At 36.1% G+C, this 144,179-nt stretch overlaps 1 pseudogene; it reads right to left on the minus strand.

Annotated features, from left to right (window-relative positions):
- Positions 1-888: 888 nt before the first annotated feature.
- LOC132434733 (metal regulatory transcription factor 1 pseudogene) lies at positions 889-97,990 on the minus strand (annotated as a pseudogene).
- Positions 97,991-144,179: the final 46,189 nt, after the last annotated feature.

A 144,179-nucleotide genomic window follows, 5' to 3' on the forward strand; every position in this document is an offset into this window, starting at 1 on the left:
GTTCTCCATAGTGGCTGTATCAATTTACATTCCCACCAAAAATGCATGAGGGCTCCCTTTTCTCCACACCCTCTCCAGCATTTATTGTTTGTAGTTTTTTTTTGATGATGTCCATTCTGACTGGTGTGAGGTGAGACCTCATTGTAGTTTTGATTTGCATTTCTCTAATAATTACTGATATTGAGCATCTTTTCATGTGTTTGTTGGCCATCTGTGTATCTTCTTTGGAGAAATGTCTATTTAGGGCTTCCACCTTTTTTTGGATTGGGTTGTTTGTTTTTTTGATGTTGAGCAGCATGAGCTATTTGTATATTTTGGAGATTAATCCTTTGTCAGTTGCTTCCTTTGCAAATACTTTCTCCCATTCTGAGGGTTGTATTTTAATCTCATTTATGGTTTCCTTTGCTGTGTAAAAGCTTTTAAGTTTCATTAGGTCCCATTGTTTATTTTTGTTTTTCTTCTCATTACTCTACAAAATGGGTCAAAAAAGATCTTGCTGTAATTTATGTCAAAGCAAGTCTTGCCCATGTTTTCCTCTAAGAGTTTTATAGAGTCTGGCCTTACATTTAGGTCTTTAATCCATTTTGAGTTTATTTTTGTGTATGGTGTTAGGAAGTGTTCTAATTACTTTCTTTTACATGTAGCTGTCCAGTTTTTCCAGCACCACTTATTGAAGAGGCTATATTTACTCCATTTTATATTCTGGCCTCCTTTTTCATAGATTATGTGACCATAGGTGTCTTGTGACCAAGAAAATGAGTCTGAAAGGTGAGGATTTCAAACAGTAGATTTCTTCCTCCTTCAAACTACTGACCCTACGATGGTAGGCATCGCACCTTCTGCCTCCTGCTCAGCCTCTGTTCCTGGAGGTGAGCACCTCCGGGTCTTTCACTTGGAGAAGCTGCTGGTCAGGCCCATCTCCTCCTCCACCTGCAGTAGTGCTTCAGTGGGAATCAGATTGGATGGCGTGTCCAGGTTCTGGAGGGACAGAAGCTCTGACGTATCCATGGCATGTAATGTTTCTGTCTGAGGGTCTGAAGGAGTCACTGCTTGTCTGCTTTGCTCACAGGAAAAGGATGTGGTGGAGGAGGACGACAGGGGGATTCGGGGCGGGGAAAAAGTCTGCGGTGGTAGCTTCAGGCTGCGCTCATCAGGAGGCTGGGTGCTCAGCGCTGGAGCAGGAGGGGAAGGACAGCCCTTCCTCCTGCTGGCTGCCTGCGCCTTGGCGGAGTCCCGGCACGCACACTGACACTGACAGGCCTCCTCTTGTTTGATGATGATCACAGGGACGCTGAGGCCAATCTGCTGTACAGCGCTCCCTGTGCTACTGGCTACTGGTACTGCAGTGGTAAAAAACACCTTCTCAACTTTAGATGTTTGCTGAATTTGTTCTTGGGTGTGTGGTGAGCTGGTGGCACCATTCAGTATCCACTGTAAGTTCTGTTCTCCCGTGACGAGGCTGGGCTGCAGGAGAGTCGTGCTCGGAGTCGGGGTGATGGTTATAGTGGGATTACTAGTTAGGATGGAGTTGGCATCCACGGGCAGAGTCTGGACCATGGCCAGCAGGGGTTCAGTAGTACTCTGTGGTTGAGGTGGTGCTGCCATGGCTGACGCCACTGCCGCTGCTGACGCCAAAGCCCCAGCGACAACAGAAAGTCCCGGCACAATGGGCTGCGGTGCCTGAGGGTGCGGAAGAAACTCTTGATGATTAGCAGCAAACTGTGTGCTGTGGGGAACAGGCACTTCTGGAGGTTGTAAGAGAGCAGGTGGGTTGCCAAATGCAGCTTGCTGGGAGCCAGTTCCTAGGGAGGGAGCAGGCAGAGGAGTAGACGGTGCTGAGGCTGGTAGTAGAGACCAGGGTGGCTCAGATGCCAGGCTGTCTGTTGAGGATCTTCCTGGATTGCTGGGTCAGCTGACTTCCGGAACATTGGTTCAAAAATGATGGCTGGTGAAAGTGTGCTGAAAGTGAGCATTCTGGCCTGTATTGGAATGTTCTTGAAACTCGGAATCTATGGACAGAAGGCTTAAATTCCTCAGAGTGAGTGATTTGTATCCTCGGATCCATTGTGATTTAGAAGTGCACTGTATGAATTTCCTTTGTTATCGTGACCTTTCATGTGACTTTTGAGACTGCATTGAGTGCTGTAAGTTTTCTCACAGCCATTACTGGGGCAGACAAAGGGTCTTTCACCAGTATGTGTACGGACGTGAGTTTTGAGGTGGTGGCTTGCTGCAAATGCTTTTCCACAGCCATCATGATCACACCGAAATGGCTTTTCTCCTGTCTGGGTTCGAATGTGCTTCCTCAGATCACTGAGCGTGGTGAAGTACTTGCTGCAGCCTTCAGATTCACAGTTAAACGTCTTCCCTGTGTGAAGCCTCTGATGTGTTTTCAGTCTGTACAGCGTGTTGAACGCCTTCTCACAGCCCTGCACTTCGCACTCAAACGGCTTCTCCTTTGTGTGCACCGCACGTGGATCCTGAGGCTGTAGGAGGTGAGGAAGGCCTTGCTGCAGCCCTGCTGATTACTGACAAAGGTGTACTCTCCCCGGTGGGTCTTCTGGTGGGTGCTCAGGTTGCCTGCTGTGCTGTAGGTGCGGGGACAGCCCTCAAAGGTGCACTGGTACCGCTTTACTTCGTTATGTTTCGTTTCTGGACATTCCGACTGCAGTTGTGAGGGTTGCACCTTCAATATTTCTTGGCATGAGCGTGGAACCAGGGTTTATTGTTAAATGAATCTGATCTGGTGAGATAATGTGTTGCACATAACCCTGGGACATTGCTTCATGATCTATTAGATGAAAGCCCTCTTCACCCCCTACTAGAAAAGGCAAGTGTTCTCCGTACTGTCCGTCGTCATCTTCGTCTTTCAAAGTGCCAAGATCCTGCTCGATAAGAACAGTTGTCCTATCATAAACAGTTCCAGATGAGGAAGGCACCAGTCCGTTCTTATACACAAACCTGAGCATCTTGTCATCAGGGGTCAGCTCATCTTCCTCTACCTCAAAGTAGCTGATGCTGTCGTCTGTACTGTGTTCTCCTATGGTTCAGTCGTGCTCAGCCCAATTGTGAGAAATGGAAAGGTAGTGACCTGTCTCCGCGGCTCCCAGCAATGGTGGCGGTGGCAGCAGCTTCTCCCCTTCCCAGCGGCACCAAAACTTTCTTTTTTTAAGTGAATTTTATTTCAAATGGCTTACATTACTTACCATACAGTAGATAGGCAATTAGTCCAAAGGAATCTCTTTTCTAATTTCATTTCCTTCAAGAGGACTTTTCTCCACCATTTCACCTTCTTGACTTTCCTGTCCTTGTATTGATGGGGTAGTATATTTCCATTACCTTTGCAATCTTTTTTTCATTCCCCTTACAACTGAATTTAATTTAGTCTGCCATTCTAGACATGAAGTGTTGATCTAACTGAGTTATTTAAACTCAAAAAGGTACAGGATTTTTATTACTCCAATTCAAGTTTTATATGTGACAAGTTTGTCAAAGATGGAAGCCCAAGATTATTTTTAAAAGAGGAAATGATTCTCTTGTGTTTGTGACTTTGGATAATGCATATAGCAGAACTGATAACCATCCTTACCCCTAATGCCTGTGATCTCCCAGACCATCTAGCACCTGTTAATCTATTGAAATTTACCATACATTTTTCCTTTCATCTTAACCTTACATTAAATATTTCCTGCAATGTAGATATCTGAACCACTTAAAAACAAATAGTTTATTAAAAATTACATGGTATATAGGTTATTTTAGCACAGAGAGCACATTTTTTACCACCACATCTGTTACTAACATGATTCACTGTCTAAGCAATGTGTGTATCTCTATGGTAAGGATGTGAGAATATGATTACAACCAAGCAATATAGGAGGTTATTTTCCTTATGTCATATGAGAAATTATAGGAGTCTAGACTAAATAAGGGGCAGAGGAAATGTATAAAACACACATGATTAAAGAGACCAAAGCTGTAGAGATCAACAAGATTTGATGACCTATTAGAAGGGGAAAGTAGAGGATAGTGCTGTTAAGGAAATAAATACAAATTTGCCTTCGGTGACTAATCTAGTCATGATGTCACTTTAAAAACTAAACACGTTGAAGGGGCTAGATTTGTTATTGTATTCTGTTGGATTGATTGATTTAATTATTTCCATTTTGCATATATGAAACATGAAAGGAGGTATCTGGTAGGCTGTTGGAGATATAGATCTGGATTACAAAAGAGATAGGACTACTATTCATTAGCAAACACGTAGTAGTCGAAGAGTGGATAGGGTTGTTTGGGAAGCTGTGGATGCAAAAGAGCAGAGGGCTTAGGACACAAGTTCAAAAAAATAACCCAGAAACTAAACAATAACTAGAAAAGTTAAGAAAGTAAGGAAAATGGTGCCACAAAATCTGATGGAAGGGGAAAATAAAATAAGGTCTAGAAAAGAGAAACTGAATGGATTGAAGATTTAGTTAATAAGACCTCTATGTGTAAACTGACAGAAGTATGATGACTTAACCTGCCTGAGGAAGTGGGCATGAATTGGGGTTCCTTATAAGGGTCACACGTTACTTGTAAACAGGTATAATATACCTGGACAGTGTTTTCAATCTTTGGAGATGATAACCAGAAGTGAATGTATTATATATTATAAGAAAAATGTTTAAGATTATATATATGTATATGTTATACATAATAACATACTATATATAACTATATATATACACATATATACATATATATATATACACACACATATATATATATATATACATGTACATATAATCTCCAGAAACTTCAGAATTTCTATATAGAGGAAGCTTATAGGTAGCATTGTAGTTGAAACAGAAGGCTAAGGAACATTTTTTGAGGTTGTATTTCCACGAGCACTTGGTATTTGCTTGGAGATTGTGTTTCATTAGGGGTGACTGTGTGGAAGGCTGGCTGATGAAAATTGCGGTGATGAACTTAAGCTACTTAACTGCCATGAGCCAGATCTTGATACCACGTTAGATCTGTGGAATCACATGTAGGTCACCCCTTGGGTTCTCTGTTGGTAACTTTGGGCGGGCTTTAATGAGGATGGTATGATGATCAGTTCTGGGTATTATATCTGTCCATTCCAAGTATAACAACCCATTTAAAAGTCTTCCCGGGCTTCCCTGGTGGCACAGTGGTTGAGAGTCCGCCTGCCGATATAGGGGACACGGGTTCGTGCCCCGGTCCAGGAAGATCCCACGTGCCGCGGAGCAGCTAGGCCGGTGAGCCATGGCCGCTGAGCCTGCGCGTCCGCAGCCTGTGCTCCGCAACGGGAGAGGCCACAACAGTGAGAGGCCCACGTAGCGCAAAAAAAAAAAAAAAAAAAAAAGTCTTCCCTAGAAGGTGAATATTAGATCTGATAGTCTTTTGAAATATCTTGCAATGCTGTTAATCAATACTTTCGTAATCAACACTCCAATGTAATTACGATTTTTTTTTAAAAAGTGAAACAGTGGGCAAAGAAATGGGTAAATGTTTTAAAATAGTGCAGGTTGGATCTCTGGGGATTTTAAAGAACCATGTGTTTGTTGAAAAAAAAAGTGTTGCTCAAGCTTAAAAATAGTTGAAACTGAAACCAAGCATATTCATTTAAAAAGTTTATTCTAATCCTACTCCAGACTCTTTCAGAACAATGTTATTTATTCTATTCAATCCCCATATCTTAACATAGTTGACAATGTTGGAGGTATTTCAAAGTTGACATTGCTGGTATAATTTCTGTGAAGGTTTTAATGTCTATTGAAACATGAGAAACTCTAGAAACAGAAAAGTCATTCTTTCTTATCTTTCAAAAAAGTGTTTATATCTGCAAATGACCTCTCAAAAGAAACTTCTACAAATGTTATCTTTTTTATTGGTAAAAAGAGGAAAATTACTTCATCCAAGTGTAAGTAATATGAATAAGAAAATTCTCATTACAGAAATTTGCCAGGGCCCTTTTATTTAGCTCAATAGCATTCAATTGGCTATAGTGATAAAATTCAAAGTTAGCAGTAGTGGAATAGTCTTCCATTTAACATCAAGCCAGTACTGAAGAAAATTGCTGTCATAGTTTCTAAGTTATTAACCTTTACAATGAGATATATTTCTATGCATAGAGAAGAATTTTCTCCTCTATTTTAATGTGAACTTAAGTTAGAGATACTAATCAAATAAATAAATTGAAATCGAGCCATACACAGCTGTTTTCTTTTGTCCTTTCTACATTTGCCTTTACGTTACATATTGGAAAAATGTAGGAAATGTTTGAAACTCTTATTGATTACAATAATGCCTTTTTTTTTTTTTGCGGTACTTGGGCCTCTCACTGTTGTGGCCTCTCCCGTTGCGGAGCACAGGCTCCGGACGCGCAGGCTCAGCGGCCATGGCTCGCGGGCCCAGCCGCTCCACGGCATGTGGGATCTTCCCGGACCGGGGCACGAACCCGTGTCCCCTGCATCGGCAGGCGGACTCTCAACCACTGCGCCACCAGGGAAGCCCAATATTGCCATTTTGTTATGCCAATAAAAGTGACTGTATGAGTTAAAGCATATGCCTTTTTCTTAAAAGTGTGCGATAGACTCCTATTGCCATTAAAACCCCTCAAAAATCATTATCTATGTCTGAATTACTTCATTCAAACTCCTTATTCCTTCACTGTGGTTCTAGCCAACTTCCTGACAGAAAGTAATCAAAAATGCCTTTATCCATTCATTTCCCTTCTGCTTTAGTGGATTTTCCATAGTACTGCATGCCCAGGTTACCCAACTTTCCTCTTTTTGTATTCCCACGAGTTGATCTTCCATAAATGGTTCCACAATTTAACCTCACCCCAAAACCTCGTTCAGATTTATCAAGGTATACTTGAGTACTTCTTTCTTCTAACCCTGTTTAGTACATCACTCTTGCAGCTAAACTCTATGAGCTCTCTCAGTTTATGCACTTATCCAGCTAAAACCTCCCTTTGTAAATAACTTATTCCAGTCTTTATTTTGATAGTCCTTTATCCTATTCACATTTATCAGCCCCCTGCCCCACATAGTAAAACACATGAGTTTAGAGTAGGACAGCTAGAGTATAAAATTTAGTTCTGAGTGTGTGACTTGATTCTCTGAAATTCAGTTTTTGCATCAGCATTATAGGAACAACAGTATTTATTACAGAGTATTGTGTGAGTATTAAATAACATAAATAATGTAAGACACTTTGCTAAATGCCTAACACTTTGAAAGAATTGAATAGGTGTGAACCATTCTCATTCTCAATAATTTTATTATTCTGCTGTTTTTGAACATCTCTAGGAGATGTAAAATAAACTGAGATACAGTGGAATAGTCATTGGATTTGAAATTAAACAGATCTCTGTTAGTAATCTAACAGACTTAAAACTTACTAGCTGTGTGACTTTAAGTGTCTTACCCTCTTTAAGCTTTATAGTGATGATTCAATAACATGATTTGTATATAACAGCTGACATAAAATTTGTCCTGATTAAATGTCTATTGAATGTGTAAATGAGTGAAATACACTGTAGTGTTGACATTTACAGTTTCAAAAATATTTTCACTGAACCATCCAGCAAAGGTTTATTTATCACATTTGGACAGTAAACTCTACTAGGCATGGGGAATAATTTTAAATAGGCCTGGTAAGGACCATTATCTATTTGTGTGGTACATAATATAGCACTGCCTGCCCTTAGATTGGTTAATAATTCTTTGGAAACAGTAGCAGGTATCTCTTTCTACTCAAGCCTAAACTATAATTCACATACATCTGGTATGTCTGGAAAACTGATGAGTCAGGCCTTCCCCTAATCAATTTCTATAACTTTTCCCCTATAATTCTTTCAAGCCACCTGAGACAATTATAGGGGTGGCCATAAGAGAAAAAGGTCTAGAGAAAGGTATTAGGAGAATGTACTCAGGGTCAGCAGCAAAAATGCATGCAAGGTAGACTCTGAAATAAGTTCCAGGGGAACAGTGCCATTGGAGGTAAGTGGGCTGGTTGGAAAGCATCCACGGTTCTAGGCTGAGTAGCAGAGAACAGCACTGGATGAAGCTTTCCAGCCTCAGCATGGGGGTAGCAACTCTGGATTACATAAGAGATGTGATTATGACAAACTCAATCATATAATCTAGAATTTTTCCCCCATTGCAAGGTTGAATGTTAGTAAAAAGAAAACGTTATTTAGGATTTACATATTAGTCACTCAACCACAATAGTCAAAACAATAATAGTTCATTTTAATATTTACCAGATTAAAAGTGCATTTCTAAAACCAAGTTCTCATTACTTACTGACTTCTCAACAGCTAGTATTTAAATGAATTTTATAAAGTCAATAGAATATGCATTATAACCATATAAACATTAATTGCATTAATAAATTTCCTATGTGACTTTAAGTATATGATCCCTCCAAAAGTTTTCACTATTTTTCCAAAATCATGTAGTGATATAATTACCCATAAATAAAAAGTGATGCAACATATCTGAATGTACAAGGTGCTACCGTGAAATTAGCTTATAAAAGTTAATGGTCAATAAAACTTGTTTTCAGTTCATAAAATGTGTTTATTTAACGTTCTCTTGAAATATCTGACAATTAGAAGCATGCTATTATTTTATTGGAAAAAAATCCAATTAAATCACAAAGCTACATCCCTTCTTCCAGAAATTTTCAGAGAAATAAGAAATAGCTCTTGAATAGGGGTCATATCTAGATATTTACTGTAGAATTATGGTGAGAATATAATGGTGGAGAAGAATTAATTGGAAAAACAAGTTGGAACACTGTAATGTTATTTCTAAAAACAAATATGATGACTGACACATGCCCATGAACTTTTTGAATGAAAGTAGATGGAAATCTCTTGCCACTTGACATTAAAATTCCAACAGCAAATGTCTATCTATGGCTGTATCCCAAACTGAGTAATTATATTTGGTCCATAGCATAAACATTTGATGATTTTATGTTTCTCAGTATGTCCTGCTTTTACAATTTCACCAAGGACTGCATTAAAAAAAAAAAACACTAATATTAAAACGGCAAAATCAGGGAAAGTCAGAAAAAAGGCAACCAAATAAAACTGAAACAAGGCTAGATATATCTAGAGAGAGAGATGTTGCCATACATAAATAAATAAGCCTCCACCTTGAATGACTTTGAATTCTATGTAAAAATGGTCTACACATATTTAAGAGAAAAATTCCTCTAGCATGAGCTTCAGGCTCAGTGACTGTTATGCATTGTATGTTAAAATGTAGTGAAAAGAAGAGGAAAAATATCTGCAGCTATGAGTGATGGCAGGCCTACGGCCAGTAGTTATCTTCTCTCTTTTCATAAAATCTTCCAGTTGAACTTGGTGGAACAAACCTGTGTCCAGGTTATCCTGGGCCCTCTTTGGTTCCCTAAGTTTGGTATTGCCTAGTAGGTATGAAGCTTAATAACTCCCAAAGTCCTTTTAGATAGCTTGCTCATTCAGCATTAAAAGAAAGTGTGGCCAAATTGTTTTTAATTGCTCAATCAAGTGTGGCATGCTTGCTTGTTTTAATGTACAATGCTAAAAAAACAGTAGAATGAAGAGTTAAGATTAAGAAACACGATTCAGAAAAGTAAACCTCAAAAGGAGAATACCAGCTAAACTGAAGCAGTAATCCATGATCTTCAAGTCTTGGATACACACTCAAAAGAAAGTGGCCAACAGTTGCTATTTGGCATAAGCTCCTAAAGCTGGTACAACATAGTCTATCAATCCTGTGATCCTAGCTATACCGAGCTAGGTTGTGGGCAGATGTATAAGCTGGGAATTACAATCTGCAAGTTGGACACAAATTGCTAAAGAGTAAATTCTTGCCTGATAGAGGAGCTCTGTACAGAGCAACAGCCTGTTAATACTCTCTTTTGGAATGCTCAGTGAGCAAGGAAAAGATAGACCACTGGGCCTCATTGTATTATTCTAAGTGCATTACACAGTCTGGAATAACTAGGATGAGAGAAGTATGTAATTTGTGAGATGACTCCCCTTTGCCCTTATTCTTGTGGGTCCTTGCAGTAAACCTCCCTTGGAGAAGATAATCTGTGTAACCCTAGAAACATCAAAGTATTTGATCTCTTATGAGAGATAAGCACAGAAATATGAGCACCCAGATTTAGAAACTGTTGTAGTGTGACAGGCCATTGCCAAATCAGGCTGAATTTATAGCAAAGTTTTGAAGTGAGAGAGTAGAAATGACATATACACTACCAAATGTAAAATAGATAGCTAGTGGGAAGCAGCCGCATAGCACAGGGAGATCAGCTCGGTGCTTTGTGACCGCCTGGAGGGGTGGGATCGGGAGGGTGGGAGGGAGACGCAAGAGGGAGGGGATATGGGGATATATGTATACATATAGCTGATTTACTTTGTTATACAGCAGAAACTAATACAACATTGTAAAGCAGTTATACTCCAATAAAGATGTAAAAACAAGAATAAAGCAAAGTTTTAAAAAATTAAAAGTTAAGTTTCAATAATAATGTATTTTAGTTTTGAAGAGAAGTTTGAATTTTGTAGAGCACTATATACAGCTTTTATCTCATTTGATCCTCAAAATAGACCCAAATAAAGGAATAGGTATTATGTTTATTTTACAGATGAAGAAATTTAACCCCATAGAAATTAAAAGATTTTTTCCTACTTTATTAGCAAGGATCAGCAGTTAGGACTGGAACATGGGCATTCTGAATCTAATTCCAGTTGGGTGTACATGTGTCTGCACACATCTGGGCATACTGTGCAGTCTGCCTTGAAATGGGTCTCATCGAGTGTTACCATCCAACTGAATGTCTACTCATAAATGATTCACCATGAAAATGGACGTTGCTGTGTAACTGATAGGAGTTAGAAGCCCTGGTAAAGTCATGCATAGCATGAAGAGATTTTTCATATTGATTTTTAAATCAAATTGGCAAGGATATTATGGGACAAATGAAATTCCATTTGACTTGCCTACTTAACAGCACATTCAAATTGTCTAAATGGATTAAAGATCTAAATGTGAAGGCTAAACTATCAGATAGTTGAAGAAGACAAAACTGAGTATTTTTATTATCTCTAGGTGGAAAAATACTTTAACAATAAAACTTCAAAGTCAAAAATCATAAGACAAAAAAATTGATGAATGTGATTACATCAAAATAAGGATTACTCTTCAGTGAAAGACACAAGAGACAAAATAAATAGATGGATGACAGAATGGGAGAAGGTGTGTAAAAGAAAGAAAGGTTTAATATATATTTTAAAAGACATGTATGTTAATATAAAGATAAGCAAAGAGAAGCTCCCTAAACCCACAGCAAACATAATGTTTACCGTGAAATGTTAGAAGCATTCCCTTTTTTTTCTCTCCACTTAATGTTAGATAGGCAACAAGGATATATTGTAAAGCATTCTCTTTTTAAAATGAGTGTTGAGCAATGATGCCAAGGTTCTGTTTGGGATCATAGGCACACAACATCGAATCCAACAAACTAAAATCCCAGTCCTCACGGGGCTTTTGTCACAGTGGATCTTTTGATAATTAACCTTATCTCTAGAACCTGTACCTAATGAGGAGATGTTGGTCAAAAGGTCAAACTGAAAATATAACAAATTTTCAGTTATAAGATGAATAAGTTCTGGAGATCTAGAGTACAGCATGGTGATTATAGACAATAATACTGTATTGTATACTGGAATTTTGCTAATGGAGTAGATCTTAAGTGTTCTCACCACACACACACACACACACACACGTAATTATATGAGGCAATGAATGTGTTAATTAACTTGATTGTGGCAATCACATCATAATATGTGCATATACTAAGTCATCATATCATACATCTTTAAAAAAAAATCACATTGGACAACCTAAATATACACCTACAATATACAATATGTACAACCTAAATATATACAGACAGTCCCAACTTACAATGATTTGACTTAAGATTTTTCGACTTTATGATGGTGCAAAAGTGATACACATTCAGTAGAAACCATACTTTGGATTTTACTTTGACCTGTTCCCAGGCTAGCGATATGCCCTACAATGCTCTCATAATGCTGGGCAGCGGCAGCAAGCAGCAGCTCCCAGTCAGCCATGTGATCAAAAGGGTAAACAATCGACAACCATTCTGTTTTTCACTTTTAGTACAGTATTCAATCAATTACATGAGATATTCAACACTTTGTTATAAAATAAACTTGGTGTTGGATGCTTTTGCCCAACTGTAGGCTAATTTAAGTGTCTGAGCACGTTTAAGATAGTTTAGGCTTAAATGTAATGTTTGATAGGTTAGGCGTATTAAATGCATTTCAACTTATAAATTTTCAACTTATGATGAGTTTCTCAGGATGTAACCCCATTGTAAATTGAGGAAGATCTTTAGAATTTTTATTTGTCAAACAAAGCTAAATAAAGCAGTGGAAAAACAATGAAAAAAATATATTTTTTAAAACGTTTGTTTAAATTAAATACTTCTGGAAACTCTGAATTTTAGTATTTATATCTACAAGCTTTAGGGAGATTTTTTTTAATTAACTATTATTCTAATAAACTGACATACAATGAAATAATTAAACACACGTGATAGAACAATAGGTAAAGAATCCACTTGACTAACTTAGATTGATTATTGAGTACCTACTAACTTAAAAATAAAGCAATATTCAGTTACAGAATCTATTATAACTCAGTTTTTTTTTTTTGAACATTCACTCTGTATTTTCTGACCATAGCTTGATTTAGTATCACTGTATGATTCTGAGGAAGAAGCTGATTTTCTGAAAAGTTGCAAATGAAGGAATCAATTTTTCTATAGATTTGCTAATTTAAATTTCATGTGGTTCAGTGAGCCAGAAAACATTAATGCATCTTTTTGTTAATATAGCTTTGCTGTACATTGGTTCAACTGGTAACAAAACCTGTATTAAAGTATTTTTTATGAGTGATAAACTTCCAGATTATTCAGGTCTGAGACTGTATCTTATCACCTAGTTAGAGGGGTAATACTTTGTTCTTTTAAATAAGCTTTATATAACATTCCCTGATGAGTAAGAACAGAGGACATGAAATATATTTTTATCTTTTTATCATTGAATTAAACTTTTCTTGCTAAGTTTCAGTTTGAGGCTTGGAAACATGGGGAATGAGACCAAAATTTTAAAAAGAGAAAAAAGAAATGAGTCATCAAACACTGTGATTTCAAACTAACTAATGTGGTTTATAACCGCTGGTATTTTTATAACAAGCGAAGGAAAAAATATGCTGCTACTGATGAAAAAGTTTTGTTTTGGGTATTGTTTGGTTTCTATGTAGTTTTGAACCTCAAAAAGCAAGACTGACTCTACTGGTTGAAATTAACTGAATAACTGCTAGCATGTGACATTTATGTTACCTATATATGGAACAAAAAGAATGTACTAAACTTGAAAAAAATAATCTAATCAATTTCTGTTTTAATTGTCCAGATACTTTAAGCAAGTTCCATTGGATATATTATTTAAAATCTATACTGAATTGTGTAGATATCTTAAATCTAATTAGAAATAAATTCCAGTAACTTAAAATAAGTGAACAGCTTAAATTTAGAGTTTTAATGTACATGCTGGTTTTCTACGGCAATCTTGGTACAAAGCTCATCTGCCTATATTTTAATAAAAGGTTTCTGGTATATTTTGTCTTTAACCTTTCCCACATATATATTTCTTTATAGTTTGCTGGTAGGCAATGATTTCTCTTACCATGGTTACAAAAGAAGGGGAAAAGTTAGATAAATGAAGATTATATGAAGACTTATAAACAAAGAGCTACAATATATCACTTTTTCAATTAAAGATCAATTGTAAAATGAGATCCAGAGAAACAAAGTACAGAGAATTAATACCAGAAAGTCATTACATCAGTATCTGAAAACTTGTTGGAATGCCTTTTAGGATTTGCAGTTTAATATACAGCATAGAAATCTGAATGATTAAGGACTCAGATATCACTTCCTTGACACAACTCGGGACTTTAACAAATAGGGTCACATTAAGGTGTGATAGGAAGGGACAGTACTTTTCTGGAAGTCCAAAGTATACTAGTTTACATTTTATGTGGATATGGAAAATTCTAGTTTGGAGTGGGTATTCAAGTGAGACAATATATGAGACATGACAAACTGCAAAAAGACATTTGCTCTCCTTCTCTTCCATTTTTCCAGCATCTTCCTCCTCCCTTTCCGTTTCTATGGGAGGTGTCATGTTGCTATATAATCAGGTTTCTTTACCCAAAACTGATGGACCCAATGGAGGGTATCTGACCCAATCTTTCTCTTAGAATAATAATTCTTTTCTCAAAGATTTGTAGACTCAGAATTTTTAAAGATTCAAGGCAGTCTCTTAGGTATCTGAAGCTGGAAAGATACAAGATCTATAACTCCACAGCTTTCAGAGTCCATGTGAAGAAAGTAGGTCTGTCTTGAGAGCAAAATAAATAATGCAAATATGCATGGTGGAAAAGGCGTTACTCCCTGCGAGCAGTTCTCTTGCCCAAGGGAGAATACAGACTTCTGCTCCCAGAGAATAGAAGCCACACCCATTCTTCTACTGGTATCCAAAATTACCAATGAAAGTAAATCTTAATGAATCTTCCCCCCACCCTTCCATTAGCCAGCAAGGGGACATCTGAATGTACTTCTAGTTTAATAAAAATAAAAACTCTATCTCTTGCTTTTTCTCCATCAAGAAAAACATGTAAACAAATTCAGGATGATTTAATATATAAGAATAAATGTAGAAGGTCTCAGGTTATCCTTCATCTTTCTTTAAAGGAATATTGCTATAATTGAAATTAGAGTCAGCAGGGAGCTAGTGCTGATTTGGGGTTAAAAGCATCTCCCCATACTGGGTAATCAGTGGGTATTAGGTCAAGTTATGGTCCTGCACTGTTTCACTGGCTGAAAAAGTGCTATAGGGAAAGAAACACAGGACAACTTAGCTACAAATTGCACTTTATATAATATGTAGATAAAGAAAATCCTTACAAGGAAGCTTTAAAGTTGCCTGGCTTTTCCTAATTTAATACTTAAAGGCACTTAGAGTTTATATGGACAATTGAAGGAAAAGGAATAGGAGGAATCCAATGCTTGATAGCAGTTTCATAATAAATTCTATTAAATCTAGTTTATATTTCAGTTAAATTAGTATGACAGTATTATAAAGAATGAAAAATTGGGATGACTTTTCATGGATGGAAATCTGGGCAAAAATTATTGATAGGAAGAAAATCAACATCTTTTCAGGCAGTTCCACTACCACATATGGGACTGTGTTTAGCATGTCTTTCTAAAATCCCATTTGAGAAAGGAAACGTCAGAAAAAAGGTATTTTCTGACAGTAAATTTCTTTCTTTCTTAATTTAGGCTTTCATAATTAATATAGATAAAAACTGTTCCAAATCTGACTATTTAACTTTAAAAATGTTCACCTAAATCTCTGTCTAGTTATCTAGTTAATGAAAAAGTTTATTTTCAATGGATATATATCAAAATAATTGATTCAAATTTGCATGTGAAGAAAATAATAATAAAAGATATGAATTCTTGGTAGGCTTAACAGTTAAAGTAATAATAATTCCCAATGTACCAAAAAGAAAAAAATCTTGTTATGAAGTTGAATATTTTTTAATACAAATACCAGAACTGCCACTGATTGAGGAAAGTTTACTATGTGTCAGGTGCTTTCTCTATTTCATTTTATGTACATAGTTTAATCCCCACAAGCTTAGAAAGTAGTTATACCCATTTTACAAAATAAGAAGGAAAATATGAAGTTAAAAAAAATACTTGCTTTACAAAGCACATTTTCAATAAACACTTTTTGAGTACTTGTTTTACATACACTATATAGTGGATGCTAGGGGTTAAATGACAACTAAGAAATGGTCCTTTCCATTAAGGAGTATGGCCCCCAAGTTGCACAGCATGTATAGCTAGGAGGAATTGAACCAGGCTGTCTATGTATGACTCAACATCCTTGCTCTTTGTGTAATTTTACACCATCCTCCTCCCACTTCCTACACCCCCTATAAAAAAAATTAAAACACAAAGTGCCACATGGAATAATTGAAATCAAACCTAATTCTAAAGGGAGTTTTCCATTTTCCATTTTGTATGTGGGATTCTTTGGTTTTGAGAGAACAAAAGGTCAGCAGTAAGGCCAATGAATTGAAAATCTTCTGTCTGATTAGACAAGTAGTGTGCAATGGGACCTCTGATAGATGGGAACAAATAGAAGGCATTAGATCATTTGCTCTCTAAGCACACTTTTCAAAATATCTCTCATAAGTTCTTAACCTGGTGTTTGCAGTTCAAAAGGCATCATGATCTTGTAGACTTCATCCAATTACAGATCTCATTTTTAGTCCCTGAATTATAAAAACCTCCCTTTTTATTTCCTGAACGATTCTCCTCCATCTCCAAATTCTCTGTAAGGCACTATGTCATTTAAAAGGCTATATTCTTTTTGAAGTGAATTTTCTTTGAGATGTCTTGTTAATTTTTTTCCGTTAGCCTGAATACCATTTATTAAAAGTGTCCAATCGTGGAAAAGCTTTTCTGAAAGATCCTGAAGAAGATAATTTTCATATAGATAAAATGGCTAAAGGAAAGAAAAATAGAAGCCTAGTTCAGTTGCCTTTTGACTAGATTGGCATGGTCTACTTAGTTGTAGTCTATTTAACTGCTTGCAAAGCTGATATAAACCCAAACACCACAAAATGAAACTAGAATATGAACAATTCTGTGATTTAAACTGAGGTCTACATCTAGAAACGTCTTCAGTGTGGGTTATACCATGAATGTCAAAATAGAGGAAAAATTTTTAAATGCACTAACTTTCATTTCTTGAAAGCTCAGTGTGTGTCAATGTCCTGTTTTCTACATTAATTAATTTAACCTTTGAAAAATCCTAGGTGATAGATTCTTTTATTGTCCCTATTTCATAAGTGCGGAAAATGGGATGAAAGAGAAATTGACAAATTCTCATAGTTAGAAAGTAATACAATTAACATTTAGGCTATAGACATATTCATCATGTGATAATAATGCTTAAAAAAAAAAGTTAATGTGGTAAGTTCTATGACCTAGTATAAGACTATAAAACCTAAAGTCTATTGAGGCCATGTCTAGATGCCCATCTGCTCAGAATATTTTATCTGAAATAATTGCCAACCTTTGATATATTAGCCCACCAAGCTATCTGGCTTGCTAGTTTAAAAAAATGCACTAATTTTAATTAACCTACTATTTCAGCCACTTATTTATTTATTCAGACTATAAATATGAATTATTCTACAAGTTTGATATTTTAGAAAGCATTGCCTTGCATTATTAAATTAAATTTAATACTATTTAATCTGTCTCTTAACTTTTTATGACTCTTAATTGACTGTCTATTCTTTTTTTTATTTCAGCAAAAATAAAATCTTTCCTTTTGAACATATAAAATCAACCCAGTACCTGTTACCTCTGCATGCAAGTGCTTTTGATTTATGACCTTAGTTACCTAAATGGATCTGGATCACTTAATAAATTCTATTTTTAAAATTTAATCATGCTTTTAGACAATATTCTGAAATATAGACATTTCAAGCAAATATTACTCTTCAAATTTAGAAAATGTTGTGACAACTCTCTTCAAAATGCTACTCCTATAAAGGGAGATAAAATTCTTATCCCCGGCTTTTCTCTTCTACAGACTGTAGCTTTTAAAATAATGTGAAAGTTTACACCAGTAATTGCCTTAGTCAAAAGGTGTATTATTGGCATGATATATTTTTCAGGGGAGCTATTCAATTAATTTTTAGTTTAAAAAATATTAAAGGAAATTATTAATGACCATTCCAATCCATTATATTTTCAAATAGCTGCATTGTGATTTGGGACAGTTCTGTGTGCTGATAGTAAAAAGTTTCCATTCCTTTCTCTCTGTCTATTCCCACATGCCAAACACACACACACATACATGACACACATGAGAACAAACATATAAGAATACTTATATATATATATATATATTCAGTGATAGCTCATTCCCACTCTATGTATGCATGTGTGTATATGTGTGTATAAGCAATATGCACATATGTAAACAATTAAAATTAAATTTAATAGAACTATAAATATACATTAAATGATATTCAATAGGTTAAAAATCTTGCATTTTAACTATCATAAACCACACTCAATCATATATTTGGTTAAGCAGACATTGTTCTATGGCTTCATCTCTTCCCTTTTCTCCTGTTCTACAGAATCTTTGGTGCTAGTCTGACACTGGCACTTCCTCTGAAGCCACTGGTTGTAAATTCACATCTCAACTCTGCAAGCACATGAAATGAGAGAAAAAGTAGAGCCTGCAAAACTGCAATGATTGTAATTTTATAATTTTGGACTCCCTGAACCTGCCTCTGGGAACCATAATTAATGCAATACATCCGTTAGCTTCTCTCAGGGGTAAAAGACAGATCTAATTGAAACCTTGTAAAGCAGTTTCACAAGTGAAATGGAAAGGATATTGGCTTTTATCTCCCAGCCCCACCTTTACACTGTCAAAGATTATTAATGTTTCATAAAAATATTGTAAACCTTCATGCTAATATCCTTATAACTGATGAATTTAGATCAATAATGACAACTGAATCTTTAATTAGTAGTGTTTGTTTAATAGAATTCCTTTTCTGGGATGAGAAGCTGAAAAATCACAATCTGAAAATGATTATACAATTAGTAATAGTCATTTTATAATTCTCAAGAACTTCTGGACCAGCAATATAAATTTAAGACAAAGGAACTATTCTGTATTCTAATAAGTAACAAGTTGATTCATAAAAAGATGGTACTGACAGCTTAGATAAAATAAGCTAACCCATTCTTTATCCATAATCATTGTGTTTCACATCATTCCGTGAACAATGCAGGTAGGAGTCTCAGTTTTAATTATGAAAGATAATACCTGTTTTTTCAACTTTCACCCAGTCTCCTCCTCCTCTCCTTTTTCCTCCTTTTCCTTCTGCTGCTGCTGCTGCAAAACAGGATAACCTGAATTCTGAGCTCAGCTTATACTGTCTTTTTGAAGAATCTTTCCTTGTTATTGATTGATTTGTCTGCACTGATTTAAATCTCCCATACCCAGTAAGTGCCATCATCAAAGGAACTGCATGCAGTTACTCTAGGATTAATTTACTTAACAAGTATTTACTGAGCACCTGCTATATGCCAAACACTACATACTAGATAACCAGGCTTCAGTGTATGAGACAGACCTAGCCTTTCTCTTTATGGAACTTATTTCATAATCATTCAGTTTATTGACTAATATCCATACAACTTCTTCTTTGACCTATGGGTTATTTCAGAGTGTATTTCCTAATTTCTAAATATATGTGAATTTTCTAGTCATTTTTTGTTATTGATTTCTAGCTTAATTTCATTGTAGTCAGAAGATCTACCCCCTTTGATTTTAATGTCTTGAAGATTGATGAGATTTAGCCAGAACACGGTCAACTTTGGTAAATATTCCATGTGTACTTGAAAAGAATGTTTATTATGCAATTGTATTGAGGGGTGCTTTATATATTTCTATTAGGTCAAGTTTGTTAATGTTTTTGCATATTTTCTATATCTTTTATTGTTTTTTTTTCTACTTGTTTGATCAGTTACTGAGAGAGGCAAATTAACTCCCCTATTCCAATTATTGTGAATTTTTTGTGTGATTCTTATTAAAAATGTATTTAATTTGCTATTAGGTCTATACAAATTTAGAATTATAATCTCCTAGTGAATTTAATATTTATTATTATAAAACATCCTTCTTAATTAATACTAATGTCTTTTAAATAAGGTCTACTTAACCTAATATAAAAATATTAATATAACTAAACTAGTTTTCTTTTGGCTAGTGGTGCATATTAAATCTTTTTGTGTTGTGTAACTTTTCTGTATCCTTCTATTTTAACTATGTCTCTTATATGTATTACATAGTTGGATTTTATTTAAATTTAAACCTCTTCTTACCTTTAATTGACAGCCTATTTGTATTTAGTGCAACTATCATTGTATTGGGTTTAAATCTACTATTTTATAATTTTCTGTCTTGCCTGAGCAAAGTTTCTTTTTATCTCTTTTCTTGCCTTCTTTTTTTTTTTTTTTTTTTTTTTGCGGTACTTGGGCCTCTCACTGTTGTGGCCTCTCCCGTTGCGGAGCACAGGCTCCGGACGCGCAGGCTCAGCGGCCATGGCTCACGGGCCCAGCCGCTCTGCGGCATGTGGGATCTTCCCGGACTGGGGCACGAACCCGCGTCCCCTGCATCGGCAGGCGGACTCTCAACCACTGCGCCACCAGGGAAGCCCTTCTTGCCTTCTTTTATACTAATTAAATTTCATTACTCCATTTTTCCTTTCTTTGCTTGATAGTTATTCATTTGCTTTTATTGTTATTCTATGGTTATCCTAGAAATTATATTATAAATTTTGACTTATTGAATTCTGATAACTTTACCATACTTTAATTGTTTGTTGAGTATTATGTGATTTATTAAAGCATTTAACATCTTAACAATAGTTTATTACTTATATTAGGCATTTTACTATGTTTCAGTTATATTTTAGGAAGTTGATTGGGGGTTTCAGGCTGATGTGTAATACAGCTATCATTTTAACATAAAATCTTTGAATGTTGGAAATGAATAGTTAGAGCATAAGATATCTGTATTTAAGAGTAAATTTACGAAACATAAATCGTCATGAAAGCCAGGATTAGATCTACTTTTTTTTTTGTCTCTCAGCAGAGCACTGTGAGCTCTGTTAAATAACTGTAAAATATCAAACATGACTTTAATTTTCATATTTTATATGAAAGTTCAGTAACCTGTCAATAATTCCAAGATAAATAAGAAGACACAATCCCAATGAGATTTAACATTCCATTAAATGATTATAAGTATAATTTTGAAGATTATTAAAGAAAATACTCTTATGTGGTCATAAGGAATGATTTTTAGAAGTGTTCTTAGTTTAAAAAAAAAAGTTTTAGGGCTTCCCTGGTGGCGCAGTGGTTGAGAGTCCACCTGCCGATGCAGGGGACATGGGTTTGTACCCCAGTCTGGGAAGATCCCACATGCCGCAGGGCGGCTGGGCCTGTGAGCCATGGCCGCTGAGCCTGCGTGTCCAGAGCCTGTGCTCCGCAACAGGAGAGGCCACAACAGTGAGAGGCCAAAGTACCGCAAAAAAAAAAAAAAAAAAGCTGTGGTAACATTTTAGTTATTAACTCATAGTTTTCAAGGAGGCTAATAGGAAACTCCCAGTAATATCACCATGTAATCTGGTGTACAGTTCACGGTATATTTTTAATTTTCCTGAGAAGATTATCTTGGTAAAATATGATTTGTGGGACGAGGCAACAGTACAGTGCAGCAGATGTTGCTGTGGTCCAGCCTGTGTCCTCTCTACCTCAGGATGTTGGTGCATTTCTGTAGAATTCCAACGGCTAACATCTCAATCGCTTTACCTGAAGGTAAGTCTCTGACCGTTGAAGCTTAAATTGCTTTGTGCACTGCAGATTTGGTGTCACAGAGAAGTAATGGCTCACCAAAACAGATGTCTACCAAATTGATTTGACTTGGTATATAAATACCCCGGCTTCCTCATCCATCAGGGGCAGTGACTTTGAGATTTCCCAGGTAGTTTAAGCTCCCCTTGCCCAAAAAGATAATTTTTTTGATAATGTATCCTTTATTGTCTCATCCCCCTCCCTGTCTCAATGACTACTTCATTATTTGTATTTTATGAAATAACTCACAAATAAACTACTGACACTTGATTTTCTAGGAGTCACTTTCTGGGGAAACCCAAATTAAGACAATTGTCACTAGAAGTGGTTTTAGAAAGCAGATCCTCAGGATAAAATTCTGAAATTGGATCACTCACTGGCCAGAGGCCTCTAGGACCCCATTACTAGTAGTGAGTAGGGTAATGATAACACCCCAAACACTACAGCATTACAATAACCAAGACTCTTACCTGTGGTGAATTAGGATAAAAGTGGAATGAAATGCACTGGCTTGTGCAATATCTCTAGAGGTATGGGGCCATAATTGTTATAAGAACCTTGGAGCTTATTAGTCATTAAGTAATTAAAAAGCAAACAAACAAACAAACAAAACATGACAAGTTAACTCATGACATTATCAACACAAGATATGACTAGTCAAGCCACTAGGCTATAGCAGCATTAAAGAGATTCTCATCTCTTGCAAGTTATAAAGGAGGCTAAATTCACATCTTGTCAGGTCTTCTATACTCAAGTCAGAGCCCTGATAAGGAAAGAGTGGGACTTTAAGCCCTTAGGTAAGATATCTAGGTAAAATGTTTAAGAACTTTGAGACATGAGATTTCCCAGAATGTTCTAGGCTAGCAGAAGTGGCACACTCTTCTTATCAGACAAAAACTGTATTCCTTTTTCTGGACACCATGAAAAGACTTCACCTGAGGCGGATGTCTTGCACAATCATGTTTGTTTGTTTGGTTGTTTTCTCCTCCAGAGTTGCTCCTAATTTCCTTCATTGCTTTTATACCAGTAATTATGATTATGACTCAGCATGGCCCAACTGGGGAAGTACTATCCCTATCATATCAGTTATCTATGGCTGCATAACAAATTACTACAACCTTAGCAGCTTTAAACAACAGACATATAGCATAGCTTCTTTGAGTCAGTCTAGACATAGATTAGCTGTATCATCTTTAGTTTCTCACACAGCTGCTATCAAAGTGTCAGCTAGGGCTTCAGTCTCAACTGAGGCCTAACTGGTGCAGAAATTTCTTCCAAGCTCATGTAGTTTGGGGAAGCATTCAGATCCTGTAGGCTGTTGAACCATAGTTTCCTAAGGATAGTGTCTGACTTATAAAATAACAACACACACACACAAAATTACAGAAACTTTAGAAACAGATAACCAAGATGCTGATGTCAGCTACCCAAGGCAAAATCATAACCATGCACCAATTTCCAGGGAGACTGTTCCAGAAGACACTGCCTCCTCTGGAGGAATACTCCATAAAACAAAGCGAGTATAAACAATACGATGATCTTTCCTCAAAATGTCTAGAGAAATTTACCAGGACCTAATTCTAACATTGAAAACTGTTAGACTCAGAGTCTGGACTAACAATATCCTGGGGAAACCAAAATGCCATCATAGACCCTCAGTCAGAATGCAAGCACATGGAGGCCAGGTGATATATGGAATACTGGCCTTCAGTCATCTTACTGTAGATACAGTGATTCCACAGAGCCCTCACCTCTGGCCCTAGGGGCATTTGTCAGTCTATGAATGCATAATCAGGATGAATATACATTTTGAATTGGCAGAGCTCTTGTTCTTGCAACCTGACCTGTGGAGGGGTGCAATAATGGTAGGAAAGTTCAAGTAAAAGCACCTGAAACGTCCTCCTTCCAGGCAAGTTAGTAAATTAAAAGCAATATTGCATCCCAGATGGAAGAGCAAACTGGCAGAAACCTAAAGGATATAGGGGTGGTGTTATTTATTTTAACCCTATTTTAACCCTATTTTAATTGACCAGTCTGTACTCCTACCCACTCAAAGAATGAAGAAAAATCGAGCATGGCAAATAACAGCAAGTAGCATCCACTTAACCAGGTGTTATTTCCAATTGCAGCTGCTTTTCCAGATGTGTAACTTTAACAGATCCATACAGCCTTGAGCATTTGATATACAGTTATTGATCTAGCAAATGTGCCTTTCCCCCCAGTACTAATCAGGAAAGAGGATTCGAAGCAATGTACACTTACCTGGAATTGATGGTACTATACGCTCACACTCTTTCCCTAAAACATTAACCCTAATGATTTTAGCCAAATATAGTGAGAAAAAAAAAAGTATCATTTGACTATTATATAAAATGCATAGCTGGTTCTTTATAATAATGTCATCCTATTAATTGGGCCTAATAAGTAGGAAGTACCAAGTACTTTGCATGTCACATGCTCGAGAGAGTGGGAGAAAAACCCATATTGTATAACCTAGACTTATGGACCTTAAAAATGAGGGAAATTTTTAGAATTCTAGTAACTGATGCATATCAGGACATTCCCACCAAATTAAAGGACAGGTTATTGTACCTTGAACCTCTTATGATTATTAAATAGTCCCTTTACTTGGTAGCCCCATGTAGATTTTGAGGACAGCACATAAAGACTTAGTAACACTGGTCACATTCATTTGTTGGGTGACTCAGAAATCTGTCATTTTTGATTGGGCCCAGAGGATTCTGCATTACTTTCAGTCTGCCATACAAGCATCCCTGCAACTCTGTCTATATGGCCAGGTGTATTCCATGATGCTGGAGGTATCCATCTTAGAAAAGGGTATCATATGGAATCTCTAGCATAGAAGATGTTTGAAGCAGAGAACTATTAGCCATTAGAAAAGCAGCTTCTGGCATTTATGGACCCTAATAGAGACTGAGATGCTAGTGTCTATTAAGGGCCAGGACTACAACTGGTGCTACTCATCATGAGCTGGGAATTATCAACCTATCAAGTAATAAAGTTGTACAAACACAACAGAATTCCATCATATAATGAAAAGGATACATTTAAGATTAGGCTTGAAGCACATCAAAGACAACAAATAATTTACAAAAGAGCTGGACCAGATTCCAAGTTACCTAATTCTTTTATTTCAACAAATCTACCTCAGCTCACATTTATAACATGGTAGGGAATTCCTTATTCCCAGGTGTGGATATAACATGGTCCAAATTCATGGAAAGCTAAGTTGCTGTAAGCCAATACATTTATGTTAGTCAAAAACAGACTATCACAGGAATGACCTCCAAAGACAATATGAAAGGAAATCTTTCTAACGGGCAGAAGAGATGCCCTAGGTCATCAGTTTGATGTAAAAGAAGATGCCTGAAATAAGCAGATTAATAAATTCCCAGGCAGAGGCAAATGACCTTGCTTGTTGGTCAAGAACCTAGAAAGAGCAAGACAGAGATTTGAGGAAAAGCATGTAAATTGTTCGATGAGAAAGTAAACAAAATACAGGGATCTTTGTGTCTCATGGCACTGCCCACTAAGAATATTTATCACAGAGAAAGTAAACAGACAACTAGCCAGATAGAAAGACATACAATGGTGGTTAGCTACCCTCAGACTCAGTCACCACAGTGTTTGCATAATAATCCCATGAATGGAGTTCCCAGAATGAGAGAGAGGGAGGCTATGTATCTGACTTTCACCCTGGGCTCCTTCCCCACTAAGACAAACCTAGCTACTGCTGCTACAGAATGTTTGACCTATGAGCAGCTTAGACTGATGCTGACCCCTGGATATCATATTAGTTACCAATTTATTAACTCGAAGCTCCTAATTCACCCTTCTTTAACCTGCTCTGTCAAACTGGAACTTAATCCTATTGTTTCTCCTTTGCCAGCTAATGCAATGTTTAGCTTTGTCAGTAGGCGATGCTGGAGTCACTGCAATACCATAACAAGAGGGACTTCTCTCCTTGGTACTGGTGTACTTCTATTTTCTTATGATGCAGCTGCCAAGAAGTCAGTGTGCCAGAAGCCTGGTGGTAAACACCCTCCAGTGGTTTCTTGGCAACCTCACAGGCCTTTCCTACCGAACAGTTCAAGACCATACCCTCTGGCAAATTTCTTCTTCACTGTACCTCATATGTATATGGTAGCCACACTTTCTCTAATGAAGTTTGAGTCTTAGCCTGGGGGATACTATCTCTCCTAAGTTCCTAGTTCCCTCTTTGTTCACTCTCCCAGCCCTACATATAGTAGCAAGTCCTCTTTTACTCTTTTTAGTAGTTAATAATGCTTTACATTAAATTTACCTTATTTAAATTACTAGTATGGTTTCTGTGTCCTGACTGGATCCTGATTAATACACATGCCATCCCTCAGAGACACTAACGGAATACTTTTTGGCTAGTTGACCATGTTATTTCCCTTTCATGATGGAAGAACACTGATTCATCCTTACTGGGACTCTTACATTTTCCAGGTTAAGTTTTGTGTTTCCTCTTTTCCTTGTCTTGGACCATAACACTAATGAAAATTTTCACAGAACAAGTTAAACAAGGAAGACTTAACTGAAGACTATTGCAATAGGTGAAAGAGTATGAACTCAACTCCACTGAAACAAAAAGCAGGAGAGTTTTTAAGTGCTGGGATGAGCTAGTGGAAAAACACAAGAGGGTCTTATAGGGGAGGCTGCTCAATGTTTAGCTTATGGAAGTTAGGCTCCTACTGTCCCACAGAGACTGGAAGAGAGAGGCACTATCTTCCTTGATTATTACATTTCAAAAGGATGGCTCCCAGGACCTTGAGAAAGACAGTCTTGGGTTGTAAAACAGTCAAGAGGCTAGAGAAAATTTATATCTCAAAGAAGCAAAGTACTTAAAATGACAAGTTTTCTAAAGTAAGTGTTCTAAGAAAAGGGAGGTTGGGGGTTATAGTTAGAAAGAAACTTGTCCGAAGGTTATTCAATCTGAGATCAATGTTAAGGCTCTCTTGGTAGAGCTCAGAGTGCCTGATTTGTTGTCAGTAGATCCCATATAATATGACCCTGGATCAAAAAACAAAAAATGAGGTGAACAATGAACATATGAGTATGGGATCCTCCAGTCCTAAATACACCTCATCGCTAGAAGACACCAGCCTAATATAATGTTAATATGACCTCTTAAATACATAGCTGAGATACTAGCTTGGGGATGATGCTATTCATGGTTGAGTACTATCCTTTGAGGCATGAAATACAGTTGAACAAATTTATATGATGTTATAGTCCTAATAGAATAAATAAATCTAAGAAACAGGTGATAAAACAGTGGTCCTTCTCACTACACTTCCAGGTGCTCACATAGGGAATTTGTACTTCCTGTGCTTGTAACTTTAAGCTCTGCTGGACCAGAGGTCCTGGTTCCCAGAGAGCACTCTTATAACAAGTAACACAGTAAATGTTCCAGAAAACCTAAATACAGGATTGCTGCCTGATCATTTTGGACTTCCAAACATAATGGAAAAAACAAACAAGAAAGCAAAACAAACAAGCAAAATGTTACTATGCTAGCAGGAATAACAGAATCTAATTATCATGAAGAGATAAAGATTGCTGCCACGTGATGGAGGTAGGGAGCGTTATATCCAGAATTCAAGGTATTCACCTGGGAGTCTCCTGGGACTTTGCTTCCATGCTGAGAGATATTCATTAACAGTTAATTACAGCAAGGATGGCCTTACAAAGCCATGTTATTCAGAGGCACAGAACCCTGAGGGATGAAGGCCTATATTCACCTGTTTAGCAAGAAACAGATCAGTGAAAAGCCTGGCTGAGAGCAAAGACAATGTAGAATAAGTGTTGAGGAGGGGGAGGGCAGGAGTTTGTCCCACTTCTTCTATTATATTTTTAAAATAAAACTGTGACTGGCCATCACATGAAAAAGCAGTGATAATATTGAAATATTGAATGAATTTAACATGGGACAGGGCGGATCTGGCCAGGGCAAAGAGTAGACTGTTGAATATGCTCTGGGTGGCCCACCCAAATCCCTTCAAGCCTTATCATTTAAGTGCCTACTAATTGATTTCCAACTGCCATCATTAGTATCTCATTGCCCAAGGGCTTATCTGGGACCTTTTCTGCCCTTGCACACAGCAGGCAGGATGTGACAGAAAAATAATACTTTCAGGATTAGAATTTAACCATTGGCTCTGAGAGTTAATTTTAAAATACCCCAGCTCCCATGATCCTAAAAGAAACATCTCTGAGCCCTATAATCTACAATGTTTCCCAGACTTCTAGTGGCCTATGATAGCAACTTGCTTGGTTGAATCCTTGTCTCAAAGTCTGCCTGTGGGAAAATCTAAATTAAAACAGACAGACTTTGAGATTAAACTGACTGGGTTTCTAAATTTTGTTTGGAAACATCTCTTTGTAATACCTTTTCCCCTCTTCTCTTCCTTCTTCTTGTTTTCTCCCTCCTTCATTTTACAAACCAAACTTATGTTAGAACATAATTCAGTTTTGCAATGTCATAGTGATAAATTCTTCATAACATTAGCTAGAGAATTTTTAATTTGTCACTTAGCCTCTAATAACTTCAGTTTCCTCATCTGTAAAATGGTATAGTAATATTTATTTTACAGAACATTTATCAGTAATAAAGTATCTGGTTCAGTTATATATCTGGCATATACTGGACTCTCTTTAAATAATCTGCATTTCTTTAACGTTACATATAATTTTTAATGAATAGCAGCCTTAAAAAAGGTATTTTATACTTATACCTGAATAATAGATAGAATTAACATTAATTGTATAGTTTTATATGATAATTTACACAGCACATGCAAAAAAGCAGTTGGCATTAGGATATATTCAATTAAATATATTAAATGTTCCTCCTGGCGGTGCTATTTATAATAACACCAAACTTAAAACACCCAAAGTTCCATGACTAATAGAATGGATATATAAATTGTAGAATAGTTATCTGATGGAATACTATGCAGCAATAAAAATTAACAATGTACAACTATTAGCAATAATATGGATTATTTCCACAAATATAACCTTGAGTGAAAGAAGCCAGTCACACACACAAAAATTACATACTCTACTTTTTGTTCTATTAACATAAAATACAAAAATAGGCAAAATAATCTATGCTACAGTCAGGATAGTAATTAGTTTGGGAGACAAGTAGAGATAGATAGGAAGAGGATATGAGGAGGGCTTTTGGTGTGCTGACAATATTCTGTCTTTTTGATCTGGGTATTGGTTACACAGAGGTGTTCAGTTTGTGAAAATTTAATAAGTTTCACAGTTATAATATGTGTACTTGCGTGTGTGTATGTGTGTGTTAATAAGAAGTAAAACTAGATGAGGTTAAAAATCAGAATACTGTTCTAGAAGTTATCTGACACAACAAGGTTTTACAAATAGTAGAGTTCATTATTTAAATACATCAAAATATTTCCTTTGACATTCATCATGATTTCAGCTGAAATACTTTATTACTGCCAGGTAATTGATTCCTACTGTATCATCATTTCTTGTGTAGTTCTGTGGTATTTGAAACGCCAACATATAATATGCATCTTTTTAAACTCAGTTAAAAAACTCAGTTAAAATTCATGACAGGCTTGACAGATTCAGATTCAAAACATTAAATGTATCCTTCAAACTAATTTTCTTGATATTACTTTGAAATGCTTTAAAATTGGCTTTCAACTTTTTTTTTTTTTTGGTTTTCAACTTTTTAACTTCATTATATAAATCATAACAGACAGACAATATTTCTTGGATACTTACATTCTCGTTATTATCCTCTTACCTCCTTCTTTGTTCTCTTGACTGTTCCTCTTACAGTTCAGGACAAAAATTTCTTATCTTCATACCTTAACATCAGATGATAAACTTTATTTTATTTAATATTCTGACTTGTTAGAGATTTGAATGACTGACTATAATGACGGGGAGAGGTGCCAACTGTAGACAATGAAAAATGACTCTTTCCATGTTAATATCAAGGTCATGTAGATATTATGAAATTTGGTTTACCAAATCTTTACCAAAAATGTAAAATACATTTATGTTTATAAAATCTAGTTTGATTAACTGATCGCTCACTCAACATTTATAGAGAAACTACTTTATTACAAGCAATAATTGGACCCTGAACTCAAACAGTTTCTTGTCTCATGGGACTGATATAGAGCAAAAATTATACTATGTTTCAGTTGTCTTACTACAGGTGCTAACTAGAGGCTTGAAGAGTTTCTAGACTAGCACTAGTGAAGCTTTCTGGGTTAGTAAGTGATAGTTATTTAATCATACAGTACTTTATTTTGATAGTTTAGCCAAATTAGCAGTTAAAAGTTATTTTCTACTCTGCCATTCATTCACTCATCTACTCATTCATTCATTTCTTTAGCTCCAGGTTTTCTTCTCCATCCAAGGTCAGCTCCTAAAGCATTCCATTTGCATAAGACCACAGGTAAATTTATGCCACTTTCTTTACCTAATAAATCTGCCAACGCAAGATCCATAATTTATTTCCTCCATCAGTTTAACAAAGATGACCTCTCTGTGGTCTTAAATGACATGCCAGGCACTGGACAAAGATCAAGGCAAAACAAACAAGAAAACACTTTCCAAACGAAGTGATAAAAGCTAAAAATGAGCTCTTGAAGGGACGAATAAATGCTGGGTGGCAGAGTAGAGGGGATGGTAGAGTTAGGGAAAGAGATCTGGGAAATTTTCACTGAAGTGATAAACTTGTTGGGACAGGACTTCCTCTCCAGGTAGTAATGCCCTCTCTGGCTATAGTCAGTGTAATATAAAGATGTGTAGTGTGAGCTTTATACGCCACTTGGCCCTTTATGTCCAAAGGGATGGACTATACTTTGCATCAGAGGCTGCCTGAAATCCTTTAAATCCCATCAAATCAATTTGTCACCCTGGGAACCCAGTCACCATGTTATTAGGAAGCACCGACCACATGGAGAGACCAGTGATTGACAGATATTCTGGTCAATAGTTTCAACTAAGATCTCAGCTAACAGCCAGTATCACCACCAGATACGTGAGCAATCAAGTCTTCAAGATGATTTCAGAACCCAGACTTCTAGTTGTCCCAGAAGCTAGTCACCTAGTAGAACAAGGATGAGCTCTCTCCACTGAGCCCTGGAGCCCTGCCCAAACTGCAGATGGATGAGTATAAAAAATATTTTTGTTGTGTTAAGCCACTAATTTAGGGGTTGATTTTTTTAATCTGGACATAATGACTAGAAAGAGCAATACAACTGTGTGAGGCAAAGTAACTCTGAAATGAAACTATGAAATATCTCTTGAAAGAGCTCCCAGATTAGTAAAGCAGCATGAGATGAGCACATAAGTCTCTACAGTATACAGAAGAATATGTTTTTAAAATGTGTTATCATAACATCATAATGGTCATGAAGGTTGTTAGGTTGAGACAGGACATGTACCAATTTTGGAGTCACGAACTAGTTCATGGAAGAGGTAGCTTTTCAGATGTGCTTTGTATCACTTATTTCCAGGAAAATTATGTGTTTTTATTCTTATACAAAATTCGTACTTTGAAGATGATTTAATTTATTTAGGACGACGGTATAGGTCTGACAAAAGTAGTTTTAAAAAAATGTTCCCATTTTCAGTCAATACTCTGTCTAAAGATAAGTGTGGGATGAGAGTCCCTCCATATGGGTTCTATAGTAAAATCTGCAGAGCATGCAAAGGGATAAGTAAGATACATTTGCTTCATATCTTTCACCAGGGCCTAGGAGATACTTGGGGTACCTGAAAGATGTAAGGTATACTTGAGGATTTAACCCACATGTACAAAATATCCTCTATCAGAGCGATTTGTGATCTGAGTAGTTAAGGAAAGGTAGATCTCAAAACTGCTGAGAATTAGAAATAGAAAGATTTTATTCTTCTCTTTTCAATGCTCCAGTTAAGTGCTTCTCACCTGCTACTGAATATCCCAATGTGAATATCCCAGAATTACCTTCTCACTATCCAAATAGAGTCATTATCTTGAATAGCCTCACATTACTAAGATGTTTCAATTCACATCTAGAATTTTCCAAGCAATGAAGTGGCCTTAAGGCTAAGTCAGCACACAAACTGTAAGAGCTTCAGAATTTAGGTACTTCTCAAAATAAACCCAATCCCAAACCCGAGATCTATACAGACTGTATAATGTCTTTTAGGCCAAAATTATCCTAAAGCACTTTTTGCAAGATTGAAATTCATCAGATAATTGTTCATTTTTCAACACTGAATAAAAACAGAATTGAACTAGCTAGTGAATAATCTTAAATACTCTAATATTCAGATATAACTAAGCTATATGACTGCGAGGTTTCTCGTTCAGTGACTTCGTCCTCTGCCTCGCATTCTAAAGGCAAAACACTAAGAAATCCATTAACTCAATTTGTTCTATCATGATGATTTATTGACACTTTAGCACTTTGGCTCAATCACACTAAAAACATATTAGCTTCTCCTTAATTATGAAAGCTAAAACCGATGAATTAGTCCAGAGTCTCATTCAGTATAGACTTGCCTAAAGCCCCACATTGATTAACAGCTGTACTAAAATACTGTGAACAATTCTGCCCTCTGAGTGGTGAGTTACTGCAAGGAAGAATGTTATAGTTCATCAAAAATTAAGAGCATACATGTGAATATTTGCCATATTTGTGATTAAAATAATAAAAAAATAATTATAATGCTCAATGGTTCTCAACTGAAGCATTGTGCTTCTCCCAAGGGTACATTTGGCAAAATCTGGAGACATTTATGTTGTGCCAGCTGGATGGCATTTGGTAGGTAGTCAGGAATCCTGCTAATATCCTACAATATAAGGATAGTCCAACAGTAAATAATTATCTGGTCCAAAATGTCAATAATGCCAAGGTCAGAAGACTCTGATAACAACCTACTGAATGGCAAAAGATAGTTGCAAATTATATATCCGATAAGGGGTTATTATCAAAAATATACAAAGAACTCATACAACTCAATATCAAAAAATAAGCAATTTGATTAAAAACTGGGCAGAGGAAGTAAACAGATATTTTTCCAAAGAACACAGACACATGGAAAGTTGTTAACACTAATTATCAGGGAAATGCAAATCAAAATTATAATGAGATACCACCTCATACCTGTCAGAATGTCTATAATTAAAAGAACAACAAATAACATGTGTTGGTGAGGTAATGGATAAAAAAGAATCCTGTGCACTGTTGGCTGGAATGTAAATTGGTGCAGCCACAATGGAAAACAGTATGAAAGTTCCTCAAAAAATTTAAAATAGAACTACCATAAGATCCAGTGAAGTAGGCATAGAGGGAACTTTCCTCAACATAATAAAGGCCATATATGACAAGCCCACAGCCAACATCATCCTCAATGGTGAAAAACTGAAAGCATTTCCACTAAGATCAGGAACAAGACAGGGTTGCCCACTCTCACCACTCTTATTCAACGTAGTTTTGGAAGTTTTAGCCACAGCAATCAAAGAAGAAAAGGAAATAAAAGGAATCCAAATTGGAAAAGAAGAAGTAAAGCTGTCACTGTTTGCAGATGACATGATATTATATATAGAGAATCCTAAAGATGCTACCAGAAAACTACTAGAGCTAATCAATGAATTTGGTAAAGTAGCAGGATACAAAATTAATGCACAAAAATCTCTGGCATTCCTACATACTAATGATGAAAAATCTGAAAGTGAAATCAAGAAAACACTCCCATTTACCATTGCAACAAAAAGAATAAAATATCTAGGAATAAACCTACCTAAGGAGACAAAAGACCTGTATGCAGAAAATTATAAGACACTGATGAAAGAAATTAAAGATGATACAAATAGATGGAGAGATATACCATGTTCTTGGATTGGAAGAATCAACATTGTGAAAATGACTCTACTACCCAAAGCAATCTACAGATTCAATGCAATCCCTATCAAACTACCACTGGCATTTTTCACAGAACTAGAACAAAAACTTTCACAATTTGTATGGAAACACAAAAGACCCCGAATAGCCAAAGCAATCTTGAGAACGAAAAACGGAGCTGGAGGAATCAGGCTCCCTGACTTCAGACTATACTACAAAGCTACAGTAATCAAGACAGTATGGTACTGGCACAAAAACAGAAAGATCAATGGAACAGGATAGAAAGCCCAGAGATAAACCCACACACATATGGACACCTTATCTTTGATAAAGGTGGCAGAAATGTACAGTGGAGAAAGGACAGCCTCTTCAATAAGTGGTGCTGGGAAAACTGGACAGATACATATAAAAGTATGAGATTAGATCACTCCCTAACACCATACACAAAAATAAGCTCAAAATGGATTAAAGACCTAAATGTAAGGCCAGAAATTATCAAACTCTTAGAGGAAAATATAGGCAGAACACTCTGTGACATAAATCACAGCAAGATCCTTTCTGACCCACCTCCTAAAGAAATGGAAATAAAAACAAAAATAAACAAATGGGACCTAATGAAACTTCAAAGCTTTTGCACAGCAAAGGAAACCATAAACAAGACCAAAAGACAACCCTCAGAATGGGAGAAAATATTTGCAAATGAAGCAACTGACAAAGGATTAATCTCCAAAATTTACAAGCAGCTCATGCAGCTCAATAACAAAAAAACAAACAACCCAATCCAAAAATGGGCAGAAGACCTAAACAGACATTTCTCCAAAGATATACAGACTGCCAACAAACACATGAAAGAATGCTCAACATCATTAATCATTAGAGAAATGGAAATCAAAACTACAATGAGATATCATCTCACACCAGTCAGAATGGCCATCATCAATAAATCTACAGACAATAAATGCTGGAGAGGGTGTGGAGAAAAGGGAACACTCTTGCACTGCTGGTGGGAATGTGAATTGGTTTAGCCATTGTGGAGAACAGTATGGAGGTTCCTTAAAAAACTACAAATAGAACTACCATATGACCCAGCAATCCCACTACTGGGCATATACCCTGAGAAAACCAAAATTCAAGAAGAGTCATGTACCAAAATGTTCATTGCAGCTCTATTTACAATAGCCTGGAGATGGAAATAACCTAAGTGCCCATCATTGGATGAATGGATAAAGAAGATGTGGCACATATATACAATGGAATATTACTCAGCCATAAAAAGAAACGAAATTGAGCTATTTATAATGAGGTGGATAGACCTAGAGTCTGTCATACAGAGTGAAGTAAGTCAGAAAGAAAAAGACAAATACCGTATGCTAACACATATATATGGAATTTAAGGGGAAAAAATGTCATGAAGAACCGAGGGGTAAGACAGGAATAAAGACACAGACCTACTGGAGAACGGACTTGAGGATATGGGGAGGGGGAAGGGTGAGCTGTGACAAAGCGAGAGAGAGGCATGGACATATATACACTAACAAACGTAAGGTAGATAGCTAGTGGGAAGCAGCCGCATGGCACAGGGATATCAGCTCGGTGCTTTGTGACCGCCTGGAGGGGTGGGATAGGGAGGGTGGGAGGGAGGGAGACGCAAGAGGGAAGAGATATGGGAACATATGTATATGTATAACTGATTCACTTTGTTGTGGAGTGGAAACTAGCACACCATTGTGGAGCAGTTATACCCCAATAAAGATGTTAAAAAAAATAAATAAATAAAAAAGACCCAAATGTAGAGAATGGACTTGAGGACACAGGGAGGGGGAAGGGTAAGCTGGGACAAAGTAAGAGAGTAGCATTGACACTACCAAATGTAAAGCAGACAGCTAGTGGGAAGCAGCCACATAGCACAGGGAGATCAGCTCGGTGCTTTATGACCACGTATAGGGGTGGGATAGGGAGGGTGGGAGGGAGAAGTAAGAGGGAGGAGATATGGGGATATATGTATATGTATAGCTGATTCACTTTGTTATAAAGCAGAAACTAACACACCATTGTAAAGCAATTATACTCCAATAAAGATGTTAAAAAAAAAAAAGATCCAGCAAATTCCATTCCTGGGTATTTATCTGAAGAAAACAAAAACACTAATTTGAAGAGATATTCACATCTTTGTTCATCACAGTATTATTTACAAGAGCCAAGATATGAAAGCAACCTAAGTGCCCATTGATAGATGAATGGATAAAGAAAATGTGGTATATATATATATATATATATATATATATATATATGCAATGGAATATTACTCAGTCATAAAAAAGAATGAAATCTTGCCATTTGCAACAACATGGATGAATCTAGGTAGTATTATGCTAAGGGAAATGGACAAATACTGTATGATTTCACTTATGTGTGGAATCTAAAAAAACAAAACAAACAAATGAAACAAAACAGAAACTGATTCAAAAATACAGAGGACAAACTGGTGGTCACCAGAGAGGAAAGGGATACAAAAACAAATGAAATAGGTGAAGGGGATTAAGAGGTACAAACTTCTATTCATACAATAAATAGGTCATGGGGGTATAATGTATGGCATAGAGAATATAGTCAACAATATGATAATAACAACTATGTATGGTGACAGATAGTTATTAAACTTATCATGGAGGTAATTTCATAATGTATATAAATGTGAAACCACTATGTTGTACACCTGAAACCAATATTGTACTATACTTCAATTATAAAAAGAAAAATAAAAACTCTGCTATATACTCTATACCTTTTGTTGTTGAAAATACCTTTTTTCATTCAGTTTGTAAACGTCCAAGTAAGAGTTAATATATTTACTCTTCATACTTTTCATTTTTAGATATATTTTAATTTTTATTTAAAAATGTTTAAATTAATGATTGTGAATAAAGATGTTTCTTAAAACAAAAATAAAATTATTGACCCATTGAAGTTCAAGAAAAGAATTTGAAAAAATCAGTAATTTAGGTGAATAGAGATGAGTGCTATTTATGTCTGAAGCTTTCTTAAATGAGTATCCAGGCATAAAACTAACTGATGGGATATTGAAAAGATTAATTTGATATGCTTTGTAAAGTGGTTTGAGCTTAACTCCTCTTGAGTGTATAGGGGAACCTACCCAAATAAGGAGGAATGAAGGTGATGATCTTAGCTGCATAATCTAGTTATCACTATTCCTTAGAGGTGGAGATTCTTGCTTAGGTGAAATCATGTACCTGGCTTCCCCTTCCATCATTTCAGCTAGTAAATTAAGAATCTTCCTGAAGAAGCAATCTAAAAACTTGATAAAAATGAAAAAACAAAAAAAGAGAAAGAAGAAAGAAAGGAAGGAAGGAAGGAGGGAAGGAGGGAAGGAAAGGGAGTGAAATAAGAAGCTTACAAATGTTAATATTTAAAATAGTCTCTGTCTGGAGATATCTCTTTCTAAGTGATGGTATTTCAGAACTCTGCATTATGGCAGTGATTTTCTTTTTATTCTGCACTTGCTTCTCTCTCTATGACTTAAATGAACTAACTTTGAAGACAGATGTGTCTTTTTATAAAAGCCTAGAAAATGGATTGGAAGAGAAAATTATAAATAAATTCCTACTTTTAAAAAGACAGTTACCTTTTCACAATAATACAAAATGCCTCTTTTTTAGTTCTAAACATTCTGAATTCTGAGAAAGCCCGTTTTATAATTTCAGGTGCACAATATGGCTCTATGTTTTAAATGCAGTTTAAACAGAATTGATAAATCCCACATAATTATTCCATTAACCTCTGTAAACATTTTCACTTTCTCCTGCAACTTAGTAGCTGAATGAAAACAGACCCGGGGACCTCATCTACTTGTTATACCTGTCTCATTTACAAGCCAATTAATTTACATTTTCAGCATTTCAATTACAGGACTCCATTAATGCCACAAATAATCTGCAGTGAATAGCTTTCTAAATTCAAACTATTCTGAAACTCTAGAATTGTAAGTTTTCTGTCATTTGATAGAAACCAAAAAAAGTACATGTTAATAAGACATGTGACATAAACCTAAATATATACTATTATGTATTTTTAGTCCAAATGAAACAACTTATTTCATCAGAAATTGTACAATTAGTATTCTAATTTAGGGTCCGCAAAAAACCAATATTCAAATGTGCCAGTGTCTAGAACAATGCCATTACTCATAATAGCAGCCCAACATAGTGTGCTATTCTGATGGGGCAGATTGCTATCTGTTCTCAAAGCCATATTCCTCTTCTTCCTGGGCACGTGGCTGGACAGGTGAGTGTGGCCATGTAATGGAGGTCTAGCTAATGGAATGTGAGCGAAAGAGAAATGTATATTTCCCAGCCTGGCCAATGAAAACCTCCCCAGGAATGATCTGTCTGGTTTGTTTCCCTTCTAGTTGCCTGGAATGGAGATGATTCCAGGGTGACACGGATCCTCTAATTTCTGCCTGAGGAAGAACTACCTGGCTAAGAGCACCTACTTTGTCTATTACATGATAGAGAAATGAAACTTCAGAATGCAAGTCCTGAAACATGAGGGTTTAGCTGCTTTTATTTGTAAATACATCCAATGTTATATTAGCACCTTTAGAAGTAAAAACCCTAAGTAAATCTTCTCTGATATATGGAATCACAGAAATAAGCTGCTTGGGACATGTGTGCACACATATATATTGAAGCATATATATATATAAATATATATGTTTTGCTAACTTTCTTCAACAAATATTCTTTTTAACGGCATTCATTATTGTCCACTGTAAGATGATCAAGAAATTTAAATTCAAGGTAAGAATTAAAAGACCTTTTCATCTTGTTGCTCTCCTTTTACTCTGAATTCTTAAATACTCTTATTCACATAAATATTGGACCGACATAGGAAGCAAAGCTTCCTGTTTAATCATTACACTGTTTTGTCCTCTCTACTCTGCTTTTCCTTTATTCCTAATGAACCAACTTGTAGCAATTCCACTTAGCTTCACTTTTTATTCCAACTTTATCTTTTCTGCCCTTGAGTTTTCTGCCACTAGTATTCAGGTATCATAAAATTTTTACCTCAAAAGTACTAAGCATTTGACTTATCCTAAATTTTACATAAACCTGGACTATGTTCATTTTGAATGCTCTCTTTTGATTAGATCAATAGGCAATTTTTTTTCAGCGATTACTCAGCTGATATTCACTTTTATAAAAAGCGCTTTTTTTTTATGTCAAGCACTTGAACTGAACAAAATGATTGTGCCTTTCTTTTATTGTCTCAGAACTGTTAACTCAAGTAGTGTATATAAAAATATAGGTTATAAAGCAAAAACTAACACACCATTGTAAAGCAATTATACCCCAATAAAGATGTTAAAAATATATATATAGGTAAGAATTTCAAGATTATATGCATCTGGTGACATTTCTCTTCATCATGTGAACATTTCTGCGTGTTCTTTTCTACTATGATAGCTTTTACAAGGTACACAGTAATATTGGCCTTTTACTTCACTGAGAGGCTTACCATGTTCACAAAAGGCTGACAGCTCTACTCCAACTGGTGAGATTTTAGAGGAGAGGGTGACAGTGTGCCTAAGACAGGCTTCACAATGGGTTGTCTTTGCTGTGTTAACATGAAAAGTCAGAGAGCGAAAGGAAGATTGAAGAGAGTCCCAGGTAAAAAGGAAATAAAGACCTAAGGACCTGTCACATAAGACCTATTTTCCTGAGTAAAAGTAACTAAGATATAATAAAGAACAATGGCTTTGAAGTCAGAAAGACCTACATTCACATATTTTAACTTCTCTCAGTTTCAGTGTCTTCATCTAAGGAAAAAAAAAGGAGACAAAAGTATATATATAGTAGGATCATTATGAAGACTAAATGAAAAATATATATAAACAGTCCAACACTGCATTTGTCACTCAGAAGTACTAATATTTATTGAATACTCTTATGTGCCAAGCACTGTTCTAGGCACACAGACAAAAATCCTTGCCCCGTGGGACATACTCTCTAGTGAGAGAAACTGAGGATAAAAAAGATAAATACGTGAGATGTGTAGTACATAGAGAGTGAAAAGGACAGGAGATTATGAAAAGGAAAGAGAAAATTATAGAAGAGGGATAGAAAGGGTTACATTTGGAATAACAGGATGGACCGAAGAACAGGACAATCTCATGAAAAGGTGACACTGCACTAAAGGGAGGTATCTAGCTGTGCGGATGTTGAAGACAAGCATTCTAAAGAGAAGAAAGAGAAAATACAAAAACATTAAGGCAACATCATGCCTGACCTATTCCTAGAACAGCAAGGAAACCTTGACTTAAGCAGAGGGAGCGAGGGTGGAAGTGGGAAATGGAGGTCAGAAATATCATGTACAGCCTTGTAGGTCTCTGTCAGGACTTTACTTTTACTCTGATGGAGATGACATGCCTGAAGGATATTGAGCAGAGAAGTGACATGATCTGACGTACTTTTTAATAGGATCACTCAGGCTGCTGTTTTGAGAATAGACAGAGACAAGTAGAGAAGTAGGTAGACAACTTTAAAAGCTTTTTATTAATTCTGGTCAAAGATGGCCTAGAGTGGTAGTAATTGAGGATAAGTAGTAGCTAAATTTTGTATCTAACTTGAAGGCTGCATAGCCAGGACTCTCTGAGGGATTGGATATGGAGTGTGAGAGTCAAAAAGGGGTCAAAGATGACTCCAAGGTTTTTACATGAGCAACTGGAAGAATGCTCTTTTTTCTTCTCCTTTTTTCCCTCTTTGTCTCATATTTGGGAGCTCAATTGGTTGACAATAAATGATCCTTTATCTTCTAAAAACTGTACTTCCAACAAGTTTATAAATGAAGAGTCTGCTAATCAGTGACATAACCAGAGGACTCTATGTCAGAATTGAAGGGAAGATTTCAATCATGTTTTAAGACCAATATTTTAGTAATATTCATACACATATTTTTAAGTCTTATAGAAATCAAATAATACAAAATTGATAAAAGGGACTCTTCCTTTGTCTCCTCAAAAATCCATTTTATAATACTCTGCCTGTATTAGTTAAGGCTGTATTTTGGGTAGATTAAAATGTTAACATCATTTGTTGACCTATTTCTTCTGAGATTAGGTTAAAATAGGTTGTGGTATTTTAGTGCAACAAAGGTTTATTTCTTGCTTATGAAAAGTCTAGTGAGAGTCAGTCCATTTCCCTACCAGCCTGTGGTTCAGAGCTTCAAGTTCCAAACATCTAAAAACTATCTTTCAGGGACACCAAGGAAAAGACGTGAGAGCTACGAAAGGTATATAAGTTTTTTAAAAGTTTGGTCCTAAAATGGCACACTCACTTTCATTCACATTTCTTTGATGGCAACAATGAAGCCATCTTACTAAAAGAAGTCTAAGAAGTAAAGAGAAATATATGGAACATTTAAAAGACACCATTTTCTCTGCTTCTGGAAACTTATCTAGAATGTGTATCTTCTCAGTCATCTCCCTGCCAAAAATCAAAGTACTTGATCTTACATAGTTAGCATGCAACTTTTTAACATTGCGGCTATGTAGATTGTGATGATATAAAAATGGAGTTATTGAAATTTGCTAGGAGAGCAAAACTTAAATGTTCTCACTGCCCCCCTCCCCAAAAAAAAGGTAAATAAGTGAAGTGATGGATGTGTTAATTAATTCAATGAGGAAGAATCCTTTCACAATGCACATGTACATCAAATCATCATGTTGTGTATTTTATTGGGTTGGCCAAAAAGTGTCTTTGGTTTTTAAGTAAAAGTAAAAGACACAGTTTTCATTTTCACCAAAAACTTTACTGAACAACATATTCACCCTTTTGTTCCACTACATTCTGCCATTTATCAGGCAACTTCATAATTCCATCTTCCCAAAACTTTTTATCTTTTTGAGTAAAGAACTTTTCCAGGTGCCTTTAACAGTCTTCCAGTGAATTGAAATATTTTCCATTAAGAGAATTTTGTAAAGACCGAAATAAATGGAAAGCCAAAGGTGCAATGTCTGGTGAATACGGCGGATGAATCAGAACTTCCCAGCCAAGCTGTAACACCTTTTGCTTGGTCATCAAAAAACATGTAGTCTTGCATTATCCTGATGGTAGATTATGAGTTTTCTGTTGACTAATTCTGGACGCTTTTCATCGAGTGCTGCTTTCATTTGGTCTAACTGGGAGCAGTAGTTGTTGGAATTAATTGTTTGGTTTTCCAGAAGGAACTCATGATAGAGGACTCCCTTCCCATCCCACCATATACATAACATCACCTTCTTTGGATGAAGACTGGACTTTGGTGTGGTTGGTGGTGGTTCATTTCACTTGCCCCACGATCTCTTCCATTCCACATTGTTGTACAGTATTCACTTTTCATCGCCCGTCACAATTTGTTTTAAAAACGGAACGTTTTCATTATATTTAAGTAGAGAATCGCATGCAGAAGTACTGTCAAGGAGGTTTTTTTCACTTAACTTATGTGGAACTCAAACATCAATGCGATTAACATAACCAAGCTGGTGCAAATGGTTTTCAATGCTTGATTAGATATTTTGAGTATGTCAGCTATCTCCCGCGTGTTATAATGTTGGTTATTCTCAATTAATGTCTTGGTTTGATTGCTATCAACTTCAACTGGTCTACCCAACCATGGAGAATCGTCCAGTGAGAAATCTCCAGCATGAAACTTTGCAAACCACTTTTGACATGTTCCATCAGTCACAGCACCTTCTCCATACACTGCACAAATCTTTTTTTGCATTTCGGTTGCATTTTTACCTTTCTTGAAATAATAAAGCATAATATGACAAAAATGTTGCTTTTTTTCGTCCATCTTCAATATTAAAATGGCTACACAAAAATACATCAATTTTCATAAGTCTTTTTTAAATGCATGCTGATCGCTGATATGACAGCTGTCACATACAATCTAACAAAACTGTTTTGAATGAAGTTAAAGACAAGTACGTGCTACTAGAGCCATCTTACAGAAAAAACTGAAGGAACCTTTTGGCCAACCCAATAAATATGTTCCAATTTTATTTACCTTGCTCCTCCAAGGGCTCCCCTTCCTGTAGAAACTGGAAAGGAAGGATTTTAAACTTTTGACTTGACTGATTTTCTTCATTTTTAAAAAAAATTCTTCATTTCATTTATTTCTATTCTAGTTTTTAGTATTTCCTCCCTTATGCCTGCTTTAGGTTTAGTATGTTCTTCTTCTTTTTTTTATTTTCATAAAATTTAAAGTTTTATTATTGATTTGAGATCTTTCTTCTTTTTAAAAATAGGAGTTTACAGCTATAAACCTCTCTCTGAACACTGCTTTAGCTGCATTTGATAAGTTTTGGTATGTTTTGTCACTGTTTTCATTTACCTCAAAGTATTTTCCAACTTCCCTTTTGATTTTTTTTTCTTTCCCCACTGGATATTTAGAAGAGTGTTTTTAACTTCCATAATTAAAAAAAATAAGATTTCATTTTTATTGATTTTTAATTTTATTCCATTATGGTAGGAAAATGTACTACATATGATTTCTATTATTTTAAAGTTTATTAAGGTTTGTTTTTTAACCTAATATCTGGTCAGTAATGCATAATGGACCACATACAATTAAGAAGAATGTGTATCATGCTCTTTTTGGATGAAGTGTTCTATAGATATCTACTAAGTCTATTTGGTTTATTTATGTCCTCTATTTCCTTTTTAATCTTTTTTTTAAACAACTTTAATGGAGTATAATTGCTTTACAATGGTGTGTTAGTTTCTGCTTTATAACAAAGTGAATCAGTTATACATATATCCCCATATCTCTTCTCTCTTGCTTCTCCCTCCCCCCCATCCTCCCTAATCCACATGGAAGTTCCTTAAAAAACTAAAACTACCATACGACCTTATTAACCTTATGCTTTATTGCTCTATACATTCTTAAAAGTGGAGTATTGAAGTCTCCAAGTATATGATAGAATTATCTATTTCTCTCTTCAATTCTGTCCCTTTCTGCTTCATATATTTTGGAGTTCTTTCGTTAGGTGCATACAATTTTATAATTGTTATGTTTCCAAGATGACTTAATCCTTTTTCCTCTTTTACTCTAGTGACAATCTGTCTTAAATTCTATTTTTGTGTGATATTAGTGTAGCCAGTCCAAATCTCTTTTGGGTACTTTATGAATGGTATATCTTTTTTCATCCTTTTACTTCAAATCTATTTGCATCTTTGAGACTAAACTTTTTCTCATATTGCTTTTTATCTATTCTTCCAATCTCTGCCTCTTGATTGAAGTGTTTAGTTCATTCACTTTATGTATGCCAAGTTGCTATGTGTTTTTTAATATATTTTATGTCTTTTTTGCCTCCATTCCCTACTAATAGGAATGTCTCTATTTCTCTATTACTTCCTTCTGTTGTTTTAAATAGATATTTTCTAGTACACCATTCTTATTCTCTTGTTTTCTTTGCTTTTAATTTTTGGATTATTTCCTAGTGGTTATCTTGGGAATTACATTTTGCATCTTAACTTACAACAATCTTGTTTGTATTAAATCCAACTTAATTTTAATAGCATACAAACTTTTTCTTCTGTTAGCTCTATAACTTTCTCCCTTCCATGAGTTATTTCAGTACAAATTGTATATTTGTATCTTTGTATAATTATACAATTATAAGCCCATCCCTAAACAAAATCTAAATAAGTAATTATTTACAGTAAAGTGGATTTCAGGAAATATTTTGACCACTAAGGCCACCACAAAGAATGTAATGAACTCTCAGAAACTAATAAGTTTCTAGTCTAATCTGTCCCAAAGAAGAGAACAGATTTTAGTGTGACTTAATATACATTAAGTTTCACTATTTATCCTAAAAGTGGAGTTCAGTGTCAAGCTCACATACATTATTATCAAATGTCCAGAAAATTCCACAGGATGTTAGGGGTAAGGAAATGTTAATTGAAGTCATATAATACCATTTCCAAACCTTGACCTATTCGTGCAATGGTAATAAGGCACTTTAAGATAAGATAACCACAGATGTTCAGAAGCTTCTCTAAACTGTTTTAATCCTTCAGGTTATTTGTTTGATGGTACAAAAGACCTCACTCAGGTTCAGTGATTTGCTACAGGTTCTCAGAGAGCTCAGGAAATCTATTATGCACAGTTACAGTTTATTACAGCAAAAATGGAAAAGACTCATAGGGCAGTTCCAGGAGACACTAGGCACAAGCTTCCAATTTTTCTCTCACAGGGGAGTCATGTGTATAACACTTATTTCTCCCAGCAACAGTATGTGACAATATGCACAGAGCATTGCCAGCCAGGACAGTTCACCTGAGCCTTGGTATGGACCATCACAAAAGCATGGCTTACCTTAGTCTCCAGGCCCCCTAAAATCCCAAGCTGATTCTCAGTGGTTCAGGGCCCCCACCATAAATCACAACATTAGCACAGACTGTCTGGTGTGGCCCAAGGCCTCCCTGTGAACAGTGACACTCTCATCAGAGAGGATATTCTAAGGGCTTAGAGGTTACCTTCCAGAAGCAGAGCAAAGGTTCTTTCTTTGGAATGTGCAGAGTGTGAACAATCCAGACTTCCTGAGTTAATCTTTTACTGCAGAGGATCCCTGTATGGGAAGCCATGGGACAGATCTGAGTCTCATGTAAAAACCCACACTTCTAGGAGAGCCTGAGATCTCAAACATAAGCCAGAATAAAGATTTATTATCACTCTAGGACAAAAATGTGGCACTAGGTTTTCATAGTCAAGAAAAAGCATTATTTCCCTAGGTGATTCTTTCCCTGAAACTAAACAGCCTGTGGTGAACTCCATAAGCCATGTATACAATAAATGTTTCTACATATTACTCACTGGGTATCTGGAAATAAAAACAACACAATATCTACCCTCAAGGAAATCACAGTCAGGTATAGAGAAAGGCAAGAAAAAGTGTTTAAATACAGCAAAATAGGTGCTGTGAAAAGCATAAGCATAGGACATAATGAGAACAAAGAGGGGATCCCTAACTCAGCTAGAGCAGGCAGAAATCACTGCTCATAAGAAGTGACATCAAATATGAATTTTAAATGATGAATAGGAGAAAGAGAGAAGAAAAACACATTATTGTAAGAAATCAGCCCCTCTACATTCATGAAGTTATGAGAAAAAATGAAGTGCTTGGGGAAAACTTTGAGAAAGTTAATTTGGATGAGCTAAGGAGTTTGGGACCACATAAGGCATGATGACCATGGAAACACGTGGAAGAGTCAAGACCATATAATATCCAAGGCTGGTCCACTCTCTGACATACTGAACATTTTACCTGTTTCATTTCCTCACAAACAAAAGTGCAAATTCAAATAAGTAGCAATAATGAAGCTTTGACTGAATAATAATTAAATATTCTAAAGTTACTTAAGTATAGTCTTTTACCTTGTTTCTTAACATATGACTTTTCTTTATTCTAGAGTTTTGCATTTTCTATTTGTATACATTTAAACAAACAAATATAAGAAAGCCTCAGTAAGTATTAGTTGAGTTTATGTAAACTAGCAATAAAGTCTCAGAGAAATGCAGGTTAATGCTCAGGAGCGTAAAATAATATTTAATAAAACTATACCAAACTATTAAAGGTGAATCTGTGAAAACCAATGTCAGATGGAGAATTTCATTTCATAGCCCTTGGTGCTGTTGTCACACCCCTCATTTTGAGCAAGATGAGTCTTTTTGTATCACTTGACAGTTCCTGCATCCAATAGGAGCACAGAAATTCAGAAATAATTGAACTGCATTCTGATCTTACCACCTGTGAATGCGATTTGCATCTTAGAAATGGCAGAATATGTCTGCTGGTGGCAAACTGCAGGTGCACGTCAACTGTAGCTTCCACGTCACAGTATTGAAGAGTGGAGCCAATTTCAAAATTGCCCCTGAAGCATCAACTCTTCAATAATTTCCACAAAATACTGTGAAAGGAAGGTTAGAACTCGGGGAAGATGCTAGACTAGACATGAGAGAAATCAGACGTCACAACCATGAAGCAATGTTCATTTCTCCAATCAACCAGAGAAACATAACAAAGTGTCTACCAATAAAAACTTCAAAAGTATGATGGGATTCCTAAGATGGCTTTGTAGATATTCAGCAGCTATGATATTTGATATAGTATGTCTTTGGTTTAATATCCCTTTTCTCTTTTAAGACACTCAGAAGTACACTATAATAATGGATTCTTCTAAGTTTGCATAATTTGAGGAACGCTGACAACCAGATTGGTACGATTAAAAAGGGACAGAGCAAGGGAAGCATTTTCCCTAGGTGATGAAATTGGAGTGTAGAAGACAAGCCCCCTAGAATTACTTCTCCATCATATGTTCTCAGGTTCTGCTCTTTGAAGCCTGCTTCCTATTTCTATTCCTCCTTCATGCATTTGAACCCATTACAGTTAAAAACCTAATATAAACACATAGAAAGTAAAGAGACATCTCTGAATCTGACCACACAAAAGACTGAAGGGTTTTTTAATGTATTTCTTTACCAAAAAAAAACAGTTAAATAATATCTATTGCAAGATTATGTTCTTCCCAAAACGAAGCTGAAATGATTGTCAGAATGTATTTCGGAAATTTTTCTCAATGCCTCACCTTTAGATAACAATTAGAACAAGTCAATTTGTTCCACGTACTCCAATCCAATTCCTGCAATAGTTCTGGAAAGATTTACCCATGATGAAGAACACACTTTAACTAATATGGGTAATTCTCCTTATTAGTCTTTAAATGAATATGTGCTGTCAGCTGGATTCGGTGACTGTTCGCCGTTTGTGAAAGCCAGAAATTAATAACAGCCTGCTTGAAAGAATAGATTAATTCTCTGGCCTCCATGGCAGAATAAAAATGTTAAAGGCTGAATGTTGAATTCATTGCTAACAATTAATTCCCCTTGATGATGCATGTGTTGTGGGCATGTTGTGAGTGCAAATGGTCAGTGTTCACATTAGTCTGACATATCAGCCTTGTAAGTGATGTTGGAGCTTGGCTCAAAACATCCACAATGTACACAGCTGGCTGAGTAGGAGATGGAGGTTGTTAATGGAGATGGGAGCAATTCTTTAACAGTAGCCACCCAGCTGTAATTTATAGGGAAGGTAAATGGTTTTGAATGACTCTGTTTGATCCCATATCTGTCAAAAATTATTTCCTATCAGTCTTATAAATTCTACCTAACACTTGGAATAAGCAACAACAGATGATCTTTATAGGAAAGCAATAAATAGCATAGGATGTAATATAAAAAGTAATAGAATAAAGAAAAGGTTTAATGAAAACTTATCAAAGCTGTTTTGCAGTGACACGTGTGAAAGTATTTTGGAGTTATGTGACTCTCTGAAACAAATTGGTATTATGAATAAAATTGATAGAAAGAGCACCACTGCATTCCTCCCACATAAACAAATGTCTGTATTGTTTCTTCTACAACATAGTGAGATGTAGTTATACAAGAGAACAGGAATAGACCAGAACAGGTATAGCTCTCTATAGTGTCTTTCAGGTATTAAAATCTTTAGTGAAGAAATTACCATCTAGAACAGGATTTGGACAACTGTGGCTCACAGATCACTGTCCCCGGCCTTTTTGTTTTATAAATTGCTTCATTAGAACACAGCCACACTTGTTCATGTTAGGTTTTATCTGCAGCTGCTTTCACACTACAAAGGCAGAGTTGAGCAGTTGAAGCAGAGACTGCAAAACCTAAAATATTTACTACCTGGCCTTTTTCAGAAAAAATTTATTGTGTTTGGTCCAGAACTTGTAGGTAGCATTCTAGTGCACACACCCGTCATCCCTGCACCCACTGACAGCACGAGGACCTAGGAATTTAAAGCCCTAAACTGCAATGAAGCATCTTTAAACTAGAGATCTCTGTGGGGGGTCTCTCTAAGGTGAGATCATGCCATCCCCAGCATTATTGATTGCCTATAACAGTTCTGCCATCAGACAGGATGCCCAAATTAGAAAAGACCCTCAGTCCTTGTGCTGTGGACTTATATGTTGTGGCGAAGACATGTATTCAACAATTACACAAATAAGTATTTATTCATTTTTAAAATAGCATTTTGAAATGGTCCAATGCACATAAAAGTTATAACTTTGCTGGGCTGGGGATAGTGACAGGGATGAGAATGATACCTGAAAGGTGAGTAGAAGATCAGATGGGAGTGTGTTGAACAGAAGGTCAGCGTGTATGAGACCCTGAGACAGATGAGTTTCATGACTTCAAAGAAGAAAGGCCATGTGATGTACAGTCAAAGAAGAGAAATGCATTAAGAAGCATGGCTAGAAAGGTCTAAGAAATTATCTAAAAAAATACCCATTTATTGAGGCCCCCAAAAAATTCACCTCTAAGTTTTTACTGAGAAGCCTCACTATAATTGTGGTATAGACTAGGAGAGGGCTCAGTGATCTTTGAAACTATGTGCCAAGAGAGAAAGAAATCAAGAAGTAATGACCACTCGCCTCTGAGGACACACACGATGACATCAAGAGAATTCTTACGGTTCAAAGGGAATGGGCTTTAAGTGACCGCTAGTCATTTTGATTCACTCTGTGCTCCTGTTGGTGATTCCTGGCAGAGGTCTCATTCCTCATGTAAAGTGACCAGAAGCCTTTTGGAGTCTGTGGAGCAGGGAGTGGGCCTAAAATTCCCCCATGGCCTTCTCAATAAAAACTGGAGACTAACTGCATAAAGAAGAACCTCCCTGCCTAGTCTACTTCCTAACTTCTAAGGAATATTCAAAAATAAAAATATTCACAATTTTGCCTTGAATCAAACTTTTTTTTAACATCCAATGATTTTCCTCTTTCTACCTGCCACAGATCAGCTGCCAGAGATAGTAACTTGCAATAAATAGTCCAATGGTTGAGTTCCTAAACACATTCCTGGCAACTTGTAAGGAGCAAGGGAATAAATAACTAAAGTGGTAATTCAAGCAACTTGTTTTTAATTGGTCTTAAATTTCTGGATAAGCAAAGTTATTTGCTGTACCTGGAGGAAAAGCTTCCAAAAAGTGATAAGATTCTAATCTAATTAGCAAAGTTATATTCCTTTGTCATTCTCCCTGAACCAGAGCCTTCCTTGGCTAGAATAGAGAGTTGGCCCTGGTTATCTCCTTCAAGTGGCCATGGTGGGTCTGCATGAAATTGAAGCTTGATAAAGAGATAGTATCTCCCTCCCTAAGGTTTACATGGATGATTTAAAAATACAGAAAAACAAGCAAAATGAACACTAATGAAATAAAAGGGAAATAATAATTCATTCTGTTTGGCTGTGTAAGGAATCAGATCAGGGTCTATTTTTTGCTCTTTGGAAACATATTTTCTACCCATCCTGTTTATTTACCCATCAACCTGCCTGAGCTTTCTCAGCAAACCCTCAATCAACATCTGATTTCTCACATGCATCTTCTCCTTCCCCAAACTCTGTCTCTCTCTCTCTCCTTTCCCTCTTCCTACTTCTCAAGCCTTCTACCCTCCTTTTAAAAGGGAAGGAGAAGATGCATGTGAGAAATCAGATGTTGAAAAAAAAAAAAAAGAAAAGAAAAAGGCACCTGTTCTTTTTTTTTTTTTTTTTTTTTTCCGGTACGCGGGCCTCTCACTGTTGTGGCCTCTCCCATTGCGGAGCACAGGCTCCGGACGCGCAGGCTCAGCGGCCATGGCTCACGGGCCCAGCCACTCCGCAGCATGTGGGATCTTCCCGGACCGGGACACGAACCCGTGTCCCCTGCATTGGCAGGCGGACTCTCAACCACTGCGCCACCAGGGAAGCCCCAAGGCACCTGTTCTTTAGCATAGAAATATGTCAATTTTTTATAATCTCAATTTTGAGATTGCATTTAAATCATAGGTGTACCTAAATTTTCTAAATATAATCTATATGTATTAGTTTCCTAGGGCTGCTGTAAAAAATTACCACAAACTGAGTGACTTGAAATAACAGAAATGCATCACAGCTCTGGAAGCTAGAAGTCCAAAATCAAGATGACAGCAGTGTCAATATTTTCTCTGAAGGCTCTAGGGGATGATTCTCCCTTGCCTCTTTCTAGCTTCTCATGGTTGCTGGCAATCCTTGGCATTCCTTGGTTTGTATCAATAGATGCATCACTTCAATACTACCTCTATCATCACATGGCCTTCTTTCTGTATGTCTTTATATCATCTTCCCCCTGGGCATGTGTATCTCTGTTTATTCACATGACATACTCCTCTCTGTGTGTGTATCCAAATTTCCTCATCTTATAAAGATATCAGTTATTGGATTAGGGCCCACCTTAGCCTAGGATGAACTCATCTTAACTTGATTACATCTGTAATGACCCAGTTCCCAAATACGGTCACATTCACAGACGCTAGAATATCAACATATTTTGAGAGGGGACACAACCAAACCATAACAATATAGATCATTACTTTTTTGAAATAGTTCTAATGTCTATTCTTATTTATTCTAGTTTTTAATCACTCAATACATTTATTAAATACCAGTAGATTTTGAACATCCTCTTATCTTTCCCAAATATTCTTCTTGGAAACGTCAAACCTTATTCCCTCATTCAAGTATCTTGGGATGTAATGACTAAGTCAGTCTGTATCCCCATTGTAACTTTCATAAATGTATCAAATTTTGATCGTACCCTTTTTTTCACATGTATTTGAAAGAAATTATTCTAAATTGAATAAATTATATCCTCACATTAGACTCTCATGATTTTGGCTCTTATTAAACCTACTTCCAATCTGATGTTATTCAAGTATCCTTCATGATTCCTCTCACATTTTACTTCCTTTGTTCTCCTTTTCCTCTTTTTGTGTTTTGTCCCCATTTTCCCAAGCAACACTGTAATTTAGATGTAAGCATAGCAATTTGTGAAAAGATTACATATCTAATTTTTTTTTGGCTTGCTCTGTCTGATAAAACAGTTGAGAAAGGACAGCTGAATTGTGTTAGATTCTCTTTGTTTATAAATTGTAAGAGAAAGTGGTCAGCAACAGAATCATTCTTGGAATGCTGCTCTAGGTGTACGAAAGGTAGTGCTAGGAATGTTAAATTCATGCATTTTAGGAGCTCTTGAGAGCTACCAGCAGCTGTCCGGAAAAAAGATATTCTATGGTAGTTTCCAGGAAATGTTCCTGAATGCATGAAGGAGCAAAGAATTGTAGATATAGAAGGAACAGAAGGGCATGTTTTATGTCTGTGCTCCTGTCTGATGTGATAACGATTCATAGCTTCTGAAACTGGTTTACCTGCTTGAGCAAAAAGGGAGGGGTAATATAGTAGTCAGCAAGGTCTGTTTCAGACTCTTTGTACATGTAAGCATATACACACTCACACGTATAAACACACACACACACACACACACACACCATTTAAATATGTTGTTCTGGACCTAGGGAGCAGCAAAAGTGTCAGTATAAATATAAAATGATGAAAAATATACAAAATATTTTTATAGAAGAAAAAGATATAAAAGTGAGTATTTTGGGTCTCTATATGTGATATATTTTCTCTTATTCTTAATCGTCTGCTCTCTAGGCCCACTTGGAAAGGCACCCAATTTTACAAGTGGTAGTTGCAAATCCCACACTTTCTTTGTTTAGAGTTGAGGCGATAGCTTGCTTCATCTCTTCTTTATTAATTGTTAGAGCTTTAACCAATGAGTCATTGGCCTAGAGGAACATCTTAAGTATCAGCCTCTAAAACCTGTACAACTGCCTCAGACACAGACCACGTGGAAGTCATGGGTTCGAGATGGCAGACTGCACACCACCGCATCACAGAATGCCAACCACATCTCTGGTCTGCTTCTTGGACTCAGTCTGGAGATCAAGGTCAGTTTGGCAATTCTTCAGCAAAGGCAGCAAGAGGAAGATGGACTGAAAATCTGCTCAGACCACCACATCACGCGATTAATTTTTTTTTCAGAATCATATCATATGTTCTTGTTTAAATAAGTGAATTTAATTAAGCATTTAAAATATCTATTTGTTAAAGTAACTGAAATTGGTCTTGTTACTTTAATTTCAGGGAAGCCATAGAGAGGATTTGCAAATCCCCATAGTCGGAGAAAATGCCTAAAAGAAAAGACTTTTCCAACTGTACATTTTCTGTTAACTAAATCGATTCTCATCAGGGGAAAAAGAGTGCTAAATCAAAGATATAAAACTTGTATAAGCAGGAGAACATGACTTAATGAGACAATGAATAGGAGACTTTGATGGGTTCTAAACAGCATTAAGTCTCTTCTTAAAGATGATGAGTCTAAACAATGAACAATGAAGCCCTATTTCATGCTTCAGAGAATATAGTATGATCTCTGTATTCACAGGGAAAGGCAGGAATACTGTCACCACCATAGAAGGAAAGTTATAATACTATTTGAGGAATCTCTTATAAAGGCTTTGGAAGTAGACATATCTAGGTGTGATACAGCTGCTGAAATTTCTTCTAGAAAATGATAAATTATAAATCAGTAAAAGGGCCTGATATGTCAAATTGGCAAGTGTTCTATCTTCTTAGAAGAATAAGTCAACTTCTTCCAACTTGTCAAAAAATATTCAAAACACTAATTTTTCTCCTGCTTCTTGTGAAAAGAATTAACATGTTAGTGTTACGAATTCAAACTAATTTATTCAGTGCCTACTCTATACTAAACACATTGTGGGGATTTAAAGTCCACAAACAAAAGTTACTGCACTTGTCCCAAGAACATTACAATGTAATAAGGAGACTTGCATTTAGATAAAGCAAGCCAGTTAAATACATTGTTTATGGTAATGGAGTCCAGGACAGGAGGTAATGACAGCATAGTGGATGGAGCTCCCAGAGCTGGGCAAGGAAGAGTCTGGAGGACTTCCCAGAGGAGTAGAGTAGAAGCACAGTGAGGGGTGGGGTGTTGAGAAGCAGTGAATAGAAATTCACAAGTAGTAGTATTATGCATGTACATTTCTAAACACATGGGCAGAGAAAGGACATGGATGATGATTTTCTAGAACAAGTGGAAAATTGATTTTGAGGTCTAACATCAAATTTTGTTTAAAAATGAAATGAAATAGACAAAATTCAAGCAAAACTGTTCAAAGAGAGAAACACTGACCCCCACATATCTATACAAACACACATTGTATATGGACTATACCTATATGCATGCATATGTACTATAGTGCATGTGTGTGTATATGTGACTGTATGTCTCTCTCTATATATAAAATAGTAATTATTTTTAAACAATGAATGATTTAATGCCAATAAATTATAAAATGTATATATGGTAGATATTTTCTAAAAATTAATAAATAAACATATAACCAAATTATCTCAAGAAGCAATTGGAACTCTGGATCAACAGGCACTAAATAAATGGAATAGGTAGTCAAGTTCTCTCCCCTTTCTCCACTCTCCAGCAACACCAAGCCTAGATGCTACTACAGGCAAGTTTCAGCAAATCTTCCCAAACAGTTTATCTCTGACCTTTACAACCTTTTCCAGAGGATATAATGGAGGGAAAGTTATCCAATTCATTTTATGACACTCATGTAACTAAAACCCTAAAATTGGACAAGAGCAGTACAAAAAAATTCTAGGGTAATCTCACTCACAGAGTCAAAATCTGAGATACATTAAATTGTATTACTAAATTGATTCTAACAATGTTTAAAAATTTACTTATCAGGATTGCAAAACAGTCTGTTCTCACAGCTCATTAAGAGAGTAAAGAATGCATATGATCACCTCAAAAGGGACAGAAAAATCTTAAAATAAATTTTGCTTGCAATCATCATTAAAATAAAAAAGGCAGCAAACAGTAACAGGAAACAAACTTCTTAATGTTATTTGTCAAAACTCTATAGCCAACAACATACTTAATGATGAACATTTAGAAGCTTTTTCATCAACATGAGGCGTAAAGCAAGTATATCTGCTCTTACCATTATCATTGTGACTTTAAATGTTACTTCTCTAATTTTTCCTCTTTCCTTTTGAAACTCCTACTAGATGCAGGCTAAAATTTATTATATGCCCAGATTTTTAAGCCTCTTTTTTCATGCTTTCCTTGTATTATATGCCCAGATTTTTTAGCCTCTTTTTTTCATGTTTTCCTTCTCTCTTAATTTTTTGTTTATACTGCAGAAGTGCTCAGGTCTATCTTCAGACACAATTATTTTTTCAGTCTATTGTTCAACCCATCTATTGAGATTACATTTTCTGTAACTATATTATTTGTATACTATATATTGGGTCTTTTCTCAATTATTCCTATTTCTTTTTATTCATACTACTCTTGTCCTATGATCAATATTCATCTTTTTAATCATTTGGATATTTTACTTTTCACTCCGATTATTCTAGTGTCTCAAGGTCATGCATGGGCTTCAAATTTTCTCATGTGTTTTATGTACTGAGCCCCACTGTGGTGGTTTCTTTCCTTGGTTGATTTGTAAGTTTTGACTCTATCTCACTGCAATGATTTTTCTGAGGATTTCATATGTCCAGGTTTGTGGAAGCATCTCAATAGAGCCAAACCATGATGCTTTTGCCTAATATCACAGATATCACTGGTACAGGACAAGTTTTGTTGTTTTTGCTTGTTTGTTTTGTTTGCTTGTTTTTGTTTGTTTGTTGTTTTGGTTTTTGGTCTTAAAAATACCTGAAACACATGGTTGGTATGAATTCAGATTCTAGTCTCAAGATTAGTATGAGCCAGAGGACTAGTTCTCTGACACACTGAGTTCTGAGTGGGGGGCAATCTTCCATGCTGCTTCCCAGAACTGATTGGTGCTGGTTTTTTTTTTTTTTTTGCGGTATGCGGGCCTCTCACTGTTGTGGCCTCTCCCGTTGCGGAGCACAAGCTCCGGACGTGCAGGCTCAGCGGCCATGACTCACGGGCCCAGCCGCTCCGCGGCATGTGGGATCTTCCCAGACCGGGGCACGAACCCATGTCCCCTGCATCGGCAGGTGGACTCTCAACCTCTGCGCCACCAGGGAAGCCCAGATTGGTGCTGTTTTTAGCCTAACTTTCTTTCAAGTGGCAGCCTTTGTGACTCTTGATACATGTTTGTGAATTGATTTCCATCTTCATCTCAACCATAAGACAATTTTCTTTTGTTAGTTTCAAGATGGCTGATGCAATCTAAAACACATTGTCTGTTTTTTTCTATCATGTCCATGAGTTGAAGTTGGCTTTTGAATCAGCTCAGACTGCCATACTGAACAGATAATATATGCTAGACAATCTGGGCACTTTCAAAACGGTCAGCCAAAACTCAGCTATGGTTTTTTGGCTAGAGAAATCTGAAAGGAGCATAGCCAGAAGTGTAATCACCATGAACCTAATTAATCTCAAGTTTCAGATGCCCCTGAATGGGCTATTTTCACAGTCCTATAAAATTTTTTAAAGTAAGGTTTTTTATATTACTTTTCTTAAAGAAGACACCCATCCCCAGCTGTACAAGTTTCAAGTCCCATAAAACCTGGAACTTCCCCTGGGTATGACTTGAAGATTGAAGCTTCAAAAAAGAAAATTCTAAATATGTGACCAATGCTAGCAAATATAAAACTATAGAAAGTGTTCACTACAGTAGAGAGAATCTCAGATTTTCAAAATCTTTGTAAGATGGAAAGAGACATACAAATTTTTTCTTTATGATTTTTTTTTAAATTTAAAAACATTGAAGAGAGGGCAGACAGCAGAAGCAAGCAGAACTGCAATGCTGCAGCCTGTGGAACAAAAAACACATTCACAGAAAGATAGACAAGATGAAAAGGCAGAGGGCTATGTACCAGATGAAAGAACAAGATAAGACCCCAGAAAAACAACTAAATGAAATGGAGATAGGCAATCTTCCAGAAAAAGAATTCAGAATAATGATAGTGAAGATGATCCAGGACCTTGGGAAAAGAGTAGAAGCAAAGATCGAGAAGATGCAAGAAATGTTTAACAAAGACCTAGAAGAATTAAAGAACAAAAAAACATAGATGAACAATACAATAACTGAAATGAAAAATAAACTAGAAGGAATCAATAGCAGAATAACTGAGGTAGAAGAACGGATAAGTGACCTGGAAGACAGAATGGTGGAATTCATTGCTGTGGAACAAAATAAAGAAAAAAGAATGAAAAGAAATGAAGACAGCCTAAGAGACCTCTGGGACAATATTAAATGCAACAACATTCGCATTATCGGGGTCCAAGAAGGAGAAGAGAGAGAGAGAAAGGACCCGAGAAAAAATTTGAAGAGATTATAGTCGAAAACTTCCCTAACATGGGAAAGGAAATAGCCACCCAAGTCCAGGAAGCACAGAGAGTCCCAGGCAGGATAAACCTAAGGAGAAACACGCCGAGACACATAGTAATCAAATTGGCAAAAATTAAAGACAGGGCTTCCGTGGTAGCACAGTGGTTGAGAATCTGCCTGCTAATGCAGGGGACACGGATTCGAGCCCTAGTCTGGGAGGATCCCATATGCCGTGGATCAACTAGGCCCGTGAGCCTCAACTACTAAGCCTGAGCGTCTGGAGCCTGTGCTCCGCAACAAGAGAGGCTGCGATAGTGAGAGGCCCGTGCACGGCGATGAAGAGTGGCCCCCGCTTACCATAACTAGAGAAAGCCCTTGCACAGAAACAAAGACCCAACACAGCAAAAATAAATTAATTAATTAATAAACTCCTACTCCCAACATCTAAAAAAAAAAAACTATTAAAAAAAATTAAAGACAAAGAAAAATCATTGAAAGCAGCAAGGGAAAAATGACAAATAGCATACATGGGAACTCCCATAAGGTTAACAGCTGATTTCTCTGCAGACACTCTTCAAGCCAGAAGGGAGTGGCATGATATACTTAGAGTGATGAAAGGGAAGAACCTACAACCAAGATTACTCTACCCAGCAAGGATCTCATTCAGTTTCGATGGAGAAATCAAAAGCTTTACAGACAAGCAAAAGCTAAGAGAATTCAGCACCACCAAACCAGCTCTACAACAAATGCTAAAGGAACTTCTCTAAGTGGGAAACACAAGAGAAGAAAAAGACCTACAAAAACAAACCTCCCCAAATTAAGAAAATGGTAATAGGAACATACATATCAATAATTACCTTAAATGTGAATGGATTAAATGCTCCAACCAAAAGACACAGGCTGGCTGAATGGATAAAAAAACAAGACCTGTATATATGCTGTCTGCAAGAGACCCACTTCAGACCTAGGGACACATAAAGACTGAAAGTGGGGGGATGGAAAAAGATATTCCATGCAAATGGAAATCAAAAGAAAGCTGGAGTAGCAATACTCATAACAGATAAAATAGATTTTAAAATAAAGAAAGTTACAAGAGACAAGGAAGGACACTACATAATGTTAAAGGGATCAATCCAAGAAGAAAATATAACAATTATAAATATATATGCACCCAACATAGGAGCACCTCAATACATAAGGCAACTGCTAACAGCTCTAAAAGAGGAAATTGACAGTAACACAGCCACCAGAAAACTACTAGAGCTAATCAATGAATTTGGTAAAGTTGCAGGATACAAAATTAATGCACAGAAATCTCTTGCATGCCTATACACTAATGATGAAAAATCTGAAAGAGAAATTAAGGAAACACTCCCATTTGCCATTGCAACAAAAAGAATAAAATACCTAGGAATAAACCTACCTAGGGAGACAAAAGACCTGTATGCAGAAAACTACAAGACGCTGATGAAAGAAATTAAAGATGATACCAACAGATGGAGAGATAAACCATGTTCTTGGACTGGAAGAATCAATATTGTGAAAATGACTATACTACCCAAAGCAATCTACAGATTCAGTGAAATCCCTATCAAATTACCAATGGCATTTTTTACAGAACTAGAACAAAAAATCTCAAAATTTGTATGGAGACACAAAAGACCCCGAATAGCCAAAGCAGTCTTGAAGGAAAAAAACGGAGCTGGAGGAATCAGACTCCCTGACTTCAGAATATACTACAAAGCTACAGTAATCAAGACAATATGGTACTGGCACAAAAACAGCCATTATAGATCAATGGAACAGGATAGAAAGTCCAGAGATAAGTCTACGCACCTATGGTCAACTAATCTATGACAAATGAAGCAAGAATATACAATGGAGAAAAGACAGCCTCTTCCATAAGTGGTGCTGGGAAAACTGGACAGCTACATGTAAAAGAATGAAATTAGAACACTCCCTAACACCATATTCAAAAATAAACTCAAAATGTATTAGACACCTAAATGTAAGACTGGACACTATAAAACTCTTAGAGGAAAACATAGGAAGAACACTCTTTGACATAGATCACAGCAAGGTATTTTTTGATTCACCTCTTGGAGTAATGGAAATAAAAACAAACAAATGGGACCTAATGAAACTTAAAAGCTTTTGCACAGCAAAGGAAACCATAAACAAGATGAAAAGACAACCCTCAGAATGGGAGAAAATATTTGCAAATGAATCATCGGACAAAGGATTAATCTCCAAAATACATAAACAGCTCATGCAGTTCAATATTAAAAACACAAACAACCCAATCCAAAAATGGGCAGAAGACCTAAATAGACATTTCTCCATAGAAGACATACAGATGGCCAAGAAGCACATGAAAAGCTGTTCAACATCACTAATTATTAGAGAAATACAAATCAAAACTACAATGAGGTGTCACCTCACACCAGTTAGAATGGGTATCATCAGAAAAATCTACAAACAACAAATGCTGGAGAGGTTGTGGAGAAAAGGGAATCCTCTTGCACTCTTGGTGGGAATGTAAATTGATACAGCCTCTGTGGAGAACAGAATGGAGGTTCCTTAAAGAACTAAAAGTAGAATTACCATTTGACCCAGCAATCCCACTACTGGGCATATGCCCAGAGAAAACCGTAATTCAAAAAGACACATGCATCCCAATGTTCATTGCAGCACTATTTATAATAGCCAGGTCATGGAAGCAACCTAAATGCCCATCGACAAGCGAATGGATAAAGAAGATGTGGTACACATATACAATGGAATATTACTCAGCCATAAAAAGGAACAAAATTGGGTCATTTGTAGAGACGTGGATGCATTTGGAGACTGTCATACGGAGTGAAGTAAGTCAGAAAGAGAAAAACAAATATCGTATCTTAACACATATATGTGGAACCTACAAAATGGTAGAGATGAGCCGGTTTGCAGAGCACAAATTGAGACACAGATGTAGAGAACAAACATATGGACACTAAGGGGGGGAAGCGGTGGTGGGGTGGGGGTGGGGGTGGGGGTGTGATGAATTGGGAGGTTGGGATTGACATGTATACACTGATGTGTATAAAATGGATGACTAATAAGAAAATAAATAAACATAAAAAAACATTGAAGGCAGAGTTATCTAATTTTTAAGTGCAACAAGATGGGGAAAATTTTAATTTACTAGGCAACAATGTCAACATTTTTTTATTTAGGTCAAAACTAAGGAGAGAAAATGAAACTTTTGTTTTAGATTTCCAAGTATATGCTTTTTTTTTTTTTTTTTTTTTTTTTTGTGGTACACGGGCCTCTCACTGCTGTGGCCTCTTCCGTTAAGGAGCACAGGCTCCGGACGCTCAGGCCCAGCGGGCATGGCTCACGGGCCCAGCCGCTCCGCGGCACGTGGGATCTTCCCGGTCCAGGGCACGAACCCGTGTCCCCTGCATCGGCAGGCGGACTCTCAACCACTGCGCCACCAGGGAAGCCCCCCAAGTATATGCTTTTGTGGGACACCCGCTCTATCTGGCATTGATCAAAATATAGGTTCAGCATAAGCCAAGAAAATAATGATGCTGCTGACACAAACTCTAATGCACGCTTAGTGTGTGAGAAAATGCTCCCATCACAGGGAATGAGGTCTTTTTGCAGCAAAGAGCAGAATATATATGATGAAGTGAGTTTAGACCTTGGGGGTTCACATTAACAGGGACAGTAAAGAACTAGAGAATAATCTATAGGATGAAAGGATAGAGAATCATATATTTTGAGGAGCAGATGTGGATGCCACACACAGTATTTAAGGAATTTTTTGAGTTGATTATTTAATCTAAAAAGGAGAATACCACCAAGAGATATGCTAGAGTATTTTTTTTTGTTTTTTATTTTGCGGTACGCGGGCCTCTCACTGTTGTGGCCTCTCCCGTTGCGGAGCACAGGCTCCGGACGCGCAGGCTCGGCGGCCACGGCTCACGGGCCCAGCCGCTCCGCGGCATGTGGGATCTTCCCAGACCGGGGCACGAACCCGTGTCTCCTGCATCGGCAGGCGGACTCTCAACCACTGCGCTACCAGGGAAGCCCCATATGCTAGAGGTTTTAAACATTAAAAAAATATATGTGGATGAGGGACAAAAGTCATTAGGGTTAGTAGAAAACTTCTGTGTCCTCCATTTTTATAATTTGCCATTATTCACAGCCTATGACAAAGAGAAAGAGCTCTGTGAAACTGTCAAGCATTTCCAGCAATATGCTTTTCTAAAATGTTTTTGTGGATTTCACTGCTATGACTTTTATCATGTGTATTGAAATTACGTGTTTATGACTGAAGAGTTGAGAGCAGAGACCATATTTAATTCAAATTCACATCAAATCAAATTTCAGTTTAACTTAAGCCAGAACTTTCAAACAAATAGAGGTCTTTAAGAATGATATGGAATCTGGTATTTTGAGATAAAGTGCTCATTTGTACATGTTTCTGAAGTGAAAATTCATCTTTTCAGCATCTGTTGAGGGGGATTTTTCATCAGGTCGGATAGAGAGAAAAGTATGAGATTGACAAGATAACCGTAAGTGTTTCTTTCAACTTCACTTTTCGGTGCCTTCCTTACCATGTCTTTCCCTTCTGCCCTTCTTTTCCTGCCATATTTTTGGTGCTCTGTTTCCCTTCCCACTACCTACATGATGTTCTGTCTTGGGATTCTTTAGAGATGAGGCCCTCACTGGCAGCCAAAAGATTACTTCATCTGCTTCAATAAAATCCCATTATGTGGGCAGCCTTCTAGCTAGAGGCTCAAAGATTTATAACCAGTGAAACAGACAGATGAACATAGCACTGGGCATGGATTTAGAATGCCCATATTTAAAGTTTACCTCAACTTACTCACTATATGACTTTTGGCAACTCAACTTCTATGAATTTAATATTGAATTATAGTAAACCTCAATTAGGATCATTACTGTGAGATAATCTATAGAAGTCATACAAATATTAAGCAGTATTATTAGTATAATTTTCAGGATTGTTCTACCATCATTGCCCTCAGTATGTGTGGACTGGTGGGCTTTCTCTGTGGACAGGCATATGTTAAGATATAGCGGCTACATGTAATACCCAGCTTCTCTAGCTTCATCTGCATATAAGTCATTTCCCTCTCCCAGCAGAGTGTAAGACAGAAGTTTAGTACCGTTTGGTGCACAGTCTCCAGAGGTCCTTACTTTTGGTATAACATAAAATTGCACATCCTATTGCAGGTTATTCTAGCCACCCTACTTTGCATTCAGTGAGGAAAACTGGCGGCACATTGCTCTGAAGAAGCCTGGCTGCATATACCATCCTTAATTGCCTCGTCAAAATAGACAAACATACCCAAGTGCTGGGAACTTTGCTCTGGTGTCTTTGAAGGTCATCCAGACCCTTAACTCACTCTACTTCCGATCAGGTGCCAGGACTGGCCACATCATTTACAGGGTCTAGCGCAAAATGAAAACACGGGATCCCTGGTTAAACAACTATTAAGAATCTCAAAATTGTGACAATGGAACATTAAACCAAACACAGGGCCCTTCTGAGCACTGGGCCCTGTGCTACTACACAGGTTGCATACCCACGAAGCCAGCCCTGCCACATGCCAACGCAGTAATGAAGGTAAAATATTTGGAAACCACTGTAAAAAGTAACTGAGCATTTTTATCAGCTATGTAAAAGTACTTTTCCAGTTAAGTAAAGTATTACTTGAAGTAATGCAAAGAGAAATTTCTGAACACCCAGTCTTTAAAAAACTTCAGACACAATTCAAAATACAGTTATAGCCAAGAGAAGAATCTGCTTTAACTCTTTGAAGGAAAACGTGAATATCTGCATTTTCCCTTCCTGTTGTAGACACCTTCCTGTGTTCACACCAGAAAGGGAGAGTTGCTAGTAAACACACTCTTGTGTTTCACCAGAGGTGGTTCCACCTCAGTGGAAATAGTCATCTTGCAGCAGCATATTGGTAAATGTTTGTGAATGATTTTGAGGCAAAATATCCCTCTGTTAATACAAGTTATTATTTTTTGTATAATAGACTGATAGAGACCCTGTTAGTCATTTCTTTTCTTTTTTCTTTTCTTTTTTTTTTTAGAAAAGCAACAAGGACCCACTGCATAGCATGGGGAACCACATCCAACATCTTGTAACAACCCACAATGGAATATAATCTACAAAAAAAAGAAAAACTGAATTACTATGCTGCATACCCAACACTAACACAATATTGCAAATCAACTACACTTCAACCAAAACAAAAAAAAAATTGCCACCACTTATTGAAGACCATGCATTTCACATAGTGCAGTACTTTTGAAGCACATCCACAAATTTTTGATACTCCTTCAAAAAGAGGCGGGGTCTAATTCTTCTCCTATTGATTATGGGTTGGTAGTAGCAACTCACTTCTAGTGAATAGAAGGCAGTGGAAGTGATGTTGTGTGACTTTCGGCCCAGAGTAGTCAATGTGATACAGTTGCACCCGTTTCTTTGTCTCAGAACGTGTTCCTTCGGCGCCCTGATCCACTATGTAAGAAATCCAGTGACCCTGCAAGGGCCATGCAGGAGGGCGAGGTGGGGAGACCCCCTGGGGGTAGGGGAGATGCCTGCGGAGCCCCAGCTTCTCCAGTCCCTGCTGTTTGTCTCCTAGCCCGGGCACCAGAAATATGAATGAGAAAGCCTTCAAAATGACCCCAGCTCTAGCCACCGACTGACTGCAAGCAAGTGAGAGACCCCAGGTGAGAACAGCCCAGCTCAGCCACATTCATATGCCTGGCCCACAACATCACAAAAGCTAATAAACAGAGATTGCTATTTTACGCTGCTAAATTTTGAGCTGATTTGCCATGCACTGATACATAAAAAATACACGTTATCAACTAATAACACTGAGTGATAGGTATGGTAATCTCAGTTTTACAAATGAAGAAACAGGTTTAGAGAACGTAGGAAACTCATGTAAGTTGCTACTCAAAAGATACACAACAGGGTATAAATGTGTGTCCACCTGACTCCAAAGTCCATGCTGGATCCACTTGCACCGGGGCTGCCTCATTTGACCCTCTTGGTTTCTCTTAGGCTGACCTGCTGTCCCCGGAGCTGCCATCTTGCCAACAGTAGTTGGTTTCCTCGTCTGGCTTCACCATTCCTCCCCTGGGTGCCACAGCACATTTATAAGCGCCACCTCTTTCATGCTGTGTCTCAGGAGAGTGGCTCCCTAGGATGTGGGAGGCTGTGTTCGCTTCCCCATAGGTGCCACCAACAGAGGACACTCCAGGTAGCTGCTGTTCTCCAAGATTCTGAGAGAGAAACTGGAATGGTTGTTCCTTCTGTTTTCATTCCTATTGTGTGGAAATGAGTGAGAGAGCCCTGTAGCCCTCCCCTCAGGCTTCCCCGTATCTTCTAAAAACACACAACTGTTAGTAATTTCTTAATGGCAAAAATAAAGAAAGAAAGAAAGAAGAAAGAAATGAGGAGACGAAGAAGAAATCAAAGAAGAAGAAATCTGTTGGGGGGACATCAGTACGTGGGCTACATTCATTACTTTTTATCAGGTGAACCTGTGAAATTAATTTTTGATTTTATCATGCTGACTCCATCTCAACTACAAGCTAGGAATTTTCAAGAAGAGTTTTACATCACAGTAATTTCAGTTTGATGAACAGAACTGACTTTGGTGTTTTATAACTTCTCAAGGGGCAGGAATTCTCAAACAAGGCCTTGATTTTCTCATATTTTATAATAACAATATTCACTGATCTAATCGTTCCTCTCCTTCCTTCTTCAATAACAATAACTATCTATGGCATAATTCAAACACAAACTTATAGAAGACAAGAAAGCTGCCTGTTCTGGTGAATTGAAGGTTTTTAGGCCATCTTCAAAACATTTTCTTGAGTAAACATTCAGATTTTAATGGTGAGGGAAAGAGTTTAAATTTTTTTCTCAAATGATTTCTATATTACAATTATTGTTCTATATCCATAGTATATATTAGAAATTGGAATCAATATCATATATTATATATTAATACCTTCCAATGGTAGCTTTAGCCATACCTCAATGCTAATTTAAGAGACATTATAGGGTACTCACACACAACACACATCTCCCTTTAAAGGGAGATTGCTTGAGCACAGACTGAAGGATTATAATATTATTATTTTGTTAAAGAGTTGGGTACCATCTTAGTGTCATTGCCTCTGTCATTGGTTTATTTGGGAAATGATTTCAAATAACTTTGATGTTGTAAGTTTCAAAATGACACAATTTTCAGAACAAGTGCCTATAGAAGTGCCACATCTTATTTAAAAACTAGAAAAACACTGTCATTAAGCCATGGTGCTGCTATTCTCTGAAAATAATATGTGACATGTGACCTAACCTCATTCATTCAACGTTTATTGAGAAAATGCCATGTGCTGGAAAATGTGGTAAGAAGTTTTAATATTAAAATAAATACTAAATGAGAGCTTTTATGTAAAAATAAGCCTTCTTCCCTTCCTTTAAAGCAAACAAAATTTGCTGTATCCTAATATCATGATGTCTAGCATATTCAAATGGGCTGAAAGTCTAACAGAAATATTTTGAAACATCAAAATTAACTGATGCCTGTCAAAATACTTAATGTGCATAAGAAATACATTAGATAAATTTTAACAAAATAAACAGAGCTTCGTAGTAATAATTCTTTAACTTTTAGGACACACGATTATTCTCTTCTAGTTACAATACAGGTTTATTTATTTGTTTGTTTACAGGTCAGTTTTCCCCATAAAATTCAGATGAGTTGCACCTTTTCAAACATTAGGAAGTGATTAATAACATCTATTGTAGATGACTGGAGACGTTTGTGAACTTTAGATAACTTTCTACTTCCCTTCTAATACTTTATGTTCGAAAGTGACAGCTATTGTCTCTGAACCTTCTCACTTTCGTTTCTCAAATAAGACTTTTAAGCTAAACTAATTTCTGCTAACCAATTTCAAACTGTCTGTGCAGACTGTGTTTCAAAATATTTTGGGAGTTGTATTTATTGTTTGTATGTTTAAAAAATTAATTAACATATGCACATATTCATTTATTCATTCTGGGCTTTGTTGATACCCAGCTCTTTAGACATTTGAAAATTCAGAATGAGTTCACAGAAGAGACTAGTCTGGCTTCATTATCTACAACGAGAACATTTAGTATCTGTCTATCTGTGGTGATTAGGACTAACACCAAAATTCTAAATAATACCTCAGGCAGCCCGGGTGCAGAGAAAGAAATAGCTTTTGAAAAATCTAAAAATATGTGTATGATGGGACTTTCCCTAAGCAAGGCTAGTAAGTAAACAAAATGTTTTATCATCAGTGACTGCTCCCTTTCCCATCCAATTTTCCCTCTTTCAGCAACCTCCGAGGTTCTTGATATTCCTAGCACCTCCCCAACCTCTTTGCAGTTCCCTTTATCTGGCTATCTACCTATCTCTCCTTGCCTGCTACACGCTCAACAGTACCTGTACAACATCCCTTCCCTTAGAACCCAGCTATTCGCTTACATAAATAACCAAATGAATTATTTTAAGCTTAGACCCTATCTCTTCTGCTACTGACTGAATTTGAGTTCCCCCCAAAATCCATATGTTGAAGCCCGAATCCCTGATATTATGGTATTTCAATGTGGGCCTTTGGAAGGTAATTAGGGTTAGATTAGGTCATGAGGGTAGGGCCCTCATGATGGAATCTGTGCCTTTATAAAAACAGAAGATTTGAGATCTCTTTCTCACTCTGTGAACACTCAGAGAGAAAGTAGCTGTTTACAAGACAGGAAGCATGCTCTCATCAGAACCCAGCCATGCTGACACCTTGATCTCTGATTCCTAGCCTCCAGAACTATGACAAATAAGTACGGGTCATTTAAGCCACTAGTATTTTGTTATAGCAGCCTGTACAGACTAAGACACTTTCTATATGATATTTACACTGTAAATGAAGCTTCTAAAAAAGTGATACGGTATGGGGCACCGTGGTAGGACCAATGGAGGCACTTGAGAAGAGCAGCTTTGAAAACTACCTCACCTAAAGGTAGAAAACAGCAAAAGACAATTTTCTTCTTGTTCTACAGTATCATTTTGAAAAAATCGTATTCTAAGCACAAGAAAGAAAAACTTCTTCAAACATACCAAAACGTTATATATATAGATGACATATATAGTAGATATTCTGGCTTCCTCAGGCATCTCACTAACGTTTTTCCATTCAATGTTTTCGTCTACCTAGAATAGATTTTGTTAGGAGATATTTCTTTTTTTCTCTTGAATTTTCCTTCACCTTAGAAACAATTTTCTCTTTTCACAATGTAACTGTTTTTAAATTTTCCCTATATTACATAAAAATATTTTAAAATTTCATATTTTTACTATATTATTTGCCTCCTTCATAAAATTGCATCTGGATGAAATTTCTATTATTACTTTAAGAAGGTAGGTTTGTATTTTCTGAAGTACCAGGCTACCTGTGGCTGCCAAGGCAAGTCGTGTGCCAGGCATGAGGAGAAAGCACTGGTGCCTGAAGCGCCCCTGCAGCAGAAGAAGCTAAAGTGAGCACTTGACTCATCCTGTCTGTACTTATCAGCAAATGTTAGCAAAGGATTTTTCTCATTTAATGTCTCATTCTGCTAATGATAGTTTCTTATTTGCAGTGCATCTTGCTGTGGGTGTTTTGGACAACTTTCCTTTTTTTCCTGACTATACAAAAGAGACAATCATATTATGCTGAGGCCATTGCTACTGGGCTTCCTTATGCCCCTTACACAGTGAGTCAAAAATCCTTGCAGGGATGAGAGTTGCTGCCATCCAGCCCAGAGTCACCTGAGACACAGAGAAGCTGGCCTGCCAGTGGCCCATTAGGGGAGAATTCCTCAACTCAGCAGAGACTGGGATACAATTTCTTGCAATGAAATGCCACATTCTTTTGTTTTGACTTAATTATTTGTTGAGCAGCTTCCACATAAAAATTATGAACTTAGAGATTCTTATAATGTTTTATCACTGCTTCAAAAGCTCACCATCTCATTTCTCCCTCACAGGTCTCTACATATCCATTCTTAAATATCAGTTCCATGGCATATTACAAGGACAACTGATACATACTAAAGATTTCACCAAACTTCACTTGTGTTTTCTCCCACCAAATTCTACCAGAAAAATTCCAAGGTGACTGATCTGAGTTTTATCTAATGAACCTTTACATGCTGACTTCCAAAAGGTGGGTCTAAATAATCTACATGCTATTGGAAATTGAGATGAACATAATGGGCAGAATAATCTCCTTGATAACTGAGAAATCATTGTGGATCTTTTTAATATGTTTATATAGCTTGATTAGCAAAAATGTCCTGCTAAAGCATAAACCTGCAGGATGCCTTAACAATTCACTAAAGAAGAAAAATAGACATGACAGCTTTTTGTATCTATGTAGTCAATACAGACTAAGGACAAAGACCAGGTATATTTCAAACAAATACTTGATTGCTGAAAAACACTGCCCATGACAGTTATGAAAGTAAATTGGATGCCCCTGATTTCTTCTTAAATATCCTTGGTAAGAAAAAATGAAATGGTAAACAAATTAGCTATTCCTAAACACTTCCTCCTTGGTTATACATTTAATGGTGGGGTTCTTTTGCTTGTAATCAGTATTGCATTGAAGTAATGTTCAATTTGTTAGATATTCTCACAACACAGTTGGCTGCACACATAGGCCTAGCCTATGTGATTTATAAGAGACCAAGAAAACTCAGCCTAAAAATACTTCGCTTGCTATTACCCAAAATTGCTCAATTAGTAATTTCTTTACCTTGTTATTAGTTCACTGCCCTTTCTCAGCTCATTTTATTGAAAAATAAAAGTCTTCAAATATCATGCAATTAAATGACAGTTTAAATTGAATTTACATGGTCTCCTAATTGACAACATTTTAAATTCTTTTCCATTCTTCTTTTGACCTCAGAGGACCTGGGAAGACTAGGACCTTTGAGCCAGATCTAATTTTTCCCTGATTCTACCCAATGGCACATATGACTCTACTGAAGGAGGGCCCTGTATGTCTTTTAAGGAATGTTTTCTGAATGTTTACAAGATGGAAATATTTTATGAATGTCTTTATCAATTTGCTCCATGTTTGTTTATCTTTGTGTATCTACCTGACAATATCCATGAGATGAATGGACAATATTCATTTTTTAAATTTCTTTTTCCATATCTCTATTTTTTTCTTAGCTTCCCCTTTTTTCTTGTGTCTTTATCTATGTATTGTGAAATAATATAAATACGAATCATGTTTTATTTATTGAAGAGAATCTTATCTTTCTCATTCTTATTGCAAATATCATGTTTTGAACCATTTTATGTCTGTTAAACATAAGTTGCTTTTTACCTATGTGGGCCTTATTTGCTTGCTTTGTTGTACTATTACTGATAAGGAAAAGGCCTCCATTCCTACTTCTTACCCATAAGCATTGTGTCAAGACTCCACCCACAGGATTCTTCTTATCTTGTATATATTAAAAGTTCAAAAATTACACAGCTTGCAAAGAGAGATTCTACCTCACTTGCTTTATTTACTCCTATTAAGAATTTGTTGATAATATTTAAAATATTCATATGATAGACTTATTAAAGTACATTTGACATATAAGGAATGGCTCAGCACATATTTAATGTATAATTTAATAAGGTTTGATCTTTATATACACCTGTGAAATTATCACAATCAACATACTGACATATTCATTATTGCCCCAATTTTTCCTGTGCTTTTTCATTCCCTCCTTTTTGTCTATCCTACTCTCTGCTCCCAGTCAACCACTGATATGCTTTTCTGTACTTAGAGATTTGTTTGTTTTGTCTAGAAAGTTATAAAATGGCATCATATAGTATGTACTCCTTTTGGGGGTGAAAGTCTGGCTTCTTCCTCTCAGTAAAGTTATTTTGAGATTCATCCAGGCTTTTGTATGGATCTAAAATAGTTCATTCTTTTTTTTATTTCCAAGTGATATTCCATTATACTAGAATACCATAATCTATGTACTCATTCATCTGTCGATGGAAATTTGGGTTTTTTCCTCCATATTATTTCAAAATTTAGCAATATTCATTGATTTGCTATGAGGTACAAGTCATTATTTCAGATGCAAAAAGTGATTTAAAATGTCTCTGTCAGGTAAAAGATCACCCTTGTCATACTGTCTAAACATAAGCTTTGCAAAACTGTGCAGAGAAAAAAAAAATTTGTCAATCAGAATTTCATACTTCAAATATAGAAGACATCTATCAATACGGTTTCAGTTAAACCTATATATTTCATGAAATTAACAAATCATATAAGACTGCTGTCTGTGTAACTGATTTCTTTAAAACATAATAGGGTACGGGTAGGTGTCTCAGGTGATGTTCTGGAAAAAGGAGGTGTGTAATCTGGCAAAAACAGATGTATCAGAGTAGTTTCAACAGGGAGGATGGTCTCCCTTTTTAAGTCCTGTTAGGTATTATTACTCCAAAGATGGTGACTGTAGGAACCCAGTGTTTATTTAAACAGCATGCTTTGTTTCATTTGGAGACAATTTTCTTAGCAGAGCAAAGCCCTATATGACGATGGCTAGGCAGGGAATAAAAGATTCCATACTGACCGTAGTCTGAGTCTGATGCATCCTGCTTCTGCCTTTTGTGTCCCTCCTTCTTCCCTACCTAGATGTGCCAGGTCAAGCAAGGCAAAGGTCAGGGCAAAGACTCTGGCAAGGAAATGGCAATTCTCTTGACTCTGAGCCTGGAGAAATTGCAGCAGATGCGCCTACTTATCAGAAGTGTAACTGTCACCTCCACCTCCCATGAAATCAAACAGTGTTCTCTCTAAGGCAGCTGTGTGTGTTTTATTTGTTTTCTTCTTCACAAGAATTGCATAGGAGAAACTAACAAACTGTGTGTATTAAGAGCTGTAGGGTAACGTACAGATTATACTCTAGTGAGATGTATCACAGAGCCATGCTCATCTCTAAAATCTGGCTTGATAGCAGAAAAGGGCTATTCTTCCCAAAACTGGAAGGGCCTCTAAACATACTCTTCCTTAAAGTAACAACTTTCCCTTAGGTAGTTCCAGAAATGGTGCTATGGATAAGCATAGACTAATTACTTTAGCTCGTAGGAATGACATGCCTTTTTAACTAATAAGTATGCATACTGATTTAACATGGTATCAGCACACCTTTTTCTTTTTTGTCGTATTTAACTTCCAACCTTTTCTTTGATTATGTGCATTTAGTTTTTTTTTTTTGTTTTTTTTTTTTGCGGTATGCGGGCCTCTCACTGTTGTGGCCTCTCCCGTTGTGGAGCACAGGCTCTAGACGCGCAGGCTCAGCGGCCATGGCTCACGGGCCCAGCTGCTCCCCGGCATGTGGGATCCTCCCAGACCAGAGCACGAGCCCGTGTCCCCTGCATTGGCAGGCAGACTCTCAACCACTGTGCCACGAGGGAAGCCCGTGCATTTATTTTTATCTTCAGAGTCAATAACTTACACAGCACAGTTACCTGCCTACAACTTAAGAAAAAATATAAGACAATATTGAGAGACATGTAACAGCACACCCATACGATGTTCCCCAAGAGATCAACAGTTCAAAGGCTGATTTCTGACAAGTTTTTTCTACTTAAAAAGAAGCCCATCTTTTCCATTTTACTGAAGAACTTCTAATTGTGTGCTTAGCCATCTGTGTGTGTTGTGGAAGCACACACCTGTGTAATTAGGCATTAATCCCAGAACAGCCTGACCTGCCATTGCCTCCATCAACACACATCAGGAAGACTTTTTTACTTTTTAGTGAGACCTGTTCTCTGTTTCGTTCCTTGCTCTGTATCTTGTCAAACTGAAGAAACACAGTGCTCCCTTGATTGGACCTGCGCTGTGGGGATGTCCTGATCCGCAGTCACGGGAATAGTTGAATATATAAGGAAAGCCAGACACAAAATGCTGCTACTTTCACAGAAAATATCCTGTGGAGAAACAGCACTGATTATTCCTGGGGATGTTTTAAGGAGGCGTATTTATGGCTCTTGGAACATCTTCCCTTTTCATTTTGTGTTTTACATGAATAGAAGGGAAAGATGCTTTCACACAGCAAAGAAAGGGCTAAATTGAATAAATGTGGTTCAGTAAAGATCCACTAAATTGCCATATAGCAAAGGACACTTATTAATCACTTACTATGTGCAAAATCCATAACAAAATATAATCAATATATGATTCTGTTAGGGGAACAACTGATGGAAACCGCCCACCCTGGCCAGGCCAATAGTAACAAGTTGCATGAGTTATCTTACAACAAGACGTCCTGGTAAGGAAGGCGGAACTAACAAGCTACCACCAACCAGAAGAATTTGGGAAAGGTCAAAAGGAGAGAGGAAATGCCAGTCCATATGTTCTACCAGCTTCCCAGAATCCTTCTTGCTGGAATCCATCTTGGCTGAGTGATGCACACGCCACCAGGAAGGACCCTGAGTCAGAATGATTGGACAGATACAACCCAGAAACTAACCCCATTACCATAAGCCCAGAGACTGTGAGCCACGTGGCAAAGCAGTACTCCTGGGTTCCCTTATCCTGCTGCTCTCTGCCCAGGCGCCCCTTCCCAAAAAAACCTCTTGCTTTGTCACCACGTGTGTCTCCTCGGACAATTCATTTGTGAGTGTTAGACAAGAGCCCACTCTCAGGCCCTGGAAGGGGTACCCCTTCCTGCAACTATTCCTGATAACCTAAATTTTAAAGTCAAGGCAGGCACAAACTTAAATACCTATGATAAAAAGCCAATTATGAAAGACACTATAATAGAATCAACACCATTCTATTGAATATTGAATGCTGGATCCCCAAATATCTACCAAAACAAAATTCACCAAAATAACCTATTCAAAAGAGAAGGTTTAGTTTAGCCCAGGTGAGAGCAAATACTTCCTCCACAGAGCTTTGGTCCTGTCTCAAAGTGGGGAAGGCAAGATTGAAATTTAGAACTGAAACTGAGAATTGAAAGTTTGGTTTAAAGGACAGCTTTCAATGAGAGTGAGAGAGTGGGGAAGAGGGGATGAAAGCTTGATTATGACTGGATAAAGATCATCATATAACAGTGTAGCATTGATACAAAAAGCAAGGTGAGGAATTCTGGGTCAAGAGATGCATAGAATCTTAAGGCAAAAAATGTCTGTGGATACTTTTCATTGAAGAATCATTGGTTCTTCTGGAATAGTAAAGTCATGCTAATGAAGACAATGGAATAGTAAAGTTATGTTGATGTAGACCAGTGATCTGCAAACTATGCCTGGATTCGGGTGCCAAATCCAGTCCTGTGGGCAAAGCCAAGAAAGTTCTTTACACTTTCAAAGGATTATAAGAAAGGAAAAAGAAAAAGAATGTGCAGCACAGATCTTATGTTGCCTGTAAATCCTACAATATTTATCTGGCCCTTCGGAGAACAAGTTTGCCAACCCCTAATACAGACTGTAAGTTGGGTGGGTGGGGAGGTAGTTTCAGTTTCAGCCTCTAAGCATTGTGTAGGGGTAGACAGTTTTGGTTCTCAATACTCAAGCTTATTGCAGAGAAGGAGAAAGTCATCCCTACAGATAATGGGTGGGGAGAAATTTGGGTTTGGCCTGGAAAATTTGACATGGAGATTGGGAGATGAAGTAGGGAAGAGTTATTCAAAAAGCAAAAGGGACAACTTGTGCAAAGGCATATATGAGGAATGAGACAGCGCAGGAACCTGTGGGGGCCTCCGGGGTACAAATCCTTTCCATGTCCCCTGTTTCTTGTTTGTAGGAAATAGTCTTCATTTAGCCTCCTAAGACCTTCCCCGAGCTCCAAAGTGTAGATCCAAACAATTGCTAATCAGGGGAGTAAGGGAATGCAAAAACAAAGGAGGAGCAATCAAGAAAAAATAGTGCAGCGATTAAACCTGAGTTGGTTCCTCCTCAAGGAATATACATAACAATATTTTTGAGTTCTTCTACAGGAACTAAGGCCCCACTCAGGTGGAAGATGGTAACTTCAAGCTGAGAACAATCCTGGAACACCACCCTGTTACCTCACCACCAAACAATCAGAAGAAAGTCATACACGTTCCAGCCCTCACCCCAAATCTTGCCCACAAAAACTTTTACTGGAAGACTTTTGGGGATTTTGGGGTTTTTGAGCACAAGCCACCCATTCTCCTTGCTTGGTCCTGAAATAAACCTTTCTCTGTTCCAAACTCCGATGTTTAGGTTTGTTTGGCCTCACTGTACATTGGGCACACAAACTTGCATTCGGTAACAAGGATACAGTACTTTTCTCTTTATTCATAATCACCACCTCCACAAGCACTTACTCAGATCCTGATTTTTAACAGTGGCATAATAAGCAGGCCAATCAGCTTCATCTCTGCTGTGAACCAATTTTGTAAGACAACAGAGTGACAAGAACTCATCTGTTAAGGATCTAGATCTTCAGGGAAAACCACTCATACATCTCTCACAGTTAGCAATGTTGACTTTTTTCTTTTTTTTTTTTTTAATTGTTTAAATGCTGAATTCCAAACAAGACTTCCTTCAGGAAATCCTTCTAGTGCATTTTCTTCTCATGAATAAGTATAAAGCTAACCAGAATTGATTAGCCTAATGACCCATTTGGAATCTATTAAAGGAGTTAAACCCATTTGATACAATGCAAATTGCTAACTAATGAAGTGATGGAAATAAATCCTTAGTGATATAAGTAACAATTATTTTTGGCTTGAGTAGTAGATAAAATGTGAGTTTTTCATATCATCCAAAAAATACATATTTTTTTATTCCACATCTTTCTCTTCTTTGATGCTGTCAGAGAGTAAGCATGACTGAATACCAGAATATCATAATATGTCATACTGAATGTAATATTGTATAGAGAAACATGTAACAATATCTTCTGGGTCCATGTAAGATGTACATGGTCTAGAACATTTTCATCCACAGTTCACTTCCAAGCTTTATCAACCTCATGCTGATCCTAGGTCTTTGGATTAATCTGTCAGAATATCCAAATAGCAATGTATCAATATATAAACAGATAAAGCTAATATCAGGTAAAGCCAGAAGTTAGTGTTTAGCATCCAATCGTAAAGGTAGATCTCCAGATTTTTAACTAAAGCTGAAATAGAAGAAAGGTGACTTTTTCCAATAGTGTTAAGAGAGAATCAAAGAAATAGAGAAAGAGATGATAGAGATAGAAAGAGAATTAGAGATAGAGGAGAAGAGAGGAGAGAGAGAGGAAGAAGAAGAAGGAGGAGAAGAAAAGAGAGAAAGGCTTTAGTCATACAGAATAAAGAGATTTAATGAACACCCTGGAGTTAGAATGTTCAGCATTATTAGACTAAAAATCCAAGCTCAAATTTTTTATTTAAATAATTTTCTTGAAACTTTGAGAAAATAGAAAGTGCACAGAGGACACCATCCGGTTTGTTTCTGTAAAGAATGTGAGTACATTTTCTTCAGGAAAATATTGGAGAGAAAACAGACATTTGCATGATGACCAAGTCCGTCTGTTGTAGACCATTAAAAGTTTGATCTGTTTTATATTATTTGAAATGTCTCATTGCACCAGAATTTTATCCTAGTGATTAAATAAAGGGAAACTAACAAAATAAGTATCTTTATATTATTGAAGCCTATTGATTATAGACATCAGACAAATTAGAGCATTTGTTGATCATTTGCCTGAGCAAATTATGTGTTTGGGATTAGTTCTTTTTCTGTGATAACTGCAACAACAAAAGAGAAGAGTAATGAAAAATAATCCTAATACGTGTGAGGCAGTATTCTATATTGATATATGGAATGATTTGTTAAAAGCTCATTTTTACATTCCTCCATTTTGAATTATAATCTATGTACAACAATTCGAGGAATAGATGACACAACAGATAATTTGAATATTATAGAGAGAGAAGCAAATGAGTCTCAGAAACGTCAACTGTGATTTTCAGATTTATACATTAGATCTCCTGGACTCTCATTTCAGTGCTTTCAACCAAATCCTAGCTGTGGTAAATGGTATTTCCCCTGTCATTTACTTCCATCATGTCACACTTAAATGATGTGCTCAATAATTTCAAGGGCTTTAGGTTATCAGAATGTTTACTTTAGCCAAGGATGGCTGGAAGGCACATTATATGCAAATAGGAAAGCACGTGGTTCTTATGCTAATACACTCAACCTTTAGCAACCTCTGCTATGTCCTACTTATTGATCCTTTAATCCTTAAAGAAATATAAAGGACCACAGTCCCTCCATTTTCCTTAGTCTTTATATCATACTTCTTCATCTTCACTTATCTTCTGGTCCTGGATGCCATATTAATTAATTGATCTACTCCTTTATTCGTCCCCTCAATCCCAAGTATACCTCTGTATTTCTGCCACACAAATTGGATCAACTCCCAAACTAGTCTGATAATACATATTTTCAGCTAAGTGTCTCTGTAGATGAGTACTATCTTCTGATTGGGTGACAGTTCAGTGCTAGAAAGGACCTCACACTGCTAGACCATCACTCAATGTTCTTTGGTGACCTTTCTCTTATGCCCCTCAGTGACTGTCCAAATATTAACAGTTTTCCTCATGTTTTCACACAATTCAGCTCCTGCTCTCCTCATTTTCAATAGCTAATTTCACCATCCAAAATACCAAATTGTGGCACTTGTGGCACTGTATTGCAGGTCTGCCTTGCTGATCTGTCTCCACCAATTAATTGTAAATTATTTAGGATTTGGTCATTTCCTTTTTAACTTCGTATCTCCAAAGACTAGTATACAGAAAGATCTAACCTAAGTAAATAGATGGATACTGCTTCATACCTCTGTTTCTTTGTTCATACTCTTCTTTCCACCATCCTTTCAATTGTTGCTGAATTACTTCTGAACTCAAAATGTACCACTCATGTATCTCCTCTTGAAAGATGTGGTTGAGTACTTCTAGTTTGGGCTACCTACCCTGGCACTGTGCTCACAAAATGCCTGTGAATAACTTCATTATAGTTATTATTGTATTGCCCCTACTAATTAAATTGTATACATAGTACAAAAACTCAAATAGCACAGGGATATAATACCTTCTCTCTCCATCTCCTTGAACAACACTGTCAGAGTCAAATGGCTTACACCAATTAGTCAAAATCATGAATCAGTTGTTTGCTTTAAATTTAGGTTATGATTTAAAGAACTTTTTTTTTTTTGTCTTCCTGGAGATTTGAATTGCCTTTCCTTTTGCTCACCTATAGAAGAAGAATATGCCTTTAGCCTGACTCTAAGGTCATCCAAGTTCTTAACCATAGCATTTGTTAAAATGAAGGCTCTGACTTCTTGTTTCAATTAGGACTAGTTTCTCTTAATTTTGCAGCATAGCTCTTATTCTGTCATTCTAAATTAAGTGCATTTTTTAAATCCTGTGCATTTTTCTTCTTGATTTTTATTTTATTTTTACTTCAGAGTGTACCTTACAAATCTGAAAAAAAAATTTTTTTCCTCACACATTATTGAAATTGATAGTTTGGCAAGAACATACAATTTTCTCAGTTTTCTAACCCAGTTTTCTAATGCAAATCTGATTGTGTTCATTTGTCTATGAACTGGCATTTTTCCACAACCACTTTTAAGACCATCTCTTCACCTTTGATGTTCTGAAATTTCATAACAATGTGTCTTAGCAATAGGACTTTGTCCATGTACTGTTCCAGGCAGTCCTTGGATATTCTCAATCTGATATTTGGTCTTAAATGCTGTGAAATAATCTCAATTAGTTCTTCAACTACTGTCTCACCTCCATGTTTTCTGTTTATTCTTTCTAAAATACTTACTAGCTGCATGAAGGAATTTGAGCCTCCGTATCTCTGATGTCTCTCTCATAATTTCCTGCTTTTTTGACTTTTTGCTCTATCTTTTAATTTATACTCTTGATTTTATTTTCTAACTTTTTTTAATGATTTTTCTTTCTAGGAGCACTTTCTTATCCTCTGATAATTTTTTTTTTTTTTTTGAAGCTTGATGTTGTTTTACTGAATGCAGAATCTTCTGGAATCTAAGGATTTAACTATGGATTTTAAAAGACATGTTTCTGATCCTTGAATTCTATTTCTTTTGACATCATTTTTACTATTTGTTCACCAGGATGCTTCTCTGTTTCTGTTTTTGGCTTCCTGAAAATGTCTGGTCATATTTTGTTCTCACAGCATATCTATGAATTGAGGAATGAGTATTAAACATTAGATATTGACCCTGTATTCCTACGGTGTTGTGTAGTTCTCTGTTCCCTATGTAGAAGAACTGACCAGGAGTTCTATTTCATGGATAGGGACATGTCAGTGGACACATGCAGTTTGCCCTTTATGAGTGGGGAGAATGCAGGCATCCTGTAACTATCAAACCACCTGTCTTATGCCAAAATAAGATGTTTGTTTCGAGTTCTTGCCCCTCATGAGTAGACTGTTCAATTTCTTTAGCAAGCAGATCTCCAGTCTTCATCTAGGGGCTTGTCTTGCTAAATGTGCACTCTGGGAGGATGGGGTCATTTGCCTTTGATATTATGAATAAAAGCATAAATGGACAACTCTGGTTTGTAACCTACACCTGTTCTCTAAGCCTGAAGACTCCCTAGGGCTCGGCTGAAATATGTGTTTTCTCATTCTGCTGCAGTGTCCTCCTATCTGTTTCTAAAATGCTACTAGACTCCTCCACTTTCATTTACACTCCAACTTTTCATACATGTTTCGAAGTCTCTAATCCATTGATGAAACGTTTGTATTATAAGAACAAATTCATTTCCTTTTATACAACCTCACTGTTGTTACTGTGCAAGGGCTCACTGCCCAATGTGCACAGAAGCCAACACTATGGCACTGGCTTTTTTTTTTTTTTTTTTAACATCTTTATTGGAGTATAATTGCTTTACAATGGTGTGTTATTTTCTGCTTTATAACAAAGTGAATCAGTTATACATATACATATGTTCCCATATCTCTTCCCTCTTGCGTCTCCCTCTCTCCCACCCTCCCCATCCCACCCCTCTAGGTGGTCACAAAGCACCGAGCTGATCTCCCTGTGCTATGCGGCTGCTTCCCACTAGCTATCTATTTTACATTTAGTAGTATATATAAGTCCATGTCACTCTCTCACTTTGTCACAGCTTACCCTTTCCCCTCTCCATATCCTCAAGTCCATTCTCTAGTAGGTCTGTGTCTTTATTCCCATCTTACCCCTAGGTTCTTCATGATCTTTTTTTTTTTCTTAGATTCCATATATATGTGTTAGCATATGGTATTTGTTTTTCTCTTTCTGACTTACTTCACTCTGTATGACAGTCTCTAGGTCCATCCACCTCACTACAAATATCTCAATTTCATTTCTTTTTATGGCTGAGTAATATTCCATTGTATATATGTGCCACATCTTCTTTATCCATTCATCCGATGATGGACACTTAGGTTGCTTCCATGTCCTGGCTATTGTAAATAGAGCTGCAATGAACACTTTAGTAAATGACTCTTTTTGAATTATGGTTTTCTCAGGGTATATGCCCAGTAGTGCTTTTGAGAAAAGAAAGAGCTTTATTGAGAGGTCAGCTGGCCAGGAGACAGGAGGCAAGGCTCTTAAATCAGTCTCCTTGATCCAGGGTTCAGGGTCAAATTTAAAGGGTTAGGGGAATTTCAAACTTGGAAGCTGATCTTGAATTAATCCATATAAGCTACTCATGCTGTGAGAAGCCAGATTTTCCTTCTTGAAGGACTTTCCATTTTGTAACAGGCTCCGCTGGCAACATTTCTTATTCTTTGAGTTCCGTAGACTGAAGAGTCTTGGTTCCAGGGTCATCCTAGAGACATGGGTCCCATCTTACACATATGCAGTGCTGTCTATATAAAATAACTTGATGTTTGATTAATCAACAGCCTATTTAAGGAGGCAAAACCAGTTTAAGCTGGTCAATGTTTAATGTGCTTTTTCACTGTCATTTCATGAAATTTGAGGTGAGAAGTGGGATACATGTGCATACTTAGCCACCTTGAACTGTAGCACAACCAACACACTGCCTTAACAATATCCATTTGCCAAAGTTGCAATAGGTAAGGGTAGGTACTACCATTATGTATGAATAATAAATTTTCTAATTTCCTACCTGAAATCCACTCACCATTTTGTCAGCAATACACATAAGGTGTGGCACTGATAACTCCTATCTAAGGAAATATTCATGTGTATACCTCACTGCACTTGAGTTGAATTCATAGATATATGTATTGCTTCTTAGTATTTGATTTGATAGTAACAGTTCCTTAATGTTTGTTCAAGTAGCTAGTCATTGCACATACTTCTCAGGCTGAAAAAGCTATTTGGTGATCAAAACGTATTTTATGGTGTCGCATAAGAGATGAAGCCCCTCCATAATAAACACACTCTATAATGAGTATAATAACATGTCCACCAAAGTTTTTGCTTGCTTTAAACATGGTCTCTTTTAGTATTATCTTAATTTATTCAACATTGGTTCTAACTGGAAGTATACCACTTATTAATAAGGCAATGTTAATTATAAGCACAAATAATTATAATTTCTTGAGAAGCAGCAATTCTGCTCATTACAAAGGGGTTCAAAGCACTTTAGAACCATTACAAACTGGATGTCTGATCTTTGGTTCTAGAGATCTTTTTACACTGATCTTGTATAATTATGAGACAAGTTTCTAAGCCTGAGATGCAGAGAATTGTCTGGTGTTCATAATATTAATAATAAATGTCCATAGGATGTCTCCTCTTACTAGTACTGATTAGTGTTCATAAATTCAAATACCTACAGGGTGCTAGAGGGTAAAATAAGTGACTGTTTGGGAGTTACTATTAAAAAATAAACTAATTTTTAAAAGTAAGCATTTTATTCTCTCTTTAGTACTACTTTAGGGAAAAGCAACAGTCTAAGTTTGCTCAAACTCAGTGTCAGACTGGGGAGCAGTGGAGAATCAGGGAATAGAAGCCTGATATGTTTGGTTATTTTCAAATGCACTGTGAAATATTGCAGATATACTGGAAGGAAAAAAGATACTAAAGTAAAACGTATGTACCCATTATTTAATTTTGGAAGTAAAACATTGCAAATGCTTTTAGAGACTCTTGAGTAGCCAAACTTCCCTTTTATACCCCTATCCTTCCCTCACCTTCCTACACCCAGACATGTTCATTATATTCATTTTGGTTCTTACTAGTTCCTTGCATTTCTGTAAGTACTTATTGAATAATTATGTACCTTTATATAATAAATATAATTGTTTTTCATATTTTAAAATTTATATACGTGGTATCATATTATATGTATCCATTTGCCAACTGTTTGGTCTAATGACATCAATTGTTTAACATTTATAGTCTAATAGGTCGTTAGTTTTTTCAAATATTCCATGTGCACATTTAAAAATGTGATTCTTTTAACTACTAGATATAGTTTTTATATGTATCTATTAAACTAGGCATATTCATTAGGTTGTTCAAATATTCCTTTTATTTTCTCATTTTCATCTACTTGATTTATCACTTACAAAAACAGATATGCTAAAATGTTTCCCTCTGATAGGAGTTTTGTAAATTTCTTGTTGGGATTTTTGTCAAATTTGCTCTAAATATGCTAAAGCAACTTAGGTACATAAAAATTAACATAATATAATATCTGGTGAACTAAAACAATAATTTTTATGTAGTTACTGTAAAATCTTTATTAATATGGGTCCAACACCTTTCTTTTGGTTAATATTTGCTTAGAATAATTTTTCCATAATTTAACTTCCAATATTTTATCTTCTTATATTTTAGATATCTATCTTATCAGTGGCTTAAATCTATATTTGTATATTAATTCTGATATCAGCCATTTATCTCACATTCTGATTATTTTGATTCATTTTAACATCATATTTTGTTATTCCTTTTATTCTACTGGTCAATTCTATTTTGCTTGTCTTTCCTGTTTTCTTTTGAAGTAATCAGTTGCTTTTCATTTTATTTACATATATAATTTTTTCTGTGTCTTTAGAATTTATACGTTGTCTTCTTTGTTCCCTTTCTTAGCCCCCTCATTCTTCCCCCCTCTCCCTCTTTCCTTCCTTCTTGTATCCCTTCCTTCCTTCTTTTCCTTCCAAGCTTGTATAAAGGGGCACCTGCTATATAATTCCAAATTATCACCATATGGAAATCTGTTGCCAGATTCACTTATCTTGTACATATTTTCTTAACTTCCTTATTTTGAAATAATTATGGACTCCAGGGAAATTGTAAAAATGTGCATAGAGGTCTTGGGCTCTGTTTACTCTGCCTCCCCTAATCGTAACCTGGTGCATTACTATGGTTCACTATCAAAACCAGGAACTTAACATTAGTATAATTCACAGGGCTTATTCAAATTTCACCAGTTTTAAAGCACTTATTTCAGGGTATGTATAGTTTTATATGATTTTTATCATAGGTGTAGCTTTGTGTAACCAGCATTACATTCAAGATGAAAAACGGTTCCGTTACCATGGGGCTCCCTTGCGCTACCCCTTTATTTGCCACATATTTTTAAATAAGCCATTTATATGTGTATCTGGACTTTACATAAAATTTCCTATTTTCCCAATGTTCAAAAATAATTCAAAATGTTTAAGACACTATCTCATCCAACACTGTGCAAGCCTAGAAAAACATGTCTGTTGCCTGAAATCAGCCTAGACCTGTTTGCCGTCTGGTATACATTACAACTCAGCTAAAGAAAACCGTGTATCTGATGATATATGCCTTCATCCAGTATTTTGTATTTGTTTATCTGTAGATGTAGACCTTTGCATTCTATAGTCACTCCTTACTATTTAGACATTTGAAAGAAAAGGTTGAGATTGTTTATTTCTAAGATTGTTCATCATTTATTTTGTAGAATATTTGGAGTCAAGCACAGTAAGTCAAGGGTCATTCTTTTCCTTCTGGCAATCAGCACACGCCATCCATAGATCTCTTTTCTCAGGCTCCTAACTCTTGTCAATGTATATGAATTTCAACTGTGATTTTCCCACTAAGGATGTCTGATTTATCATTCCCATTATAGTCAGCACAACCTCGGGGCTAAAAGTCTAACCCGGGCCTGGGTAGCAAGTTCAAAATCCTGTGTGTGTTTATTAACATATAACCCTACTTTAAATATGCTTCTTGGGAAACCAATGTTGTGCTTATTTATCTGGCTCTCAATCTCTGAAAAACCATCATATCCTTTGTGAAGAGATCTCACTTCACATTTCTAAGGTATTAACAACAAAAATGACAGAAAACGTGTTCTGGGCCCTTCCCACATGCGTGGAACTTGGCCACCTACTTAACAAGGATTGTTCATTTCATCCTCACAAAAACCCTCTGGGATAGGTAATATTATTATCCCTGTTTTACCAATGAGAAAATTAAGGCTTTGGGAGGTTAGTGTGCCAGGTATAGGTCATGCAGAAGGAAAAAGCTGAATTTTAAGTGAGTTGTGAATATAAACAGTCTCACACCTTTGAGAACTGGTTTTTAGATCTCACATATTCATAATGGTAAAAATTATGGAATATATGATAACATAGTGAGATTCAGACCACATTGAGTCTGGCAGGTAAAGCCACACATTGTTTTCTGATCAAATTCATACAATTTTTTTTTCCATTACAAAATGGAAAAAATCTACAGACCAAATGGTCTGTGAAGGGTCACTATTTGGAAAGATGAGCTACATTCAAAATATACCTACTTCATTGAAGTTAATGTTTAGAGACTGGTCAGTTTGCCCTACTGTAGTTAAATGCAAAGACATAGAAGGGTTTAGGATTGCTACAACACCATATCATTGGACTGGACAAAAGTTGATAGAGATAAAGACCATAGTCCTTTAAAAGGATACATCAGAGCAATGTAATTGTTTTATTTTTAACAGTGAATTAAAGAAAGCAAATTTCATATTATATCTAACTAAGGTGTGAAGAAGGGACAGTTAATGAACAACCTGACAGTTAGCTAATAGATTATTTCATGAGATCAGAGATGATGGCAGGCTTATTATGAGGTGTCTGTTTAGAGTCCATTTTTAAAGATGTGGATTTTGGCAGGGGTTTTCTTGCTAAAAGCATTTATTGTTATTCCTGGTCACGTAGGAAGAATGGAGTGTCTGACAATGATGGAGAGTGCAACAGCAGCCTTGCTGCTTAAAAATTAATTTGAAGTCCTCTTCTAGAGAACTGCTATCTTCTATTACTACACAGAAACTTGACTGTGCTAATAATGTATGCTCAACTCCATAAGAGACACAGTGCAAGGCAGAAGCCTAGGAGTTCCAAAGGGAAAGAAAAAACATTGCAGAAAACAATCAGAGAGGAATTTTAAAGGGCAATGGTTAAATTCTAATTTTTAGGATATTTAATGAATATTCTGTGGTCATACTTCAAATTGCAATAGTCAGCTTTATACCACATACAATAGGCAATATAGGAACACATATTCTGTATTAGGAAAAGTTCCATGAGTGCTTGATTTAATACTAAAATTAAGACTAATACTAATAATAACAGGTCAAATATTTATTGTAATTGATCTAATAATAATAACATTAAAAATGATAATAATAAAAGAAGCTTATAGTTGCTAAGCTCTTAGTATATGCTAGGTATTAGGCCAGATAGTTTATAGGTACGAAATCATTTAATCTTTGTAATGATCCTGTAAATAGTATTATCATCTCAATTTTCCAAATGAGGAAGCAAATTCTTTTAAAGGTTGAATAAATTGTCAAAGGTGATCTTACTTCAGAGGCTATATCTTTAATCACTATACAATATGCTCCCTATCTCTTTCTATATGTATCATGAACTCATTGATAGTGAAGGACAGTAAACACATAGTAATAGCAGACACTCACTTATGTGTGTATGTGTGTATCTTAAGGAATATATATATATTACATATATGTAATATACACACACATCTGCATGTATATTTTACTATAATAAGTGTATACAATGAATATATTTTACATATATAATTTATACATACATATTGATGTGTGTATATATATACATATATTATATATGTAATATAATATATATTATATATTATGTAATATATTCACTTGATTATTACAATCACCCTATGAGGCAGGAGTATTATTATTATTATTATTATTATTAATTGCATGTTGCAGATGAAAACTACTGAAGCACTGAAAGATTGAATCACTTGGCCAAGTTGGCCCAAGGTCTACTCCCAGATCTGGGGCCAGTGGGGTCCAGTGCTGTACTCTTACCCACAATGCTCTACTACCTATGCTAGTGATAAGGATGCAAAAACAGAATGAGAATGAGTCTAAGGTGGCAATGTTTTGTGAGAGATCTTTAAAATAGGCCATTTGTTGTCTCAAGTTTTGACACCTGTTCTCACTACCTTCTCCACATTTTTATGAAGAAATTGATGCAGACCAGGGAAAGATGGGGATTTTTTTCCTCCTGCTTTCTCCTTTCCCTCTCCTCAAAACTGTACTCCTAGTTCTAAGAATTATGTTACTAATTAATGTAAGCATTGTATCTTGTTTTCCTATCTTTGTTCCCCTTTTGTTCACAGAACTGCAGAAACTTGGGATTGTTATCAGGGACATCATGACCAGAGGCAGACAACCTCAAGGGCCAGGACTCACATTATAGAAAACATATATCAAGATAAAAGACATCACAACACTATGAGCTGGTGCAGTCCCAGTCAGGTAGCTCACGACCCATGTTTAAATAGCTCGCCTGTAAAACGGTCCTGCCATCTTAAGGAGGTAGGACAGCAGCCTTTGGATATTAGTCTGCTACTCTCCTCATTTGCTGGCAAATTAATAAACTCCTTTTCCTTCTTTCTCAAACCCTTGTCCTCGTTTTCCTCAATTGGTGCCAAGGGCCGGGACCGAGTATTTAGGTAAGAAAATCAGCTATAAGATAATACAGTCTGAATGTTTGTGTCCTCACAAAGTTGAAATCCTAATGCCCAATGTGATGGTGGTACCTTTGGGAGGTGCTTAGATCATGAGGGTGGAGGCCAACTGAATAGGATTTGTGCCCTTATAAGACAGACCCCCAGATAACTCCTTAGCCCCTTCCACCATGTGAGGACACAGTCAGGAAGCTTGGTCTATGAACCAGGAAACAGGTTCTCACCAAAACACAACTATGATGGTGTCATGATCTTGGACTTACAGCATCCAGAAGTGTGAAAAATAAATTTCTGTTGTTTATAAGACACCCAGTTTGTAGTATTTTGTTATAGCAGCCAAAAAATCTAAGACATAATGTTGACAGAAAAAAAGCTCATTTGACTGATATGTAATCAAGGCTCATCCAAGGTCAATGAGACAGGGCACAATAAAAACAAGCAGTAGTGCCCTCTGGATGAAGAGAACTGCCATACAACCTCAGATCACTGATCTGATTTTCTAGACTATGTATGCATTTTGGAGTATACAAATGATTTTTAAAAATAAGAGTGTACATATATCTATATAGAGTATATATACATACCGTGTGCGTGTAATGAGTATATGTGTATCCATTCTTATTACACAATTTGATTTTTGGAAAAAATTTAAATTATTTTCTTCTTAAAAAGAAAAGGTCTGGGATTTAAAAAAAATATTACATTCCTAGGATTTGGAGTAATAAATTATACTCCTACTTATAATTTGTTTGTAGAAAAACGGTGATAGCTTGAGAAACTTGGAAAATACGCTATTGTTTGAGATAATTGGAAGATTATCCATTTAAGAATAGTATTAATTCTGGATTAATATCAGCATCCAACTTCTATTTGTTGTGCTAGGCAAGTGTAAATTAAGCAATATCCAGGACCAAAATAGAATAGCTTATGTGGAGGTAGGTACTGTATTTTACCAACATGGCACCATGAACTTTGTCACTGGGATCCAAAGAGATTAGAAAATGGATGGGGGAAGGCCAAGTATTGTACTTCTGTGTCTGGTAGTAGTTACTGATAGAAGTTTAATGATTAAGACAGTTGGGCTTCCCTGGTGGCACAGTGGTTGAGAGTCCGCCTGCCGATGCAAGGGACACGGGTTCGTGCCCCGGTCCCCGGTCCGGGAGGACCCCACATGCCGCGGAGCGGCTAGGCATGTGAGTCAAGGCCGCTGAGACTGCGCGTCCGGAGCCTGTGCTCCGCAACGGGAGAGGCCACAGCAGTGAGAGACCCGCGAAACAAAGACAGTAAACTTCCTTGCTATCCTGACTTCACCACTTATCTACTTTGTGAATTGTATATACTTAATTTATCTGTGTCTCAGCTTCTTTTTCTGAGAGATGGAAATAATAGTTTCTACATCATAAAGTTGTCACAAAGTTTAAACTAGTTAGTATCTATAAACTCTTTAAACATCCATGAAACATAATAGGTAATATATGTGTTTCCAAAAAAAAAAAAATCCAGCCCTTCATTGGTATTTAAAAGTATAAAGAACATTAGCAACATTTCTCAGGAGATTAGGGGTTTAATCAGGGGCATTTTCTCTTCTAGAACTGATGAAAGGGTAATGCATGGATCCCTAGAACTTCATATGCAAAGCTATAGGGAGGCTTGGTCTGTTTTCTACAAAGAAAGATGAGAATTTGGGCAGATGTGTTATACTGTACCACAAACAGCCTGTTGTTATAAACTTACATCTAATAAATGACCAGAGCATAACTGCTCTAGGAAAATGACAAGCTATGTACATTTTGTTTTCAGGATGCATGGACTACCGAAATCTGCATCCATCTCTTTCCTTCTTGATAATCCATCTTCCTGGGGCTACGATGCTGACAGTGACCCAGGGCTGCCCAACATTACACTCAAACCTTAACCTGAATCTACTTTCCTGAGTGTATGACAAATATATCTCTTCAACTTAAACCTCATCAAAGTATATTTTTCCTTAGAGTCCTGTTTTAGCTGGCTGTGGAAAAACATGATCTGTTTGTAAGGTAAAGACTGCCAACAACTTAGTACAAAAGTATTTATATTTTCCCCAAATACTCCTAGAACCATCATTATTTTTGCCCAAAGGATGTGTGTAATGCTTATTCTAGGAACAAAGGAATTAACTTCAATGCAGGGTAAAATAAAAGTGAAGGTGAATAGGTGGTTTCCATCAGATCACACCACCCCCTTTGATTTGATGGCTGCTATATAAAGACAGCAACCTGTGTGATCCTGTTTCCTGGTAAGTACTAGAGCATAATAATTAAAATGATAGTTAATATTTATTGTGTTCCCAGCACTGTACTAACTGCTTATGTGCACAACTTTATTTCATTCTCACAACTTAGCCCCCTGAAGTAGGAGGTAGTGGTTATTATTATGTTTATAGATAAGGAAACTGAGGTTTACAGCAACTAAGGATTTTGTCAAAGGCAAACAGCTAACAACTTGGGGAGCCAAGAATCTAATCCAAATTGTTTGATTCAAAAGCTCTTATGTGTAAAACAGGCATTGTTTCTGTTATTTCCTTGGTTGAGAGAGAAAGTGTTTTCAAAAGATACCTAATTCTATTACTCAAAACATGTCCTTTACATATAAAATACTAACACAATGGATGAAATGGATTATACAACTATGGAGGACAATTGCCTCAGACCTTTCTGGGCCAAGATGCAATTTCTAGCAAGCTGTACGTTTAATTATTTTAATGCCATAAAGTCATGTGTACATATAGTCACATTTAGTTTTTATGTGCTTAACTTCCCAAGGTGAAGAAATAATACTATGTCTGAAGGAACCCCCTGAGCTACCCTGTTTTGTCCCTTGTGCTCTGCCCCTGGGTCTCCAATCTCTCCCAACCAGGCTTGCGGACTCTTCCCTGTATTTACATGTATCCCCTCCCACCTCCCAAATTCCTTTATGCAACACCCACCTATACTCCTAGGCTTACCTCCATGTAGACTTTCTCTGCTTCTGCAACAGAGAAGAACAAACCTGATGCCATATTGGGTCTATTCCTTTAGCTCTAACCCTTGTGCTTTGTTGTTTGTGCTTAGTCATGCTGGCTCTGCACGTTTGTAAAACAATGTTGCCTAGAGCCTGAAATATACATGATAGCTCATTCTCAAGGCTCTGACCTTTAAAAGTATAACACTTTTCCATTCAGATAGAGATTAAAAGTTGCAGAACAGAAAATAACAATTGTCTTGTTGGAGGTTTATAGTAACATTGTGATCAGACCTGCCATGTACAGCTGCAAGAACAAAGGATTTCTGCCCCAAGAAGTGTCCAACAACCAGCCACTTCCCCTCCCCTTTTAGTATAAAAGAAGCCTGAATTCTAACTCAGGTAAGATTGTTCTTTGGAACACTAGTCCACCATCTTCTCGGTAGGCTGGTTTTCTGAATAAAGTCACTATTTGCCCCAACACCTCATCTCCAGATTTATTGGCCTGTAGTGCAGCAAGAGGTAGGAGCTTGGACTCAGTAACACTTCTTTCAACTAGAAACAAACAGAAAACTTCTCTCCCTTCTCTGAATTCCCACTGTTCTTCTCTGATATCAGGTATTTTAGGCAGTGAGTGTTCCATAACACAAACTGGGTGGCTTAAACAACAGAAATTTATTTTCAAGCAGTTATGGATCCTGGAAGTCCCAGGTGCCGGCAGGATTGGTTTCTCCTGAGGTCTCTGTCAGAAGGCCATCTTCTCAATATGTTCTCATATGGCCTTTCCTTTGTGTGTGTGTACTCCTAGTATCTCTTCCTCTTCTAAAAACCCCAGTCCTATTGGATTAGGTCCTCACCCTTATGACCTCATTTAACGTAATTACCTCTTGAAAGGGCCTGTCTCCAAATACAGTCACAGTGGGGGTTAGGACTTCAAATGTATGACTATTGTAGAGATACAATTTAGTCAGTAACATCAGATTTTACTTGACATTCAGAATTATAGCTATTGTGACATCAGTTTAACTCACTACTAGCCTGGGAGTATCTTGGAGAAAGCAAGTCTATCCAATCCATGTCTGTAACTCCTGCAACATTTGGTATAGTGTTCTATCATTCACTGAACATAGTGTATTTACACCATTAGCAATTCATAAACATGTCATTCAGTCCCAGCAATAAAGTTCTGAAGTAAATAATGTTACCTCCAATATAGAGATTATGAAACGAAGTCCGGATAGATCAGGCATCTTGGTAAAATTCTCATGCTTAGTAAAGGACAGAACTAAAACAAACCTAGGTCTATTTTAAAGCAAAGCTCAGGCTTTGTTTCCAGATTTTTTTTTCCTCCAAATCTGCCTCTCATGACATTTGTTGAAACAAATAAATGTCACTAGGGTAGGCCATTGGTGGTGTCATTTTCTTTTTCCCATTCCCTATGAGTAGGAGAAGTGACAGGATTTTCTTTGATCACTTTTGTTTGGACAGGCAGAAGAATGGATAGAAATTTAAAAAATGTAAGACTAGCAGAAGCAAAAGGAACATCCTTCCTTTCTAGACTTTTACAGGAAGCAATACTGAAATGGTTAATAAAGGAGACAGAGGTGAGGAAGGTGTAAGGAAGGTGCCTAACATAATATTAATGATAGTATATTTCAACCGAATAAAGCAGAAAAACATAAAACACTAGTTGGATTTAACAGGCATCCAGCTTTATGCCTGACATCACAGGGGGTGTGTTTTATAGGCAATAAGAGGTCCACCTGCTCCACAATTGTCCCTCATTATCCATCCACAGTGCCTGAAACTACCATGCTGTTGTAACTCCAGTGGTTTAATACTTTAGAAGTTACCAGTCCCAGTTGCACCTAATCCCTATTAAAATCTAAAACTAACCTGTAGGATGGTAAGTTAACCCATTAACATATTAACATATCACATATAATGCATGCTATAAAATATACATCTGCTTTTTAAAATATGGCAATGAATGGTGCATCATGACAAAGCAAGTATATATCATAATTCACAGACCTAAATGTCCAGGCAAAACATGAAGTTTTGGGAGGCCAAGGAAGGGCATATATCATGGGGTACTTGCAGGCGGGTGAGAAAGGGGAGGGAAGGAGAGGAACCTGGAGGAATGACAGAGAGGATGGCAATTAAAATGAGAGTGGGATGTTACTGAAAACCAGCTGCCAATTCCCTGTAAGAACAGGTCCCTAAAACACATGATTAGACAATGGTTGAGAGTTTTGTGGATCTAGGCTTTCTTAGAGGCAAAGCAGAGGGTGGTGATTGACTGGGGCAAAAAGTTTGAGACTGGTAGGTTTGAATCAAGCAGGATAAATGAGTGGCATTTAGTTACTTTCCATCTCTCTGCCATTTATACTCAGGAACATCATTTGTACAGTTTTTTGCAAAGCAAGAGCTGAACTATGATGATAATTGATGCTTTCAATTTTTTTGTGTTCATTTTCTATTTGGCTGATATGTCCAGAAACCCTTCCTTGTCTTGCCCTAAACTGTCTAGATAACTGGTTCAATTCTCTGCTCTGCTTTGACTGGGGGAGCCTTGCCCGTTTAAGGCATTTTTCTTTCAACTCTTTTAAGCCACACTCAGTTGGCTTAAAGAGGTGCTGCTACTAAAGCAAAGAGGTCAAGGCAGATAGTTAGACCTGACAATTTACATTGCCCAAGTTCCTGACTCAGTTCCTTGAGGTTTATAAGAGGGAAAGAAAAAATGCCAGATATCTTATTCTTCTTAGCTACTTTAAAGGGTAAATAATTAAATGCACATCAAAGTCAGCTGCAACTGGATCCCTCTTTCTGCCTATACCTTCCTTTCCAAATAATGGCCTCCTGCATAACTGAATCTGTAGAAAAGAGTACAGTTGAATCTGCCATTTTGGCTGGAGCCTCTTTGGGTACTAATGAGAGATCAGCTTAGTAATGTGACAGCAGTCCAATCTTGATAGAGATATGATGGCAAAGTATTTAGAGGTATAGCTTTCTTCACTTCTGTTAAAACATCACAATCATTGATAGCTGTACTATTTTTGTTGTTTTTCTCTGGATTTAGAATATTTGTAATAAATGGTGCTATGATATAAATGTTTATGTCTTCCTAAAATGCATATGTTGAAATCTTAACCTCTAAAATGATGGGATTAGGAGATAGGACTTTAGGGAGGTGCTTAGGTCATGAAGGCAGAGACCTCATGAATGGGATTAGTATCCTTACAAAAGAGGCTTCAGAGAGATCTATTCTCTGTTCTGCTGTGGGAGGACACAGAGAAAAGAGAGCTATCAATGAACCAGGAAACCCTCAACAAACACTGAATTGGCCAGCACTTTGATCCGAGACCTCCCAGCCTCCAGATCTGTGAGAAACAAACTTTTGTTGTTATAAGCCATCTTGTCTACAGTATTTTGTTAGAGCAGCCTGAACAAACTAAGACACATGGGATCTAGAAGCATTCTGTAATTTAGCAAAGACTTTAGTTGATAAGCCATTCTGAGAAGCTTCAATTATAGATCAAAAAAAAATAGCATTCCAAAATTTGGAGGAACACTTATAGCAGTTTAAATTAATGAAAGCATATCTATAGAATAAAATAGGAAGCAAAATAGAAGAAAAATATTTAACATGATTCAAAGGTGCTCATACATTTTTAGTAACATAGACACATTATAAAGTACAGTAGATAGTACAGTATAATTCCTTGGTTTAAAAAATACATGCACACACACACACACACACACACACAGACATACACACAAAGGCTAAAAAAAATGTAAATTATATAACCAAAATGTTATCAATGATTTTCTCTAGAGGGTAGGATTACAGAATTATTTTACTTTTTTTTTCAAATTTATATGCATTTAAATATATTTTATAGTAAACACTTTGCAACATGTGAACTTATTTTTTTAAATAAAATATAGTAAAATCATTTCAGACTGTTTGCAGTGGTAATGTAGCTTAAGTCTGTGAACACAGGTCACTCTTCACTCCAAAACACATCACCATGGACATTCAATCAGAGACTTTTAGCAATTTAAAACTGTCTTAGTTTTCTCATTTATAAAAGAGGGGCTAACATTTAACTTTCCATGTTTCCTAAAGGTTAAAGATGCCTTATCTTTATCTAACTATTGTAATTAAATAATGTTAAAAGGTATTATTCATTCAAAAACATTTATTGGGCATCTGCTCGCAAACACTGTCAGGAGAAAGGTTGACAGACAATGCCAAAGTAAACTACTCAGTTTGGTTTTTTGAGAATAATTTTCATAACTGCTTGAATTTGAAAATGAAAACACATTATTTATACAGATACACCTCAGTTTGTGTATATTTTTGCCTAAAAAGGAAATAACCAGCTTGTACCACAAATATAAGAAATAATAATTGCAATCTAATTACATGTTTGTAAGCCTTAATATAATAATTACTAAGGTTTAGAAAAAAGCATATTTGAAATCAATTTGGACTTTGATTTGAAAGATTTACTTTTTTTCAATATCAATGTGGTTTTCTTTTGTATTAAAGTAGTGCATATGTGTTACATAAAATTCAAATAATAGTGAAAAGTGAAAAAGTAGTTAAAATCCTTTAATAGGTAATCACATAATACTTTTCCAAACATTTATATATGTATATATAATTACTTGTAATATATGTGAATATATACATAAGTATAATGGGGTTATACCAAACTCTTTTTGTAGCTGCTTTTTGACATACATATGTCATAAAGATCTTTTCATAATAAATATAAATTTACATAATAATTTTAATGACCACTAGTATCCAATTACATGAATATAACAGACAAAATTTATATTCTCCACTTAAGGTGCCTCTATTCATCACTATATAAAGTTGGGGGGTCATGGTAATTTGGACTAAAACACAAAGGAATTATTTTTATTTCAGTGTTTGCCTAAATTCTGCAGATAGCAATTCAGGTTCTTTGACAGCACATATTTTTCTTATACATATAAATTATGGGAAGATATTGAAAATGTGTGCATCTTAATTTGCTAACTTATAAGAGCTGGAGTGTTTTAGAGATAGTGAAGTACAAAAGAAGTAAAGTGGCATCAGGGGAAAGCCTTGAAGCTCTGAAAAAAAACAGATGTTGTCTCACTCTGAGCACTCAGATCAAGAACTATTAGATGAAAAGGCACCTTAAAAGGGTGTATAGTCAACCCAATATTATGGGCCAGGGAATAGGGGGCTATATTGGGTAAGTGGCTTTTGTGGTCACACAGACAGTGAGAGGAATACGGAGGGTCACAACCAGGAAGTTGTACTTCTGACTGGAAGTACAACAATCTTTCAAATACACTACAGCACACATTATCTTTTACCTTCCTTTAGCCAATGCACTTCATTTTATGTTACCCTTGATATGTCCAACACAAATTCAAAACAAGATTATTAAAATATTATGACTATTTGCCCTTGACCTGAGAATGTTTATTTGGACAAAGGCATTTATGAGAAGTAATACATCAATCTCTGTGCAAGGCATTTACAGACATTTTTAGCACATCTTTTTTTTTTTTTTAATGCTACTCTAGCGTTTCCAGCTCATCAGATTCAAAGCTTTCTCTCTATCAGGAGTCAGTGTATGCTGCTACCTGAATCTGTCTGCTTTGATTGAGGAGGTGATTTGTGTAACCATGGAGTAAGACACTGTGGTTTTCTGCAGTCTGAAATAATCCTCATCAGAAAGCAAAATTGCCTGAGTAACTAGGATAGATCTGGGGGGAGGGAGATATTGGTCTGTGGTTCTTGGTGACAAGCTATGTTGGCACTAGTGATGCCAAATATCACTTAAGGTAATGAAAACATCTAGTAACATGGTTAAAATGCTTACCACAGCTTATAACAGGCATGCCAAGCTGCACGAAGGCTTTTAATGATGTTGTCACAGAGGAAATGAGTCCATAGTTCACCACTGCCTCCCACAAGGGGTGGCTGCTACGATTTCAAGATCTGGAAAAAAAAAAAGCCGTTAGTTGGCAGAGCACCTGGGCTTGCTTTTAGAAGAGATGCTGAACAGCATAGTGACAGGAAAGCACTGATAGCCAAATGTGGCTTCTCTATGATTGAATCATATATTTACAGGAACTTTGAGATTATCTAGTTATGCCTCTCAGATCACCTAACTGTACAGTCTCAGAGGAGACTGAGATCCAGAGTATTAAAGAGAATTAAAGGACTAGTCCAGCCCTAAACTCAAATGTAAAAACTATGTCTCCTCAAAATCAATACTTTCTCCACAACACTCTGAGATGCTAAAATTAACTAATTAATTAAAAGAGAGTCCCACAGGTATGAGACTAACCAAAATGTTTACCATCATTCTATATCCAGGAGTTTGAAAGGCTCCTACATTAGAGGCTATTTCCTCCAAGTTACTGGGTCTATAAGTTGAAGAAATGACTCCTAGGTTATTAATGGTACCAAAGAAATATCTTTATAGCCTTGCTGTTTATTCACCTGTAGTAATGGTTATCTGAAGGGTGTACTTTTAGCATGATCATTTTGTTTGTGAAATAGAATGTTTAATTAACATATTTTAACAAAATATGTAAAATTTCCTAATCAATGAATTGTATTAAATATAGAATGGTATAAATAATCTAGAAAAGTCAAATAATTCAATGAAATTAGATAAATTCAGTTCATTGTTTTACTCAATATAACCGTGATTTTCTCTGCAGTCTTGGTTAGAAAATAGGTAGGATTTATCCTAAATCTGTCCATGGTACTGAAACTTCTTCTAGCAATATAATGGAGCATCACAGCAGTATTATGGTAGAATTCTCTTCAAGTAATTTTTTCCAGCTTTATTGAGATATTATTGACATATAAGATATGTAAGTTTAAGGTGCACATTGTGGTTATTTGGTACACATGTATATTATGAAATGATTACCTCAGTAAGATTAGTTACCATCTCTATCCCCTCACATAATTATCTTTTTTGTGTGTGATGATAACATTTAAAATCTACTCTCTTAACAACTTTCAATTTTATAATGCAGTGTTGTGAATTATATTGACGCTGCTGTACATTAGGCACACTGACCTTGTCTATCTTATAATGGACGTTTGGACCCTTTGACCAACATCTCCCCAATTCCCCCATCCCCTGGCAACCACCATTGTACTCTCTACTTCTATGAGTTTGGCTTTTTAAGATTCCATGAATAAGTGAGAACATACAGTATTTGTCTTTCTCTGCCCGACTATTTCACTTAGCATGATGCTCTCAAGGTTCATCCATGTTGCAAACGGCAGAATTTCCTTCTCATGGCTGAATTATTCCATTGTTCTCTACCCATTCTTCTCTCAGTAACACTTATGGCTTTTCCATGAATTGGCTATTGTGAATAATGCTACAAGGAGCATGGGAGTGCAGGTATCTATTTGTGATCATGATTTCATTTCCTTCAGATATATACCCAGAAGTGGAACTGCTAGATCATATGGTAGTACTATTTTTAATTTCTTGAGACACCTCCATACTGTTTTCATAGTGGAAACAATAGTGTACCCACAACAATTACTAAGTTCACATATTAATCATCTAACTGCTACTGATCATACAATCTGAATTTGATGGAAACTGTTTTAAAAATGTAGTTTTCTCTAGTGTATACATTTTAAAAAAATCTGAAAGAGTGTAATTCAAACTGTAAACCTAAAATTAAATTATTTTGTTTATTTGTTTTTAGTTTTTCCACAAACACAAAACACCCTAATGTAAAATAAATCACAGAATTTTAGTGTTGAAAATTATTTTGGAAAATTGCAAGACTTTATTTTTTTATTTTTATTTATTTATTTATTTAATTTATTTTTTCCGAAGGGATTTTTTAAAAATATATCTTTATTGGAGTAAAACTGCTTCACAATACTGCACTAGCCTCTGTCGCACAACAAAGTGAATCAGCCATGTGCATACATACATCCCCATATCCCCTCCCTCTTGAGCCTCCCTCCCACCCTCCTTATCCCCACCCCTCTAGGTCATCTTAAAGCACTAAACTGATCTCCCTGTGTTATGTGGCTGCTTCACACTAGCTATTTTACATTTGGTAGTGTATATATGTCGATGCTATTCTCACTTCTCCCCAGCTTCCCCCTCTCCCCTGTGTCCTCAAGTCCATTTTCTATGTCTACTTCTTTATTCCTGCCCTGTCACTAGGTTCATCAGTACCATTTTCTTTTTTAGATTCCATATATTTGCGTTAGCATACAGTATTTATTTTTTTCCTTCTGACTTACTTCACTCTGTATGACAGTCTCTAGGTCCATCCACCTCACTACAAAGAACTCAATTTCATTTCTTTTTATGGCTGAGTCATATTCCACTGTATATATGTGCCACATCTTCTTTATCCATTCATCTGTCAACGGACACTTAGGTTGCTTCCATGTTCTGGCTATTGTAAATAGTGCTGCAATGAACATTGTGGTACATGACTCTTTTTGAATTATGGTTTTCTCAGGGTATATTTCTGGGGTGTGTGGTAGTTCTATTTTTAGTTTTTAAAGGAAACTCCATACTGTTTTCCATAGTGGTTATATCAATTTACATTCCCACCAACAGTGTAGGAGGGTTCTATTTTTAGTTTTTTAAGGAAACTCCATACTGTTTAAACTGAGTTCAATAAATATAAATGATATTAAACGCAAAATGCCAATTATACCCTAACTTTTGTATAATAATCTCCCATGGCCACCAAACCCTACCTTATACCTGACTTTAGTCCTAGGTGGAAGTTCCTACCCTTCCCCTTCTCTCAATGTTAACATATCTATAGTGGTATAAGTATTTAATCCCTGGACTGGACACTTCTGCCCTTCATTAGGGATAGAAGTTTTTTTTCTAGTACCATTTTTGCAGCCACAATGGGCCTTGCCTGTGCCCTGACAGTAACAGGGTTTACTTTCACTCTCACAGAGCTTTGAGGTTTTTACTCCACAAGAGTGAAGGGTCTGGCCAGAGGGTAGGGTTTCATACTTTTCCGGCAGTAGTAGTTGACCACCTCCGGCATGTCTGCGTCACTAAGGTGCTCTCTCTAGTCTCCTGCCTTGCCCCGATCATGTTTATTAGCACGTGCTATCGGAAAATGGAAAGGAGTCTGCAAGGATGTGTAAACTCTTCCTATACCTGGAATCCTCCACTATTCCAGTCTAGCATACCAGCTCAACACTAGATTTTTGGCAATTTGTTAAAATATTGCTGATTTCTTCTTATATTCTTGAATGACAGTCACTCTCTCCTCCTGTGCTTCCCACAGGTGAGTCAATCCATCCATCCTTCTCTTTTGAGATGCCTGTCCCTCACTTAAATCCAGGCTACTTAATTGCCCCATGATTTCAGCTTTTGATTGACTCAAGAAAGGTTATGATTTTTCAGTTTATCTGATTTTTATTCACTGTTAGAATACTAAACCTAGGAGATGCTACTTTCTATAACCTAGACAGAAGGAGACATCACTTGTCTTCTCTCCACTTCACTTTGTGAACTCCATTCATAATGGTTTTCTTGAAGTTCCTCTAAAAGTTCATGTCTCTTTCTACTTCAGAACTTTATGCTTACTTTTTTCTTTACCCAGGACATTCTCCTTTCTGCTGTGTCACTACCTGATCTCTCAGCCCCATCTCCTTACCCTTTTTTCCTACTTATTTTATGGTGATCTTTAAATCTTGGCTCAAATATTTCCTTTCTGACATACCATTTTAGCTATACTTGGTACCTCTACTGTATGCTCTCATCGTGCCCGATATATTTCCTCTATATAACATTTTATAATTGTAACTGATTTTCAAATTCAAATTTTCCTATTGTCTCAGACTTGTCAGAGGCCCCAAAGGTTGAAAACAATAGCTTCTAAATGTTCATACATTCTAAATTAAAGTTCTAGAACATTTATATATAAGATGACTCTGTTATTTATCATCTAAATTGGAACAACTTGTGAATAAAATAGAATGCTATTAAAAATTCAGCTTTCACCACAGATGTAACCTGGTATTGTCCCAAGTAAATAGGAATACAAGTTGATTTTATAGACCAAATATTCCCCCTCCTCCCCCACCCCCGCACCCAAGCCCTATATTGAAACCCTAACTCCCAATGTACTTGTATTTGGAGACAGGACTGCTGAGGAAGTGAAAGATTAAATGAAGTCATGAGGTGGGGCCCTAATCTTATAGGTCTGGTGTCCATATAACAGAAGGAGACAGCAGAGGTCTTTCTCTTTCTCTACCATGTGAGGACAAATTCAGAAGACAGCTATCTGCAAGCAAGGAAGAGAGTCCTTACCAGGAACCAAACTGGCTAACACCTTAATCTTCAACTTCACAGTCCCCAGAACTGTAAGAAATGTATTTCTGTTGTTTAGGCCACAGAGCCTATGGTGTTTTGTTATAGCACCCCTAGCAGACTTATACACCTACCTATAAGGAATGCTTAAGAAAGGCATTACTAAACTACTTCTGCCAGCATTAGACCATCATTCACCTATAGGATACAACAGAAAAGGTCAATTTGGAGACTAAAGTAGACTTTTGAACAACACTGGTTTGAACTGTGTGGGTCCACTTATACTCAATTTTTTTTTCAATAAATACATACTACATGATCCAGGGCTGGTTGAATCTACCGTTACAAAACCGCAGATAGGGTGGGCCTATGTTACACATGGATTTTCTACTTTGAAGAGGGTCACTGCCAATAACCCTCACATTATTCAAGGATCAACAGTATTTGGAATTTATTATTTGATTATCTGGGAAAAAAACTCTTCATGTGCTGTGGTTTACATAAGGATATAAGCAGGTTCTTGAGACTCTGTGCATTTACTTGAGGAGAGACAGACAGAGACAGAGATAGAGAGGCCGAGAGTAAAAGAGAGAGAGAAAGAATGCAAATAAAAGCAATGGAATTAAGCTGCACTACTGCCAAAGACAGAGCACAAAAGGATGTTCTCTTGAGTAAAGAAGTGACCTCAGCAGAAAGTACCTTAAAGTACCACTGGATGCAAAAGCTTGGTGAGAGGGAGAATTGGGGAAAGAGTGGAGATTTATGCCAGCCTGATGGGAAGCCACCAATTAGAAGAAATTATGGTTGGAAGGCCTTAGCAGAAAAATGTCTAAGGAACACACAAAAGCATCCACCAGAGAGAATATGCCACAATTCAGAAGTTTTATTTATGGATTAAAATTTCCTCATTAAATATGACTTTTCCTGTACTTTATCACTCCTCCACTTCCCCCCTTTTACCTACCCCCTAACTCTAATGGTTCCCAAACTGCAGTTACATAGTTGGAGAGGGGGAAAAGCAAGGAAGGGAGAAGTAATCTATAATCTCTCTCTTCCTCTCTGTAGGTCTCTGAGGATAAATAAGGCCTGAGATGGAGAAGAGAAGATTTAAATGGTATGATCTTTTGTTTGTTTTGATAGTCTACTAGACTGGAGTTTTATTACCTAAACAAAAGAAGCTATATAATTATTAATGGACAGTGACTAAAAGTCCTTTGAATCCTACCAGAGTTTACAACCTGTATTCGGAAAGAATATTAAGGAAATGGTTTTCAAGGAAGTTTTGAGAAAAGATAAAGATTTCAGTGCTTATACAATACAAATACAGCCGATTACGTGGTCTTTTAGATACTTATAAATTGATTTTTTGTCATTATTTGGTTAACTGATTTTCTCCTTGATTCCAAGTGAGAGCAGTGACAGTATCTGGTTTGCCCATAGCAGTGTCCCTGGCATGTTTGCTAAATATTTTGAATGACTGTATGAGAGGGCTCCAATTATCCATCTTTGTAATTTATTACTAAATTGTCCTTGGTAAACTAAGCATTGTTGTCTTTCAATTATTGAGGTTAAAATGTAATTATATGCTGTTTCCAAAATCTGTGGGTTTTTTTCATATACACATTTTTTTACATTGTGGCAAATTATATGTAATGTAAAACACAGTTCAGTGGCATTAAGTACTGATACATTCACAATGTTAATGCAACCACCACATTTCATTTATCAGTTCATCTATCAATGTACACGTGGGTTGCTTCCACCTTATGACTATTGTGAATAAAGCTGTTATGAACATAGGTGTACAAATATTTGTTTGAGTCTCTATTTTTACTTCCTTGAGTAATACTGGAAGTGGAATGCTGGATCATATGGTAATACATTTAATTTTTTTGAGCAACTGCCCTAATGGTTTCCATAGCAGCTTTACCATCTTACATTCCCATCAACAATGAACAAAGGTTCTAATTTCTCCACATCTTCACCAATACTTGTTTTTTTCTGTTTTTTGATAATACCCATCCTAATTGGTGTGAAGTGATGTCTCATTGTGGTTTCAATTTGCATTTCCATGATGATTAGTGATGTTGAGCATCTTTTCATGTGGATATTGACACTTTGTATATCTTTTTCAGAGAAATGTCCATTCAAGTCCTTTGTCTATTTTAAATTTTTTTTTGGTGTTTTGATGTTGCTCTATAAGAGTTCTTTACATATTCTAGATATTACTCCCTTATGAGACTATCATTTGCTAACATTTTCTCCCACTCTGTGGGTTGCCTTTTCACTTTCTTCATGCTGTCCTTTGATGCACACAAGTTTTTAATTTGGATGAAATCCAATTTATCTATTTTTGCCTTTTGTTGCCTGCATTTTTTGTGTCGTATACAAGATATTATTGCCAAGTCCAAACGCCTTCTAGGGTTTTAGTTTTAGCCCTACAGATATATCTTTGATCCATACTGAGTTAATTTTGGTATATGTTATAAGGTAAGTGACCAATTTCATTTGTTTGCATGTGGATATCCAGTTTTACCAACACCATTTGTTGAAAATACTCTCCTTTCCGCATTGAATGATCTTGGCACTGTGTCACTTGACTGTATATGTGGAGGCTTATTTCTGGGTTCTCTATTTTATTTTACCAAAACGTGTTTTTTTTTTAAGTTAGAGTGTATCTTCCCTTAAGAAGCAAAATAATTACCAATGCTAAGGTAAAGGTGTTTATTTCACTTTTCCCTGGAACAGGAGAAATTAGGAGAGCACCACTGGGATCCAGGCCCTGAGGAATGAGGGAGAAAAACTGTTGGAAATTGAAAAAGAAGCCACAGAAAGGAAGGGGATACTGCTGGCGTGGGTGGCCCTCATCTGTAACTTGATTTCAGTAGGCAAAAGTTTGTTTATATTCTTATCTCCTCCCCACTACGAATTCTCCCTCTTCTTTTCAGTTTATTGTTGAGATATCACTACTGAGGTTGGTACCAGGGACAGCTCCTGACTGGCAACAATGTATTGGGTTGTCAGGGAAAAACCCGAACGAACTTTTTGGCCAACCTAATAGATCAATTAGGTCTTTCAGCTCTTCTCCTTTTAGATGCAATCTCCCATCCTCTTCTTTCATTCCAAACTTGTATATATACATCCCTATGTGTGTAAACTAAAGAACAAACAACCTGATATCTATTATTTGAAGAAAAAGCAAAAGTTTGTAAGACAATATATTGTTTTTTTGCAGGAGCCATTCAATGATATGTGTGTCATTCAATAAGATATGAATGTGAATAGCTTTGAAATCTTTTGACATCTAGGTAGCTGCAGTTTTCACAGGATTATGCTTCCTCTTTAGTCTACTTGTACTAGTCAGAGTGTCACTTACGCCTTTGATGACAACAATGACAGCTGGTAGAGAATGACAATAGAAAAGTGGTTGGTGGCTGAGGCGCCTTAGGTTGGACTAGTGTCCTACATGATGACAGTGATAAAGTTCTGGCTGTCAGCAGGGTATCACCACCCCCAAAGGGGTACAGACAGAAGCATCTGAGGCAGATGAAGGAGGAAGCAGCAGAAAAGCATCCAAGAAAGATCAGAAAGATAAGTTCAGAAAATATAGCCTGAATAATTTTTATGATTCCTTTATATTAACAGAGCTTAATTTTTTTTTTTTTTTTTTTTTTTTTTTTGGTGATCTGAATGACCATTAAAAGCTCTACAGTTTGGGTCAATTTTAAGTAACTTGAGAAACTAGAGATAAGTAGCTTTGCGGGGGTAAAAAAGAGTCTAGCTGAGTCCTGATTGAAATATGTAATGATATAATTGAAGATCCAGTCACATCTTGCTAATAAGGAACAATTAGAGCTCAAACAGTTGAAACCTGGAGATATTTTATTTAAATGCACAAAATAAACCTCTTCTCATATCATTTTTTTCCCAGCAAGAATGTGGATACACTCATTTAACCTCAAGAGGTAATACAGTGACAACTTTAAACAGTGTGTGGTAGATTTTTTTTTAATGATAGTGAGCTATACACATGTATTGATATTTCCGCCTCCTCTCTCTACAGTGCTCATTATCATGATACTAAAAGAATGTAAATGTTGTAAAGCCTTACTAAAAAGGAATGAGGTATTTCATTAATTTCTTCATAGAGGGAACAAATCAAAAGCAGGACAGAGGAGCCTGCAGCCTAGAACATGCAGAAGACCTGTACAAAAAATAAGCCCAGCACAGCTCCTGTACTATTCCATCTCTGAGAGGGCATAGAGGACAGAATGAGCAAGAGAGGGCAGCATGGAGCTGAAAGCAAGTGATTCACTGAAGTTTACTTCGTTTTTTCTCTACAAAGAAAGAAAATAATGCAATCAGCAAAGCCAGGGCAAACAAAATCTGTCAAAGAAATTGTGGTCCAAATATGAGGTGCATTGATTAAGACATGATTAGAGAAATTGTTGGGAAGTGAGAAAGAATTGTAAACAGAGCTCTTTTCCTTTCATAATAAAAGGAAAAGAATTCCTTTTCCTTTCCTCATAATAAAAATAAGAATTCCACAGACACTAAAGAATTAAAGCCATGAGGCAATAGGAAAAATACAGGAGAATGTGTTTAGGGCTTTGGGGTAAAAAAGGCCATCCCAAAAACTATCCATAAAGCGAAAGCCAAAATGGATCAGTTAAACTTGATTAGAATTAAGATAAAATTTTGAAAGGAGAAAGAATGTGGAAAAAAGCTAGACAATAAATGGTAGCCGAAAATATGTGCAACATTTGTGAAGCAAAGGGCTAATATTTGAAATTTTTTTTAGAGATAAAATAAGGCAAATAACAAGATAAAATTAGAGCAAAGTATATAACCAGGTACCTTGCAGAAGACGGATTTTGAAGTTGTTCAGTTTTCCCTAGTGCAAACAATGCTGCAGTGAACACCCTCTTACACATCTCAATGTTCACATGTCCAGGTGCTTCTCTTTAAGATACAGTGCAGTGGATTACTGGAGGCCAGTGTGCACGAGTTTTGGTTTTTTTGTTTGTTTTTCATTGTTTTAGCATTTAGGGTAATGCTACCAAATTCCCCTCCAAAATAGCTGTGTTAATTTATACTCCTTCCAACACTGCATCTGAGGGTCCATTTCCTTGTATCCTTACAGGTTTTGCCTCTTTCTAATATAATGGTTGAATATAGGGTCTTGCTAATAGATTTTGTTTTCCTTGATTACTAATTTCTGCACTGAGTGGATGATTATTTCCTCTTCTAAGAATTATTTTTCTTGTTAGGGTATTTGCTACCTGGATTTATCTTGTCCTTCTTTTACAGTATTCTGTAACTTGTTCTTAGCCTTTAAAATTTTTTTTGCTTGAAGCAGAATGGCTATCTATCACTCATAATCCATCAAGAGAGGGTGGCATATGCATGTTATCTAGAAAAACAGAGCTAACCAAAAGAATAACTCCAAAATGAAATGATGAAGAGTGGCTGCCTTTAGGATAGTGAAGGTTAGGACAGAAAACTGCTCATTTTTATGATAAAACCCACTGGGTTACTTGACTTTTTAAAAAAATATTCATATATTCATTACTTTAGATTTATAAAACTGTCAATTAATGGAAAGAACAATCAGCATATGAAAAAATCCTGGATATAACTTTTATTTCCTGTAAGAAATTAACCCCATCTAAGCCTCAATTTCCTCATATGTAAAATAAGAATAATAATGCCTACATCATAGCTGTGTTAGGACAATGTCTAACCATTATTGGCCTATTTTCTCTTCCTTCTCCTTTCAGTAACTTGATCTTTCTTTTTCAAATAATGTTAGATTGCCATTCAACTTTGTTAAATTGACATTGAATCATCACATTTATTCATTACCTACTGGGTATAAATTAATATTTTTAAATGCTGTGTGTGTAATTTCCCATCAAGGACATTACAATGGGGACTTCCCTGATGGCACAGTGGTTAAGAATCCACCTGCCAATGCAGGGGGCATGGGTTTGATCCCTGGTCCACGAAATCCCACATGCCACGGAGCAACTAAGCCCATGTGCCACAACTACTGAAGCCCATGAACTCTAGGGCCTGCATGCCGCAACTACTGAGCCCACATGCTACAACTACTGAAGCCCACATGCCTAGAGCCCGGCTCCACAGCAAAAGAAGCCATCGCAATGAGAAGCCCGCACACCGCAATGCAGAGTAGCCCCCGCTCAACGCAGCTAGAGAAAGCCCACACAGCAATAAGGACCTAACGCAGCCAAAAGAAGGAAAGAAAAAGGACATTACAATGATGTTGGAGATAAATGATACAATTGCATTATAGATTCAAACCAGCACTTTGAACCAACAATAAGAAAAATAACCATACCTATATTTATTAATCACTACAGGCTATAGGAACTCATATTCAACATTAGAGGGGATGCTGAGATGAATAAGACATGATGCATGCCTTCAAAGCGCATACATTTTAGAAAAGAAGATACAAGGCAGATGTTAAAAAGTACTGTTAAAGATGAGCAAAAGGAAATGCTTTGAAAAAGGGAAAAAGCGGGAAATTACCTATCTGTAGAAATCTTGAAATGGTAATAAAAGCCATTTGGGAGGGCCAATATGGATAGGAAGGGTTTTGTTAGCTAGAGATGTAGGAGAAGCAAATGCTCCAGAAAAACAGTGGCCAGAAAGGCTTATAGCATGTATGGAGAATAGTGAGAATTCCTGGGTTGCACGGTAGGAAGAGGCAGTTGGTGATGACACTGAAAAAGGCTGCTGCTGAATTGGAGCACCTGTATGCTTTGCATGTGGACACCTGTCTTTTAGGCCTGTGGGTGCCTCTGCTCCCTTCTGTGGGTAACAGCAGAGTTATTTTCTTCAGGGTGCTTCACTCCTCTTACCTTGTGGTCCAGTTAAGATTATAAATAATGTTACCATTCATCCCTCTCCCCAAGAGGTAGACATATAACCCCACGTATGCCAATTAATCTGTCACTTGGGAATCTGAGTCTTGACCAAGGAGGCACATGGACCAAAGGACTGTTGGAGCTAAATCAACTTCAGCACCTACATGCAAAGGTTCTGAATCCCACCATCAGAATCTACCCACTTTCTGGTCCTTCCCAAGGCCCCACTTCTCCTTTACTTTAGTAAGCCCCTTAGTATCCTTACAATAAACTTCTTGTTTGTGTGTGTGTGTGGGGGGGTAATAAAGGTTTTGTTTTTCCTTTTGTTTTGCACAACTTAATCAGAATCACCTTCTGTTGACCATAAGCAAGAAGTTCCAACTGACAAACATGTTTAATGGATCTGAACATAATTTGCAAACGAGGAGCAGTTAAAATTTATTGAAGAGTAATATGATAAAGATGCAATTTAGGAAAAATTGAAGTAACAAGGAATTAGAATCAGAGTACAGGCAAGAAGAAGTGCAGTGTTTTGTGGAATTAAGAGGACTATGAAGGAGTAGAAGGCTATGAGACTTTATGGAAATAAAAATAATATAGTTTGGAGGAATGAACACTAGACATTATTATAAAGAAACCTGAATTTGAATGCCAGTTCCTGCCCAACTTCTGCTTGTTTAGGCAAGTTTCTTACACACACTGAACCTTTATTTCCAAATTTTTCATAATGTGGACAGTAATATGCCTTCACTGTCATGTTCTGAGGATTTAAATCATAGTATATGCAAAGTGCTAAATGTCATTTCTGTCATATAATAGGTGCCGAATTAATTAGTTCAAAAATTCAGTAGGACTTGGTAAATGATTGTATTTGACATATGAAGTAAGAGGCAAAGTCAACATTGACATCAAGCTTTTGAATCTGAGATACAGTAGATGATGACAACATTCAGACCAGGAAGAGAAGTTGGTTTGGAAGTGGGTGAGTATGAAATAGTGCTTAAAATAAAAAACTGAATTTTTAGCATGTAGTTTTGTTTTTTTTTTTGCGATACACGGGCCTCTCACCGTTGTGGCCTCTCCCGCTGCGGAGCACAGGCTCCGGATGCGCAGGCTCAGCGGCCATGACTTATGGGGCCAGCTGCCCCACGGCATGTGGGATCTTCCCGAACCGGGGCACGAACCCGTGTCCCCTGCATCGGCAGACAGACTCTCAACCACTGCGCCACCAGGGAAGCCCTAGCATGTAGATTTTTGAGATAACCAGGGAATCATTTTTTTCAAGACTTAAGAGAATGCTGAGGCTTAAAGAAAAGAACTTTAGAGATCCTTGTAACTGGAAAATTGAATGACACGGTAACCAGTGAGTGACTACAAAAAGAAAGAAAAAGAAAATATTGATGGTGAATTCTAGTATGTGCTTATATAAAGGGAGAGTGAAAAGGGAGAGTAAGTAAAGGAGACAAAAGGGAGCATAACATCATAACAGCACAGAAGCCAAAGAAAAGACTTGTAGAAACAGGGTTTTCATACTTCACTGACTCAAATGTCTCAAATGCTACAGAAAGGACAAGAAGTGTGGAGATTAAAAGGAATCCATTAAATTGTCCCATTAGTGAGTCTTCTTAGAGATTTGTTTCAGCCAAGTCATTAAAGTAGAACTAGATGTCAGGGACTATGAGAATAATGCCTCTTTTATGTATCAGAATTTGTTTGGGGAGTGGCATAGGGTATAGTAAAAAAGGAAAGCAAAGGAAAGCTGCCCACAAATACAATAATCAGTACTGGAATAATTAGAACTGATCTGAGAGTTTAACAGCAATTATACAGTTTAATGTAAGCATCCAAATTAATGTGTGAACAAATCCTACAAAAAGAAAAGGCATTTAGAAGCCACATACTCCAAATGCCAACACAGTGATTCCATTATATCTCTGCCAATGTTCACAATATTGCAAACGTTTGTAATTTTTTAATGATTAAAACATTTTTATGTTAACAATAAATTCAAAATAAACCACATAATCATAATCTTTAATATTGGAATTTTCTGATCTTGGTAAACACTGGAAATTAAAGACATATATTTACAGAATTTCCAAGACAGTTAATTCATTTCTTATGTCAGCTTTCTCTAGAAATAAACTCCTTTCTCCTTCCAAAGACCCCATCAGGTTTCTTTTCATCATGATAGCTCATTCTTTTTTTCCATATATATATATATATATATATATATGGAATATATATGCATATATATTAAAAAAATATATACACACATATGCATATATATATATGCATATGTGTGTATATATATATTTAGCTCTCTGTATGCAACATTATATATTTAACAATGGGGTCATTTCTTAAAATTCATATTAAATAATGCACTTTATATTTCGCTCATTATAAACTCTCAAAAACCTGCAGGGTAACGGAAGAGATGTTAGCAATCATCTGTTCTGAACCGAGGAATCAGTGAATGCATCAGCTCTTGTGCAGGACTTCTTGGTGTCCCTGCTGGGAGAGCTTGAACTAAACCCTGACACTGGGAAAGAAGGTCCCAGGTTGTCCTCTGCGTCCTTCCATGGATAACCATGGACTGAATCCACAATTTGCATTTTATTACCTATATGCATCTGTTATTTTCCTTGATAAATATTCAGAAGACAGCAAAACCAAAAAAAAAATAAAGGTAATTTATAACAATACATAGAAAACTCTCAAACCCCATTTAGAAACCTGGTCACATCCAGTTACTTGCATGAGCAGTTACTAATTTTTTCTGAGGGAAAAAAAAAAGTGCTAGATTTTTAGATACATTGCTATGAAATTTTCTAGAGAAGATGAGTAATTATTTTAAATAAGACTCCAAGTTAAGTGTTTTCTTTTTCTTCTTTCTCATGGCTAGATCCCAATACCCTTGTGAACTGAAATCTAAAGTATTTACAAGGAATTTGGCAGTAAAGCCTAGGACTGAGTTCTAGTGTACACTAACAAAACAAAGGAAATAATTCTTAGCTGATTCAAAAATAAATAAAAGTTTTTGATTCTATCATTGGGTATTTAGGGCCAAAACAAAGTATTTGCATTAGCAATATTTTTAAAATATCAAATTAACAGAAATACCTGATCTGATTAACTTTATTTTCTTGTTAACTTCTTTCATTCACTTATCTATTCATTGATTTAGCTAACTTTTATTTTGCACTTAATATATTCTAGATAAATGGAAAAGTACAGAGAAGGGAAACATGCTGTCCAAAGGAGTTTATTATTAGGAAAAAATTCACAAAGAGGAGCCTAATGAAACCAGGTCTGGAAGAAAAATAAAATGACATTTCCTTCTGCAAAATAGGAATACAACTTTCTTCCTTGTCATTGCCTCTGTCTCCTAAATTCTGGTGAGAAAAAAAGAACAATAACAAAAATAATAATAATTAAATCTTTGTGAATACTCAGTGTATGCCAATACATGATTTGGTCACTCTGGTCTCATGAACTAAATTTGTACAGTAAAATTTTATTTATGTAAAACGTTTTATACAAAAAGCTTTGGCAGAGAGTCTCTACTGTGAGGTCCACCAGCTTGTGGTGACACCATGCTTTTTGATGCATCAGGCGTTTTGATTCCACAAAGAAACCATAATTATGTGAGTCTTTAACCTAAGACCCAGACAAGTACCTCTTAACACTGAAAAGCTTTTAAAACACAAAAATGTGAAATTAAGAGCTCAGGTTTTCTGTGCACTCCCCCATCCCTGCTTACCTACATCTCCATTTCTGTGTTTGTTTTAGCTTTAGGATAATAAAAAAAACAATGAGTTTAAACTGTATATGTAATGAAAAGAAATTAAAAGTAAGGAGAAAGAGGGTGTAGGATGGGAATGTCTAAGACAAGTGTTGGCATTGTGCAAACAACGGAATGATTTTCTGGGAGAAACAGCTCTGTCAGTTTCCTTTCTTATGGCAACATTTTTAAAAGTGACATGCACATAGAGATGTCTCCCTGGACAGCTTCCCTGGTCTGTGAGTGGGCCCTGTTCACCACTTCCTATTCTCTATGCAGCCTGATGATGATAGGCCTTGGGTTTAGATTTTCAAAATCTGAGCTCTGGGCTCATGTCAGCTCACTAGTGAGTCCCTTTTGTTTCAACATTTAGAAAAACACCTGTATTCACTTCTCAACCAGGAAGCACAGAGGCTGTGCTGGTAAGGAGGCATGGTTCAAGAAGTTGCAGGTAAACTGTAGTCTTCCATCCTTCTGACACATGGGTGGGAATTCACACTATGGATTTTTTTTTTTTTTTTTTTTGGCAGTACGTGGGCCTTTCACTGTTGTGGCCTCTCCCGCCACGCAGCACAAGCTCCAGACGCGCAGGCTCAGGGGCCATGGCTCACGGGCCCAGCCGCTCCGCGGCATGTGGGATCTTCCCGGACCAGGGCACGAACCTGTGTCCCCTGCATCAGCAGGCGGACCCTCAACCACTGAGCCACCAGGGAAGCCCCTGAGACATTTTTGATTGTCATGACTAGGGAGATGTTATTCACATCAAGTGATTAGAAATCAAAGATCTTGGTAAACATCTTACACTGCACAGAACAGTCTCCCACACAAAGAGTTATCTGGTCTACAATAACAGTGCCAAAGGTAGAAACCCTGAGTCAAAACATTCAGTACAATGTCAAATAGCAGTAATGAAATCAGGCACCTTATATTGCTCCTGGATTTACTTATAGTATCAGTGATGCTTGTTTTTTGGTTTCTAAAAATGAGCTTTATGAAATTTTAAAAGTTTTCTTCTATTCCTAGTTTGCTAATGTAAGTTTGCATGTTTGTATTTTAACCAAGAGTGGGTGTTGAATTTATTATTATTCCTGTAGCTGATGAGATGGTCATATGATTTTTTTACCTTAATTTATTAACATAGTATAACAAATAAGCAGATTTCTAATTTTTGTCTAAACTCATATCCCTAGTACAAACCTTATTCACTTCTCTAAATGTATTTCTGAATTCTATTTACTTGTTTTAAAGTCTAGGTTTATTAGCAAAAATGACCTATAGTATTTATATTTGTGTTTGTGTGTATGTATATAGTCTCATACAGCTGTGTGTTCATATTCTTTAAAACTGTGATTTGGAAGTTATTTGAACTTTTTAAAATGAGTTTTTAAATTGATTTCTTTATGCTATAATATTATAATATATGCTATAATATTCTATGAATTGAAAGATTGCTATAACATGAATGACAAAGTTCTCTGAGGGTTGTTTCAATTTACTCATAAAACTATTTGGTAATGGTGCTATTTTTGAAGATAAATAAAAATAATATACTAGAAAATACATTGTAAAAGGCTGCTTCCAATGTTTCAATTAGATGCTTTAATTATACTAAGACATTTAATCCCCTTAACAATCCTATGAGATACTTGCATTTCCCCCATTATACAGATGAGATACCACTGTACCCAAAATTTAGTAACTGTTTTTAAGAAGCTTTGTCTATTCTATTAACTAGCCCAAGTATTCAAATTCTTTCATTTGAATCCCAATGACAAACAGCTGTTGGGATTTTCTGTCTGGAGACATCTCTTTACCAAGTTAAGGTACAAAAATGTGACTTGAACCAGATTTTAGTTAAATTAATTCTTCCAAAGTCCTAGGTTCCAGATTTGGCTATGTCACTTGCTAGTTGTAAGATCTTGATCAAGTCACTTCCCCTATATGATCTCAACTTTCTCATGTGTAATATGAAGCAGCATGAGTAGATGATGTCTTGCGGGCCTTCTAGATACATAAAATTTGGCAGGTTTTCAACCAGTGCTTTGCTATAATAGCTGTGCAGTGACAAATATTTTATAAATGGACAAATATATGAGGCAGGTATGCAATGGATTCAACTAAAGAAGGCCTATGTATTACTTGGGTAAGAATTTTACACTTAGCCAGAATTCCAATGTGGCTTAGAAATCAAATATATTATATTATTAGAGCAAGAATACTCTTTTAATTCCCAGGCTAACTTTCATTCTTTGCTAGTGTTTGGCCAGAGAACTGCTCTGTGAAGAAATCTGAGGTTACTTCTGGACTTGGTACGAAGTAATATCTGTCATGGGCATGGAATGTGAGAGCAGTAGCACATTGTCATTTATTTGCCATCTCTACCCCAGATTTGTATCTGTCTATCATCTATCTAAATACATACATACATACATACAGCTTTCGTAATATAAAGGTCACATATTGTGAGTGACAACAGAAAGCAAAGAATCTTCCCTGTGAACCCCTGAAAAAAATAAATAATGAGCCAATCCTGGAGAGAGATTAGCCTAATGTTTACATGTTAATAAGAGTCATGATGATTTACAACATGTTCACTTTTCAGCAGAAACAATATTCTCTTTTAGCAGCATGCTACAGAGTGCCTCATTCTGTGATGGAGTCAAAAGGTAATTCTCTTTTTCTAGCTGTTCAGCCAAACATAAATATCATGCTTAAAAATATCATTTGATTTTTGTTACTTTTTTTCCGGTACGCGGGCCTCTCATTGCTGTGGCCTCTCCCGCTGCGGAGCACAGGCTCCGGACGCGCAGGCTCAGCGGCCATGGCTCACGGGCCCAGCAGCTCCGCGGCATGTGGGAAGCCCTGATTTTTTAATAGAGAAATCTTCAAAGAGTTCTCTAGAATTCACTCTCTTAATCAAATGTTTGAGGAGGAGAATTTTTTTTTTCTTGGAGATTATGGTTCTTGCTAGAGTAGAAGAACTTTCATGGCTTAAAATGATAAGTAGGGCTTCCCTGGTGGCGCAGCGGTTGGGAGTCCGCCTGCCGATGCAGGGGACACGGGTTCGTGCCCTGGTCCGGGAGGATCCCGCATGCCATGGAGTGGCTGGGCCCGTGGGCCATGGCCGCTGAGCCTGCGCGTCCGGAGCCTGTGCTCCGCAACGGGAGAGGCCACAGCAATGAGAGGCCCATGTACCGCAAAAAAAAAAAAAAAAAAAGATAAGTAGTAGCACTATATTAAGAACATATTGATTGCTAGGGTTTGAATAAGGATTCAACCTTAATAAGGATTAACCTATAATTAACTACCTTCCAAATGTAATACTAAAAGTATGAAATGTACTTCACATTTAATTAGAGCAAATTTTTTCTTTCTTTCTTTCTTTCTTTCCTTCCTTCCTTTCTTTCTTTCTTTCTTTTTCTACAGTGAACAGATGAACCTAGTTCACTATAAGCTCATAAGTACTGTTTTGAAATGTACAACTTTTCAAAAGATAATTTATGTGAGACATCAAAGGCAGAAATAGTAAATATACACATGTACATCCCAGTGTTGTACTTTATTTTTCATACCTAAATCCTAGGGTCTATATTTAACTATTTGAGAAAAGCAGAAGAACAGAAAGAAATGAACCCAGTTGCAACTCATCACATAAATAGCTTTCCCATAAGAATGTCACCAATTGTTTAGTTCCTTTGTAAAGCCAAGTTAATAATAAATTATACTTTATCGCAGATGAAATTAACATAGAAATCTCAGTTGTAATCATTTTCAAAAGCGAATGAAATATTTCTCTCACCTGAATATTGGTAGCAACTTAATGGTGAGAACCACTAAATCGGAATTAGAATCAACTATAGTTTTAATTATGTGTAAACAGTAATTTATCTAGAAAGGTTTGAAAATATGGGATTGTTGCTAAGTATATATACAGATGGATTGTCCATATTATGAAGAAGATATGCCTACAGCTGATTAGTAAAATCAAGGTACCAGGTGGGGCCTTTTAAGAGAGAGTATAAACAGAAAAGGAAAGAATCCTTTGCTTTGAAATGTTTTGTGGCTCTTTGAATTTCTTGGATTAAGTTCCATACTACTTACTGCTCAAAGTTCTATAATATCTAACCTCAGTTTGTCTAACATTAGTTCCCTACTCAAATATGTAAGTCTAATCAAACTGATCTGTTCTTTGTACCCTAAGCAATTCATGTATCAGTGTTTTACTCTGAGATGTCTTACTATCCCTATCTGATTTTATAAGTTTCATCCTTTCTTTAAGGTCTATTGCCAAGAACTGTAAAGGATCTCTACTTAAAAGCTAACAGGTTAGTCTACCAGAGTTTCCTGATGAAGTTTTATGACAGTTTTATGACAGAAGACATAAAACTCCTGGGTCAGAGACAAAGCATAGCAAGCTTATGAACTTCAAGTTTGCACTGGTTCTCCTGGCCCACAAATCTCATGAAAGCAACATGAAGCAACCCAGGTGGATGTTATGTATTCAAGGGTTTGTGTCACAGCCAAGGAATTCAAGATTAGGAGACCTGAATCTTTTACACTGGATGCAAACAAGCCTGCCCAAAATCTTCCCCAGAGGGAAGCATTATTTTTACCATATTGGACAGCCTTCTGTTCTGCAAGAAAAGATACACTATTTCTACCTTTCATGACTGTTTAGTATACAAACATGCTTGTAAAGATAGTTCAGAACAAAAGTTGTTTGTATAAACAGTGCCTGTGCTCATAAGACATGAAAAATGAATGAGACCCATGTAGAAGTACCTCCCAACATTCATTACTCTCATGAAGCTTACCATTATGACCCAAGTCCTGTCCCCACTACCTTTTCTGGACTTCCACCTAACATTTAGTGCATACTCTCACATTTGTAACTTATCATCAGAGTGTACTTAGTATAATGCTTGGCACCTACTGAGCATGTAATACATGTCAGCTATGATCATTTGCTTCATTTGCTTCATTCTGGGTATATGGCTATCTCACAAAAGAGAGAATAAATCCTTCGATGGTAAGAACAGAATCATTTTAGTAAGCTCAGGGACTAGCATAGGCAGAAAGATTATATACCTAAGTTCTTCAGAGTCTCCCTCTAACTGAAACTACTCCCAAGATTCTTAAACTGTCTTTCTAAAAGTATGTGAGTCTAAAGGACAAATACTTCCTGCTCCAGAATTAGGCTCCCTTAATGAATGATGTCAAAATGTTCTACTGCTCCACCTTCTGAATGATTGGATGCCTTAAGTTCACCTGGCTCTCTTGGACAGTGGATAGATGTCAGCTCTCATATTTTATATACGCCTAAACCCTTTGGTCTGCCAAGATTTCCTGGATTTCTGACCTTAGATACCTCACTATCTCACATATAATCCTGAATTTGTCTAGAAATCATATCCTTCCACTGTTACAGAGCATGTTAACATCTTTCTGGATGCATTCTGACCTCACTAGACTTATTACACTCTGGTTCATAATCAACATTTAGTGAATTGAGTTGAATTATCCATGTCCTACCAACAACTGACCATCTCATTTTTCCTACCATCTTCAGATTTCCTTTCCAGCAGCAATATAAAATGGTGCCTAAGAGTTCAGGCCCTGGGTATTATGCTTGGGATCATATTTTGTTTTTGCCTTCTTATGGCTCTTGGGTAAGTAATCACTCTGTACTTTCTCATGTATCAAAGGTAGATAATATTCCTCATTTCATTCAGTTGTTATGAGGTAATATATCTAAAGCCCTTAACAAAGTGTCAACACATGACAATTGTTCAATAAATATTAAGTATCATTGCTTATTATTATTGTTGTTGTTATTAGTATTATCATCAATCCCTGAAGAACTTGGATTATGACTCAAAAAAGTGGGCGGGATACTATTCACATGATTAATCAAATAATACAAGTGATAATCCTACCATAATGTCAATGCCCAGGAACCCAATTCAAGCCAGAGAGATTGCTTGATCCACTGAGATAAAATTCTGCTGCAAAGATGTTGGAATTTCCTTTTGCTAAATGGATTCTATTTTTGAGACTGGTCCAGCAGAACCTTTGTGATACGTGTATCCCCCTACATCATTCTCTATCCCTCTATCAGGTGTGCATGATTTTCTGAGAAATGACTGCTGTGAAGAATCTGGAAAGGGACCAGAAGCAGTAATGGTTGAACAATCTCAAGAAGGAAGATAGAAGTTGGACATATTCTAGGAAATTAAAAAGGGAAGATGGTTTCATAACTATCTTCAACATTACAAATGGTAATCATCTCTCCTCAAGATGGAAAGAGGAGGAAATAGGATTAAAATATAATCAGAGAAATTCAGGTTGTTTATAATGTAGTTTGAAAGGAACCACGACTCAAATCCCACAGCAGAGAAGGAGGACAATAAGGAACTATAAAGATATCCTGGAAATGTTTATAAATTCTGTACATTATCCACCTCTTTCTTATCTCTCAAAAGCCTCCGATAAATGTGTCATTATGTATGCAAATAAGAGAAACTGTGCCATAAAAAATAATTATTTTCTTGTTCATAGTTTTAAGTACTATTAATAATTGAATCATTTGAAGTATTCACATAGGTCTACTTAAAATAAAAAAATATGAAAATAATGTAAGTAGAAAAAGTCATACACTTAGTAATTAAACTCTTACTTTTTTATATTGCCCTTGATTGAAATCAAAGCATTACTCAAAAATTAATAAATGAGTTAAATTTCTGAAATGCAAAATTTTATTTTCTGTTCGTTTTTTATTGTTTTGTGTGAAAGACAAGACTATTGAACAAATGCATTGCTTGTGTCCAAATACATGTCTGAAACAAGGCCTATTCTTGGTTTATATCCCATTGAGAGAATTGTGGCCTCATTTTCTCTTTCACATTATTTAATATTTGGTTGCAGCCGCTCTTTGGCAGTAGGTAGGGTATTTGATAATTCTTGTGTGTTGCATAAATATCTTTACTTCAAAGAGACTGCCTGTCTATATCCCACTGGAATTATTTCAAGCCAGATGTCTAATTCTGTCCAACATCTTTAATGTTTTCAAAATCATCTTGGGTGTTGTTAATGGGGTATCATTAGGTACAGTTTGAAACTTTGTAATGGGAAGTACATGAATTCAGTCTGTTTGTGCAACATGAGTTCTTGCTTCTGAAGTCTTTGGGGGTTTTCTTGTATATACCATTCTCTTAATATCTTAATTTCTTCTCCAGGTGACTTAATTATGTAGTCATGGTAAATATTATCTTTCTATTTGACAAATATTTATTAAAATACTAACAGAATCCAAACATTGCACAAGCACTGTGATAAAATGAGATGCCTTCATCATAGATGCTATGATACAGTTAGGAGGAAAAGAAGCACTGTAGAAATAAACGCTAGCACAAAAGAGTTCAGATACAATGGGCCATGAGATCCCAGACTTGGGGGTTCTAAATATTGTTGGGTGAGAGAAGAAACATTTTGATTAAGGCCTCTGTGTCCTAGAAGCACAAGGAAAATAACTCCAAGAAGGAGGGCATGATTAAGCAAAAGTATAAAAGGATGATATGTTTTTTCCAAAAGCAGAAAGTAACACTGCATCAACTGAAGGGAGGCTGGGAGAAAAAAAAACAAGTGTAATATGTTGAGGCATCTGGCTTTATCCTACAGAGCAAGAAAACTATTAAAATTTTAAAACAGGGTGTAGCATGGGCAGATTTATATTTGACAAAGATAAATCTGAAGGTCACAGGTTGGACAGATTATATGGGAGATAAACTTAAGTAGCCATATCAGTTAAGAAGTACTTGAGTCACTACCCTGAGAGATTGAACTAGCACTAGAAATGGAGAGAAGAGAAATAATTCAAGAATAGACTATTCAGAAGCTATTTCAGTTCAACATCTAACACACAACCATAAAAAAGGCTCAATAAATTCCACTTGAAAAAAAGAAAAAAAAATTAATGCATTAAAAATAGATTTCAAATTAAAATTGTCAGAGCTTTGAAGATAATGGAGTCATATTTTATGTTCTTACATATTTTCTTCACCTTTTTCCTCTGTATTGAAAGCAGGGCTATTTCAAATGTATTCATATTTGTAGATTTATGACGGGTTGGTAGATTTGTTGGTTTTTTTTTTTTTTTTGGTTTTGAAATATCTGTGTTGTAATAAGATGTCCCTCAGGATATCTGGGATTATACTGCTTAGTCCGATAGCCAATGGCCATGGGCTTTATGTCTTCCCTTTTGCTGATGAGCCCATTCCAATTCAGTGAAGTCCCAAGAACATTTTTGCATTTCGGGTTTGGGTCATAATGGGAACAGAAATCTGGCTCTATTCCACAGCTCCTCCCATGCTACCAAACAAGAGGGTGTCAAGAAACTGGGTAAACCAAAAATCCTAGGAATTCTTACAGTATGTAATAAAGAGTGAGAATTTACTCACATCAACACCAATCACCTTTACCCTCCTCTCTTTTTACTGATTTTCATAGGCTCTTCTTACCTTCAAAGATATAACTTATTTATTTTTCAATTTTAGGAAATTTAACTTTGATAAAATACTTCTAACTAACCTACAGCCCATTTTCTACCTGTCCCAATAATATCTTTATAGAATTTGTTTTCTAGTTCAAGAGAGATCCAGGATCTCATATTGTATTTAGTTGATGCATCATTTTAGCCTCCTTTAATCTGGAGCAGTTACATTTAGCCTTTATTTTACATGACATTGATATATCTGAAGAATATAGGGCAGTTATTTTATAGAGTGTCTCTCAATTACAGTTTGATGTTTTCCCCAAATTTGAATCAGGCTATGGATTTTTGGCTTGAATATGACATTAGGCATATTATATCCTTAAGGTATCACATTCCAAGACATATGATATACATTTGTATTTTACTTGTGATGTTGTTTAAATGACTGCATTAAGGGATTATCCAGTTTCTGCACTTACAGTTTGTATGCATTAATATAATTTGACTTTTAGAATTAATATATAATTTGGAGACTACGTAAATATCCTGCCCTCATCAAACTTGATCCTCCCATAAGATGCTGAATTTGATGAATTTTTGCCTGAATCAATTTTTACTTTGATAATTGTAAAATAGTGATTTTTTCACATTAATTACTTCTTTCATATTGATTAGTTGACATTTCATCATAAGAAAGAACTTTCCCTCACCTTATCTATCTTCTGTGTATCTATTTATCTATCATCTTTAATTTAAAATATCTATCTAAGTATGGCTTTATCAGTGTGGACTCATGGATTCTAATTATATATTGCATAGTTATTTACAGCTGTTAAATATTCATTGTAAACCATGACTTTTATCAATTAGAAAAAAAGGTCTTTATTTCATTGAGTGTTTTTTCTCTCTCTCTCTTTTTTTGTTTTTGGCTTATTTCTCCTTAGTCTGGTATCTGCTTTCTTATTGCTTTCAGTTACCCAGTATATCTTTGTCCATCTCTTTATTTTTAGCCTTTTTGATTTAATTGGTTTCAGGTGTGTCATATATACATAGAGTTAGGTTTACCTTCATGAGACAGTTTGAAAATCCTTTTCTTTGCTAGGTGAGTTAAGCTCATTGATAATTATCGATATGATTTGCCTCAATTCTGCTGCATCATTTTATGCCATAATTACGGTGTGTATTATATTTACTGTGTTTCCCCTCACTGTTAGTTGTTTTCCTTGCTTCGTTATTTAAGAAGATTTATACTTTTCTAAAACTGTGATTACCTTTGTATTATACCTTTACTAGTGCCCTGAATTCCTCCTTTTAAAATTAATCTCTTTTCTATCTGCATTGCCAGTTTTAAATGGCATTCCCCTCTTCAATAAATGGTGCTGGGAAAACTGGACAGCTACATGTAAAAGAATGAAATTAGAACACTTCCTCACACCATACACAAAAATAAACTCAAAATGGATTAAAGACCTAAATGTAAGGCCAGACACTATAAAACTGTTAGAAGAAAACATAGGCAGAACACTCTATGACATTCATCAGAGCAAGATCCTTTTTGACCCACCTCCTAGAGAAATGGAAATAAAAACAAAAATAAACAAATGGGACCTAATGAAACTTAAAAGCTTTTGCACAGCAAAGGAAACCATAAACAAGATGAAAAGACAACCCTCAGAATGGGAGAAAATATTTGCAAATGAAGCAACTGACAAAGGATTAATCTCCAAAATTTATAAGCAGCTCATGCAGCTCAATATCGAAAAAACAAACAACCCAATCCAAAAATGGGCAGAAGACCTAAGTAGACATTTCTCCAAAGAAGATATACAGACTGCCAACAAACACATGAAAGAATGCTCAACATCACTAATCATTAGAGAAATGTAAATCAAAACTACAATGAGGTATCACTTCACACCAGCCAGAATGGCCATCATCAAAAAATCTACAAACAACAAATGCTGGAGAGGGTGTGGAGAAAAGGGAACCCTCTTGCACTGTTGGTGGGAATGTAAATTGATACAGCCACTATGGAGAACAGGATGGAGGTTCCTTAAAAAACTAAAACTAGAACTACCATAAGACCCAGCAATCCCATTACTGGGCATATACCCTGAGAAAACCATAATTCAAAGTAGTCATGTACTACAATGTTCATTGCAGCTCTATTTACAATAGCCAGGACATGGAAGCAACCTAAGTGTTCATTGATAGATGAATGGATAAAGAAGATGTGGCACATATATACAATGGAATATTACTCAGCCATAAAGAGAAACGAAATTGAGTTATTTGTAGTGAGGTGGATGGAACTAGAGCCTGTCATATAGAGTGAAATAAGTCAGAAAGAGAAAAACAAATACTGCATGCTAACATATATATATATGGAATCTAAAAAAAAATGGTTCTGAAGAACCAAGGGGCAGGACAGGAATAAAGATGCAGACGTAGAGAATGGACTTGAAGACACGGGGAGTGGGAAGGGTAAGCTGGGACGAAGTGAGAGTGGCATGGACATATATACACTACCAAACATAAAACAGATAGCTAGTGAGAAGAAGCCACATAGCACAGGGAGATCAGCTCGGTGCTTTGTGACCACCTAGAGGGGTGGGATTGGGATGGTGCGAGGGAGATGCAAGAAAGAGGAGATATGGGGATATATGTATATGTATAGCTGATTCACTGTGTTATATATCAGAAACTAACACACCATTGTAAAGCAATTATACTCCAATAAAGATGTTAAATAAATAAATAAATAAATAAATAAATGGCATTCCTTGATATTTACCCAATACTTATATTACAATTAGTGTTCATATTCTAGTTTTCTCTTTTCCTTTCATTTCTTAGTTGCATTCTCCTACTTTGTGAGAAATATGTTTATAAACAGATCTTCCACACTTTCCTATAGGGTTACATCTGATAAACCTATCATAACTTGAATATATCGTAAGTCGAAAATGCATTTAATACACCTAACCTACTGAACATAGTAGCTTAGTCTGGCCTTCCGTAAATGTGCTCAGAACTCTTCCATTAGACGACAGTTGGGCAAAATCATCTAATACAAAGCCTATTTTATAATAAAGTATTAAGTATCTCATGTAATTGATTGACTACTGTACTGAAAGTGAAGAACAGAATGGTTGTCTGGGTACAGAATGCTTGTAAGTGGATCAGTTGTTCACCCTCGTGATTGCGTGGCTGACTGGTAGCTGCAGCTTGCTGCCACTGCCCAGCATCAGGTGAAGGGAAAAGATCAAAATTCAAAAAAGTATGGTTTCTACTGAATGCTCTTTGCTTTCCCTCCATCATGAAGTTAAAAGGTCATAACTCAAACTATCCTATGTCTGGGGCCATCTGTATTATTCTTCTACCATGTCCTCACTCCTTTTTTAGTCTTAGATCTAGATCTAAAATTAAATATACTAAATACTTACCATTGTTGAGTTTTTCCAGGATGGAGCTCTTCCTCTAATAGATTTCTTTAGAGGGTTTTGCACTTTTAATATTTGAAGAACAGATTGGCTAGACATAAAATCTTTGGCCCACACTACATTTTCTTGAGTTTCTTGAAAATCCTTCTCCACTATCACCTTGCCATGGCTGATGTGCTCTTGAAATATCTGGTGACCATATTGCTTTCTTATTTTTATAAATAATTTTGTCATTTTTCCTGTAGGCTCTAAGAATGTTTTGTCTTTAAAGTCTAATAATTTTACCTTGATATGTTTTTGAGTAGTCAACCTGGCCCAAGCTTTTCCAGATACAACAATGAGTTTTTTTCAGTATGCTGACATAGATTTAATTTTTGCTGGAAAATAGTTTTTTGGATTATAGTTAAAAATATTAGTTTCATTGTTTTGTTATTCTTCTTAAGAGATTCTAGTTCCAAACATATAGATATGCTTTTCATGTCCTCCATTTTAAACACTTTTTTTTCCTAGCTGTTATTAATTTTCCTCTTTTTAATGTTTATATTGGTGGTTATTTTCCTTTTCTTTCAATGTCCTTTATTAAATTTTCATTCAGTTTTATTCTCCCTTGAGCACCTTGAATTTTATCCTTAATTTTTTATATTTTTAAGTTTTTTTTAAAATTTCTTTCCTGAGTTTTCTGTCAACTCTTATCAAACTTCACACTTTTTTGTTTTTGCTTATTTTTGCTCTTAATTCTTGAATTTAGAGTCATTTTTTAAAAATATACTTGATTTATTTAATTCATTTGAGATTGTTTTGTGATAGATTTGTTCTCCATTTGACTGGATATTTAGAAACATTTTTAACAGATTAAAAGCTTTCTGTTTTGTTTTGTTTTGTTTTAGTAGTTTGGTATGGAATTGCTCTGATTTTTTTCTATTTTGAGGTATTTGTGGACAGGGTTCCTATCTCATGAGTGCTCTCTTCTGCTAGTATAGTGACATGTAGTTTCATTAAGGGTTGGCATTGAGGATGGATTGTCTTATTTTGAGGTTCTATGCTGCTTCTGCAGGGCCTTTAATTTTTCCCTCTTCTTTTTTTTTTTCAAACACTACCATGCCTTGAAGGGGCATCTCTTCTCTCCCATTAGCTCTGAGTCTGCCTCCAATGCTACGTACCTCTAGGCCCCTTGCTCTAGACTCTAGTAAGTCTCTGATCTGTGTCCAGGATTTTGGCACTTAGTGTTGGACTTTCTCTTCCTGGGATTGACTTTCTTTCCTGAGCTTTGTCTACATTTTCATCTTCCCTTTTCTATTCACTACCTTTGCTCCATTTAGATTCCTCTTTCTCTGCATTAATCTCTGCATTCATAAGCTTGCAGCCCTGAAGGGAGTTCCAACAGTAACTGTTAGAATTTTGTTTGTTTCCCTACTCACTTTTAACTTGAAATTTACAATATTCTCTGACTCCTGTGAATACTGATATTTTTTATATGATTGTCTCTTTAAGCTTCTCCACATGCACTATTTACTTACATTTTTATATGTTTGAATCAGTAATGCATACTGAATTTTTATTCTGCTTTTTCACTTCGCTTTATATCATAACAATTATCCCATGTTTTCATAAACTTTACAATGCCTTTCCAAGTTTGAAAATTTTTAAAACATAGTTTTCCATGACATAAATAATACTGATTTAGAAATCTTACAAAGTATGAAAAATAACAATGAAACTGGAAAAGAGTAATTCCATCTCTCAGAGGCAAACACCAGTGACATTTAAATTTTTCCTTTCCAGGATGTTTTTCTACACAGATTGATAGTGATGATACTGTACCTATAATTTGGCATACTGCTTTTTTCATTTATCTGTGTTTCATAATTGTTTTCTATGTAATTTAAATTATTCATAAACATAATTTTAAATGTCTTCCTAGTATTCCACCATATGGACTTTCTCCTAATGTTGACTACAATTTTCATTACTGATAAAGACTCTACAATGAACATTTTTGTGCATAAATTTGCATCCATATTTCAGATTATTTCCTTAGAATATATTTCTAGAAGGGGAGTACAAACCCACTACATCATTATTACTGAATACTAAATTTTGATTCATTCTCGATTGCTTGGAAGCATGACTTTAAGTGCCCTCCTATAAAGGCATGGGTGGTAAGTATACTTTTGCAGTATGTACATATCTGGAATTGCTTATTCTCGCCCTCATATATGATAAGTAATTTGACATAGTATCAAATATTGATCCACATTTTAAAAATTTCCATACTCTACATATGTTGCTCCATTAACTTCTGTCACTTAATAATGCAGAGACTCTTAGAGCAGCCTGATTTTACTCTCTTGTGTACTATGTATTTTTTCCACCTGGATTTTTATCTATTAATAACTCATGAACTTATATCTCTAGTCCAGAGTGCACCTCTGAACACCAAGGACATATATGCAATAGTTAAGTTACCCTTTCCACTCTGATATCACACGGGCATCTCAGTTTTAACATGGATCTCAAACTTAACCAGCCTCAAAAACAGCACTCTTGGTCTCCTCCCACACCACACAGAAACACACACACATACAAAATGCAAACCTGCTATACTCCAGCACACATACCTGATCATCCATCTAGCAGCTTAAGACAAAAACCTGGATCCTCAGTTTCTTACTTTTCCTCATATCCTACATGAAGTATCTCAATAACTATATGAATCGTGCCTTCAAAGCATAACACATGTTTACTTGTCTCCATCTGCACTGCTAACACACCTGTCAATTATATCTTACCTAGAATGCTTCAGTAACTTCTTGAAAGACCTCCTAGATATTTCCTTATTTTCCATTCTTCCACAGCATCAAAGAAGATCTTTTGTTAAAAAGTAAGTCTTATTTTTGTCAATCCTGATCTTAAAAATCATCCAATGGCTTCCAATAGTAGTAACAATAAAATCCTAAATCCTCACGCTGGCTTAGAGGGTCCTAAATAATCTTTTTCCTTCTCTGACCTGTGACCTTCCTCTTTCCCTTGCTCAGTATAGTCAAAATATACGTTTCTCCTTTTAGTTCCCGAAATATACCAGCTTATTCCGATTTTAGGATCTTTTCAACAGCCATTGTTTCTTTACAGAATGTTCCTGACTATTCCTGTTCCAGAGCTTTTTGTTGTTGTTCTTGCTTGTTGTTCTTGTTTATTGTTCTTGCCTTGGATTAAAGGCTGCTTTCTCAGAGGGGCTTTCCCTGACCACTCAACTTTAAGTGACCTCTAATCACATTCTCTCACATCGCTCACCTATATTTTGTTCATCGTAACACTTATTAATATTGATGCCCTTTTATTTATTTTTTTATCTTTTTGTTTATTTTCTGTCCTTCTTATCATAAAAGCCAAAACATTTCCATATTCTTTACTTCTATATCCCCAGAATCCAGAATAGTATTCTATAAATAAATTTAAATACAGGAATGAATATTTTCTTTACGTTGCAATGTTATTATGTTGACAAAATTTATCTAAATATATTCCCTGACCTCCACATTTCTTAACTGTTTCATTAGCATTTCATCTCTTTGTCCTATTCCTCTTCTTTCTCAGGGACAATTTTTTCTTCCTTGTCACTGACTATCTGTTATGTCAGTTTTAATCTTTCTTACCTCCTATGCAGATTGTAATCTTGCAATTCCATTTCCAGGCTCCCTTCATCCTAATATTTCCTTCTCTCTCCCTTTTCCCTTTATCTTGTTGATTTTAATTTCAGCTTGATCTTTCAATATTTATTTCTAGCCCTATTTCATCCAGATTTTCATTTTTTCAGCTACTGAGAATGCCACATTACTTTGTTATTTTTCATCTAACTACCAAAGAAACATTGTTTTTGATCTTCATAATAATGTTAGCTTGTTCTACAATATTTTTGTGAGCCTCACAATGTGTGTGTATATGATTGTTTACTCATTCTTAAACTAGGGAGAGATTTAGCTAGACTCAGTGTTTGCCCACACCAACAAAGTGGGTATATAGATTTTTCTTTGCTCTGAGTTTTTTGGTTGGATAGCAGGTAAGTGTTATCTGCCCAGTCCTTCCTCACACACTTTCTCTAGTGTAGATGTGTTGAGCTAAGCATCGATGTTGAAGATGAAAAACTACATTTCCTAATACTTACTGTTTCCAGAGCTCTTTCTCTTTCCACTTCCATCTTCAATACTTAATTGTGAGGATTATGCCTTCCAAGATGCAGTGTATCACTGACCATATCCCTCTCCCTCTGTCTGCCCAGTTGCTTTATCAATATTAAAATGTAATTATACAAAGACAGAAACTTACAGGTATTTGGGTGTATTGTACTCTGGCTGCCTCAAAGGGTAGCACACAGTACTAGAATGATGGCTGCTCATATTTCTTGTGTGTAAAGACCTTTATTTATTCCGGAAAAAAAGCATGACAAAGGGCAGGGGAGTAATAAAAATTGTCAATAATTTCAGATGAGGCAATCTGATGTGGGCCACTAATAAGACACTTTAATCCAGTTCTTCCCCAGCCCTCCAGTTAGGGTAAAATCCTCCCAACTTTTGGCGGTTGGTTGCCTCTTTGTCCTAATTATCAGTGTTGTGGGTTTGGATATTTCGTTTGTTTGTTTTCCCACATATTTTAATAGGAAATTGAAAGAAACTATTTTTGGGCGTGCCAGCCTGAAAAAGTTTTAAACATGAACCCCTCTAGCTATTTCTTAGACAAAACAACATTTCCAATTGTTTTCATTCAGATAGTGCTTTACTGTGGTGTAGGCTGTACATTTAATCAAGAGGAAACATCTTCTTCAGGAAAGAAACATCTCTGCCTTAACAGAGCGATGGGACCTGCCAATTGGTAAAATTAAAATAAATCCAGAATAGCCAAGTATCTAAAATCAAACAACTACAATAACAAGTTTATTATGAACTTCCCAGAACATCTTATAGATTCACCTTTGAGGAGCTTGCATTGCTCATATTTATAACATGAGTAGTTCCTAGGATAAATATATATATGTGTGTGTGTGTGTGTGCGCGCGTGTGTGTATTTGAAGAGTCTGGCACTGGGCAAAAGGCATATATGTGATTCCTCAGGCCTGACCACAGGCAATTACAAGGCTTTGCCTGGCAGGCTTCATGGGGAAAGCTGCCCTCCCCACACGAGACTTGGTGCACAGCCAGTGCATGACAGTTCTCTAGAGAGAGTTGCAGTCAAGGACCCAGGTTCTCCTGGAGCAGCCATACTCATACATATATCTTCATTCCTAACTCAGGCACCTCCATTCAAAGGTTTCCTTATCAGGGCCTCAGCTGAAGTACTTTCCAGTACCTCCATCAAGACCATCTTATTGGGGTGCCTTGGCTGAGGCATTTTTCCTCACTCTGACTCATTACATTTCCACTCCTAGCCTTTCCATCTCTCCTTCCCCCTCCTCCCTGGGTCAATATAAATGCAGGAGGCTTTTGGATGAATCTCAAGACCTTCTAACCATATTCACCATTTTCTTCTACATTTACTAGCCATTCTCATTCCTGGAATCCTCAAAATCAGATGAAGTGTAAGTAACATTTGTTTACTTCTTTTATTTTCCTTCATTGGGATTAGAATCAGCCATTTGTCATGTCCATGATCTTCTGAAATACTAAATAATCCCTGCATGGTAGAGCATAGTTGATACTCTAGAAAATGGTGTCATTCCTCAACCCAGAACCCCCATAAAAAACACCTCCTACTTCCCCTGATGCTACGTTCCTGTGTAAAAATGTTCACATTTGATTCCTGCATACTCTCCAAACTTATCTACTACTTACTTCTTTTGATACAAACATAGGGAACATCCCATATACATCATGCTCAGTAATGACTCTATACCTTTGCATATTTGTTCCCTCTCCCTGGAATACACTATCTTGTATTGTAAAAAGAAAACCCCTGCTTCAAGTACCTTCTTAAGGGCTACCTTCTCTGAAAGTCATCTTTGACCTCTATCATTAGATTTAGGCTGCCTTTATCATATTTTCATCCTGGAGTTTTTACACCACTCTACTGTAGCAATGATAACATTACAGTATAATTATTTAGTTGCTTCTTGACCCCTGTGTGCAGTAGCTATTTGTATAAAATGTGCCTGAAATTTCTCTTGGCATATAATGGATATTTAGTGAATACAGTTTAAAAGAACAAATGAATGATTCTCAAAGATAACACAGACAGAAACTAATTAGGCTAGAGTAGTCCTTATTTTCTGTCATCCATTAATATTATATCATCTGCCCTGAGTTTTGGCTGAGAGTCTATCTTTTCCAAGCTCTAGCTGTGAATATAAATTTTAAGTTATATTTGTATTTTTAGTAATTTATAAAGATCTAAGTTTTTAAATTTGGGGTAAAGAAAGCATATTCATTGAGTTATTTAGTATCCAGTAGGGACAGACAAATGGACAAAATTATATAGAACAATACTTATGAGCACTTAGAAATTAATAAGAACATGTCTGTGAAATTATTTCTTAAGGTAGTTAGAACATGAGGTGACATAATTCATTTTTAACCACACAGTACATGTATGCAAGTTATATAATACATGCTAACAATGATAATGTGGCGTTATGAAAGTAGTTGGACATTTGTATCATGGAAAGATATTTAGGTAAATGGTTTTGCTTTTAAAATGGGTGTTTTAGAGCAAAATTCAATCATAAATAGGCAAGTCAATGATTGGTTGACTAGATTTAAAGGGCAGCTCTCTACTCTAAATGTAGCAGTGCCTCAGGACTCAGCTTTGCCTGAATGAAGGCATCCAGGCTGTGGGGTACAATTTGAAATGCCTGGATTTTACAAAGCTTTGGCTGAGAGCAGAAGTGATTCTTTCTGAATAAGCAATGTAATTTGCTAGTACATACCAGAGAAACATGATATTATTACTCGTATTTCCACAGCAATTTGTTTTTCAGTGCAAGAGTGATCCTTCCCTCATGCTTACCAAAAAGAGATAAGAGAAATAAAGATGGCTTCTGCCTTCTAGACAAAGAGTATTGATTGTTCAACAAACCAGTAAGGATGAGTAAGTGCTAAATGGAAATCATAATAACACGATGATGATCTCTCTGGACAAAAATCAATAGAAAGGGAATGGTTTTATAAGAGATATACAATGTTATTATTCTAATACCTCAAGCCATAAAGCTGAGGCATTTGAGTGTAACATGACATATTAGCTGAACTGACTGGGAAACCATGGTGGCCAAAATGATCTCAGTCATTTCTGACAGTACATATCTCACTACCTCCTCACCTCCTCCCCTACCCACATACACACAGGAATGAGCTCCAGCTACATTTCCTTTCAGTTCCTCAATTTGTTGCAATTCCTGAACTTTGTTCTCACCTCAGGGCCTTTAACCCTGCTGTTTCTTATGCCTGGAACATCAGTTACTAGCTATTTGTCATCGTTCAGGTCTCTGCTCAAAAGCCATTTCCTGAGAAGACTTGCCAAACCACTGTACCTAAAAAAAAAAAACCTACACTTTATCCCTTACCAGTATCTGTCTAGCCCATTCCCTTCTTTGCATTTACTCCATAGCCTCTCTGTGGTTGTTTTTGTCTTTGTTTATTGTCTGTCTCCTGCCTTGGTAGAATGTAAGCTCTATATTTTATCTTATTCAGTATTGTCTTTCCCAGGCTCCAGAACTTTGTTTGGAATATAGTGGGTTCAAAATAAATACTTGTTTAATGAATAGACAAATATCTTTTAATAACTGATTTTCCTAGTATATGTCTGTAATCTTTTCCCCCATCAGATTGCAAATTTCTTGATAGCAGGGTTAGGACAACATTCCCTTCTTCTGCCCCTTCTGCCTACAGAAAACTGTACAATCTAGCTCATCCCTTTAAATCTTTTCCATTTCTGATTACTTGAACAAATATTAACTCTCTGTGGATAAAGAGGCTTGCTATTTTAGAAGTGTTTGTTGTTTATGTTTTTGTTTTCTTGGCCATTGGTTGGCCACATTTCTCTGTGGGCATAAGACAGATATAAGATATTATTACTAATTTTTTCTCTTTCCTCTATGCTATTCCAGGAACAAAGTTACTATGTAAAATTAATCTTCCCCAAAACAGAAAATACTGTATATGAGGAAAATATTCTTTGCTTTTCAACTGTACATAGAAACCACAAATAAGGAGGAGAAAAAGCAAGTCAGCCTTTTTAAGCTTTTAGAGCTTCATGATGTTCAATTGACTAACTGGTTCTTATAACTTTAGTTACTGCTCATTAACTATAAAGGAGAAATTATCTTGGGTTCAAAGAGAAAGATAAACCATAGCTTTTTATTCCATAAGGGAAAATCTCATTATAACTTAAAGAATCAATGGGAGTAATATTGATATAAAATATAGAAGAGAACTATTAAATTGCCTCACTAAAGTATTAGTATTAGATGGATTTCTTCTAGGTCAGTAACTTTTTTCCCCATTTTCCTGGAGCGTTAATTATTTATTCATTAGTTTCCTTTGCTAACTGTGAAATTATTATCTTTTAGCTTAATCTGTACATTTTCTATATTCTCTATTCCTGTCTTATATCTAGAAAGTTTTCTAAAATAAAAATTTTCCCTCTACTGCTTGTGTATATTTATGGGTTTGAGATTAAAACTTAGATGCTATGTTCATATACCCGAGAACTCAACATCTAAATTATGGCTTGCAAGAAAACTTGTTAGCATTTTCAATAATTTTCCCAAGTGTAAATTCAGAGAAAATCAATTTACTTTCTCTTTTTTTAATCTCAGGCTTAAGTTGTAATTTTGCAGTATCTAATATCTCTCTGAAGCTCATGGTATATTCTTCTACTTCTTTTCTATGTATTTCATACTAATCCTTGGAGTTGATCTTGAAAGAAAATTAATAGGCTATTTATTCAGTATTGCAGTGTTTCAGGTAACAAATGTATGACAGCTACTTAACCAATCCCTGAGTAGCCAACCAGTGAGTGTGGCATTAACGATTTTGGAGAAAGTTAACTAAGTACATCTATCACTTTGTCATGTGTGGTAAAAGAATGCATCAATCAGAGCATAAGAGGGATCTGTCTTTGTTTCTGTCTGTGGGTACTACTGAAATCTGTTACAAAAATCAATAGAACAGGTATGGTAAGCTGCATTTACGTTGATTAAATAAAACAAATGGAAAAATAGAAGGTATGAGACTGGTAATATAGCTCCTAGAATGAAGCAGAGGTCAGTTTCCTGAAATAGAAATCATCTTTCTGAATTTGGCATTCCTGAGCGGATTTTCCAATATCAGTGTCTTATAAACATGATCTAAATGATTGAACTATTAACTTTGTAAAGGAATTATACTCCAATAAAGACGTTAAAAAAATTTTTTTTAATGATATTTAACCTCATACAAGGAGAAGTAAACTGATAATCCAGTCATGGGTGTTTTATCCTGTTAGTTAATTCCACTCTATATAGAAGTCATTTGGGAGATCCTCAATGCACTTTCATCCTAACACAAAAGCCTAATGTCTGTCCCTGCAACAGTATCCTTCCTATGCCTTTATCTTTTTACTACTAGAATCTCTCCATCTCAGTACATTCTGCCATCTGTAATTTCATTAGCAGAAGCAGATGAGGAGAAAAGGATCTAACAAGAGATGAGGAAAAAATAAGCATTTGCTGAGTGTTTGATGTAAACGAAAGAACTGAGGGAGCAGGTAAGAGGAATAAAGAGGTTCAAGATGTCAGTCCTTAAGACAGGCAAGGAAATCACATGAGCAAGGAAAGAATATAATTTTGAAATATATCTAAAAGTTATTAAAAACCAATGATAAAGGAAGCAATAAGTTACATTTCTTCAAAGAAGGATAAAACAATGATTCAGTTATGAGAGAATAAGAATTGAGGCCTACTTTCAAACAATTTGCAAGTACACATAAAATTCAAAAAATGTGATAGACATATTCTCATGCATATCTAATAAAGTGCAAGCTGATGCAACATATTTGGGAAGCAATTTAGTAATATTTGTAAAGTGCCTTAAAGTTGTTAACATTCTTTGACTCAATAATTGCCATTCGAGAAATCTATTTGAAGTAAATATTCTGAAATTAAGGAACTATACATGAAACACAATGCAGTGTTATTTATAATAATCAAAATATTGACCCAACCTAAATTTTCAACAATAGAGAAATGTTTTAATAAATAATGCATATCCATTCAAATACGTTTTGGGGAATAATACATAGAAAATGATTCATTATAAAATGTTAGGTTAATAAAATAAAAGCCACACACCATTCCCTGTATATTATTATTACTATTTTTATGCATAAACATTAATTATTTATATTGTTGAGATACAAGCATCTCAGTTTTTATTTGTTAAGCAAATCCTGAAAATAATTACATTGTTGACTGAAATGAAAATTACTGGAGAAAGCATAGTGTGGGCCTTGGAATTTTAATAATCTGAATTCAACTTTTTCAACTACATGGCAGAAATATTTAATGCTTACTGAAGTTTCCATGTGCCTAACCTCCCTTTGGCTTAGGTTGGAACTACAGGAGTAGTTTCAGGTCCTGATCAAAGGACTATAAAATATGTTGTTATCATGTCAAGAAGTTAAGCACCTACGTGCCTCTACCATCTTTCTCTTCCTTTGCAATGATCTCGTTCAAGGCTATGTGCTCCAGGTAGTGTAATTATAAAATGGAGGACAGTCCAACTCAGACTGTGACATGAATGAGAAATAGATTTACTGTTTTAAGCCAGGGAGGTTTAAGGCACTATCTGTTCCTAGAGCATAACCTAACCTATCCTGACTAATATACATTATTTAATAGCGCCTATGAACTTGAAATAGTTATTTAATCTTTCTAAGTCTCTTTTTCATCACTTGTGAATCTAGGCTGAAGGGCAATGAAACATAACTTTTAGTTATGCAAGATGAATAAGTCCTAGAGATCTACTATACAGTATAATACCTATAGTTTAATACTATACTGTGTCAGTTGGGCTTCCAAATCCATGGTTTCTGCACCCACAGATTCAACCAGCCTCAGATTTTGATCCATGGTTGGTTGAATCTGCAGATATGGAACCATGGACACAGAAGGCCAACTGTACTATGCCATTTTGTAAAAAGGACTTGATCGAGCATCTGCCAGTTTTATGGGGGTTTGCTCCTGGAACAAATCTCTTGAGGACACCAAGGGACAACTATACTTTAAAATTTGCCAGGAGGTTAAATCTTATGGTAGGTGTTCTTATCATCATCATCATCATCATTATAAATAAAGAGGGCAAGAGGAAACTTTTGGAGGTGAGGAATACATTTACAGCATAGACTGTGGTAATGGTTTCACCAGTGTATACTCATCAAGTTGTATACATTATGCACTCAATATGTATAGCTTTTTGTATGTCAATCATACCTCAGTAAAGTGCTTTAAAAAATAATTTAGTAAAAAAAACACAGAAAATGATTGTACAGTAGTTTTGGTTGATTTTGAGTTTTGTTAAGGTAAAATAATCAAATCTCATATTTTACCTACACATACTCCTCATACACATGACTCTTTAGAATGGAGACCAATCACTACAAGTTCAATTATTTGTTAAAGAATTGGTCAAAATACAGAAAATGTATAAAATAGGTAAAGTCTCAGATTTGGGAGTGGACTAAGATAAGGAAAAGAGGAAAAAATAAAAAGATAAAGATAGAAGTGAAAGCTGTATGATCTGTAAGAGCAGAGTACAGTGACCTCATAATAACATAAAAAAATAAAATCTCACGTTGTTTCAAGATTCACTTAAGAAAATCATCAAATACTATAAGTGAGATAGAGACATGGCTTCATGTTTGTCAGAATTATTAAATGAATCAGCTCACAACATATTATATATAAAAAGTAACACAGAATGGTTTTTGTTCGTTTTCCAAGGAAGAAAGAGAAATTGTGTGTGGTGGCAGTGGGAATGAGCAAAATTAGTTTAAAAATAGCAAGGGGGAGATGGAGACTTATATGGTTTAGAGAGAAGAAAAACAACAACTACAGCCATAGCCACAGAACTCATTACTGCACTCTTGCAAGTTGGCCAAACTGTTTTAATAGTATGTTTTTCTCTAGGGTTATAAGCTCCATTAACAGAAACTATGATATAACTTTGAAACTATCTGTATTAGCTCTAGCAAATTGTTTCCTTCCCCCAAACCACACTACATAAAGCAGCAAACCCCTCCCCCCCGGTTAGTTAAGTAAGTCCTAAAATTTTGGAAATATAATAAATGTATCTGTAAGATTTCTAAGATTCCAATACTAATCTCAAACGGAAACTATACTCATCCAATCACTCTGGTACTGCATGACAAGGCACTGAATAGAAAAGTCAGTAAAAGTATCCGAGCACAGAGAGGCAAGCTGTCGTCAATATCAGACTTGCAAGGGAGATGTCAGATAAAATATCATTTAGATTTACCAAAATTTACTTCCTAATATTTGGTGTTTAGCCTGCATGGAATTCAGAGCATACATCCAATCTTATTTTTACCCCTTTTTCCTTCATCCTCTCCTTAACTTTCTATATTCAGTATAATAAGCTATTTATATATATTCATTTCAAGAAAAGTTTGCCAGTCTGAGTTTTCATTGGCCATTTCATAACATTTAACCAAATTTTTATTTGTTAAAAAAATAATTATCACTGAATTCATACATTAATACCTAGTCAGCTTAAACAAAGCCATTTTATAGGGAAAGAAATAATAACCAGAAATTATTTATTGATTTTGCTGTTGATTATTTCTAGCCACAGTTCTTACCTCAAAATTGTAATGTTTCCCAATATCTATCCATAAAAGATAGGCTAGTAAAGCCCTACTATATGTAGAAGGCAATGCTACCTGAACCAGAGAGCACACAGCCTTTTAGTCATGATGAGATGGTGAAAGGCCATGGCCTTTGGAATCAGATGGGACTTTACACTGAGGCTCTGCTGAGTTCACATAAGCAAGCCCCTTTACCACTCAGAAAATAGGCATGGTGTTGCCTCTGATTGACGTGAAGCACGACTCTGGGGACATGGTTAATACAAATAACTTAGAATAATTCTTTTTATCAACAGATGTGCATTCTTTTCTCTCACTCATTTCCCTCTCAATATAGGAAGTCACTTCTGTAGAGGTTAGCTTTTCCTGCCCCCCAAATTTCAATGTTACCTCATATCTTCAATGTGTAAGTCCTAGATTGAATTCAAGTAAAGACATAGGTCTTTTTATTCCTTTAGATAGTCCCACATTCATTCAAAAATAATTTTTGAAAGCATAATATTGTGGATATACAAACATGCAAAAATATTTACAGTACCTCCTCCTAAGGAGTTTATAATCTTATGAGGCCACAGCCAAAAACATACAGAACAGTTAAGAAAGTAAGATAAAATGAATCCATTTTGAAGGAACAATTAAGGAGGAATCAGAATGAGCTGAAGTCAGGTGCTAAGAGAAGCTTCCTATGGAAGGTGAATCTTGAGCATAAAAGAGAAAATGTGTCTCCCTCACTAGAGCAGTTCTTTGCATAGCTATTTTGCATTTCCTGTTTCTATAAATTGTGAAGTAGAAATGGTGAATTTTACCCATCCCTGTAACTTCTGGGTACAAAGGAAAATTTTTGTGTCATACTACATGAGCTAATAACCCAATACCTCTAACTGCTCCTCACTAAACAATAAACATCAAAGCAGAAATTAAATGTGGATGTTATAAAGCATACTTTTACTAAAATATAAGAAAGAAGAAATATCAGAAATATTTAATGAGAATAATTAGAAAGGAAATGTTAGATATGGCTTAATAACAACAACAAAGCTGAGGAAAAAATAAGAAAGGGACAATAACCAGAAAAGCATACCAAATGTGTTCTTAAAAACTGAGCCATAAATAATGAGATGACATTTAGCAGATGTCAAAGGAAAAAGTGCAAAAACAATATAGCATGACTGTTTTAAACAAATTTTGAAGTCTCTGGAGAATTTAACAAGTAAGAAAACATTTCTTGAAATTCTCATTTGTGGATCTACATTCTGAAAACCTAGAGGCGTTCCATGGAAAAAAGTTACAGTGGTCCTGTAGGTTTGAGGATGTGTGCTTTCTTTACTGTAGCCCTTCTCAAAACCTTTAGTTAGTTAATATGCACTGTTGTAAATATTCGAAGGTAGGAGGGAGTATAAAAAATTTCCAAGGTAATTTGGCCACAGAGTTCTCCCTTACACTCAAAGAAAAGATTTAGAAATATCTTGAGAAACAGCAGTATTCTTCGGAACATAGTTTGGGAAATACACCACTTCACACATGAGTAGTCAAAGCCTATCAATATAGCAAATTCATAGTGACTGTCTAAACTAGTGGAAAAGGGTTCTTCATTTGCTAATCGTCAATTACATAACAGAATTTTTCTATCTCCAGATAAATGTTGAGAGATAAGTGCTTTAAATATGCTTTACTTGCAAAAAGAATGTAGTTGAACTTCTCCTTAGCTAGCCCCTGTCCAATTTTCCAGGTTCCAGGTAAGCTGGTGTATTCAGTAACACTGCAACAGGCACACTTTGGATAAGTACCCCAATGATGTGATTGTAGTCACTATATTAAACTGACATATTGGCAGGGCTTAGGAGATGAACAGCAAAGGCAGAATTATAGAATTTGAGAGATAGAAATCACTTTGGAGATCTTCTAGTCAAACTCTTTTACAAGTGAATGGATGGAGTACAAATAGTAAAAAGATTTTTCCAGGGTCTCATAGTCAATTGGTAGAAATCATTTCTCCCAGCACAGTCTAGTCCATGCCTTGAGCAACAGAAAATTAAAACAACTCTTCATGGGAAAAAAGAAGGAAAAAATACTATATCTGTTTGAATTTATTTTTAAACTGGTCCTTAATAGCCTTAAAGAGGAAAAATGACTGATTGTAATTAATTCTATTTTTTCTCACTTGCTTACCTCAAAACCATCCCAACATCTAGCAAGTTCCTTTATACCCAATAGGTTCTTATTAAATGTCTCAATTAAATGGCTGTGAACATCTGAATTCAGAGACCACGAAAAAAATGAAGTGGTTGTTTCCTTTATAAAGTGATTCTTCCCATCACAAAGGCTCACACTCAAGCCCTTTTGTCTTTACCTGGTGTGCTGCAGAAAGCAGAAGCCCTGTGCTGAGAGCTAATCCTTGGAGCCACAACCGACCGCGCTAGCTTTTCTTCTCGCAAATGCATTGTTAGGGAGAGGGAAATTTTCCTCTCTGCCCCTCTTGAGATTTTGTGACTTGACACAAGAGAGATTAAGAGGAGAAAAAGACTCAAATTTAATTTGTGCACACGGTGGTCTCATAAAAAAGGACCTAAGAAGTGTCCAAAGCTGGGGGCTTTTATACTTTTTAGACAAACAACAAATTTGAGAGGAATTGACAGGACAAAGAAACTATGTTTGGGTGCTTAATTAGTAAGGAATTTAAGTAAAGTTTGAGTTTGAGTAGTAAATTAGTAAAGGAGTAACAAGGTTTACTCAGAGGCTCCTCAGCCCTGAACTCCCTGCCTCTGGTGAGAACGACGTCTTTTTACCTCCTGGTACAGGGAGGGCATCTTTCACATGGAGATTTATTTCCTGTTTTCAGGGAGACAGGAGCGTCAAACTGCCCTCCTTGCATTGGTCATTTCTTAAGTAAGCTTAATTCAAAATAATCAAAGTGAGAAAATGTTTATTGATCCTAAGCAATCTCTGGATTTCTGGGAGCTCTCTTAAAAAGTAAGTTAGATGGGGATCAGATTTTCAGCATATACAATCAGTACATGAGCTTGACAGATAAGTTTTTGTTTTTGTTTTTTTTTCTTAAGCTGCTAAATTTAGTGTTATAAAACTATCTTCAACGTTTGAAAGCTGAAGATTGGATATATGTCATGTCAACATTGTTCAACCCTTACAACTTTTTGAGTTAAAACTGAAAATGCCTTTTTCCACTTGGATACATTTTTTAAAATGGATTTTCTGTTCAAATGTTCTCGAAATAGTCATCCGTATATTGAAATATCTGCCATAACCTTACATCAAGAAGACAAAAAGCCCAAGTAAATTACAAGACAATGAAAATGGAAATCTGGTTATTAAAATTTAGCATGTTTTGAGTATAATGTGATTACATCAACTCTTTCAATGTCATAGTTAATAGAAAATTGGCCTCAACAAAACTGGAAACTCCTTGCAATTTAGCAAACATTTATTGGACAACTTTTCTGTGTATATTCTGTATGTATTATTCTGCTGAAACTATGGTGTAATATAGCATGGGATATTTCCTGTCCCCAAGAAGCATTTTTACATAGCACATATACATGTAACATGAAGTGATATAAAAGTGATACACACATGAATGAATACGATGAAATACAGATCATGAAAGAATCACATGGATAATACAAATTGTTATGGGGTAAAGATTCTTAAAAGAGGTTTAATTAGAGATGTGCCTGGAAAAGTGGAGAGAATTTCAATTGATGGAGTGAATGGAGTAGCAAGAACTAGAGTCAAGAATATTCCAGTAAGAAAAGGAGAACAATAAAAATTGTATTTATATGCAAAAATCAATTAATATAATGCACTATAGTAATAAAGGACAAAATTGCATTATCATTTGAAGAGATGTAGAAAAAGCATTTGAAAAAACCTAAAACCTTTATGATAAAAGCACTCAACAAAATAGGAATGAAGGGAACTTCCTCAATCTCATAACAGGCATCTACAAAAACCTACAGCCAACATTGTACTTAATGGTGAAAGATTGAATACTTTCCCCCTAAGATCAGACATAAGAAAATGAGGTCTACTCTTGCCACTTCTATTCAATATTGCACTTGAGGTTCCAAGTAGGGCAATTAGGTTCCAGCTAGGGCAATTAGATACGAGGTATCTAGATTGGAAAGGAAAAGGTAAAACTATCTCTATTTGTAAATGACATGATCTTGTATATAGGAAATCCCAAGAAATCTTCCAAAAATACATTAGAACTAATAAACAAATTAAGCATGGTTGCAAGAGACAAGATCAATATACAAAAATCAGTTATATTTCTATACACCAGCAATGAAAATAATTCCATTCACAATAGCATCAAAAAGAATAAAGTACTTAGGAATAGATTTTTAAAAAGAAGGGCAAGAGTTGTACATTGAAAATTATAAAAACATCATTGAAAGAAATTTAAAAAGATAAAAATAAACAGAAAGATGCCTTATGATCATGAGTATTATAGTCATGTTATTAAATTGAGTTGTTATTAAAACTCCCCATATCAATCAATCCACAGACTCAACACAACTCCTATCAAAACTCCAGCTGTTTTTTGGTTTTTGTTTTTGCAGAAATTGTCAAACTAATCCTAAAATTCATAAGAAAATGAAAAGGACTCAGAATAGCCAAAATAAAACAATCTCAAAAAAGAACTGAGTGAGTGCACTCAACATCGCCTGATTTCAAAACTTATTGCAAGGCACAGTAATCAACACAGTATATTACTGACATAAGGATAGGATAGAATCCATGGACTAGAACTGAGAGTCCAGAAATAAACTCTAAATTTATGATCAATTCATTTTCAACAAAGGGACCAAGATAATTCAATGGGGGAAAGAACAGTCTTCTCAAAAAATGGTTCTGGGACAACTGAGTATCCACATGCAATAATAATAATAATAATAATAATAATAATAATTTGAACCCCTTCTTTGAATGATATACAAAAATTAAATCAAAATGTATCCGATTTAAGTGTAAGAACTAAAACTATAAAATTCTTACCAGAAAAGCACAGGAGTAAATGAGTTAGGCAATGATTTCTTTGCACAAGCAATCAAAGAGGAGATACCTTATACTGTACTTCATCAGAAATAAAAACATTTGTGGTTCACACAGACTGGGAGAAAATATTTTCAGATCATATATATGACAAATGATTTGTATCTAGAATTTACAAAGAACTCTTAAAACTCAACAATAAAAGGATAAATAACCCAATTAAAAAATGACCAAAGGATTTGAAGGGACATGTCTTGAAAGAAGATATATGAATGTCTAATAAGCAGATTAAAAGATGCTCAACATTATTAGTCACTAGGGAATGTGATTGAAGCCCTCAATGTGATACCACTTCATATTTGCAAGAATGTCTATAGTGAAAAAGAAAAGCAATAACAAGTACTAGTAAGCAAGAATTGAAACTGCAATCCTTATACATCACTAGTGGAAATGAAAAGATGTTACAACCACTTTAGAGAATAGTTTGGCTGTTCCTCAAAATTTTAAATACAGAATTACTATATGACCTAGCAGTTCCACTCCTAGGTAGATACCCAAGAGAACTGAAAATATATATACATACAAAAATGTGTAAATGAATGTTCACAGGAGTATTATTCATAATAGCCAAAAGTGGAAACACTCCAAATGCTGATAAATTGATGAATGGATAAACAGAATATAGTAAATCTATACAAGGGAATATAACTGGGCCATAGAAAAGAATCAAATGCTGATACATGGCACAACATGGATAAACCTTAATCATTATAATAGTAATGAAATTAGTAAAAGAAACTAGTCCCAAAGATCACATACTATATGACATGACCTATATGAAATGTCCAGAATAGGCAAATCCATAGAAACAGAATGTAAATTAGTGTTGGCCTACGACTGGGGAGTAGGGAAGGAAGAGATGGAGAGTGATTACTAAAAGGTGCAAAGCTTCTTTTATGAGCGTGAGAAAATGTTCTAAAATTAGAATATAGTGATGGTTGCACAATTCTGTAAATATATATTAAAATCTTTTAAATTATACACTTTGAATGGGTGAACTTTATGGTATGTAACTTATATCTCAAGTAGGGTTAAAGAAAAGTAGAGGTTAAATTTATATCTCATTTTCACCAGTTACTAGTGTGTGACTTTGAGCCACAATCTCTCTGATCTACAAGTTCCTCATGTGACAAATTGGGATAGAAATACCTACATTACAGAACTATTAAGAACATTTAAATAAAAACATAAAATCTTTGTAAAAACTTTAAAAAAGTAAAGGTAGCAAAGCAGGGCACTTTCCTCTCTGTAATTCACTATAATTCACTGGAAGATAGATGACATTAAAGACACAATTCTACAACAATTTATTGATACCCTGTTATGTGCTAGACACTCTGCCAATGCTACAAAAGCAGACGGTAAGCAAAAAAGACATAGTTCCTTCCTTCATAGGGTTTACAATTTAATGGAATATACAGAGATCTTCCAAATAATGGTAAAAATATGAAATCTCATATTATTAATGCTTCAAAGGAAAAGAACAAGAGCATATGGAAGGGGCTTCCCTGGTGGCACAGTGGTTAAGAATCTACCTGCCAATGCAGGGGACATGGGTTTGATCCCTGGTCTGGGAAGATTTCACACGCCACAGAGCAACTAGCCCATGTGCCACAACTACTGAGACTGCACTCTACAGCCCGCAAGCCACAACTACTGAGCCCACATGCCACAATTACTGAAGCCCACGCACCATAACTACTGAAGCCCGCGCACCTAGAGCCTGTGCTCTGCAATGAGAAGCCACCACAATGAGAAGCCCAGGCACTGCAATGAAGAGTAGCTCCCGCTCGCCGCAACTAGAGAAAGCCCGTGCACAGCAACGAAGACGCGATGCAGCCAAAAATTAAAAATAAATAAATTTATATTAAAAAAAGAACATATGGAAGTATTTGCTGACTGAAATAAAAATGCACAGTGTGAGAGCTGTGAGTTTCAGCTTTATTTGGGGACTTACTGAGGACTATAGCCAGGGATACAGCCTCTCAGATAGCTCTGAGAAACTGCTCCAAAGAGGAAGTGGGGAAAAGCCAATGTGATTTTGGTTAGGAAATACAGGCAGTCAAGGATACATCTCAGTAAAAGGTTACTGCTAGGCATGAGGATCAGGTAACTCAGTTAATAATTTTAGTGCTTCTTTATGTATGGGAAGATGCAAGAATCTGGGTTTATTAAAATTTTTTCCTGAAATATAACTCTCAAACTATCTAAGGGCCTGTTATGCTTGGTTTCCCAGAGCACAGAGAGTCTCAATCCTCATCTTCACCCTGAATTCCTTTCAGGGTGCACTGTCAGCAACTGTCAGCAACTGTAGTAGTTAATGACTCAGTCCAGATGGGCTGATATAACTTCATTTGTGTCCTTAGCTTGCAGTAAGTGCTGCAAATTAATTGCATGGGTCTTAAAGTCTGAGTCTTAGCAGGCTGAGTCTAGTTTCATGAATTCATCTCGTTTAATATAATACTTCTAAAAGGTAAATGTTATCCTTCCTATTTCATACTAAGGAAGCCAAGGACCAAAAAAGTTAAACTCTTTGTCTAAGTTACTCAACTACTGGCAAAACAAGTTTTAACTGCAGTTCTATAGGATTCCAGAGGCTGTCTTCTTTTCATTGTGTCAAACTGTTAGTCACACAGAAAACTGTGGAACTTAGACACCTGCATACTTGCATGTGTATGCATGTTTGTGTGACTCCCCTAAAGAATAAACCTAAGGGCTTCCCTGGTGGCGCAGTGGTTGAGAGTCCGCCTGCCGATGCAGGGGACACGGGTTCGTGCCCCGGTTCGGGAAGATCCCACATGCCGCGGAGCGGCTGGGTCCGTGAGCCATGGCCGCTGAGCCTGCGCGTCCGGAGCCTGTGCTCCACAACGGGAGAGGCCACAACAGTGAGAGGCCCGCGTACCGCAAAAAAAAAAAAAAAAAAAAAAAAGAATAAACCTAAGAGATAAGAAAACTAGTTAATTGTTTATTTTTTGATGTATGAAGAGACAGAGGTACAAAGAGGTTGAACCAATATTGATTGATATTTTATTATAACACTCCCAACAGAACAGTTGGATTTAAAAATTTTATCACATATATTGAAAGACTTAATTCTAAATTTGTGTAAGTAAAATCTCTGTACAGTAATATACCATTACAGATGTAAGGAAGAAAAGTAAACTGAATAAAAAGATTTGGCTGGAGATGTGCAGTCCAAGAATACAAAACATCACTGCAAAATCCAATGAATAAATTTCACTTGTAAGAAAATGAGTGTACAAATAGTCTTTGCTCTAAATTTGTAATTATGCCAAGCCATACATTTTCTTACACCCTCTTCAGATTTGTTTAAATTTTAAAATGTGCTCTTCTAAGAATTGCTTCAGGGAGAAACAGCTAATAAAGGCATTAAAAAGAGATTCCTCATGACATTGCAATTTATATTGCAGTGTAACAAAGTCAGCTATAAAATTTTAAGATGCCACCTGAAAATCTCAAAACTGTATGCCTCATACCAGCTACTGAGAGACCAAATATTAGTTTTCCAGGCAAAGACAGTCAAAATCGTCCTTAGATGATATCATACCAATAAATGACCATGCCCTGACTTCCCAAAGGTAGATTTCAGGCAATAACAGTAGGAGTATATTGGCTTATCTCCCTTATTTTGAAATTTCAGTTGGGAACAATAATTTATAATGTAGTGAGAACTGCAAACACTTAGAGGTTTTTAAAGTAATGTCAACACCTTAAATTACATTCAGGAACAAGGTAGTGGCCAATGCAATCTGTCTTGCTATGTACTGCGTGATGCAATTATTCATGTAAATTGAATAACAGAAAACTACATGAACAACTCTTCTAAAGAAGTGTAAGGTAAGTGCAGTGAGACGACTGAGTTTAATCAGCCTCAAACACCTAGAGAAATGTAACTTTACAAAATTAGTAGTCAGTAAGGCATTAATTGAAAAATAGTGCAATTATTTAATTAACCAACATTTTACGCTATAATATGCCTACATATTTATCTCTGTAGCAAATTTAAATATTTTTGGAAGACTATAGGACATACATTATAAATGAACTAGCTATAGAAAAGTTTCTATTCCTCCATTTACCTGGTAATCTGTTCCTTATATAAGATAAAGATATAGTCCTGATAAAGCAAATACTGATCTGAAGTCTTTTTATAAATATTTTTCCCCAGTGGCTATTCAATTGGTAGATATCACCCAATAAATTTCATAGAGAGGCTGTTATATGTGGTTCCACTAGTTTAGAGTTCAAAGCAATGTCACTCAATATTGACACCTTAAAGACCACAATTCTGACCTTGTACTACACAGTTTTGCAATAAACTCAGTTATTTCCCTCCACTCCCAATATGACCTCTTTCT

The sequence above is a fragment of the Delphinus delphis genome, chromosome 12 (assembly GCF_949987515.2).
Source record: "Delphinus delphis chromosome 12, mDelDel1.2, whole genome shotgun sequence".
Taxonomy (NCBI): domain Eukaryota; kingdom Metazoa; phylum Chordata; class Mammalia; order Artiodactyla; family Delphinidae; genus Delphinus; species Delphinus delphis.